Raw genomic sequence first — 144,179 nt, 5'->3', positions numbered from 1 at the left:
TCATACATAGTCCTTTTCTTTTCCCTGCATCTGTTTTAATGTTTGTATGTGAGGTTGCATTTTATGACATTATATAAGCACATTTTTATTACGGCACACAGGCCATAAATTACATTTTATGGTATTACGTAAAGTCCCAACTGTTGGAGTGCCCAATATATAAATTAAATAATTTCCTGTGTAAATCATTCCAGTTTTAGCATTTGACTTTTTCCTATTGGTACATACATTTATATGCATGCAGCTGCTTACTGCAGACAATCACAAGGGCAAGAGTCTTAGTTGCTCTGGCCAAAGCCCCGCCATTAGCAACCCCCCACCACCATCTTTACCTAAGATTCTCGAATGATCTGCTTTGACATCTTTGGCATTTACATAATTTAAGCTGAAATGATACAATATTCTAGTTTCTTTGTTGGGGACAAGCCCCGCAGTTGCAAGGATATGTAACAAATCCGAGATGAATGTCCTTATCTGGCATGTATTACAGAGACCTGGTTGGATGCAGGGACATAGCCAAGGGGGGGGGGGTTGGGGGGGTCTGGACCCCCCCTTCGGGAGCAGGCAGTGCAGGTTCATTACACACACCCTCCTCCTTCTCCTCCTCCTCCCCCCACTTGGGAGTGCGCTCAGAGAGACAGAGAGGGGGAGTGGGTGGGGCCTCCCTGTGACTTCTTTCCCTTTCTTTCTCCCTCTTTCCCTCTCCTTCCACTCCTCCTGTGTCCTGAGCTTTTGGCAGAAGTTGCAGTTCCTTCAGCGAGAGAAGAAGAAGAGGGAGGGAGGGAGGGTGGAAAAGAAAGGAAGGAAGGAAGAAACAAAGAAGAGAAAGGAAAAAAGGAAGGAAAGGAAGGAAGGAAGGCAAGGAAGGAAAAGAAAGAAGGGAAAGGGAGAAAGGAAGGAAGGAAGGAAGAAAATAAGGAAAGAAAGAAAGAGACCCCAGGCAAAGGAGGGGAGGAAGCCCACATAAATAACAACAAAAATGAATAAAATTCCCAGTGCAATGAATAAAGTTTACAAATGGCCTCACTCTGCTCTTTGCTCAAACCTTTCCTTAAGTAGCCCTACTCTGGTTTCTCATGTCCCCAAATGGAAAATATGGTGGTTGTCGTTGTTGTTGTGGGTCTCCAAGTCACTTTTGGCTCAACAGTGAATCTATCACAAGGTTTTCTTGGCAAGCTTTTTTTCATTTTGAGGGGGGTGTTGCCATGGCTGCCCTCTGAGGCTGAGAGAGTGTGACTGGCCCAAGGCCTCCCAGTGGGTTCCTACACTCCAGCAGAAACAAAAACAAAGGGGGGAAAGAGCTGCCCAAGGAAATAAATAAATTAATAAATGTCTGGTGAAGTAAATGCAAGCAGCTTCCCCCTTTTCTCTTGGGTTTCAAGGGTTTTCAATGTCAAATCCTCTTTTCCATTTGCTAAATCCTTTCAACATTTTAAAATAATAACCAACCCCTCCTGCATTTTGTTTTCCTTCTTTGGAGTCTCCTTCCTTAAAGGTCTTTAAAGAGAGTCTGGATGGCCATCTGTTGGGTATATTTTGATTGTGAGTTCCTGCATGGCAAAATGGAGTTGGACTGGATGGCCCTTGGGGTCTCTTCCAACTCTATGACTCTTATAATTCTCCTTGGAAGAGAATTGGGGAGAGGAGGAGGAGGAAGAAGAAGGAGGAGGAAGGAAGGAAAGGAGGGAGAGGAAGGGAGGAAGGAAGGAAGGGAGGGAGGAAGGAAGGAAGGAACTCCCCGTACCAACCCACCCTTCCTGCACAGTCACTCTGAAGGGGGAAGAAATTATATTGTCTACATTTTCTCTCCCTCTCTTTCTCTTTCTTCGCAGTGCCTCTGTCCTCTTCCTCCTCCTCCTCCTCCTCCTCAGTCGGACTCCCTCCTGGTCCTGAGAGTGACAGAGGCCAGGCAGGGCGCGCTTTCTCTCTCTCCCTCTCCCCCCCCCCCTCTGTCCCCCGGCCCCCCTTCGTGCGCCGGTTGCCCTCCAGAGAGCAGAGGAGGAGGAGGAGGAGGAGGAGGCGGGAAATGCTAGACCCTCTGTCTTAGTCTGGACCCCCCCCCTTCCCAAAATCCTAGCTAGGTCTCTGTTGGATGAGGCTGGTGAGAAGTTAATCTCTCTCAGTTTTGCCCCCTAGATTTTCTGTGCAGCAGCAGGCGAGACCTGGGAAGTGGGGAGGTGGAGTTGCAGTCAGTGCTCTATCAGGATGCTATTATACCCCTGATCAGAACTCCGATCCCTCAGCCTGCAGGTTATGGGTGTGTTTATCTGAAACTAGAAGGCCAAGAAAAATTAGGCCCACCCTACTGCCATCATTCTCCTTTCCTAAGATAGTCAGGGTGGTCTTAGGGATAGTTTTAGAGTCTCCATGGCTTGTGATGTTAGGGGGCTTCAGCATCCATGTCGAGGCTACCCTTTTGGGAGTGGCTCAGGGCTTCATCTCCACCATGACAAGCATCGGTCTGTCCCAGCTGGTATCTGGCCACATTCATGCTGATAGGCATACTCCAGACCTTGTTTACTGGGGATGATGGTGATCAGGGAATGGAGGAGCTTTCTGCCTTTCCGTTTCTCACGGACAAAGCACTTCTTGGTCAGGTTTACACTTATTGGGACTCAAAGCCTCTGCAGAAGTGATGTATTAATCTGAGGAAGTAGACTTTAGTCTACAAAAGCTCATGCTGCCAACTTCTTTCTTTCAGTTAGTCTCAAAGGTGTTACACAATCTCTCTGCATACTGATTCTACAGACTAATACAGCTATATCTTCATATTCAGTGATAACTATGTTGGCAATGCAACAAAATACAATCCCAAATCCACAAAACAATGATACCTTTATGGACTAACTCACATGCACAAACTATATCATGCAAGCTTTTGAACCTTCATTGGCCTGCATCATCCTTCCAGATCATCTTAACTGACAGCAGATGTAATGTTTGAGACAGAATCTCAGCCTCTGGCTCCAACCTCAGCACTTTCTTACTTCAGTATGGTTTTTAACATCTTTGCCTGATGAAGAAGCCAATGAAGCTTCAAAAGCTTTAATAATATATTCTGTGCTTTTTAATTAACTCTATAAAAGTATTGCTGTTTTGATTATTTTGGATTTTGTTGAATGGGGGACTCATAAAGAGGGTCCATCTCAGGAGGCTTATGACTCTGAATGGATTCCTGATGACTCTTGGGGATTTTCCTGCTGTCTTGGCAGGCAATCCTGTTGATGCCCTGTTTAATATCTGGAATTTGGAAATTATCCCTGGAAATGGGGAAATCTCTGACAAAAGCTTATGCTACAACTTCTTTCACACAGTTAGTCTGAAAGGTGCTTCAAGATTAATTTGCTAGTAAAATTAAGTTGGTCATAAAGACTTAGGACTGGAGTCTAGATACTCCATTGGGTGCAGGCAACATTCAGGCTGCAGAGCAACCTGTTTGCCCATTTTCTAGGCTTCCCAGCATTCTTGGAAGCCTCCAGGAGTGGCAATTCTCCTCTAAAGCAAGGCACAGAGCCATAATGAAAGCAGTCCACCTGAAGATGTTAACTGGCACTAGAGCAAAGTGATGCCAATCACAACTTACCTCTTGAGGCAAATGGCAATACAAGTGTGTGTGGCAGGGGTGCTCTAGTGCTTTGAGGGTTTTTTTTTTTATATAAAAAATCAGGACCAGAAGTGAACTGGGTCATTACAGATTATGGATCTTCCCCTGCCTGTCTCCATTTTCAACCCCAAAATGCAATCTAATGCAATCTCTGCATCCTCCCTCCTTGCGACCCCAGAATGCCTCATACACATACAATAATTATTATTATTATTATTATTATTATTATTATTATTACTAATTCCTCACCCCAAATGGCTTCTCTGCATCCTTTGCTTTCCCTCAGCCACCCCAGAATTCCTTACAGACAGTAGCAAAAGCATTCTGTATCAATTTGCCAAATTGAAAGAGAAACATTTGTAACTTTTGCATTGTAGCATTCGCATATAAAAAAGAATTTAGAAAAAAAGCCTTTTGCAAATGCCATGCTGGGAGCAAGGAAATGAAAGGGAAAGTAGCACACAAGCAGACACACATTCTATCTATATATCTATCTACCTGTAGCAAAAATCATGCATATAGTCTGTCAAAAATAAAAAAATAAAATAAAAAGAGAGAGAAAGCTGCCTGTGAGAGCGGAGGCTTGCTCTGTTCCCTATCCTCCCTCTGACCTACCCTGAATTGACCCTTTCTCCGGTTCCTTCCTCCTCTGCCTCCTGCTCCCCAGTTACCCTGATTCTGCCCTTGCCCCCCCCCCCCCGGCTCCATCCGTCACCCTGATTGTCCTTGGCACCCATCCTCCAGCTCCTTCCTTCTTCTCCTCCTTCCGATGCTGCCCTCCATGGCCTCCTTCTTTCCCCTGGCTCCTGCCTTCTCCTCCTCCTCCTCCTCCTCCTCCTTCTGATGCTGCCCTCCATGGCCCCCTTTTCCCCCTGGCTTCATCCTCCTCCTCCTCCTCCATCACCCAATGCTGCCCTCCATGGCACCCTTCTTTCCCCCGGCTTCATCCTCCTCCTCTGTCACCCCGATGAAGGAGAGGCATGTTCCACCCTCTGCCCTCCCTCTGACCTAAATCCTTCCCCTGAACTTGACCCGATCATGATCGGGGACAAGTTCATATTTGCTGCACCCGGTTTTCCCCCAAAAAATACAGCTTTTACTCCACTTCCAAATGATCCGCGCTAAGGGACATTTGCCCCTGAATGGGTGTGAAAGCCTCAAATTCACTTGTGGGAGATTCGGGGTGAATATGAACTTACCGTGGTTAATCCGGGTTCTGATCCAGAATAAAAGGTAGTCTGAATGGCCCCTAGGGCAGATGTCCAAAATACACTGCAGAAATAATCCAGTTTGAGACCCCTTTAACTGCCCTTGCTCAATGCTAGGGAAATCTGTAAACAATAGGTTTGTGAAAAATTTAGCCTTCTCTGTCAGAGAGCTCTTGGGCCACAATAAACTACATAGTTTTTTGTGGGTTTTTCGGGCTATGTGGCCATGTTCCAGAAGAGTTTCTTCCTGACGTTTCACCAGCATCTGTGGCTGGCATCTTCTCTGAAATGTCAGGAAGAAACTCTTCTGGAACATGGCCACATAGCCCAAAAAACCCACAAAAAACTATGGATGCCGGCCATGAAAGCTTTCAACAATAAAATACAATTCAAGATTCCAGGGCAGTTAAAGTTGTCTCAAACTGGATTATTTCTGCAGTGTGTTTTGAACCTCTGTTCCAGAAGTAGGCCTGAAACCAGATTGAAATGCATCAAGATACCCCATTTCATCCAGAAACCCTTGGAGCTGAGAGGCTATCACAAATTCCAACATCTTGCCTCAAAATGGAACATTTTCTTTTTCAGCCTAGCCACAACAGTTTAGTCCATGGCCTGGCCTTAATAAACATCCAGTTGTTGGTTTTGTTTCCTCTTCGCATGCTTCATGATTCACTTTACTGATAGCTTACTCAGGTGGCCTAAAATGCTAAAAGCTGAGCTTGATGATACTGTTGTTCTCTGCATTGGACTGATAGTTTGCCCAGGCTACATGGTTCTGTCATGGGGTGTCTTCCTAGTGGTATCACTAGTGGTAAGTGGTATCAGAGTCTATAGTATGTGGACACAGTGCTCTAAATCCTATTGTTAGTCTGAAGTAGAGTAGAGCCATTGAATCAATTGGATTTACCTAGGTGTTGAATCATCATTCAGCAAATGGACCAGTGGGTCTACTCTAGCTGGGAGTAGCCAAAAGGATTCCTGCCAGGATCTCCAGCTCCTTGGGTGATATTATTAAAAATTATTTGTTGAGTTATAACTTTCAACAAACCTGGTATAATTAAAAATAGAAAAAGATAAGTGATTTCACCCATTAATTCTCCTTAGGGCTCTTTCTGCTCTTGGATCCATGGCATTTCACTATTTTATTATATCAAAATGATAAGATTAGGGATTGTATTCTCTGGCATAATTGAGAGTTTCAAATATTCATAAACTATGCTGTGTCTATTAGAAATTCTGGACAGCCAGCAGCAAAATGTTCATGTTTCTAGAAGGAACATTAAAAACAAATACTTTCTAAATGAAGCCAGTAGACTATTAATTCAATTAACTAAAATATTGCATTAAACAAGAGAATATGGAATAGTCCCCTCTGCTTGATGTTTGTTGGATACCATTTGTTGGACATATGAAAACTGCAGAAGAAACAAAGTGTTATGTTTTACAGACGTACATATGGCAGTTTTTCTTTTTTGTACAAAGCCACCACAGTTCAAATTAACCAGTTCAAGAGGAAATCATTAATATCACCCTTCATAATTGCACATAATAACATTTTCCTATTAGTATGATGAAAATATGTGGGATGTAAGGGCTGAGAGGTGCTTTCAAGCTATAAAACCACAATCATGTATTTACATAATGGTTGTACTATACTTCCCTTCTGCTGAAGTATCAATGTTGTGTAACTGCAGTTGTTTGTTGTGCTTTACCCCCGGGACTCAGATTTAAACTGTGAAAGAGAGGGGCAAGATAATGCAGAGAGGTCAGAGAGTGAGGCAGAGGACCTGCCAGTGAGACACAAAGCCAAGAAAGCATGGTAGTTTCAGAATAGGAAGATACAGAAGTCATAGTACATACTGTGACAATCTGATGGAGAGAGAAAGAGAGGCCCTGGGTAGATCAGACTGTCCAGATGCCAGATACTCATTAGTCAGGGAAAAGCTGCATGCTGATAATGGACCATAAATTTTGGCACCTCCCACAGGCAAGCTGTTGCTAACAACCAACTTTTCCTGGTGGATGCAATCTTCCTGGGTCATTTTCCTGATTTGTGTTGCCTCATAACATCAAACCTTGCTCTGTTTCCAGACTACACTTTTGGATCTCCCTTTTGGACTGTTGCTTGGATCGATTGCTTAACTGCACTTGACTTGGACTGACCTGATTATTCTCCTGTATGGTCCTTGCTGGGGAGGCACCAGAACAGGACAATATTTTTGCCAGTGTGTCTGCTTGTTGCTCCATTGTGCAACGAAGAATGCATAGTGGCTGTTTCTGCAATCCCAGTGAATAAAGTGGTACACTGAAGTCATCAGTTAATAGTTAGGTAACACCCAAGAATGTGTAACTGCACGGGTGGGATCCTGTTAGTTTGTCCCAACTAGAGCAGACCCATTGAATCAATTGTTGAATTGTGAGTCAACACTTAGGTGAATCCAATTGATTTCAAGGGCTTTAATCAAGATAGGATTTAAGCCCATGTGAAATTATTTTGCCCGTGGAACTCTTCTTACACAGCTATGAACTGAATATATCCATTGCACTATAACCAAAAAGGTAGCACATATGTAAGGGTACTTAAGTACATATATGATACCAACAGGATTCTGGCCATTGTCTAGAATTCTACAGTTTGGACATCTAATCATAGACATATGTGTCTATGGGGCCTTAATAAACAGGGTTTTGAGCACACTGTTTGATTGTATATTATGTTGAGTTTCTAGTCTCACGTATGTAGATATATATTCTGGAACCTACACCTCAGAATGACTTTCACCAGCAATAGTGGTGCCAGGCAACACAGTAGAGATGCATGTGTAGACAACCACCCAGTGTGACTACAGGATGCTCTGGGTTTCCCTGGAAAGGGAACATTTTAAAAAACTGTTGTAAGGGAGAAGTAGGAGCCAGCGTGGTGTAGTGGTTTGAGCATTGAACTATGCCCCTGAAGACAGGGGTCTGAATTTCCACTCGGCCATGAAACCACTGTTTCTCAGCCTCAGAGGATGGCGGTAGTAACCCCGCTCTGGAGAAACATACCAAGAAAACCCTGTGATAGGTCACCATATGTTGGAAATTACTTGAAGACACACAAGAAGGGTGAATTTGGTGTGGAACTGACCTTATATCGTTAAGACAGTCTGCGCTTGAATTGAGGATTTGGCCCTATGTCATGAAAACAGGTCACAGTGTGGACAGAATGAGATCATTTTATTTGGCATGCACAGGTGAGCTGAGAGTGATACAATCAATTGGCATAAGCTGTCACCTGTTCTCATCCTCGTGTTGCTGTGTACTCTACCTTTCCCACCCTCATTTTCAGCCCAAGGCCATGAGAGCTAGGCACTAGCCTCCTCTAGTAGTAGCTATAGCCTCCCATAGGCCATAAGATTTCACAGCCACTGCCCTGATGGCTTTCTTCTTCACATTTTCCCCCTCAAGTTGCTTTAGCCTCACCATCAGTAGCTTCACAATATAGTTTCCTTTAGTATAGAATTGTGGAAAGTGTGCCTCCCAGATGTTGGAAGTGCAGCTTTTATCATCTTTCATCAATGGCTATATTGGCTAAGGCTGATGGGAATTGTGTTTCAATGGCGGGTTACAGACCGCCATTAGGGATGTCCTGAGGACGTCCCAGTTTTAAAAAGGGGCGTCTCTTCCAGATGCCCCAACCCTATCACGGACAGAGTCCATGACAAATGGTGGTGGCCGTTCCACACGGCCGCCGCCATATTGACGTAGCGGACGCTGTGCGTCCGCACGTCGTGCCCCAAAAGTGACACTGCGAGTGCGCGACTAGCGCCTCGCGGCGTCTCTTCCAGGGCCCAGGAAGGAGCGTGATTTCCGCACTCCTTCCTTGGAGCGTCCGGGAGCCGTGCGGTTTGGCTGCTGCAGCTCCCGGACACTGCAAGCGGAGGCGGAGCCAGACCGCCGCAATCTGTAACGCGCCAGTCACACCTGAAAGGCCACACAATCCCCATTCCTGCTCTAGCACAACTTCATTTTTATGGTGTACAGACTAGTCTTGGGCATTTGCTCCTTGGCAAAACATATCTGTAAAAATATGGTGATTTGGGGTGGAGGAGAGCAATTAAAACATTGCCTTTAAATAATGACAGTTATTTAAATGTTCACATGTGCCTATTAAGAAATGTGCTGTAAGTCTGTTATGGGGCTCCTGAGCTATTATTTTCCATGAGTAGTAGTGGGTGGTGACACACATCTCTGGTTTTTAGTCCAAACTTTAAAAGCAGGGTTCAAGGTGCTGTACTGTATCATGAAAAATAGGTTTGGCGGTTTGGATCATTCTTTTAAAATTCAAACAAAACCCAGGAGCAGATGCAACATCCTACTGACATGGAAGCTACCACTGTTTATAAGTCTGAAGTAGCAAAATGCAAGAGCTAGTGGAGTGTGGTGGTTTGAGATTTGGACTATGACTCTGGGAGACCAGGGTTCAAATCCCCTCTTGGCCATAACAACAGCACTAACAAAATGTGGCTAGCGAAAGCATAGAATCATCTGCTTGTTGTTTACAGATAAGTGATTTCTGCATTATTTTCATTTCTACTAGGTCCGGTACAGACAGGCCAAAAGCGTCATGGCTGCACCAATACTAGGACTCGGGAGTGTGCAGCAACTGCACACTACCGAACCCTATGGGTGCTACCATTTTGGTGCACACACATTTAGACAGTGCGCATACCAATGAAGTGTCTTGTGAGATGCGTCCAAACAGCGCGGCATACAAGACACGTCACCATGACACCCAGGGCGCAAATGGCACCTTGGTGGCAGTGTGGGAAGAAGCTCCATTTTGGAGCTCTTTTTGGCTGTGGATCATTGCTGCAGCCATTCCTCCAGTCTGTACCGGGCCCTAGTTTTCAGCTTCCCAGGAAGGTAGGTTTTCACTGATCACGGACAATGAAGAGAATGCTAGAAGAAGACAGTGCTGTCTCTGGTCCTTTTCTCCATAGCAGCTGAGCTTCTCTTTGGCATTTGCCAAAACTACACAGCTTGTTCATAACAAGGAAAGACTGCTGAGAAAGCTGAATGCTGTTCATACTGTTTCAGACTGCAGATTTGGCTAGGCTAACTTCCTTTAGTATTCTGCTGAAACACTCAGTTTTTGAACAATATATTAACTCAGAGGTCTGTTTCATAAAAGTAATGGCTTTCCTGATTATCTTTTTAAAAAATACCCAGAAAGATTTATTCTATAATTAACTAGGCAATTAACAATTGTCTAGTTGTCATGGTCAAGAGACAAGACACTGTAGACACCATCTGTGCTGTATTGAACTATTTCTAGTTTCGCTGTACATTCTAGATTGCCCACAAGAATTATAGTGACTTTATCATATGTTTGTAACAGGGCTATTTTATCCTTTTAAAGAAAGCTAAGTCAATGATGAATCAAATAAGCGTCAGTCAATCAACTGATAGATTAAATTTGCATAAGGCTGAAACAACAATTCTGACCAAAAAATAATGGTGAAAGCATGTGTTGCAACAGGGACTATTTCAGATGATGTTCAAATGGTTTCTGTTGTACGCCACTCTGGGCAGGATAGTTTTGGTGACATGTGTAAGTATGAGGATTGCATACTGCTAGGATACTATAACTCTACCAGTGGCTATTTACACTATGCTGAGATGATGTAAATAGAATCTCAGCCTATGAGATCGTTGGATATAGGGCAAGATATACATATTTTAAATAATAAATAAGCAAATAAATAAGTAGGCATGCTATTTTATATATTAGCATAACTGTTCATTCATTTAAAGGTAGTAATCCAACTTCACTTGGATTTCCATAAGCATGCTAATGTATTTGGGTAGGAATCAAATATAGTGAGCCCTTAGTATTTGCTGGGATTTGGCTCCAAGCTCTGTTATGGATACTAAAATCAATGGATGTTCATGTCCCATTATATACAATGGAGTAGTAAAATGGTAACTGTTATATAAAGTGGCAAAAAACAAAGTTTGCTTTTCAGATTAAAAAAAATCAAGCCATGGATGGCTGAATCTGGGGATGCAGAATCCGGGGATACTGAGGGTCAACTATTACAAGGGTTATTCTCATAATTTCTATGAGAAGCAATGGCCCTTATCACACCTTGTTATTTGGAGCTAAGATCAGGGGTGACTGCGGATCAAACAATGCGAACTGACATTATTATGTTAATGTATTTTCACACTTGGTTGCCCTTCTGTTGCCCTTTCGAACTGATGGGGAATCGAATCCAAGGCAAGTCAAATGGTGCAGAGTGAGTGAAAATTATATTTCCACACCGGTGCATGCCATGGGGATTCAACGATTCGAATTGGGACCCTTGCACATGCTCAGTGGGGGATTCTGGACCTTTGCATTCCCCAGGTGAAGAAGGGAGCCTCCTTCCACTTTCATGCAAATGCTAGCCTCACCTGAATGACAGATGCACCTTTCTTCCTCCCTTCTGTTTCCCCATCCCTGGCAGCCAAATTCAAAGGGATCCTCCCTGTCAGAGCCCCCTTCCATTTCAGCTACATATATCTATATCTATCCTCTTGTCATTCCCCTCATCTATTTCAGCTACAGTGTATATCTACATCTATTCTCCTGTCATTCTCCTCATCTATTTCATCTACATCTCTCCTTCCCATTGTAACAGTTAGGTTGCATCCACACTGGGGAGATAATCTGGTTTAACTCCACTTTAACTGTCCTGGCTCAGTGCTATGGAATTCTGAGAACTGTAGTGTCCTGAGACATTGAGCCTTCTCTACCAGAGAGCTCTGGTGCCTCAGCAAACTAATAACTTAAATTATTTCAAAAACATTAATATACATCCTTATAGAGATCTTGTTGCACCTCTGAGACTAAATGCATCTGAGGAAGCAGACTTTAAGAAAGCTCATGCTGCCAACTTCTTTCTTTCAAATAATAATAATAATAATAGAATTCAAAGACATATTTTGAAGCACCTAGATGCATCTGAAGAAGTGCTGCAAGAGGCAGCAGCGGAGGACAACAAGGCTTCGATCCCTTACTTGGGTTTAAAAAAACCCACTGGGCTAGTCACACTGTCTCAGCCTCAGAGGATGGCACAAGGGTGAACCCCTCTGAACAATCTTCCCAAGGAAACCCCTTGGGCAAGTCACACTGTCTCAGACTCAGAGGTTTTCCTGAATCATGATAAAATAAAATATTCCATAATTGATTTTCTACCTTTTTCAAACCTTCCCCATTTAGAATTTCCCCCAGATTTTTGCCCTACAGTTGACACACACACATGCACACATCACTACCACCAACAACAAAGAAGCTGTGTGTGCATGTTTTGTGTGTGTGTGTATGTATGTATATGTGTGAGTGTATGTGTGTGTGTATATATGTGTGTGTGTATGTGTGTGTGTATATGTGTGTGTATATGTGTGTATATATATGTGTGTGTGTGTGTATGTGTGTATATATATATGTGTCTGTCTGTATGTATGTGAGTGTGTGTGTATGTGTATATATATGTGTGTGTGTGTATGTGTGTACATATATGTATGTGTATATATGTGAGTGTGTGTGTATCTGTATAGATAAATGTGTCTATATGTATGTATGTGAGTGTGTATGTGTATATATATGTGTGTGTGTGTATGTGTGTGTGTATGTGTGTGTATATATTTGTGTGTGTGAGGGAGGGAGGGAGGGAGGGAGGGCTGGCTGGCCAGAATCCTCTGCAGAAGGTGCAGCAGGGAAGGAGAGACAGAGCCCCAATGGAGCCCTGGTTGCCCTGAAAGCGGAAAGGGACACCGGAAGGAAATGGGGCAAAATGCCAGCAGGGCATCATGGGAGATTTGCAACGCGGGGGTCTTGCGATGGTCTTCCAGAGCACCAGCAGATTGGAATTCCACACCTGCACAAACAGCAGTGGATTCGAATCCAGCTTGAATGTGCTATAAGTCTGTTATGGGGCTCCTGAGCTATTATTTTCCATGTGTAGTAGTGGGTGGTGACACACATCTCTGGTTTTTAGTCCAAACTTTAAAAGCAGGGTTCAAGGTGCTGTACTGTATCATGAAAAATAGGTTTGGCGGTTTGGATCATTCTTTTAAAATTCAAACAAAAACCAGGAGCAGATGCAACATCCTACTGACATGGAAGCTACCACTGTTTATAAGTCTGAAGTAGCAAAATGCGAGAGCTAGTGGAGTGTGGTGGTTTGAGATTTGGACTATGACTCTGGGAGACCAGGGTTCAAATCCCCTCTTGGGGATTTGAAATCCACTTTTTTAGCGAACTCTTCAAAATGAGCTGCCAGTAAGGATTCAGTTTGCAAGCTCCGCGGAAGGAGGACACAAGGGGCTACCGTTGAAAGCAACCGGTGTGAAAATACATGTTAATTAGGAGGTGAATTCGCATTGCTCAATCCACACTCACCCTCATTCTGAGCAGGAAAAACCTCATTTGATAAGGTCCAATGTCTAAAGCAAGGTGTCACTTCTGAAGCCCTTCTCCTACCCAAAAGTAAATGAGGGAGAGAATACACTGATGTAGTGTTCTCTATTGTACTTAGAGGGGAATTGTCCTGAGGCCACCAACACATGAAGGCCACTTGTCAGCACCCATCCTGCCCAAAGTCTCTGTCTCACAGTCTCAAAGATGGCAGAAGAGGGAGAGGAGATAGAAGATAAGCTGGCCCAGAGGATATGGCCTAGCAATCTGCATGCAGCAGGCAAAGAGACAGCCAGCCAACCAGCCTTCCCAGGGAAGCTCCCCACCATTCTCAAAATGAACTCAGGAGAGGAAAGGGGAATTGGTAGGCTCTGAGGGAAGTGATGGGAGGCAGCATGTGCAAAGGCACAGCAGGAGCTGGCAATGGTGGTGGGAGCTGCTCTTGGCAAAGCAAAGCATTCCCTTAGCCAGGAAATGCTACTCTCAGTGCTGCTGGTTCTTCAAGACTCGGGGCTGGGATGCTGCATTTTCACATGTGAGGCACAGCAACAGCAGTGGTTGTGATGCTGATGCGACCACAGCCACTGTTCTAAGCTGTGCACTGGCTATCATGTAGGACGAATGAATCCATGCTGGATTTTACAGGAGCTGCTTCCAGTTTTATGAGAGCTATCCAGGATACTAAGTCCAGCATAGAATCATCAAACAGAATGAAGCCAGGAGTTGTGTGTGTTCCATGCCTGCTCAGGTTGAGTCAACAGTTAGGGAAGCCATCTTTGCAATGGCAAACTCTTTCCTCTAGCTCCTTCTTTTTTGTTCACTTAAAAGTGACTCAGCCTGTAACAGTTAACACGTACTGTTATGCATTCAAACTTTCAAAGAACTCATAGCAGCATCTACGGGACTCTACGTCTCCCCGATTGTTCCTCACAAGAGTCCTGTGAAGTCCGTTATTTTGAATCGATTTAACTGATACCAGTGTATTTTAAACCGTTGTAAATCGCAAGTGGGAACACCCCCCCCAAAAGCACCCAGTGAGCTTCAAGGTCCAATGGGGGCTAAAATGTCATTCTCTCAACATCAGCCTGAAATTCTAACCACTTCGCCACTCTGGTTCTCTGTGTCCATGCTCTTTTGTTTACGCTATACATATATCTATAACTATTCATAATTTGTACAGAAATAAGCAATTCATATCCTGTTGTGACACATTTATAATGCTTTACCTCAAAGGTCAGATTTTGTTCTAATTTTTACCTCCTATATCATTTTATTTTTAAATAGAGAAAAGACATTCCATGGCACTTGAAAACCACATCCTCTTCTTGTTCTTTTCCCTTAAGCACAGCTTGGCCTCCAAATTCCTCTCTTCCTCTTTCTCTCTCTCTCTTACTTTGATCTAGGTCAGCAATCCCCATCCTTCCATAAGTGTGGGGCTTCAAGTCCCATTAACTCCAACTAGTATGGAGTATGATCATAAATGCTAGGAAGTGCAATCCAAAACATTTCGAGAACACTAAATTGAAGAAGACTCGCTTTGAAGAAACCTTGCTCCAGGTCTGTAGTGAAAGCCCTGTCAGTGAGTTGTAAATAACCCTATTTGGTTGCCAGTATCTATGTGGACCCACAATCAGCAGCCAATATTCAACAGTCAACTTGTTTCTTGATAGAAGGCTCACTTCCTCACAGACCCGCATCTCCAACAGTTTTCCTTTTGTGTGTGTGTGTGTGTGTGTGTGTGTGTGTGTGTAATATACATAATGCATACACATCCAAATAGGAGCAAAGATGAGGTGGAGTTAACTAACATGTACTGCATGATCTAGTCCAATGGAGCGAAACTGTGGCCCCCCAAAGCCATTGGCTCAGCTGGGTAGTGTTTATGGAATTTGTACCCCAACAACATGGACTTACTCCAACTCATTGGGAAGAGTTCCTTTTGCACTGAGCTACACAGCAAGGTCAGCATGAGAGCTTCCCAGAAAGTCTCATAACGGCAATACCATCACAAGAACTGGTATGTGATCAGGCACGATTCTTGTGCCAGATCATGTTTGAAGTCTCACAGGACTGCAGGTCTCATGAGGCTCTGGTTGGGACTTTGCCAGCTGTATATAGATTGGGCCATGAGGTTGCTGGCGACTCTTGGCCTGAGCTCAGTGCAACCCACCTTCCCACACTTGCTACGTCTTGCTGCCTTTGGTATTCTCAGGCTCCAGCTGGTCATCTTCAGGATCTGGGAAAGAATTTTTCCATGTTATTGGAACATGGCTTTTTTGCCTCCCCTGGGGGTATTTCCCCCCACACTGTTTATTGGCTTACCTTCTGTTGTTAACCATGTACACTACTTCTCTTTGTCATTACTGATTATGTTTTTGCTGCTGCTTTGTGTATTAGGAGTTATTGCTACCTTTCCTTTATTTAGTGTGCTCATTGCTTTCAGTTCTCATGGCATCTTCTACTTGCTTTTCAGCGTCCCTACAGCTGGCTTTCAGATCACCTTGCGGATTTGTCAAAAGTGGTGGATATGGAAGGGAGGTGGGGACATCGGGCATGAATTAAATTAAAAGGGGAGAGGTTAACCAGTGGGGTGGGTAGAGGAATGAAGGAGGGATGCCTGCAGTCAGGGCAAATGCAGATGACTACACACCGCAACCTAGGTAACAGACATACGATACATGATTGGCTAACTTGGAATGCACTACTCTGAGGTTTAACTTACCTACATGGGTTTTCATCCCCATGCAGAGCATCAACTGGTCCTGAGCCACCAGGTCTTCTGTCCCCTTCCCCTTATTTTTACATACATATTGTATAAATATTTGCTTTATGATAATTGCATTAAAGTTGTGGCCAATTTTACAACCCATAACCCGGTGTCTAGCCTTTTATCTTGGCACAATGGAGAGCCACATGTCCTTCAAGGATGCTAATAAGCACTCAAGTCTCATACAATGGATGTATATGTATCAGATCAAGGGGGGAAATCAATGAACAGGGAAATTGTAAGTGAAATTTCAACATGCAAAAACAGACCAGTATAAATGCCTAAATGGAACCTACAGGATATATGCACAGCAAGATGTGAGAGGGTGACTTTGACAGACCGAGCATTATTGATACAATATTTCTTACAGATAAACCTTCCTTGGTGAGTAGACAATGTTTTATAACTGCAAGAAATAAACAGGCACTTACAAATCCTATGAATGATCATTCAGCCTTCCTGAAATTCATAATATCTATTCTATGCCATCCAGATAAAGGACAGTCCATATGTGTAAGCACAAGAGTTACACCAGTATGAGAATACAGTAATCCAGTTCTGTTGGTGCGTCATTTGAAGAACATTGTCATAATGTGCTGTGTTTTTAATGCAAAAAAAAAAAAAAAAGAACTTGACTATCTAGAGTTTGCAAGACTCAGTTCCTGACAATACTTTCCATATACAACGTAGCCAACTGCTGGTCCCAGTCAGGCCATAAATATCTAGAAGGAGGTGACAATCCTAGACTTGACAGCCTGCAACACAAAGTTGGCTCACAACAGTGTAACTATGTGTGAGAGTTTGCTGGACCTGTCACTCACTCACTTTCTCTCTCTCTCTCTCTCTCTCTCTCTCTCTCACACACACACACACACACACACACACACAGAGACAAATCCCATTTGGATTTTAGTTAAGATGAGATTTTGAGTCAACAGGCTATGACCATTAAGAGAAAACACATGCCCTGGATATGTTTATTTTGATTAATACAAATAACAACAAGACGCCTAGCCTGAAAGAACCTTGTGTCCTGCCAGATATAAATCTTGAGGATAGTGTCATCAAATCCCACAATGATTCTCCCTATCTCACCCCTTCATTGGGTTACATTTTTTGCTCTCCACAAACACCTAGAGAAAGAATATTTGAGCTTTTCCAGACTGCTCCCTAAAATTACTTCAGTATGGACCCATAGCTTTTAAGGAGAGCTGCTGATGAAAACTACATAGCCCACTGTAGAGATATGCAGAATGAGGATGAGAGAGGCATTTGGAACTGGGCCAAGGTCAGTGAGCAGATTCACATTCACTTAGGATTTAACTTCTGTGTGATGGTAAAATGACTGGTTTGAACATGTTCACAATCAAATCTTATGTGAATTAAGAAGTCTAAGAGCTTTGTTATGGGCATGAAAGAAAACTCCAGGCCTATGAAGTCTTTCTGGAGAAACATTCCATGAAAACAAAGCCCTTCTTTCTCAAACAGTTCAGCAAGTGCAGTTGAGAACATTAGAACCTGATCTGGGGAGAGGTAATCATTCACATGGTTAAGTCCAGTCTCATTTTTATGTGCCCATTTTATCCATCCATTAGGAGAAGTGGCCTTTGAGGAATGCACTTTGTTATTAAAATGGGAAGCAAATGCTAAGTGTGGATTTTATGTTGTTTGAAGGCAATCATCTCATGATGAAAAAGTCTGACCAATTTCCTTAGTATTGCTCAACTTTATAATTAATGGATTAAATACTCTGAGCTTCTTCATCTCCTCTTTCCTGCACTTCTGTGCCTCCCTCTATTTTCCCTGATTTTCTTTTACTCCCTTCCCCTCCATTATGGTACATTATGGCATTATTTCAAAGGTAGTGATTTAAGCAATAAACAAAAAGGGAGAAATGCATGCATACAAACTAAGCTCACTCAAAGTGGTGGTCCCTGGATCATTGCCAGTTCCTGGCAATTTTCCAGGTAAGAAAGAAACAATTCTAACGTATAGCCCAAATTTAGTTCTGGTCCCTGACATTTGGGAAAAAATTAACTGTTGGTCCACCACATCACTTAGCCCGAGAAGCACTGATCCAAGCAATAGATAGATAGATAGATATAAAGATAATTCGACATGAATATATATATAGGTAGATAGATATATAGATATCCTCCACATTCACTGGGGTTAAAGGCACAGGACCCCTGTGAAAATGGGAAAACATCAAATAAAAAGCCCTACTTTTTTAAACCTGATAGAACACCTCTCCAGGAATCTCTAGGTTCTCCAGGGCGATTCTATGGTCAGGATCTGCCAGAGGTTGTCCATGAAATTGTGCTGGAAAACCTACAAAGGCCTGGAGAAGTGTTCTCTCTAGGTCCTCCAGCATGACTTGCAGAATTGGACAATGGAGTAATGATGGAGGACCTAGAGAGAACATATTACAACCCCCAAACAACCCTAAAACCCCAACCCTCCCCCCCAGTCATAAAAACAATGATTGACCCATAAAATGAGATTAAACAGCCTTTCGGCTTGACGCTCCCTGAAGATAGAAGAAAATAGAATGGCACCAGTGACCCATAGTACAGCAAAAGACAGCAAGAAAACTCCTGCCCTGTCTGTCATTCAGAAGACGAAAAAACATCATTTAACAAGCCCAGATCAATCACAGTCATACAAACATCAGCAAAAACTTGAGAAGAACTTACTTACTTACTTACTTACTTACTTACTTACTTATTTATATTTATACCCTGCCCTTCAGCCCTAATGGCTATCAGAGAAGCTTACAATTATTATTTTTTATTGGACGGTTCCCTGCCCTCAGGCTTACAATCTAAAAGACACAACACAAAAGGAGAAGGGAATGGTGGTGGGAAAGGGGATGAGGTCCAGTGGTTCTTCTCTCCCTCTGAGACCTGGACCAAGGCAGATGGACTGGAGGGAGGTCTCTTCTTCTTCTGGCTAGCCCTGATTCCAAAGTCTTGGTAAAATTATTCAAACATTGCAAGAACACACATTGCTTCTTAGGAATGTTGTCCACTTATTAGAAGCAGTCCAAAAAGCCAGAGGGAGCCGTGTACATCTATAGAAGAGAAAGCTGGTTGAAGAAACCTCCACAGACATTGATCCCCCGGCCGCTGAACAGCGTTCCAATCCCAAAACCAAGTGACACACGTTAAGGAGTGACAACTTGCTTCGGCAGGTGTCTCTCCAGTTCAACCAGAAAGCCAAGCGAGGGGGGAAGGAATGTAAATGAAGCCCTTCCCTTCCCACAATACCCACCTCAGTTACCCAGCATTTTCAGGGAGTGCTTTCCTGCCCTTTCTGCTTTTTGACTTTTTTCTTGGAAACAGCTTCAGTAGGTATCACAGACCAGAGCCTGCTAAAGGACTTCTCTCCTGCAGTAATGCTATCCACTGGTGATGGGATCCTTAAAGCAGCTGGACCAGCGAAGGTAAAAGTTGGGAAAGATACTGATGGAAGCATAATGAAAATACCACAATTAGAAGATGGAAAGATGGAGACAGAAGAGGAGGAAAATCATAAGAAGGACCTGGATAAGACCCAGGATGAATTACTGAAGCATCAGGCTAGCATTAGCGAACTCAAGAGCAATTTTATGGAATCCACACCTGAGTTACACCCCAATGTATGGGAAAAGCACTGTATCACACCTCTATCTCTACAGACACAAGGGAGTTCGCATGAGACGCTGAACGTAATGGAGAAGAAGCAGGCAGAGATTGGGACAGAAGAGACAATAGTTACAGATGATACCAATAGGAACAAAATACAAGTTGTGTCTGCTGAAGGGAAAATTCAGAAGATGGAACTGTCGAAAATGACTCTTCATCATTGTCATCAGATAGCAGCAGTAGTGAGAGTGAAGATGAAGCAGGAGAATATTGCCCATACCAACAGATGACTCAAGACTCCATAAAAAAAAGAACTAGATGAAAATGAAATTGCTAAGGATGACAAGCAAGAGAAGGCAGATGCAATAGTATGCATGGAAATTTCAGAAGTCAGTCCAGGTCAAGTAACAGTTGAGCACACAGAAGTAACAAAAGATTTTGTTCAGACAAATGAAGTAACCACAGAAACATCTGGAAAGACAAATTTGCAAAAACTGGATAAGCAAGATCTGAAAGAAGAGTGTGTGGAAGAGCAGATGAAAGTAAACGGAAAGGCATCACATACTGACATTGATGTTTCACCACAAATAATTTGTTTCTCTGAGCCTCCTTTGGTTAAAAGAGAGATGGTGACCATTTCAGATGCTTCACAGAGAACTGAAATATCTACCAAGGAAGTACCAATTGTTCAGACAGAGACTAAAACAATCACATATGAATCTCCCCAGTTTGATGGCAGTGGTGATGCTGGTGTACTGTTGAGTGCACAGATGATCACAGCAAAATCTGTTTCTACAAACACCGCCACACACTACAAAGACAATAAAAGGTGGTGTGTCAGAAACCAGAATTGAAAAGTGGGTTGTTATCACTGGAGATGCAGACCTTGACCATGATCAGACATTGGCACAAGCTATTAAAGAAGCCAAAGAGCAGCACCCTGATATGTCTGTAACAAGAGTGGTGGTGCATAAGGAAACAGAACTTGGAGAAGGAGAATAAGTAATATGAAGAAAAAATTGTGATTTATGAAGAACTTTGATCATTCCAAGTTAGTGTCCTGACCACTTTTTCACTGAATTCACCAAACCTGACAACAGTGACCAGACACTTTCCAGAATGAATTGCCAACACCAAACCTTATCTTTCTCCTGTCTTTAACCCATACATCTTTATTTTTATAACCACTTCTTAACATTTTTGGGTTTTTTATGAGGTTTAGAGATTAATTTTTGCATAGTTCCCTTCCATTTTTATATAACTGATTTTCTGATTGCATGAAAATGAACAGAAATATTTAGTAAGCACTGTTCACTTGAGCAAATTTAATATACAGGAAGGAGAGAAACTTTGACTAATTTAGATATAGCATTTTCAAAATATTTCAAATAAAGCTTCTTACTGGAATAACAGATTTTCTTCACAATATTCAGGTAATAAAATATCAAATAATATAAAAAAGACATTGTTTTTATTTTTTAAAAAATACAAAGCTTTCCTATAACTTGGTGGGGAAAGAAATTAAGATTTATATGGATTTTATAAAGACTCCTTGTAACTTTCTCTGTTCTGAGGATCTCCCACTTTCTGTGGGGGACTGGTGCTGGTACAATAAAGGAGAGAGAGAGTTATAAAGATGTTTCTACTGACAGCACTGTTCTAGTAACCGTTTTGTACTTCACTGCCATGGTTCAGTACCTTCATAGACACTCTGTGGTCTGCAGCATTCCAGACAAGGTTGAAAGGACTTTGTTCTCTTTCTTCCAACCAAAGATAATCTAGGCAATTTAAAACCTTAGTGCTTTCTTCCTAACATGTTAAGTGTCAAACACTTTGATTATAGGATGTTCAGAATGCTTTCATTGTGTAAAAACCCATTGTCTCCATGTTACAACTGACACATTTGTTGAGCAGCTAAATCTGTTTTGTGTAGTTTTGCCTAATAACTACAAGTTTTAAGGACACTGAAGGACCAGGATTGCAGTCTATGATCCATTGTAAGTAGTACAGGAACCACCCAATAGGGTGAGGCTTCCTTTGAGATCTATATGAAAGCCAGTTAACTGTGTGTCTCCCTTCACCACAGCCACTGTTCACCTTATGTATAGTTAAGATGCCATATTAAATTTATTGTAGCTTGACATTGTATTAAGAAATATTTTGCTTTCTGTAATACTGTTATAAAATAAAGTTTGTTTATTCTTTAAATGTTAAAAAAAACAAGATTAAACAGTAAGAGAATTTAAAACATTCCAGTGCGAATAAAATAAAATTACAGGCAGATTAGCAGAAAAATTAGTCTTCCACTGGGGGAGGGAAAGGGGACGGGGATGGTGATATCAATGTTGATTCCAATGTCAGTAGCTTCAGAGTAAACAGGAATGAATTTCTGTATGAAATGCTGGTGAGTTGAAGATAAATTCCTGGTCTTAAAAATCTATAATTCTACTGCTGAAATCCTGTATGGTTGTGCATAGCGTAAGAGTTCAGCTTCCTTGTCACCACTCCCAGGACTCACACTATCACTGACAGGACCCTCATAGCTATTCTATAGCAATAGCAAGTACATTTCTATACTGCTTATCAGTGCACTTAGGCACTTCCTAAGCAGTTTACAATGTGTAAGCTAATTGCCCCCAACAAGCTGGGTACTCATTTTAGCGACCTCAGAAAGATGCAAGGCTGAGTCAACCTTGAGCCCCTGGCTGTCCTCCCCTCTAATTAGTACTAATTCATCTACCATTCGAGCTGCTTCCACTACTGTTCTGGGCTTTTTCTCTTGAATTAGCCATTTATATTCTTGGGGAATTATATTATAGAATTGTCCCAGGCCTATCAAGCTCTGCAGTTCTTCTTTGGAAGTTATTTTATATCCATCTACCCAGCTCTTTAAGTACAGTAGTAATCTATTTGGCACTCCAGTTGAGAAATAGTTTTGTCTGTTCTTTTCTTTATTCTATGAAACTCCCTTTTGTGGTGTTCTGGAGTTAGCCCAAATATTTGTTTCACCATCTCCTTAAATAACTCATAATCTTTGTAATATTTTTGTAATATATTACAAAATATTACAGGAAATTATAAACAAGGATCAATGTGGCTTTCTACCAAAAAGACAGATGAAACAGAATACAAGAACAATGGTAAACCTGATAGAATATTACGAGAAGAATCCAAGTAAGAAAACTGCCCCCCCTTTTTTTTTTATACTGAAAAAGCCTTTGAAATGGTGAACTGGGAATTCATGATTATGGTAATAAAAGGAATGGAACTTGGAGATAGGTTTATCAACTGGATTAATTCAATATACAAAAAACAAACTACACAGATCATAGTGAATGGAGAAAAAAACAAAAGAATGTAAAATCTTAAAGGGTAGAGACAAGGGTGCCTACTATCTCCATTAATTTTTATTCTAATACTTGAAATTCTATTGGAACAAATCAGAAAAAACGAACAAATAAAAGGTGCGAAAATTAAAGATTCATTATATAAGTTCAAAGTATACGCAGATGACTTAGCAATAAATCTAGAAGATCTGATAGAAAATATTAACGGATTACTGGAAAAAAATCAATTAATATGGAAAATTTGCAGGATTCAAAATTAATAAAAACAAAACTCAAACCCTAACTTTGAATATGTCCAAGGAAGAAAACAAAACATTACAGAATATATCTGGCTTCTAAATTACCAAGAAAATTGAGTATTTAGGAATAACATTATCCAAAAAGAATTCGGAGTTATTTGATAATAATTATGTAGTTATGTGGAGGAAAATTAAAGCAGATCTGGACAGGTGGTCAAAGTTAAATCTTTCTCTCTTTGGCAGAATCACAACAGTTAAACTGAATATACTACCCCAATTTCTGTTCCTGTTTCAAAACCTGCCAATATTACATAATGACAAACCTTTTAAATTATGGGAATCCGAGATATTTAAATGTAATTGGTCAAAGAAAAACCCTAAGATTAAAAGAAGCGTAATGAAAGATATGAAAGAAAAAGGTGGCTGAGGCGTACCTGATCTAAAAATTTATTTTTACGCCTGTGCATTGGAATGGTTATCTAAATAGATCACATTTAAAGATATAGACACATTAAATCTAGAAGGATTCAATCAAAAATATGGCTGGCATGGTTACTTATGTTATAATCAGACAGATGTACATAAAGAGTTTACTGATCATGCAATAAGAAGACCATTAATCAGAGTGTGGAAAAAGGTCAGAATTAAACATTACAATTTGCTACCTACATGGCTATCACCCCAAGAAGCCTGGAAATATGGACAAGAAACCTACGCTCAAAAATGTGTAAGATATCAATACCTGATCCAATGGGAAAATGGAAAACCAAATTTAAAACACACTGAGCAACTAAAAGAGATGGGATTTGTTATACATTGGTTCACATATCGACAACTAAAAGAAAGATTAATTATAGACTCAAAATTGAATGGAATTGCCAAAACAGAAAATGAGTTAGATCAAGTATTTATGCACTTTACTATATCTACAATAACCAAATTATATAAATTACTGTTAAAAAGAGAATTGGAAAGTGAGTTAATCAAAGAATCTTGTATGAAATGGGCCCAAAATATTGGCCATCCAATACAATAGCAAGTACATTTCTATATTGCTTATCCGTACACTTAGGCACTCCCTAAGCAGTTTGCAATGGGTAAGCTAATTGCCCCCAACAAGCTGGGTACTGATTTTAGCGAACTCAGAAGGATGTCACCAGGGTTCCTCTATGGCTAGTGGAGAGTGGGTGGTGGGTAGGATCAGTCTATGGAAACATAGCCTCATGCTTCTTCTGTCCTCTTTGTTCATTCAGATTTAACCCAGGGACATAGCCAAGGGGGGGGGGGGTCTTGCGGTCTGGACCCCCCCCCCTTCCATTAGAAAAATGAATCGTGCGTGCTGCTGCGCCGCCACACCCAAGCCCCATTATAATGGTGGCACTTAGTCTGGACCCCCCCTTCCTAAAATCCTGGCTACGTCCCAGTTTAACCAAAACGAGACCTAAGAATATTTACATACTTTGACTCCTATTGCCAGCATGGACACAATAAACTCATAAAAGGCAGAACTTCTGCTTTTTGTTACAAATCAGAGAGCCTTGCTTCCAGCTGTGTTTTGATTGTCTCTCCTACACATTTTCCACTGTCAGCATTATATGTCTTTGAGGCTTTGATTTACAATCATCCTGCTTCACCTCTCTCCTATTATTCTCCTTCAGCCTACTCAATGTATTTTATTTAAGAGCTGGTCTGGAATTCAGTTCTTCTGGGATTTTTTTGTTTTTGTTTTGGTATTGGTTTCCTCCTCAAATGTTTCATAAAAATAATTTGTGAGCAATGTATGCAATGAAGGAATCTTATATAACCCTTCAAGTAGTGTCTGCCTTGTTTATTGCTGGAAAGCCCAGTTGGGTGGGCTACTAATCTGAAGGCCATTTTCAGCCACTTAAAATTTACTGAACTTGTGGAACAGCCTGTGCTGTTTCGACAGAACAGGTTGCAGGCTTGATCACCAAATAAAAACAAGTATTCAATATGAAAGAGATATTTCCACAGTGAAATCTCTTGTAGTCTAGAGGTGGGAGAGTGGAGATCAGGACACTGGTAGATCTATGAATGATTTGTAGCTTTGTACTTGATCAGCAAAGGTTTATGACTTCCAATTTTCTTCATGTGCCTTTGGCTTTTAAAACAATTTTTGGTCTTTTTCTTTAAACAAAGGTTTCTTTCTGTTCTGTTTTTATATTGCTGTCATATTGTACATTGCTTTGACAGCCCTGCTAGGCAAATGGTGTATAAATACTTTTTAAAGAATCAACAGTAAACAATAGCAACGACTAAAAAACTCAGCAGCACTGCCATTATCAAATTAAATTACAATGAAAGAATGCAGAGGCCAAAAAGTGGATGTTTGTGTGAAAAGGTTTGTGAGCTTGGCTTTGACACAGATCACAAATGCCTGGATTAAACATGTGCTCAGAGGCTCCCTGCACCTTAATTCTTAACACATGCCTACCTGCCTGAGCCACTGGGTTTGTTCACACACTGTGATAAACCAGAATTCTTCAACTTTCTAACTAGGGTTGCTTGGTGTCCCTTACTATAAGGGATGTCTCATATTTGAAGGCCAAATGTCCCTTATAGGGTTGCCAGGTGTCCCTTATTTTAAGAAATGTCCCTTACTTGAGGCTGGAAAGCTCCTACCTCATAGATTGAATGAGATGCCAAACTTCCTGTATTTCTGGGTGTAGGCATCATCTTCATAAAGATAGAAATATGGGTGCCCTGTAATTTATTAAAGTGGTTAATGTGCTAATTTTACAGATAAATACATGAATAAGTTAACTGAAATCAATACTTTCATTTGGTATTTAGACAGGACACAACCTTAACAGCTAGTTCCTGATTGTCAAACCTGCATGTCATGAATGTTGACTGTCCCTTATTGCTATTTCTAAAATCTGGTAACACTCCTTCTGGCTGATCCAGAATGAGTCAATGTGATGATATTTAGTGGTCATTACTAAACCTTCCATCTGTGGCTTGTTGACTGTAATATCAAGGTGTTAAAAATGCCCTATGACACACTAAAGCAAGGTTCTGTGCTATGCTTTAGAAGTGAGTTATCAATCTTTGAGGAGCAGTGATTCTCTTTTGGAGGCAATCAAGGGGTCGAAGAGAGATTTTGGGGTGCAAAAACAACCTAGGGGTACATGCAGTCGGTAGGCAACATGACTACCAACCTTATGGTAGACCACAAGAGAACAGTCTTGTGGTTTTGTCTATCTGCTTCTCCTTGAAAAAGGAAAGATGGACAATGTCCACCAACAAATAGCTTCATTCCCAAGAAATTCTGGCTTATTGTGACATTTGAATATAGCCATCATTTTTTCACTTGATCCCAACTGGTGGACATTAGGTGTTTGAAGCTACACAGGTCTGCTCAACTCTGGTCAGGCCCCACCTGGAATATTGTGTCCAGTTCTGGGCACCACAATTCAAAAAGGATGTTGAAAAACTGGAGTGTGTCCACAGGAGGGCAACTAAAATGGTGAAGGGTCTGGAAACCATGTCCTATGAGGAACAACTTAGGGAGCTGGGGATGTTTAGCCTGGAGAAGAGAAGGTTAAGAGGTGATATGATAGCCCTGTTTAAATACTTGAAGGGATGTCATATTGAGGAGGGAGCTAACATGTTTTCTGCAGCTCCAGAGACTAGGACCCGGAGAAATGGATGCAAGCTACAGGAAAAGAGATTCCACCTCAACATTAGGAAGAACTTCCTGACAGTAAGGGCTGTTCGACAGTGGAACACACTCCCTTGGAGTGTAGTAGAGTCTCCTTCCATGGACGTCTTAAAACAGAGAGTGGATGGCCATCTGTTGGGGATGCTTTGATTGAGATTTCCTGCATGACAGGGGGGTTGGACTGGATGGCCCTTGCAGTCTCTTCCAACTCTATGATTCTATGGTTCAAAGTTAAAGCTTTAAACTAAGATCTTGGTTTTCTGTGAACAAACTGGAATGATCTCAAATAACCATCATTATATAGAAACTGCAACAGCTATGGATCTCTTGCATAAGAATATATCCTGTGTAAAGTAAATTAATGGCAGTTGAGCAACTTGTTTGGCAATCTCTACCACTTTCGTGCTGTATACTCTGTAGAAGCCATGTGCTTCTTTGAAGTCAGCTGTCCATCTACTAAAATCAATAGGCAATTGCAACAGCAAGTTAATTAAATGTTGAAATTGTAAATGATGGAATGCAAGAGTGCATTTGCAGCACAGCCTGAATCATGATTTATGTTGTTGTTGTGAGGTTAAGAAGAACATTATTTAAACCAGAGCTTAGAAATGGTCCACCTTTGGACTGCAACTCCTAAAATACCACAGCCAGCAAGGCCACTGGCTGTGCTGGCTAGGGGAGCCTGGGAACTATCATGCAAAAAAGTAACCTTTCCAAGCACAGTTTATCACACCTGTGATTATCCAGACTCAATTGTGTGATTGGTTTTCACAATACATTGTGTGCAAACTGCTAAGTATCCGACCAGAAAGAGACATGAACCAGCAATTTTCAGGAAAATATCATAAATTCATTTCCATTTCATTCACGATATCACTCTTTTTGTGCAATTGCTCTAGTGTGAAAGCTATTCACGGTTTATTCATGGGATTCTCAGTTTTTGTATGTGTTGGCACATTTCCCATGGTTCTTTGAGTTTATTTCAGACTCCTTTGTTGTGCCCTGTTGCCAAGAGGATAGCAGTCTTTTATGCTTTTTAAAAACTTTTCTATCTTTTGGGTAATGTTTTGTTCCTTTTAATTAGGTTGAATACCATTTGCGGGAAAGTAAGGGGCAGTACAGTATATTTTTATAAAGAAAGGGCCCATACAGACAGGCCAAAATAAAGCTGCATCAAGTTACTTTGGAGGTATGCTGCACCAAAACCACACTCCAGTCCTTAGAACTGGAGCATGGCTTTGGCATGGCTTCTAGATTCTTAGGATGCATGAATCATTTAAACAGCCTATTTCCAAAGTGACCCGAAGCAGCTTTATTTTGGCCTGTCTGTATGGGGCCAAAATTGTGTAAATAAAATTGTTTATTTCTCTGGGTGATTTTGTTTGCTGCCACATGTGTTCTAGTGACTTCTGGTGATGCAATTAATTTTTCTGTGAGCACGCACAAAAACATGATTTCCAAACCATCAACAGGACTTACACACGTATGTGTGAAAAACCCAATGTGAATTCTACCCTCTTTCTCACTTTAGTAATGAGCCTCTAATATGTTATTGTGTTCTGCGTGTGAAAATTATTTGTGCATCTGAGCACTTTTGTGGGATGCGGATGTTTTTATCATTATCAGGTTGGAGGTACATACGGCTCCGTGTGATAAACTCCAGAGTCTGGTGGGAGATGGGATTGTTTTTCCCCACAGTATTGCAAGGCACATATAAAGGACTTTCCATTTAAAGTTGTGCTGAAATTGTAACAGCTTTATCATCTCTCCAACTGGAAGGTTTAAAAACCTCTAATGTTATGACCTGGCAGCTATCTCTGGTGTTCTTTCTTTATTATTTTTAAATAGGAGGGTCTTCTGTCAATTTAAATTGGACGGCTAAATTACCAAAATCAATACTATGCAAATAAGTCAAGGAGAATATTGGGGGGGGGGGGGGAACCCTGACAAAACAGAAAATGTTAGTAATGAGACCAGGATATTTTTAGATCACCCAGTGGGTGGAAATGCCCATAAAGCAAGCTCTTAAATGGACTTTCCCGACCCTTGGAATGTTAATAGATATATGGTAAACATCAAAAGGAAGTCACATTATTTTTTAAAGAGGAAAATGTGGAGCAGTTGAATGTAATTGTAACATGGATACACAGCATATCCTGCCTCAGCACACTCAAACATTGTTCTTAGGTGCCTCACACATATGCTTTGTTGGTTAGTGTCACATTCCATTACATTCAGGGTGAAATCCCATATCACGTGAAGGCCCTTTTTAATGTATCATGATTGTGTCTTCTGTTGCTCTGCTCTCTCCCACATTACTGGGACCAATCCAGTAACAGTTGCAAATCTTCATTCAGCCATGGAAACCTACTGAGAGAGAAAGTCACAGCCTCTGGGAAGACAATGGCAACTCTCTCTGAACAAATCATGCCAAGAAAATAATAATAATAATAATAATAATAATAATTTATTTATATCTCACCTCTCCTATGAGATTGAGGCGGCATTACAACAATAAAAAGCCATGCAATACATTAAAATAAATCTCACTATCCCCCCCTCCCCGGTTAAAACAGAGCCACACAAAAAAATTCAACATTATAATAAAATACAATTCAAATCACTTAAAACAATCAGAGATAAGAAACAGTGGTCACTAGAGTAGTCCATATCAGTCCATATCAGTGGGAGCAAATGTGTCAAATTACTTAGGAAAGGACTGTCAGAAAACATCTGTCTTGAGGGTCTTTTTAAAGCCATCAAGATTGGTGATATGTCAGATCTCCTCCAACAGGCCGTTGCATAATTTGGGAGTGGCAGATGAAAAAGCCCTCTGGGTAACCATGGCCAACCTAGTCTTTACCGGTCACAGTAAGTTTTTCCCAGAGGACCTAAATATGCAGGGTGGAAGAAGGGGATCCCTCAAGTAATCTCATGATAAATTCACTTTAGGATTGCCATAAATTGGAAACTACTTGAAGGCATATATTCATAACAAGTGCGGGCTTCAGGGAAAAGGATATTGCCTCTCCCATTTCTTTATGGAGCCATTCCATTGTGGGGAGAGGATGTTGACTGTATATCAATCCTACATAGAGCAGCAGAACATCCTCAAAACTGGAATTAGAAAGTTTTCATCCAGATGTGTGTTGTGGTCATCCTAAAATGAGAAGAAATTTCAGACCTCATTGTGTGCGGGTTGAATTAACATGAAAAGTTAAAATAAAAATTAGATAATCTTGTTGCATGGAAGGTGGTAATATTTTGTAAAAGAAAATGGTTTTAGACTTCTAAAACGGTTAAAAAGAGAAATGACTGTGGTGAGAGAGCGAGAGAGAGAGAGAGAGAGAGAGAGAGAGCAAGACCAACACCATGTGAATGTGGCAGGTGACCAAAATGATGATGAACACTTTGGAAACCAAGTTCTATGAGGAATGGCTTAGACAGGGTGACCTGATGTCATAATGGAAAAGGAAGCCAAGGCACTGTAAAGGTGGGATACTTGAGAAGAACGTAGGGCATTACAAAATAGAAACTAAAAGCACTATTATAAATATAAATTCATGCTTCTTAGACATGCCCAAAATGGAGTACATTTTGGAATTCCTTCTGGACAGAAGGTTGACATGTAGGACATGTCCTGGAAAAGGAGAATGTCTGGTTACCCTGTTGCTTAGAGAACAAGGGATGTCTAACTTAGAAAAAAGAAGACTGAGGGGTGACTGGTATCCATCTTTATATATTGAAAGAGATGCTGTATAAAAGGTGGAGTAAGCTTGTTTTTTGCTGCTCTAGAGACCAGGACATGAACTGATGGATTGAAATTGTAAGAAAAAAGATTCCACCTAAATATCAAGAAAAACTTCTTGATAGTAAGAACTGTTCGTAGAATAGACTGCCATGGAGGATGGTGGACGCTCTTACATTGGGGGCCTTTTAAACAGAGGTTTGATAACTATCTTTCAGGAATGCTTTAGAGAATATGTTCCTTCATGGCTGGGGGTTGGTCTTGATGACCATTGAGATTCCTTCCAGCTATGTTTGTGTGACTAGTCTAGAATAGGGATGGAAATCATGCTGCCCTCCAGATGATGTCAGTCTCCAACTCCCAGCAGCTTTTGTCAGCATAAGCAGTGATGGACAATGTTGGGCTTTGCAGTCCAACAATATGTGGAGGTAGTAAGACTCCTACCTCTGGTCTAGGACATGGTCAACCTTTCTCTTGTTGCATGGAAGAAGAAAGGAAGCATGTTTCCTTCTGGAGGCAAAACTTGGAGTTGCTGAAAATTCCTCAAATGTCACTTGGAGATAAATATGCTCATAACGGCTAATTACAATGATAAATCTAGAAAGATTTCCCTCTTCTTAAAGTTCAGTGGACCATTTTCCTTCCTATGAGTTGTCTAGTTGTATTTGGCACAATTTTTATTTATTTAAAGTGGTTTTTTAAACTTGCCTGTCAGGGCACATTGCCCTCACAAGGCAACTTTCAAGATAAACATATGAAATAAACATAATCGGAAGCTCCCCCAAGGTCTTCTCAGAGGTTGGCTGGTGGAAATTGTGGATCTTCTGTTGATCATCATCATGACAATGCCTGGGAAGTTTGTAGTGAGTGTTGATAGCAGTAGTAGTAATCTTTCTTCTACTTATCTTGGATGAACCAGATGCTGCAGTCAAAGTTGGCAGCTCTACAGATCTCTTTAGTGGTGCAACCCTCGTGGTTTTGCAGAGTTTTGGGATTTTTTGCCAAAGGAAAAAATAAATACAGTGGGCCCTCCCCATTCACCGGGGTTGGAACACAAGACCTCCATGAAATGGGAAAAACTCCAAACAAACAAACAAAAATTTTTTTACATGAGAGAGCACTTCTCTAGGCATTTGTAAGTCTTCCAGTGCAACTTTAGAATCAACATCTCCTAGAAACTGACCATAGCATTGCACTGGAGGACCTACAAATGCCTAGTGATTTTCTCTCTAGGAATTTCTAGGCCTTCCAGAGTGATTTCTGCAGATGTTGCCCATAGAGTTGAGCTGAAGGTCCAAGAGATTCCTAGAGAGAACATATTAATCAAATCCATGAATAATCACAATTGCAAAATCAAAGCCACAAATGCAGAGGGCTGACTGTAATTCCTCAACTCCTGCTCCCACTGCAGTCCCTCAGAGGATGGCTGGTGTTCTTTCACGGCTGATGGAATGATTGTTGGAGGTAGTGACAGATGGAGGGTGGAGGAGCCTAATTATAGTGGTTTCTCAGCCAAATAATGGTAGCCCTGCTTCTCTTCACTGCTGCGGGCTAATATAATGCCTTTACATTGCTTCAAGGAGGCTTTCCCCCTCCCCATGGGGAACAGACAATCGCTGCACTATGACAATACTTCCATATCTCATGTATCTTTGAAGTTTATCGCATGTCCCTGAAACTCACCCATTATGTCCTAAAACGGGCACGCACAGAATGGGATGGGGCTAGGGACCGCATTTTACTGCACAAGGGAATGCCGCTGCTGCCGCTGGGCGTTCCAATCGCATCCTCCCTCCGTTCCAGAGGGCGTGATTTCTCAGAATGCTTTAGAATCATAGAATCATAGAGTTGGAAGAGACCACAAGGGCCATCCAGTCCAACCCCCTGCCATGCAGGAAATCCAAATCAAAGCATCCCCAACAGATGGCCATCTAGCCTCTGCTTAAAGACCTCCAAGGAAGGAGACTCCACTACACTCCGGGGGAGTTTGTTCCACTGTCGAACAGCCCTTACTGTCAGGAAGTTCTTCCTAATGTTGAGGTGGACTCTCTTTTCCTGTAGCTTGCATACATTGTTCCGGATCCTGCTCTCTGGAGCAGCAGAAAACAAGCTTGCTCCCTCCTCAATGTGACATCCTTTCAAATATTTAAACAGGGCTATCATATCACCTCTTAACCTTCTCTTCTCCAGGCTAAACATCCCCAGCTCCCTGAGTCGTTCCTCATAGGGCAAGGTTTCCAGACCTTTCACCATTTTAGTCGCCCTCCTCTGGACACGCTCCAGTTTCTCAATGTCCTTTTTGAATTGTGGTGCCCAGAACTGGACACAATACTCCAGGTGGGGCCTGACCAGAGCAGAATACAGTGGCACTATTACTTCTCTTGATCTAGACACTATACTTTTATTGAAGCTGCCTAGAATTGCATTGGCCTTTTTAGCTGCCGCATCACACTGTTCACTCATGTTCAACTTATGGTCTACTTGGACTCCTAGATCTCTTTCACATGTACTTTCATTCAGCAATGTGTGTCCCATCCTATATCTGTGCATTTCATTTTTCTGCCCTAAGTGCAGTACCTTACATTTCTCTGTGTTGAATTTCATTTTGTTAGCTTTGGCCCAGCTTTCTAGTCTATTCAGATCATTTTGAATGTTGGTCCTGTCCTCTGGAGTATTAACTATTCCTCCTAATTTGATGTCATCTGCAAATTTGATAAGTGTGCTCCCAATTCTGTCATCCAGGTCATTGATAAAGATGTTGAATAACACTGGGCCCAGGACAGAGCCCTGTGGGACCCCACTGGTCACTTCCCTCCAGGAGGAAAAAGAGCCATTGTTGAGCACCCTTTGGGTTCGGCCGGTCAACCGATTACAGATCCATTTAACAGTTATTTTGTCTAGCCCACATTTTACAAGCTTGTTTGCAAGAATATCATGGGAAACTTTGTCAAAGGCCTTACTGAAGATATACTATATCCACAGCATTCCCTTCATCTACCAAGCTGGTAATTTTATCAAAGAAAGAGATCAGATTTGTCTGGCATGACTTGTTTCTCTGAAACCCATGTTGATTTTTTGTGATTATGGCATTGCTTTCTAGATGTTCACAGACTCTCTGTTTAATGATCTGCTCTAGAATCTTTCCTGGTATTGATGTCAGACTGACTGGACGATAATTGTTGGGATCCTCTTTTTTCCCTTTTTGAAGATGGGGACAACGTTTGCCCTCCTCCAGTCAGCTGGGACTTCTCCTGTTCTCCAGGAGTTCTCAAAGATTATTGCCAATGGCTCCGATATTACATTTGCCAGTTCTTTTAATACCCTTGGATGTAGTTCATCTGGTCCTGGAGACTTAAATTCATTTAGATTAACAAGGTTTTCCTCTACTATCTCTTTACTTATTCTGTGCTGAAATTCCCCTGTTCTGTCCTCTGCTCCATTATCCTCAGGTTGAGCACCCTTTGCCTTTTCTGAGAAGAATGAGGCAAAGAAGGTGTTGAGTAATTCTGCCTTTTCTCTGTCTTCTGTTAGCATTTTGCCATCTTCTCCACGCAGTGGCCCTATCATTTCCTTCTTCTTCCTTTTGCTGCGGACATATCCAAAAAAGCCCTTTATGTTGTTCTTAACCTCTCTAGCAAGACTGAGTTCATTCTGCGCTTTAGCTTTTCTGACTTTACCCCTACACATGCCTGCTATGTCTTTGAATTCCTTTTTTGTGATTTCCCCCTTTTTCCATTTCTTATACATGTTCTGTTTCAAACTTAGCTCGGTTGAAAGTTCCTTAGTCATCCATCCTGGTTTCTTGAGACACGTCCCATTTTTCTTTCTCACTAGAACTGTTTGAAATTGTGCCTTCAGTATCTCTCTTTTGAGAAACTCCCATCCGGTCTGAACTCCCTTCTCTTTTAGTATTTCTGACTATGGGATCACCCTCAATACTTCTCTAAGTTTACTGAAATCCGCTCTCCTAAAGTCTAGAATGCGTGTTTGACTATGCCTGGCTTCTCCTCTCCATTGTATAACAAACTCCAGGAGAACATGGTCACTTCCACCTAAGGATCCCACCACTGAGAACAGTCCTCAGACACCATGCCCTCTGGAATGGAGGGAGGATGTGATGGGAATGCTCAGCAGCAGCAGCGGCATTCCCTTGTGCAGTAAAATGCGGTCCCTAGCCCCATCCTGTTCCGTGCGCGCCCCTGTGCGTATCCGTTTTAGAATGCAATGGGCTTGTTTTAGGGCCCATGCGATAAACTTCCTTGTTTAGCAAGATCCTTGCTGATAAAGTTATGCTGGATGTTTTCTGGTATTAATACCCTTACTATAATGCAGACAACTTTAGGAACTGGGTCTGCATATTTGAAGATGCATCTTCACTGTAGAAGTAATGCAATCACTTTAACTGCCATGGCTCCATCCTACAGAATCCTGGGATTTGTAATTTTGTAAGTCACCAGCACTCTTTGGCAGAGAAGGCCAAAGACCTTGTAAAACTACAAATCCAGGATTCCAGAGGACAGAACTACAGCACTTCAAGTTGTGTTAGTCTGTATTATTTCTGCAGTTTTGGCTGCACCTCTAACCTTATATTGTCCATTTGGAACAACTGGTGAACAGAGCATGGTGAATAGCAGTAAAGTCTGTGGGGATATCTTTGCCAGGGAGAGAATAAGTGGTTATGTTTGATCAACAACTGGGTCTCTTGAGTAGTTTGAACTACTCACCTTTGTATTGTCAGAACATGGAAAAGTTAGTCAATAGCAATGTTGTCTGGGAAATTTATTATTATTATTATTATTATTATTATTATTATTATTATTAACCTTTATTTATGAAGCGCTGTAAATTTACACAGCGCTGTACATGCAATCTTTTTAGTTAGACGGTTCCCTGCCCTCAGGCTTACAGTCTAAAAAGACATGACACAGAAGGAGAAGGGAGTGGTGGAGGGAAAGGGTAAGAGGTCCAGCAGTTCCTCTCTACCTCCACGGCCTGGACCAAGGCAGATGTACTGGAGGGAGGGCTTGGCTTCATAATGGATGGTTAATCATTTTCCAGGGAAAATACATACTCTCAAGTAGGATAATGCATATACAGTACATAGCAATACAGGAAATGGTTTGATAAACAGGCACCAAAAGAACATCCAATAGTAAGCGACAATTATGCAATGTCTGGGAAGGCTTCTCTAAACAGGATGGTTTTCAACTCCGTTTTGAAGCTGGTTAAAGAAGTGATGACTCTTGCTTGTGGGGGAAGAAGGTTCCAGGAGTGAGGGGCAGCGAGTTAAAAGGGGCGAATCCAGGATGGGGCAGAGGAAATCCTGGGCTGAGACAGCAGACCTTGACTACCAGAACGGAGGGCCCTGGTGGGAAGGTGAGGAGAAAGGTCTGATAAGTAAGGAGGGGCCAGTCCATGGAGGGCTTTAAATGTCGACAGCAGGAGCTTATACTGAATGCGGAAAGGGAGGGGGAGCCAGTGAAGGGATGCCAACACAGGAGAGATGTGGTCAGAGTGGTGGGTGGATGTGATAATGCGTGCAGCTGAATGCTGGACAGAGATTAAAGGACGGAGGTGAGAAAGAGGAAGCCCAGTCAGGAGGACGTTACAGTAATGCAGTCGTGAGATCACTAGGGCATGGACCAGGATCTTGGCAGTAGAGGCGGAGAGATAAGGTCGGATTTTAGCGATATTGTACAAAAAGAATCGACAAGCCTTGGCTGTGGTTTGGATCTGAGGGATACACGACAGAGAAGAGTCAAAGATAAAACCAAGACTGCGGGCTTGATGGACTGGTTGAATAGAAATGTTGTCCACAGAGACAGAAAAGGAGTGTTGAAGGGTTTTAATTTTAATTTAATTTTAATTTAGGAGTTTTAATTTTAAAAAAAGTTTCAAGCTCTACATATCAGACACTTTTGAGATCAGTTAACATAATACAATATTTATAGGAGCATAACCTGACCATATTCATGTCGTCGTATTTCCAGTGTCTATGTACGGCTGTGAAAGCTGGACAGTGTAGGAAGCTGATAGGAAGAAAACCAGCTCATTTGAAATGTGAAAATAGAGAAGGGTTCTACAGATACCATGGACCACCAAAAATATAGATACGTGAATATTAAAACAGACCAGGCCTGAACTCTCCCTATAAGTGAAGATGGCGAAACTGAAAGTATTGTACTTTGGACATATCACAAAAAGGCAGGACTCATTAGAAAAGATAATAATGTTTGGTAAGGTAGAAGGTAGTAGAAAAAGAGAAAGTCTGCATTGCTTGTGGATGCACTCCAGTTAAGGAAGCCATGGCCTTGAGTTTGCAAGACCTGAGCAGGAGTATTGACTTAGAGGACTCTCATTCATTGGGTCTTCTTAAGCTGAAGTCAGTTTGATGCCAATTAATAACAATAAACTTGACCTTCTATTTGTACACATATTCTTTTGGGGCTTCAGGATGTTTGTTTTGTTTTTTACCTGAAACTACTATATTTTTTTATCTGATAGCACGTTGTTTAAAAAGCCCCAGGAGAAAGTGTTGACTTTGAGAGGTCTGTAGGCCTTGCTAACATTTTAAAAGACTGAGAATATGGATGCACTGATGGCCCAAGACAAGTAACTGCCTCACCCTCAGTTTTTAGCCTCTAGATGAATGGTAATCACCTGCTCTCAAGTTTATTGTGAGATAAATATTGTAAAGCAGTTTATTACATAAAATGTCCTGGAAATGAATCACGACAATAATTTATGTCCATTTGAAGAAAGGATGATATAACCAGTAAGAAGGACCTGTGCCAGAGTATCTTTCCTGGATTTCCACTATAGCATTTATAGCTTGGAAAGATTAATGAGAAAATACAAAATCAGTTACAGCGGTGCAGGTACATGTTACTTTTGCTGGATAAAGAATCTGACATTAGATAGTAAATCAATTAATAATCAGCAACTCTTGTTTTAAAACAGCTAGAGGCATACATAATCTTCAGACCTGTCAGTTACTCCCAACTAGAGTAGACACATGGAATCAATTGCTTAATGGTGAGTCAACGCAGAGATAAATCCAGTTGATTCAGTGGCTGTACTTTACTCTGAGCTAACAATTAGGCTAGTGCATATTTAATCATTAATTGTGGTATAGCAGACTTTTTCTGGGCAACACCAACAAAATTAAAAGAAGTACCGTATATATTCGACTGTAAATTGACCTCATGTATAAGTGGAGGGCAGGTTTTGGGGCCAAAATCATAGATTTTGATATGAACCATGGATAAGTTGAGGGTGAAAATTAGGGGCATGTAAAAAAGGATGTAAAGGATGGAACAAAGGAAAACAATGTCAAAGAACGTACAAAATTTTAGTGGTTATAACTGTTTGTGGTCGTACTAAAGGCTGGCTGGATGAGAGAGAGTAGAGGGTGGTCGGTGCTTCCAGGACAGATTATATTTTTGACTTTCACCAGGGGATGGTTCCTTTTTTGATAAGAGTTACAATACTTATATCGACCCGTAGATAAGTCGACTCAGGTTTTTTGGGTCAGTTTTTGACTAAAATTTCTAACTTATACATGAGTATATACAGTAGTTTAAATTATGATGATTACAATAAAACAGTATTGCAAAGAAAACATAGTTAGGGAGTCAAAATGACTACAAAAACACTAAGAGCAGAAGGATGCATCTTCACAAGATTAAGCAAATTAATAATGCAAAGCAAAAGGAATAAAAATTTCCAGAGCTAACATAGTACTAAACCACTAGATAAGAGCAATCCTGCTGAGTGAGACTAAAAGGCCTATCTAATTCCCACAGTGGCTAGCGACATGTTTCCAGGAATCCCATAAGGGAAACATCTTTCTCTAGTTTGTGCTGCACAGTGACTGGTATTCAAATCAGGGGAAGCAAATATATTTGGAGCATGGCATTCTCCAAATCCACCACACTCCTATACCTGCAGCAACATATCAGTTATGCTGGTATCACAGTTCCTGCCATCAGTGGTCCAGTGAATACCACTTCCTTTTTTAATAATAATAATAATAATAATAATAATAATAATAATAATAATAATTTAAGAAATTATTATTGTTATTAGTAGTAGTAGCAGTAATTGCTTACCCTTCTCATGGAGTGAGGAAGGGAACAACAACAATGGATCCCCATTGATACCAGGAATTGCTTACTCATAAGTGGGGTTTAGGGGACTTTCACTGTACCTATGTAGCCCCTAAGCTAGGGGCTGTGTAGGGATCATGAATACCTCATAGTTGTGAATGTGTAACTGTAGGTTATGGATCTGCAGTTGTCCAACAGCATTCTGACCATATTTTCTGTCTTTCATCTTCCATCTATTACTGGATTTTTAAATGGTTTTAATGTTAGATTGTTCAATTTCATTTAAATAATGCCTTTTTATATGCTTTTATTGTTTTGGATGTATAGTTGGCCCTTCTTATACACAGATTTCTTATACACGGATTCAAGCATCCACGGTTTGAAAATGTTCAAAAAAAAGTATAAATTTCAAATATCAAACCTTGATTTTCCAATTTTTATAAGGGACACCATTTTGCTATGTCATTATATTTAATGGGACTTGAGTATGTATGCATGTGTACATATGTGTGTATATGTGTGTATAGAAAGAGAGTATTTTCAAGCCATGGATGCTTGAATCCTTGGATACAGAGGACTGTCTGTAGTATAAAAAGGCTGTCTGTTTGCTGTGTGTGTGCTCCCACAGAACAGTATGCCAACTGTGTTTGGAAAAAAAAGGCCCAAATTTAGAATGATCAATATTGTGGCTTATCATGGTACAAACCTCAAGAAGAAAGGCACCTATTGACACTAGGAAACTCCAATAGGCCAGTCTGCTCCAATACACCAATCTGCAATAAGACACATAGTCATGTGGATGAGGGGGGATATACTTATCCTGCTATTAGGGGGTGAAACTATTTGAATCTGGGGAAAATACAAATCACAGACACTCAACAAAAGTCACTCTTTCAGGGGAATAAGTGTATAACCCCACGCTTTTGCAAGCTAAATCTGAAGCTACAATTCATTTGTTATGCCTTCAATATCATTTCAAGCTCAAAGAATCCAACAGCTCCCTCTGTTGTGTGCAGACTGGTAAAGACATAATTTTAAAAAAGGAAAGGAGTATCTTGAAAGTCAAAATCTACTCAATGGCAGTTGGCAACAAAGACCTATCTTGAAGATGGACAATAGAAGCTTCATGTGCTAAACTCCAGAAAATGTTATGCCATAATACGTTTTTCAGTTATCATAGCTAGGGTTGATGGGTGATCCTTACACATTATTTCACATGGCAACCCTAGTAATAACTGCAGGGAGTGAGGATTGGGGATTGGGAAGGGGCTAATTTTGAATTTTTATTGTATTCTGTATTTTTATTGCTGTAACCCACCTGGGTTCCTTGTGATTGGGCGGGCTATAAATAAATAATTTGTTGTTGTTGTTGTTGTTATTAACCCAAGTCACAGAAGAGGGTGGAAATAGTGAAACCACATGAATCTGATTAAAATGCTTAAGTCCAGCAGGTAAATCCCAGTGGACAGAATGATGATGGTGAAACAAGACATTTGTTTGCTTGGGAGAATGTCAAATTCAGGAGCTGAACAACGGATTGGGTTAAAAGGGGGGATCTAGGGTTACTGAAGGAACTGGAGACAACCAACAGGAGATGGGTAAGCAGAAATTCAAGGGAAGGATGTGAGGTAAGTAGATCCAAAGGGAAAACAAATCCCCCAGAGAAAAAGATGATCTAGTGAAAGCCCAATATAGGGCTCGAAGACAGGCAGGGAACATGTTTTTAGTGAAGAAGGAAATAAACTTTGGAATAATTTGAAGTGCAAACTAAGGGCCAGGAACGATGCTGTATGACAAGAGCATACTACAAGATCATGAAGAAATAAAAAAATGTTGGATGCAATACACATGAGAGTTATATGAAAGGAAGATCTGCATAATTTCAACTTAGACAATGAGGAAATTAAAATAGTTAAGGATTTCTTGTATCTTGGATCAAACACTGATCAGAATGAAAACTGCAGCCAAGAACTCAGAATAAGACTAGGAATGGAAAAGGAAGCTATAAAAGAACTACACAAAGACCCTCAAGTGTAATGACATATAACTGAACACTAAAGTTAGAATTGTCCAAGTCACTGTATTCCCCATTGCCACGTATGGATGTGAGAGCTGGAGAATCATAAAATCATAGAGTTGGAAGAGACCGCAAGGGCCATCCAGTCCAACCACATTCTGCCATGCAGGAAATCCAAATCAAAGCATCCCCGACAGATGGACATCTAGCCTCTGTTTAAAGACTTCCAATGAAGGAGACTCTACTACATTCTGAAAGAGTGTGTTCCACTGTCCAACAGCCCTTACTGTCAGGAAGTTCCTCCTAATGTTGAGGTGGAATCTCTTTTCCTGTAGCTTGCATACATTGTTCCGGGTCCTGTTCTCTGGAGCAGCAGAAAACAAGCTTTCTCCCTCCTGAATATGACATCCCTTCAAATATTTAAACAAGGCTATCATATCACCTCTTAACCTTTTCTTCTCCAAGCTAAATATGGAGAGTGGAGAAAGCATATAGAAAAATCAATTCTTTTGAGATATGGTGCTGGAGATGCGTGCTGGGATATAGTGGATAGCCTAAAAGACTAACAAATAGATCCTTGAAAAGATCAAGCCTGAACTCTCCCTGGCAGCTGAGATGATCAAGATGTCATACTTTGGCCACATCACGAGAAAGCACAACTCATTTGGAAAGGCAATAATGTTAGGTAAGGTAGTAGAAGTGGAAAACTGCATGCCAGATGGATAGATTCATGCTAGGGAAGGTAGGAGAAGAAGGTGGATATATTCAATTGGGGGGTCATGGGCCTTAATTTATAGTAGAGCAGGACAGAGGGTCCCTGGAGATGTCTCATTCACAGGGTCACCATGAGTTTGGGTTAACTTGGTTAACATGATTTAAAATAAATACCTGAAAAACTCTAGTTCTGCCCAACTTAAACTTGCTCAGCAATCCTTTACATTGCATGATGCCATGTGATGAGAAAATACTTACACCAAGACAGGTTTTTAATGTTTTGAATCATAGTGAAAACCTGAGCATAGAACACTACCTGGCTGTTCTGCATGCTGGCATTAATGCTGAGGCTCATTCCATTCCTGATCTGCCAGAGGATATGATCTGCCAACATCTGGAGTGCCTGGTATACTACAGTATTCTGATTATTTCTGCTAGTTTGAAACCTGCTGCAGTACACTTTTAAGAGTATCTTTCTAGATTATTATGATACAGGTCCAATTGCTAAAAACAATGAAGTGTGATGTGACTTTAAAGACACTTTATAGACTGCAGATCCAGCTGAAGTCCTCAAAAGCTTATCCTAAATAAAATCCACATCTTTAAATTGCCACAAGTTTTTCTTCTGGCTTGCTGTGGCAAACCAACTGCCTGAAAAGTGCTAGTACATTTATAAAAGAACCTTGCCTGCTAACTTTTTAAAATTTCTAGTCACTGAGGCATTGCTGCTGCTGCTTGAAAGGATGTGATCTTTATTTCCTTGCGCTTCAAATGTTGGCAGATTTGAGAGCAAAGTAAAAGCATTTCATGCCAATGTCCAGTTGGCTTATGTACAGTGTCAGCTGCTATCTAATCAGCTCTTGGTAAAACTTCTTTTTCAAGAGCACTTAAGTCATCCAGTAACAAACTCTGTGACAGGCAGGAATAAATAATCTGCAATGAAAGGGCTATAGTTTTGTTTTTTAAAGAAATACAGAAGCTACAAAATTTAAACATTTTCTAGACCTCCATCAATTTACTTTGTTAAATTTAAAGTTCTATGATAAAACTATGCAAAGGTGTGTATTTAGACAGTGCCTTCTCAAACAAAAAAAAATTAAATGAAACATTTTAGAAACTGGTTCCATTATGCTTTAACCCTTGTTACCAAACTTACTCAACTTATATACTGCATCTTTCCAGCAGCCATATTTACACTGTTTAATAAAAAAATATTATTGAAAAATAAGCTGTATAAAGGTTCTCTGAACTTTCCACAGGAATCTATTTCTGCTAATGCAGATTGATTTATTCAGATTGCAAAAACTGTTTTACAGACAATTCTTCAAGCAGCCAGTATTAATACCAGAATAGTACTCCTGTAGAGTCTGAGAAACACACAATAGTCTTTCTTATACACGGATTTTTTATCCACGGATTCAAGCATACACGGTTTGAAAATGTTCAAAAAAGTATAAATTTCAAATATCAAACCTTGATTTTCCATTTTTTATAAGGGACACCATTTTGCTATGTCATTATATTTAATGGGACTTGATCATAGAAGAATTTTGTTATACATAGGGGATCTTGGAACCAAACCCCAGCGTATAACAAGGGCCCACTGTATAAGAATTAACAACAGGCTTAAGAGGAGAAATATGCACAAATGCAGTTAGATGTACTTTCAGTCAGGCTGAACCGGTAACAACTTAAGGCTAAACATCTAAGAGAGAAAAGAAATAAACGTGAAATTGACTATGTGGAAAAATCATATTCTTTGAATTGTGGAAGCTCTTCCATAAGTTTCAAACACAGAATGAAATGAAGTTGTATATTTCATTATCAACCAGTTCTATTCTGTTTGCAGTTCCATGAAGTGCTAGCTTTAAACTACAGTACTGGATCAAAGAAAGATGTTCACATTATTGTTGTTGTGTGCCTTAAGGTCATTTCTGATTTATGGTGACCCTAAGGCAAACCTATCACAGGGTTTTCTTGGCAAGATTTGTTTAGAGTGGGCTGACATACCAAAATATATTTTTACAGGATTTTTTTTTAAATCAGACTGCTTGCGGAACAATATGTACTATCAGCACTACATTTATTAGAGGAGAATGGATATGTCACAGATGGAATTAAGAGCCTGTGTAAACGAAAATTGGATTATTTTTAGCTGTTATCTGAAAGGAGACAAAGCTAGATTGAGTAAAGTGGGTTTACATTAGTTTTGGAAAGTTGTTTCCATTAACAGTGAAACCAAACAACAACCAAGGCAAGTTAGATCAGGTCAAAGAAACTGGAATAGTATCTGGCCTTGGAGCTGAGGTATACCATACAATATTCACAGTTTTGTTACTCTGAAAATAAAGAGCCATTATTTGAGCAAGATGCCTCCCATATTACTTCCAAGGCTACTTGAATCACCAATTCAGACACCACAGAAAGCCACGTAAACAGGCAAAATATAAGCAGGCACAAGCCAAGCCTGTTCTCAAGAGTGGCGTCCCCTGTAGGCCAGATGACACTGGTGATATGGCCATGCCCCTATCCCATGACAACCTTGGGATTCTAGCTGATGTGTTGAGCTGAATTTTTCCAACTGGTTCTTCAAGAAGGAACAAGGCTCTATTGCCCTGGCATCGTGGGGAAGTGACACATTCCCAGATACTGCTTCCAGAAGCGTCTAGGTGCACTAAGTTCCCCACATCCCTTCTTCACATGGAATGATGGACAAATGAAGCACTCTCAGATTCAGGAAGTGCTTACCATGTGAGAGAGGAAATCGCTGTGATTAGTGACTTGAGATCTAGGGAATCTTTTTCCTGGCTGGAAAGGGACAAGGTTTTGATGGATGCAGAACAAGGATCCAGATCTTTGATAGGTCAGATTGGATTAGAGCACCAGAAGTTTCCTTCCTTTGCATTTAAGAAAACAGGATTCATAATGGTTTATAAAGTAGAGATGGGGTTGGCCATCCTGTTTCAGAGACAGCATCAAACACATCTAGCCAGAAAAGTGAACAGTGAGGGAAAGCATGAATTCCAGTCTAGTATTTGGAAGGATAAATTATTCACTTCTGCTTCAAAGAAATCACACATGGAAACTTAAGAGAAATGAAGAGCTAAAAAAAATGCATATAGAAAATTGCAAGCCAGCAAAAAAATCACCACACAGCAATTTGGTTTGTGCAGCCCTTTATTAGCAACTAAAATAGAAGATATTTGTTGTACAACACGGGTAGTAATTGACTATACTGGGAGTTTTATTATATTCTAATACAGGATCTTTTATAAATGCATCTTTATTAAAAAGCTTCCACCCTTTTCTGTTTACAACTTGCAAAACTATTCTGAAAGCAGAGTACATGTGTGCTCAGGTCTGCAGAGTGCAAATCTGGGATGTGGTAAATGCTTTACATGTTGTATCTGCAAGGACCGTCTGCCACCATACCTTTATAGCCATTGGTTTTTAGAAGTCACAACATTTTGACACCAGCCTTCCTTCCCTTGTCCTAAACAAGAAAGCATTTTAAAATGAGTTGTAACTAAGGAAGGACTACACCTACTAGAAAAAAGAAGAGTTCTATTAGTTTGAGGTTTCAGTATACCCAAAGACCAGGAACTGCATCTTTGTAAGGGCAAAGCTGGGACCCCATTGAGTGTGCAGGTGTCATCCCTGAGCAGTCAGAGGTTCAGTGGACCATCAGTGCTCCTGCTGCGTAACTCACTGAGCTGTCTTGCCAGTTTCGACATTGGCTTGACTGAGCATAATTCAAAAATGAGAAACTCATATTCATTCCATTCTTCTGGAGCTCTGTGATAGCCTAGAGAGGTAAAAACAAGATTCACATTTTTATAAAGGGACTTTTAACAGCACTCTGAGTTCTTTCATACATCCATAATGAGTATTGTCAAAGAGGCCATTAAAGCAATTCCTACCAGTTCCTAAAATGTGTCATCTCTTATAGAAAATATTTGCTTCCCTTTCACATTGTGAAAGATGATACATGCAAAGAAAAAATTAAGCCAAACAGAAGGTCTTTTTGGAGCAGAGGAGGATATCTCTGGAGAATCAGAGGGGCATTTTTAACCCCCCCCCCCCGACTCCTTGGTCTATGCCTGCTCTTTCTAGCAAAAGTGAAAGTGATCAGAAGACTACCTTTGGAGCAAGGGGAAGAAGGTGTTGCTTTTTAAAGGGGAAGTGGGCTTGCTCTATAGAAGTGTGTCCACTTGTGACTCCTAGAGGTGCAATTCTCTATTATTATTTTAAGGGTGTAAATAAATGACTATACAGATGGCCTGAAGATTCCCACTCATGTTACTGACAAGAGATGGTCAAAGGCAACTTCTGTAAAACTGTTACTTCTCACACAACTCATCAGAACTAATAGGAATAGCAATAGCAAGTACATTTCTATACTGCTTAACAGTAAACTAACACTCTCTAAGCAGTTTACAATGTGTAAATCAATTGCCCCCAACAAGCTGGGTACTCATACTGACCTAGAAAAGGCTGGAAGGCTGTATGTAAACCAAAAGCCCTAATCCAGCATTAAGTTTCAACCCCAAACTGTGCCCAAACCATCCAAATGAGGAAGAAGAAAACTGGGTGACAACAGAGCTTGGAAAGTTACTTTTATTAAGAGATACAATGCTGTGCTGAAACTATCCACAACTGAGCAATGGCAAGAAGATGGTCAGGCACTTTACCATGGCTCAGTTATAGATGACTTCAGCATGTCTTTATAGTCTTTCTTGTTAAATGTAACTTTCCAAGCTCTCTCAGGCTATGCCAAGCATATTTCCATAGGCCTAAGTAATAAGAGACTTCAGCTTGTATATTACATCATGGTGTTCTGTATTTTTACAACTGCTGCATTTAAGCTTCATTTAACAACTATACTTACATTTAATAAAACCCCAATTGGATGTCTTCCACATATTGTATTATGGTATTTCTTCAAGTAATTGCTAAAGGACACAGGGTCAAGCTGTTCTATAATGCTCATACCCTAAAGAGAACATCAAGAAATGGTTAATTATTAGGACTGCATTTATCAACCAGCATTTATATCATGTCAAGCATGATTTCTCATTAAGCATTTTTTTTTTAAAAGTCTTGAAAATGGAGGACGGTAACTTAGCTTTGATTTCCACAAGTCAATTTGACCTGAAAGATATTTCTTGTCTCTATAATGCTATGACTGTATTTAACCCATATCCATTTCTGTACTCCTGATAATCACAGTTCCCTCTCTGTGGACTCAAATATACCCAAGACATGAAAGTAAAATGCCTCTCAATTCCTGATGGTGTCATCAACATAGCTACTACAATAGTTTGGAATATGTGAAATAATGTGTGGAATCCACATTGCTTCTACCTCATCAGAGATTAGCATGACACAAATAATCTACTTTTGCAAAGTCCTCTGGCACACTGGGGGCTTGAGTACACTTAATAGCTGCTGCGTATACTTAATGGCTGCTACTGAGATCAGGACAAGTATAGCATCTAAAAATGTAACAGTATCAGTACCATATCACAGCGGAAGATACTGTTTTAGTTAAGACCCTAAAAAAAGCTGAATCCTCAAAGCTTCAAGTTCCTTTTAAAGCCCCCCAAAATAATCACAAGGCGTTTCTGGAATCTCCAAAAAGCTCTGCAGCAGCATTTTTGCTCTCTAGTAGGAAGCTGAGCTGGCACTTCCAGCAAGTAAGGTTTATTTGTTCTTTAAATTGAGTAAGCTAAATGATCTCTAGCCTACATAGATGTAAATGAAATACATAAGATAAACCCATGTTGTCCTGAAAGAAGCTTGGATTCTATTAATAATTTAGTCATAAGTTAGAAAAGGTGGGGAGAAGGAGAACAGAAGTGCACTGATGTAGCTGCCTCATGACCTTATGGCTTCTACATAGCAGAACACATTTATCCTCACTAGAGAGCAATAAAGCTTACAACTATTACATGAAAGTGAAATTATTCTAACAGAAAAGCATTTATTTATTTTAAAAATTACTAATTTACAATGTGCCTCTGCTCCAATATTTTCTTAATGGGAGTTTTCCATCCCTTCCCCCACTTGCCTTTAGCCTCTAGATGGATTTCTAGATGTTTGAAACAAAGCCTTTTCTGCGGGAAGTATTTGAAATCACCTTTCCCCCATCCTATTCAACCCAAACTTTAAAAAAAAATCCACTTTACAGTACTTTTCACCTGAACAGAACAACTACTTTCTTGCCCCTTTAAACAACAAGTAGTCCTATCAATTCTTGGTTGACTGGATGGCACCAATTTGTGCTCACTGCAATTACCTATTCTTTGAAATCTCATGAATTAATTTACAACTTACATTAACTCCCTATGGTAAGCCTGGTAACATTATGTTTAGAGCTAACTGTATATTGCAGTACATGGGAAGGCACTTAACAGAGAATATTACAATGCAGTAAAAGTGTTGGTGAAAGGCTAATTAATACTCAGATGCTATGAAATAATACTTACCATTTTATCTAAGTGTTCAATAGACCTATAGATCTCTCCTTGAGACTCATCATAGTAACTGTATCTGAACCTCTGGCCTTTAATAGAAAAAAAACACCAGCAAATTAAAGAGCGAATAACTAAGTATCAAATACACTGTTATGAAACAATCAAGTAAAAAAGTATTTTTCCTGGTACAATTGAAAGGTCTGGTCATAATATATAAAGGCCTATACAAGATTGGTCCAGACTACCTGTAGGATCATATCTCATTGAAGCTTGGACAGGCTTTGAAATCTTCAGGGGAGGATCATGTGATGCTAAATGATTATGAACATCTAAAAGGTTTGTGCTCTTATTATGTGGTAAGCATGGAGCCTGTACAGACAGGCCAAAATAAAGCTGCTTCAGGTCACTTTGGAGGCATGCTGTTTAAATGACACACACATCTTAAGAGGCCAGAAGCTGTGCTCCAGTCCTTAGGATTGGAGTGTGGTTTGGTGTGGCTTCTGGCCTCTTAGGACACATACATCATTTAAACCAGGGGTAGGCAACCTTTTTGAGCCGGAGACCGGGTTGCTGTCCCTCAGACAACTGGGGGGGCCGAAGCCGGGGGTGGAGCTTACACCCTCCGGGGGCAGGGCCGCGTGCCAGGGGCGGAGCTTCCACCCCCGGGAGCCAGGCCTCCTCCTCTTTGCCGGCCCCTGACGGGGCCCCAGGCCCCATCAGAGGCCGGCAAAAAAGCCGGCGGGGGCCGCCAGCGCTGGAGGCCTCCTCCTCTTTGCCGGCCCTTTTGCCATCGCTGGGGCCCTCCAAAAGGACTCCGGCGACGGCAACAGGCCTCCCAGAGGGTCGCTGCCGCTGCTGGAGCCCTCTTGGAGGGCCCCAGCGACGGCAACGAGCCTCCTGGAGGGCCCCAGCAACGGAAACGGGCCTCTTGGAGGGCCCCAGCGAAGGCGACGGGCCTCCCAGAGGGTGGCTGCCACCGCCGGAGTCCTCTTGGAGGGCCCCAGTGAAGGTAACGGGCCTCCCAGAGGCCTGCTGCTGCCATCGGAGCCCTGTTTGAGGGCTCCGGCGGCCGCAACGGGCCTCGGCGATGTCTCGCGTGACATTTCTTGTGGTCGTGCAAGACTTCGCCTCTAGGCCGCCACCATTTTGTTTTACAACATGGCGGGGAAGGTCGCGCAAGACTTCGCCGCCATTTTGAAAAACAAAATGGCGGCCCCCGGGGGTTGCCGACCTGATTTAAACAGTATACCTCCAAAGTGACCCAAAGCAGCTTTATTTTGGCCTGTCTGTACGAGCTCATGGTTAGGAAATGTATGAAGACTGTGAAAAAAGCTGGATGAAATGAACTACCGTACACTAATGTGTGCGTCTAGAAATTTTAGTCCAAAACCTGACCCAAAAAACCTTAGTTGCCTTAATCACAGGTCAATGTAACTCAAATAATTCTTATTTTTTTTAAAAAAGGAACTCTCCCCTGGTGAAAAGCAAGAGTGTAATCTGTCCTGGATTCACTGAGCCCCCCACTCTCTCATCCATCTAGCCTTTAATGTGAACACAAACAGTTATGCCTGCTGTAATTTTGTAAGTTATTTGCCATTGTTTTCCTTTGCTTCCTCCTTTAGATCCTTTGTTACATGTCCCTAAGGTTTACCCTCGACTTGCTCACATCAAAATCCATAATTTTGGCCCCCAAACCTAAACTAGATTTATATGTGAGGTGAACTTATAGTAGAGTATATATGGTAACTAAAAGAGCAACACTAGGAGGTTAATTATTGGTGAGAGTGAGGAAAATGCCAGATAAAGTTAGGATTTGGGTGAATATAGAAGAAGGGAAGGTATGAGTTCTAAAGAGGGAGAGAGAAGATGAGAAAGATATCTCTGTCATGTTTTAAAACACTTTGTAAGCAGTGCATTATACAATAAAACTGTAATTACACATGTTTATATGGTGGAAAATAGAGTGAAATAAGTTGTATTTAATAAAATTATATTAATTGCTAATATAACCATGCTGACAACCTGGTCACTCTATCTATGTTATGAACCTAAATGCTAATAAGAACAGCTTTACACAAAACCCTAGTGGTAGTGGATCCAGTGGGGTTCACTGGTGGCAACCTCAACCTAGGAAAACTGTAGGTAGATGGAAGATGGGATTGCTACAGGTGCTGGTATGCATTGTGATCACCATGGTGGGATCGTAACAATGGATGTCTCAGTACAACCACCTTTTAACCTATGTTTGGTGGGAATGCAAAACATGTTATTCTTGTTAGTTATTGTTGTTGTTTGTCTTCAAATTGTTTCCGACTTATGGTGACCCTAAGACAAATCTATCATAGGGTTTTCTTGGCAAGATTTGTTCAGAGGAGGTTTGCCATTGCCTTTCCCTGTGGCTGGGAGCGCGTGACTTGCCCAGATCACCCAGTGGGTTTCATCAGCAAGTGGGAAATTGAACCCTGGTCTCCAGAGTCTCATGTTGGTTACCCCCCTTCCCCCAGTTTTCAAAATCCCTAGCAAGGAAGCCTAAACTGCACCTGACCCAAATTATCCTTCTGCCAGCAAATAAAAACTTTTTATTCAACCATGTTTTGGCAGCTATTGAGGATGGGGCTTGTTATTCAGCTGGCTGTTGTATCTTTCTTAAGGACATAATTTTAAATTAAATTCAACTGGACCTTAAATTCAGTTTGAAAAAGTTTATCTTGCTTTGATTTAACTGTATTGTTGTATTTAATACTGAAACAAATTTGGCTTCCCATTAGACTGAGGGATTGTGGGTTCTTTGCCATTGTTAGCTAGCCTTTATGTTTGGAGCTTCCTCTCATCACCTTCTGATTACCTGTGCTCCAAACTTGTGAAGATGAACGTATTCTATATAGCCTATTTAATATTTAGAGATTAGGTTATCTCCCCCCTCTCATACAAGCATTTGAAAGACATTTATACCCACGAACAGTATCAGCAGCATATAAGCTAGGTGTAAGTTGTTATTTCCAAACAGTGATCAAAAGTTCTCTGATCTCTTATAATTGAAATACCCACCGCAGAACTCAAGTGCACTTTGCTGTCATCCAAGCTGTTGCATGAAACTAACCTGTGCTTTGCAGCCTGGAAAGTTGTTGCAAAGTACTTGCTCCTGAGTAGACATGCATATACTTGAATTATGTTTGGTAGGAAAAGGTCAAAATTAGCAAGAATGATATTTGGCCCTGCACCGAACCTTTAGCTCCAGCCACTGCTGGGTCAGAACACATGAGACTCTTTCCAAATTGGAATTTGGCCTCTAGGCTTCCTAGAAGCTCCAACTCTACACTACCAATGTTATTTTTTTAAAGGAACTGTTTATTTTAAATTTGCAAAAGAGATATTATTTATTTCTCTTATCTGCAGAAGTACTATGTACAAGGTAGAAAGACAGTGATTTTTTTTCAAACTGTTTGTAGCCACTGACATTTTAAAAAAATGTTCCCACCCTGCTTTACCCCATGGCAGCATTGATAAGAGGAGCCTATAGTAAGAATCTGGGAAAGAATCCAGAAAAAAAACTAGTTCACAGGTGCATGACCTTTTGCTGACTTTGCAATTCTAATCTGAGTAGAGAATGACAAATATGGACAAGAATTCTCCAATATAGATCTGTGATGCAAAATTTGGGGGAAAAAAAAACCTTTATGAATCTTTAACACTCTTAATAGCAATAGCCAGTACATTTCTATACCGTCTATCAGTGCACTTAAGCACTCCCTAAGCAGTTTGCAATGTGTAAGCTAATTGCCCCTAACAAGCTGGGTACTCATTTTAGCAGCCTATGGAAGGCTCGAAGACTGAATGGACCTTGGAGCCCTGCCTGGGGTCGAATTCATAATCTTGTGGCTGTGAATGGCTGCAGTACCGGCATTTAACTACTGCGCCATCAAGGTTCCTCTTAAATAATTGGTTGTATAGAAAAAATATATCATCATACTGACAGCACATTCCCTTTGGACAACAACTTTAGTTCTTAAGACCCAATGTACTAATTTACTCTCTTAAATGTTGCAATCTTATCTTTGTCACTACTGACACACTACACAAATGTATGAAACTATCTAACTTGGCTTCAATTTTTCTGAACAGGTTTGTCAAACATACAGTATTCTAATATTAAGTGATATTTCTGTGAATATGTGCAGACATATATATAATTGGGGGTCACAACTATTAACATGATTTAACTTACCCCAATGGCAGAAGTCAGATGAAACCACAAAGAGATTACAAGGATCTGCTAAATATTTGCTGAAGAGTTTTCCAAATTCCTGTTCTTTTGTCTCACTCAGTGCTCCAACCAATACAGGAACAATGGTAAACTCATCCTTATGGCTTAGGAAGGGGAAAAAAGAAGCTGATATTTATAAAGATCCAGGACATATTTAGTGCCCTGCTAAATGTTATCCTTGCCCTTCTATTTGTGTTCTTCCCATATGCCAAATTTCACTTCTGTAGACCTCCCATCAGTTGGCAATTCAGAATTTCTACCTTTTTACAAACAAAACAAAATTCAAGTGATATTTTATAAAACAGTAGTTTGATTGGTCATTATGCTCCCCACCAAACATTTTTTAAAGTTTGTGGTAGTATGAATGTTAGCCTTAAAAAACCAAAACTTATGAAATACATGACCAAGCCAGGTTATTTTCTGAATACAACAACACACTTATACTATCAATTATGTCACAGTGAAAGGAAATACTTTAATTAATAACTTCATTATTCTATATTAGGAAAACAGTGTGTGTTATTATCTAATAGCGTAATAAGAATACTTGTTTGTTGTTACCCACCTCAATCCAATACAGGGAGAGGTGGGATACAAATAATAATAATAATAATTATTATTATTATTACTTCAATTACTGAGGCAGTACAAGACTACAAGGCAATACACTGCAGGCAGAAACACAGTCAAAACGTTTAGTATCAGGACTAGAATGATCTGTATTTAATAGATTACTTTTCCCAAAAGCCCTTTTGTACCAAGCAGAATACTTTTATTTAAAGCCCTCCCCCCACCCCCCCGGTCTCATTCACACACACTGTAACCGCTACTTGGGAAGATAAAAGGTTTAGCAAGATTTGTGTTCCTTACAATAGAAATAAGATTTGTGAAATAGAACAAGGTGCCATCCTGATTTCTGTCTACTGCTCAAACCATTGAAGGATATGGAATTCCCATGATGAAAATGATGGGTGGCATGATAGGGTGTGATCTAAAGAGCTATGCTGTTTTTATCTTCTATTGAGATTTTATGTGGAGAGTTTTTACTCTGATTTATTTTTCCTATCCTTTTCAAATCCTGCTTCATTTGTTTTGTTTTATTTTAAAATATATCCAGTTGGTGGAATTTTTACTGAGTTTGTTTATACATACCTATCCCTCTAAATTGTACAGCAAAGGAGAAAGAGCTACAGGTAGACTAATCAGCTGAAAGAAAGTCAAGTAGACTATGGCCCCATACAGACAGGCCATAATAAAGCTACATCAGGTAACTTTGGAGGTATGCTATTTAAATGATGCATGCGTCCTAAGAGTCTGGAAGCTGCACCAAAGCCACGATCCAATCCTAAGGACTGGAGTGCAGCTTTGGCGCAGCTTCTGGACTCTTAGGATGCATGCATCATTTAAACAGCATACCTGCAAAGTGACCTAAAGCAGCTTTATTTTGGCCTGTCTGTATGGGGCCTATAAAGCTCCATGTTCTACCAGAAATTCTGCACTTCTCATTTCTATTTTTTAACCTCTACCTCTCCCTTTTTTCTAAAAGTCTCAATCACAGCCTTAACTCCTTTTATTGAGTTTTTATGCATTCAAATCTCAAAGATACTGATCCAACATATTCTGAATGAGAGGGGGACATACATACAGAATCCAGTGCTCAAAATTATACAGATATTATAATCAAGAGATGCAAATTCTACAAAAGATGCAGCTTTCTAATAAATACCTTTCCATGGCTTTAGCAGTATAAGGCAAATGCATTTCGATACTGTGTTCATCTTCATCTGTTTGCAGAGACATGCGTTCAAACATTCCAGTCTTCCACAGTTCTGCATAAACTGAGAAGTTTCAAATACATTAGCTTAAGAACAGTAGATACAAAACCAGAATGCCAATTTTTCTAATGCTTTGTTACACAGCATTTAACCCAATTCAGTGTATCAAAACAACTGAATGTTGCATATGTTGAGCTGTATCTTTTACTTGAGAAACAAATAAGTTTACATATGGAGACCAATATTAACATTATACAGAGGCTTACTCCCAAAATAATAAGCCTACTGAAGAATACTTGCTTATGGCAAGAACTCCTACTAATATGTCCACATGGTAGAAAAACATTCCCTCTATACTACTTAAACTACAAAGATGCATCTGTCTTTCAGGTAAAATATTATAAAAAGGTATCTGTTGTTGTTGTGTGATTTCACGTCATTTCTGATTTATGATGACCCAAAGGCAAACCTATCATGGGGTTTTCTCAGCAAGATTTGTTCAGAAGGGGTCTGCCTTTGTCTTCCTCTGAGCCTGAGAGAGTGTGACTTGCCGAAGGTCACTCAGTGAGTTTACTTGGCCAAGCAGGGATTCAAACCCTGGCCTCCAGATTTGTAGTCCACTGCTCAAACCACCAAACCATGCTTGCTCTCCTCAAAAAAGACACCTAATGCAACTAAAACATCAGAACACCCATTTTTCTTTCAATAATTTCTTTCAGTCAGTCACAAATGGTAGTGTTTTACAGATCAGACTTTGAGTTCTTGTCGGTTTTGATAGTGTAACTGCTGAAAATGATAAACCCACAGAGGCTACAGAAACCTTGATATAATTGTGAGCAGTGGTTGCTAGCATCACCAAGTTTCACTGCCCTCGGTTAGCAATCAAGTCCCTTTAGTTCCCAGAGTGGTAAGATGCCAAACCATGATGAAAACATGCAAATGAATGTTTTTACTCAGATAAAAGCTAGGCCCCTACACAGTGTCTAGGCTTTCAGAAGTTGGTGAAAGCCCAACAAACTAACAGAAGCATTCCAATTAACTTCTTCACTACTAAAATGCTAAACAGTGCTCTTAATAGTGTGAACTACAAACTCTTTTGGAAAACAATGCAAGAGGTGTTTTTCATTCATTTGTGGAACTTACTCTTCTGGACTAATTCAGCTATGCAGAATTTGAAAAATTGCAGCTCCCAAGCTGATTGCTCAAATGGAAACCAAGAATTCAAAATTGCATCCATCTGGAGTCTTGAACTAATGCTTCATATTTTTTCTGGTTGTATAGGACAGAATTTTGTTGATGGATACCTACAAAACCCATCAAGTACCTACAAAACCAACACACACATACACATACGCACAATGAATTTGAATAGTAATGACGACAAGAGGATTAAAGGTATTGGAGTGCACATGATTAGTTGGATCTACCTCTGAGGGGATTCAGACTATAGATCTGAGGCTGAGGGAAGGTGATGAAGAATAATTTCAGAAGGTTTTCACACCAAACATCTTACAAAATGAGCAGACTGCCTGCATACATTTCTACAGCTGATGTCACCAGTTTCATTTAAGGATACGAATTGCTCTCCATAGCCACAAAGAACAGACAAGGATCTCCATATCCACAGAGAACAGGACATGTGCTCCTTTGAATGGGTCAAAGGCAATGCTGCACCATACCTTTAGACATAAGTTACAGCATATTATTATATGGGGAGGATCAAAGATGATAATGATGACTGGTAATGATGATGTCAGTGCCTCATCTGTGAACCCTTTCTTACTTATGAGTAAAACAACACTGTTTTATCTATAGTTTAAGACTATGCATCAAGCATTGTGAAATATGTCAAAGTTTCCTCTGTATGGACTAGCAGGACACTATCTATTCTGGGTAAGCTAACATGAGCTAACACACCTGAAGATTGTACAAATATTTTAAATCAGTAATTGCAACACACATTACTAAGAACAAAAATGTCCCTCTGACAAAAAAAAAAGTATTGTCTGGGAATACCACAGATATTCCTTGAGCTTTTTAAAAATCATCTCATCTTACATTTGAATGAAAGTCCTGATGTTATTACTGCAGAATCTGATGAAAGGCAGGCAGTGCCAAATGATCTGTCTACTGATATAGCACAAGTGTAGGTATCACATAAAGAAGCAGACAGGAGAGCTGCAGTGCATGCAGTTAAGAACTATGCTGACACCATTTATAATTCCATCTTGACACACAGACATATTTCTTCTGCTGATGCACCATTTTAAGAAAACAAAATAACCTAACATGTGACTGATAGTTCACACTGCAGCATACAGAAAGCTAGTTCTAGCCTACATTTTCTGCAACCAGCTCTCACCATTTCAAGAAGACCAGTATATCCATGCTGTTAACAATTACAGCATCAAATATCATCTCATAACTGCAACTGTAAGAATAGCACACAGCATGGAAAACATATGCACGTCAAGCTCTATCTAATTTGTTACCATGCTGCTCACAGAAATGGCCACTAGACTGACCAAGGAATTTGTCATGAAGATGTAAATGGTGAGCTAGATTTAGCATCCTATAAATATTTATTTTTATGCCATCAGTTGGGAACTGACCTAAATGTTACATTCTTGTGTCTTGTTCCTCTTTAGGTGGAGTCATATATCAGAATCACAGATGCTACCAGACATATGCTATTTCATAAACTGAGGGAATAAAAAATCCTACTCACACCTTGCTGCTACCTACAGAATACTATATGAGAGAGTGCCCATCTTGTGGGTATACAGTTAGTCTGTGAGCTGTGGCTACAAAGAGAGGAGCTATGGTTACAAAGTGATGATCTTTCACGCTTTAATCTGATTCCATTTCTCAGGCTTGTCTTGGATAAAAAAAAGGTCCAAGCAGTTGGATAAACTCAAGAAAGCATAGCATTCAGATACAAGTATACAGGGATAGATTGGGGATTCTGTTAGTGTATTGTCTACCCTACTCCCTAATAGACCCTCGGCCAAGCTCATGAAAATGGTCTCAAAACTGGTGCTGAAATTGCCCAGTTTGATGTTGCACGATTTAAACATCCCACTTGAGACCAGTCTTTCAGGTGCAGCTTGGGAGCTCATGACATCCATGATAATGGTGGGCCTAACCCAAATGGTTTCAGAACCCAGAAATGCAACAGGTCACACTTTTAATGCTGTTTTCAGCTTGGAGCAAACAGGTCTGTCAGTGGAAGTGATTAACACCTCAGAGTTGTCATGAACAGATCATTTTCTGTTCAGAGCTAATGTCACGACTACTATCTGCTTCTGTATGGGTGGTAGACCTATTAAGATGGTCTGCCCTCGAAAGCTAATGGATCCTTTGGGATTCTAGAAAGCCTAGAGGGTTTAGGGCTGGCAGCACAGATGATCCTGCTGGTCAATAGATGGAACCAAGCTCTGACTAGGGCTCCCAAATGTACTCTCCTTGATATACAGTGGACCTTGAGGAGCTGAAACAAAAAGGACAATTGCAGCACAGTGGGTGGAAAACTCAAGACATGATATAAGGAACATCTTTGTTCCTATAAAGTGGCAATATGTGCAGTGAAAAAAACCTTCTTCTCTGCACCTATTTCATTAGCGAATTCCCATCCAGCTGGACTATTCAGGGTGGTGAGAGATTTTTCAAGCACCCTCCCTCTTTAATAAAATTCTACAGCCTTCAGCAGTTTACTGTGATGGTTTTAACAATCACTTCACAGATAAAATCACTCAGATAAGAGATGACTTAGATGCCATCATTATAGCAGGAATTGACAATAGCGTGTCCAGCGACTCTGTGAGTAGAATTACACTGGATCAGTTTCAACAAGTGAGTACCACTGATGTGAACAAACTGCTGGGGCAAGTAAGGAAGTCAATTTGCCCTCTCAATCCCTGACCTCCTTGGCTGGCTAGCTCTTCCAGGGACAAGATGCAATTAGATCTCAATTACAATATATTACTAACATCTCAGAGAGGCAAGTCTCCCATCTTGTTTAAAAGAAGCGATGGTACAACCACTTCTTTTAAAAAAGCCCTTCCTGGACTCCCTGGAATTAAACAACTATCGACCAGTATCAAGTCTCCTTTTCCTGGACAAGGTTATCAAGAGGGCAGATACCTCCCAGGTCCAGGCAGCCTTGGATGATTCAAGTTACCTAGACCCATTTCAAACTGGCTTTAGAGAAGGAGTTAAGACTGCTATGGTCACCTTAGTGGATGATCTTTCCTGAGTGTTAACCTCTTTTGGACCTCTCAGCAGCATTTACCATATATCCATGCTATAAGTCGACCTCATCTAGAAGTGGAGGGTAGGTTTTTGGGCCAAAATTATGGATTGAGGGTAAAACTTGTAGGCTCCTTCGGTGTGTGTATGTGCGCATGTGGCAAGAGAGCCTCTAACAGGTTTTTTGCTTCAGCGTTTCAGCTTTTGTTTCATCCTTTACTCCCCAGACAGTGGGCGGGGGAAGGACTATGCTTGTTTGTTTAAAAGCAATCAGTCTCCCAGGACTCTTTTTGCTTGGTGAAAGAGAAATAAACAGGTATGTAGACTGCATGGGGAAATCTGAAAGATCTGCTATCACATTATTATACTTCCCCCTAAATACGTCAACCTGGGATTTTGGGGTCAATTTTTGGACATAATTTACTGAATTTATAGACAAGCATATACATAATGCCATTGACCATGGTAACTTTCTAGAACACCTGGGGAACTAAGGAATCAGAAGCACTATGCTTCAGTGCTTCTGGTCCTATCTCTCAGGCAGGTTCCAGATGGTGGTGCTTGGGGATAGATGCTCCTCAAAAAAGGAGCTATTATATGGCATACCCCAGGGTATCATTCTATTCCCAATGCTATTCAACATCTACATAAAACCGCTGGGAGGAATCAGCCGGAGTCATGGGGAGGGTGCTATTGGTATGTTGATGACACCAAATATATTTCGCCATGTCTCTAAAACCAGCCTCAGCTAATCTTCTAAATGAATGCCTAGAGGAGGTAATGGGTTGGATGAGGAAAATGAACTGAAGCCTAATTCAGACAAGACAGAGGTGCTTATTGTCAAGAGTCCTAACCTAGTTTTGGGGGTTTGTCAACCAGTCCTGGATAGTGTTATACTCCTCCTGAAAGACTGTGTTTGCAGCGTGGGAGCGTTTTTGGATTCATCACTCCAAATGACAGCTCAGAAAGATGTTACAGATAGGACTGCTTATTATCAGCTCCACCTGTTATGCCAGCTGTGCCTCTTCCTAGAGCGGGGAGAACTAAAGATGGTAAGGCATGTGTTGGTAACCTCAAGGCTAGACTTTTGCAATGTGCTATACATTGAGCCAATATGTACCACGTTTGGAAACCTTAATTAGTTCAAAACACAGCACCCACACTGGTTAATGGTATATCCAGGAGTGATCATAAACCAGTATTAAAATCACTCAATTGGCTGTTGATTAGTTTCTTGTCAAGGTACAAAATGTTGGTTAATACCTTTAAAGCACTACATGGTTTGAGTCCAGATTACCCACAGAATCACCTCCACCTGTATAATCTGCCCCATACAGGTCCACTTTGAGACATTTACCTCAGTTAGCCCTGACTAAGTTAGCAACTGTCACCCAAAGGACTTTCTCTGCAGCTGCCCCTAGACTGAAGAATGCCCTGCTGAAAGAAATTTCAATCTAGCATCTATAACAGAAGCATATGTACAATGGGCCCTTGGTATCTAATGGTGTTTGGTTCCAGGACCACCCCTCCCCCATCAACCTGGATATCAAAATCTGTGGATGTTCATCCCATTAAATACAATGGTATACTAAAATGGTATCCCTTTTATAAAATGGCAAAATCAAGATTCGTCCACATAACTGTGGATGTTTGAATATGTGGACAAAGATACGGAGAGCCAACTGTACAAAAACATTTTCCCTTGCAATAAACTAAACATCTTTATAAATCAATCATTTATTGTATATTTACTTTAAACGAAGGCAACCTGCCATGCCAACCAGACAAAAATGAACTCACACATTTAAAAATATAAACAAGCTGACAGCCCTATGCTTTCAGCCATCATAAAACCAGTAATAAAATTTAGCCAACATAAAGTACCAGAATAAATGCCCAGAATAAACACATTGCTGTGTGTTTCTAGTATGGTAAAAGTCATACCATGAAATTCCAACATCTTACAGAATTAGACAACTCTAAAGAACTGCTAACACAACAGGCTGCATCTGACATTGTTGGACATTTTTCATATCTATTCTAAAATTTTGTAGATAATTAAAACTCCAAAGTCATTTTTGGATTGTTTCTATCAAGCTCCTATATAGACTCAAAGAGAAACCCGCTTGAAAACCAATTTAAATTCTAGACTTCTGACTCAGAAAATGGTGTAACAGTGATTTTCAGATCCAACATGGGCAAACTAATCTAGAATAACTGGTTCCCAAAATTAATGAAAAACACCTCTTGCATTCTATTTTTGGAGACATTAGCCTATGTTAACAGTACTTGCATCTGCATCACAGCCTACATAAATACAGTGAAGATTTTTATGTGAAACATTCAGAGGTAAATCGGCCAAAATGCAAAGCCACAAAGGTAGTAATGAATTAAAAGCTTCCTAAGATTTTGTTTTGTTTTGTACCGCAAGAGTTGTATTCTTTATATACAATTACCCTTTTGATCAATTCGCAGATCATATAGGGGTGTTCTATATATATCCACACTGGAAAGTGCACATCGGGAGAGGGGCACATGATGGGAAGGCCCAAGGATGAAGATTCGCCGTCTAAAAATGATTCATATAAAAGGTGCAATATTAGCTATTGTCTACTCCACAGAAATTTTTTTTCCATTTTTCTAAATAGAGGAGAAAAGCTCTACTATAAGCGTGAATGTTCTTGTGTATAGACACATACCCTTGCCTATGTATTGAGTAAGGACATTTCATACTGAAGGGCAGGGGTGGGAGGGAGAGAAAGGATCAAAGTAGGATGACTTTGAAATATCCCTCATCTTTTTTCATTTTACCTTATAGTGTGATTGGCAGCCATGTACTGAATCATATGGAAAGCCAAGTATGTGAATGAAGATGGCTGAACACAGTTCAAAGCAATTCTGGACACATTCACACAACAAGAGCAACAGCATCTATATGGTTAAAATCACCTAATTTTCACAGGAATGACTTTATATAAGTGTTTATTTGTCTGATATGGATCCCATAAGGTTTCATAACCTATTGGTAAGAACAATGCTGAAGGTGATATAAGAATGAGAAACGAAGCAGGGAGAGAAGAAGGGAATATAAGTGTTACATGTTTTGCTTTTGACACTGAAGATGCATAAAGCATTAAACTGTGGATTGGGAAACTTAAGGGCCCTCCAGAAGTTGTTGGATATCAATTCCCATAATTCCTGACAACTGGACATACCAGCTGGGGCCGATGAAGTTATACACGTAAAGTTCAAAATCTGGAAGGCCACAGATTCCCCAAACCTACATTAGCCCATGTGCATATTTAGCCCATGTGCATATTATCTAAAAAGTATACTTTCCTTAAAATAATCCACCACATTGTTTCAAAATTTGCTCACCATACTAAGGACTAGAGAAAAGTCATACACTATTTCCTATGGGCTGATTTTGAATTTAGCCTTCCTATGGAGTTTCTTTTTCTGTCAAAGGAGATTTCTTTGCAGCTTATCATCCAGAGCCATTTCACATGCTGTTCAAGAAGGGACTCAACCATTAAAAGTTTTTTGGAAGGTTGAAGAGGAAAGAAAGAAATGACAGAATTGTTGCACTGTCCCTTCTCTGTATCAAACCCATTTTTCTTCACACAAGTGCTGAACCCTTTTCTGATAAATCCAGTTTGGTCTCTGCCTGTAAAATAACACCTTTTAGTCTTAAAGCAGATGGGGAATGTGTTGACTACTGGACCTGGTATAGCACCTGTAGAGATCAATATCTGTGGCACTAACTGTAACATTTTTCTCATGCTACTTACGTGATTGAAGGATCCACTTGTTTGTAAGCATGAGCTGCACAAGATCCACAGTAAGTATAACCTGCATGTCTACCAAAAACAGACAGAACAACAGAATTAATTTCAGTGTATAGAGACCATCACTTCATTACTCCCTATACAGACAGATTTATTTATTGACATTAGAAAGAAACTGACAACAGTATACATATAAACCAAACTTGAAAAATGTGACAGCAGAAGGGAAGAGCAACATGCTCAGTTGGTACAGTGAAAACAATGAAACAGCTCAATGTACTTGTGTAACTTTTAGATAGAAGATGCATGCACAATCCTGGTGAGGAACCCTGGCCTACAGGCCTGATCCAACCCACCAAGCCTCTCCATCAAGGCACTTCCTCCTTCTAAAAACCATGAGTAAAGGAAAAATCCTTCAAGAAAAGCAAGAGGGTAGGAGAAGCTTGTTCATTCAGGAATCAGTGTCCTAAATCAATCCCATTACATTTTTGCACCTCTTAGCTCTTTGCTAAGCAGAGAAGTCATGGAGAAGTTTCAACCTCCTCTCTTTAGGATCCTACCCACCAACACCACAGAAAAAACTAAGCAACAGTAAGATGAAAGCCACTCTGCCTGTTCTGTCAGCTAGATGGATTGGCAAGGAAAAGTTTACTATTCTTGCTTCATCAACTGGCATGCTAAGTGCCTCACAGCTCAGCATCTATCTGAACAGTGGACATGTGTGTGAAAGAGTTATAGAAAGTTTAATCCTCTATTCTTTTCTCCACCTTCCACAGAGACACTGTTCAGGAAAAAGCTCACCAGATATTGTATGCATATGAACAAATGAATGTTTACAGGAAGACCAATTAATTCATGCAAATGTTTGAACTTAAATCCCACTGATTTCAATGGAACTAAGTGTAAGGTATTAAAGTATCCAACATATGTAGATTAAAGATTTAAAGTAATGACACCCAAAATACCAGTTGATGAGAGAAACTAAGAGAGATAATATATACCCCCAAAACAAATAAACAAAACAAAAAACCTGGGCTAGAGAAGATTTCAGCCCATTTCCCCTGCAAACATCCAAATGTTTGGGTGTGAATTCTCAACACAACCCTTTTTAAAATACTCAACATGTGTTGATGCTAGAGAAGGGGAGAGAGAGAGAGAACTTACGGTGCAATAATGGCTCTAGCAGGTCTTTTCGTAGATTGTACTTGGGAAAGCCAACCTTCTAGTTGTGCACTCAGCTGAGGTCCTAAACAAAGAGAATTTTTTTTAAATACCCCAACAAACCACATTCAGGATTGCTTCTGTGTCATTTTACTTCTTCATTTTAGCTTGAAAAGCAGCACTCTAAACGGGGCTACATACATCCTTCATCATATATGGAGGGGGCATATCTCCCCCACACTCTTAGCTTTAAGAAAAAAATTAACTTTAAATGATCCCTGTACCCTCTTGGGGCCACTGGGGGATTTTGTGACATTCTTGGCCTGTTAAGGGCCAAGGAGAGGTTTCTATTCCCCAGCAAGACAGTGTACAGAAACCACTCCTGTTTATGAAAAGATTCCCCATAATCCTAAAACACCTCTAGATGGTGGAGGGTATGAACAGGTTGCTCACCTGTAACTGTGTTTCTTCGAGTGGTCATCTGCGAATTCACACAAATGGGTTTATTCTGCGCCTGCGCAGCAATCCTCGGAAACTTCTAGAATCTCCAGGCAGAAAGCAATGTATCTTTCTGCAACTTTTTGGCGGTAGCCCCGCCCACCCATATATAAGGCCCCTGGTGGCCCGCTCCTCTTCAGTTCCGAATGAGCCGCTAATCAGCGCGGCAACAAGCGTTGTCAAATGAGCAGACACTGAGGGGATGGATGGGCGGGTTTGTGTGAATTCGCAGATGACCACTCGAAGAAACACAGTTACAGGTGAGCAACCTGTTCTTCTTCTTCGTGGTCTCTGCGAATCACACAAATGGGTTTAGACTAGCGAGCTGTAGTCTGAGGAGGAGGGAGTGTCAAGATCAAACAGTCACATGACAATAAATATGCAAACCAATACCTGAGTGATTTATTTACAGTAGACAGGTTAGTGCATGGCAGACAGTAACACTGCCCTCCCAAAGGCTGCATCATGCCTGGCCCTTGCGTCCAGCCTATAATGTCTAATGAATGTCAATGGCTGGGACCAGACAGCTGCCTTACACACATCCTCAAGGGGGATCCCGGTCAAAAAAGCTGAGGATGCGGCTACCGCCCTAGTTGCATGGGCTCTAATCCGACCTGGTAGAGGCTTCCCTGCCAGTTCGTAGCAAAGGTGGATGGTGTTGGCCACCCACTTGGAGAACCTCTGCGGTGACACCGGCAGCCCCTTCTTAGCTTCGGAGTAACACACAAAAAGTCTCTCTGAACGCCTGGAAGCAGCAGTCCTGTTCAGATAGAACGCCAGCGCCCTGCGGACATCCAGGGCATGGAGTTGGCGCTCAGAGTCTGTGGTCGGATTGGGAGCCAGAGTCGGCAAAACAATGTCCTGGTTGATGTGAAAGGCAGACACCACCTTAGGCAAGAAAGTGATGTCTGTACGGAGCACCACCTTGTCCTTATGGAAACGAAGGAAGGGTTGGTCCATCCTCAGGGCACACAGTTCACCAGCTCGGCGGGCTGACGTGATGGCTACCAGAAAGGCCGTCTTCCAAGTCAGGAGTCTCAGGTCCGTGGTAGCTAAGGGCTCAAAGGGCTTGGATACCAAATGTGCCAGGACGGTGTCTAGACACCACTGCGGTGTAGGGTCTAGAATCGGTGGATGCAAATTGTTGAATCCCTTAAGGAACCTCTTTATGAGAGGATCCCCAAACAGGGAAGGTTTGTCCTGAAATAGGTAGTGAGATGAAATGGCTGACAGGTAGCACTTGATAGAACTCAAGGAGAGACCTGCGCCTGTTAAAGTCATAAGGAATTCCAGGACTACCGGGATGGAGACACGGGATGGTGGAACGTCCTTTGCTTGTAGAAAGGTTAGGAACCTATCCCATTTGTAGGCATAGGACCTCTGTGTGGATGGTCTTTGTGCTGCCTTAATGATATCCTGTACACCGGATGGAAGTGTCCTCAGGATCGTATCCTCCATGCTACCAATGGGAGAGATTGCATCTCGGGATGGTGGACTTGTCCGTCGTGGAGAGATAGCAGGTCGGGCCGGTGCTCCAAGCGGAGATGGTCTTGCGCTCGTTGTAGGAGCGGAGCAAACCAAGGCTGCCTGGGCCACCACGGGGTTATCAGGATTGCGTCCGTGTGGTCTGCCAACATCTTCGAGAGGACCCGTGTGATCAGAGGAAACGGAGGGAAGGCATACAGGAGGCCCTGAGTCCACTTGAGCTGGAAGGCGTCCCCTTCCGATCTTGGCTCTCTGTACCGTGAGCAAAATCTTGCAGTGTGGGCGTTCAGCCGGGAGGCAAACAGGTCGAGGAGGGGGGTTCCCCAGCGATTGAAGAGTCGGGACACCACCTCTGGATGCAGTCTCCACTCGTGGCAAGTGGAGGGCGACCTGCTGAGATGGTCTGCAAGGTCGTTCTGGTCGCCGGGCAGATGGATGCATTGCAGCAGAATCTTGTGTTCTATACACCATTCCCAAATGCGGATGGTGACTGACAGCAGAGTCCTCGACTTTGTACCACCTTGTTTGTTGAGGTAGTACATGACGGTGGTGTTGTTGGTGAGAAGAAGTACCACCTTGCCCACGAGGACCGACTGAAAGGCTCTGAGTGCTTTCTCCACGGCAAGCATTTCCAGGACGTTGATGTGGAGAGTAGCTTCCGCCGGTGACCATTTGTCCTTTATTGTAAAGTCCAGTGTGTGGGCGCCCCATCCTTGCAGGGAGGCGTCCGTAGTCAGGGAGAGATCTGGCTGAGGGGGTAGAAATGGCATCCCCACACAGACGTTGTCGGATTGGAGCCACCATCGTAGAGACCACTGTACAGTCCTCGGGATGGTGAGCAACTTGGTAGCCGTGTCTCGGACGGGGTCGAAGACGGAGAGAAACCAAGATTGAATGGGTCTGAGGCGCAGTCTGGCCCACGGTGTGACGAAAGTGGTAGAGGCTAGGTGTCCCATGGCGACTTGTACGGCACGGGCCTGAAGGCGTCTTTGACGGAGGCAGGGCTGCAGAGATGTACAGAGGGTTTGGAACCTTGTCTCTGGAAGGAATGCCCTCATCTGTACAGAGTCCAGTGTTGTTCCTATAAAGTCTATTCGATTGGAAGGAGTCAAGTTGGACTTGTCGAAGTTGACCTGTAATCCCAGTGCTTGCAGCAGGGATAGGGTGAATTCGAGTTGCCTGAGTAAGATGTCCTTGGAGGGCGCTGTGAAGAGCCAGTCGTCCAAGTATGGGAAGACTGTGATCCCTCTTTGACGCAGGTACGCCACCACGGGTGCCATGCACTTGGTGAAGACCCTGGGAGCTGTGGAAAGGTCGAAGGGAAGGACCCGGTACCGGTAGGCGTTCTGGCCGACGGCGAAGGCGAGGAACCTCCGGTGGTCCTCCAGGATCGCAATGTGGAAATAGGCATCCCTCAAGTCCAAAGTCACGAACCAGTAGCCTTCTTGCAGGAGTGGTAAAATAGAAGCAAGGGTTACCATCCTGAACCTTTTGTAAATAATAAATTTGTTAAGGGCCCGTAGATCCATTATGGGTCTGAGGCCAGAGTCTCTCTTCGGTACGGTGAAGTATCTAGAGAAAAAACAGCGTTTGAAGCCAGAAGGGGAGACGGGTTCAATGGCGCCTTTGTCCAAAAGAATGCGCACTTCGTCAAGAAGGGTGTCCGAGGGGGCAGTGGAAACAAAAGCTCCAGTTGGTGGGAGCTGGGAAAACTCTAGGGCATAGCCCCTACGGACGATGTTAAGTGCCCAAGAGTCACTGGTAATGGCGGCCCAGGTGTCAAAAAAGGGGCTCAGCCTGTTGGAGATGACGAGGTGCGCCGGAACCCATCAGAATCTCTTTTTGCCCCTGCCGTCCTTCTTCCTATAGCCCTGTTGGTATCTGGGCTGGGAAGATGGACGCCTGTCGGTTGGAGGAGCAGGTGACCGGGAGGATTGGCCTTGAGGCTGAGTGTCCTGATGGTAGGGACGGTCCTGTGGTTGGAAGCGGTAGTGGCCGCCTGGATGCCAGGGGCGCTGACTAGTGTACCTCTGTCGGGGGGACTTGGAAGCGGAGGATGACATACCGTGTTTTCTGGCAGCAGTCTTCATCCTATAACGGAAGCTGAGTTTCTCATCCGTGTCCCGGTGAAACAAGCCAGAGTTGTCAAAGGGCATGTCTTCTATGGCTGCCTTCGCTTGTGGAGTGAGGTCTGAAGACCGGAGCCACGCGTATCGCCTGAGGGCTATGGAGCCAGAGAGGACCTTTGATGCACAGTCCGTCGAGTGCCTCGCGGAGATGATCTGCTGTCCGCCTATCAGGTGGATTTCATTCCTGAGTGCAGACATCATCCGCCTCCTGTCATCCGGCAGGTCAGCGATGGTGGGGTCCATCTTCTCTACGAGGTACTGCACGTAGGCCCCCATGCAGGCCGCGTAGTTAGCCACCTTCAAATCCAGGGCCGCTGAAGCATAAAACTTCTTAGCTAGGCCATCCAGTTTCTTACTGTCCTTGTCGACTGGAGAAGACGAGGACTTTGGGACGAAGGTGGACTGGGCTCCTTCCACGATAGCCGAATTAAGCTTAGGGTGGTTGGAGAGCCAAGAAGGTGCCGAAGGAGTGACCCGATAGAGGTTTTCAATCCTACGGGATGTCGACGGCATGGAGGCCGGTGTGTCCCAGGAGCGTTTGGCAATTTTCTCTAGCGATGGGAGATATGCCAAGGCTGGTGGAGCTGGGGCGGAACCGTGGATCCTTCTCTCCACCGGGTCGAGGGCATCGTCCTCGGGGTGGGCGACTTCTAACTTCAGGGCATCCGCCATCCGGATTACCCTGTCGGCAAAGGGCCTGACGTCGTCTGTAGGGGACGGAACTGCAGGTCCCTCCGGGACGAATGGAGCCTCGTCATCGTCGGAAGGTGACGCAGAGCGTGGAGATCTCGATCTGGATCTTGATGGAGATCTGCTACGCTTCCTGGGTGACAAGTCGGTGGTGTTCAAGTCATCCAGCCCGTGGGAGGCATCAGTGTGGCGACGGTCCCGTGAGCAGTCCCGGATGTTGCGCCGTAGGCGGGACGGATCTACCGGGATAAGATACTGTCCGGTACAGTGATCAAAGACGAGATCTGGGAAGGCATCAAACAGGTCCTGGTCCCGTTCCATTGAGTCTGGACAGTCCGGATCTAAGGCGGCATCCGCCTCAGCCCCTAGTGTGGCCCGATCCTTCCTCGGGGGGGAGCGGGGGCGCTCTGTGTCCCGTCTGGCGGGACGTGGTCTCACCACAGGAGAGGGAGAACGGGGTCTAGCCCTCTGTGGGGATAGGGGAGCATCGGAGTCGTGGAGCTCCCCTTCAGACTCCGAACCCAAGTCCACGATCTGCAGGGCGTCCGCCGGTGTAGAGAGGTGGCTCGCAAGGAGGACCCTGGGTTCCAAGGGTATAATCCGGGAAGACGCCGGTACAGGAGTCGGGGTCTTCGCCGGTTCGGCCACTGGGGATGTAGACGGTGCTGGCCTCGACTCAGGCGGAGGCACTGAGACCCTACTTTGAGGGCCCTTGCGACGGCTCTTGGCTGGCGGAGATGAAGAGTGGGCCCGTTTCTTCTCGTGGTCGGAGCGTTTGTCTCCTCTCTTCTTGGAGGCCCTGGGAGCGTCCGCGTCTCCAGAACCACTGGGCTGGCTCAAAACCTTCTCGTAGAGCACAGCCTTAAGTGTCCGGTCCCTGTTCTTTAGGGCCTGGGCCGACATAGCTTTACAGTGGGGGCAGTTGCCAGGAATATGGGACTCCCCCAAACAAAGGACACATTTTTCATGGCCATCGGCCTTAGGGATTTTCACCCCGCACTTAGTGCACTGCTTGAAAGAGGCCATGGTAATCAAGTCCGTTACCGGTCCGAGGTCAAGCTGAAAGATCACGTAGAAGACAAGCCGATAGGGAAAGTCCGAAGAATGCCAGAGATTCAATTGTGAAAAGAGCAACAAGATGCAAGCGAAGTTCCTCGAGCTGCTCAGTGCGGCGGAATGAAGGAACTGAAGAGGAGCGGGCCACCAGGGGCCTTATATATGGGTGGGTGGGGCTACCGCCAAAAAGTTGCAGAAAGATACATTGCTTTCTGCCTGGAGATTCTAGAAGTTTCCGAGGATTGCTGCGCAGGCGCAGAATAAACCCATTTGTGTGATTCGCAGAGACCACGAAGAAGAAAATCTGATTTGTATGGGCTCTACTTTGCCCACTCTGCTCTGAACAGTACAAATTACTCACAAGACAAACATGTCATGACAGAAAAAATAGGTAATTTTTTAAATTGAAAAGTAAATAATTATACAGCAACTTCTATTACACATTGAAGAACAAGAATATCATGGGTCTCACACTCTGACTGACTCCTCACTTGTTCCATCCATTATAGTTTCTGTAATTTTGATTAGCCAAGAAGCATAACCATAAGAGACAAACATCTGGTACAGATATAATGTTACCCAGCATGTAAAGGACATCGGGAGCACCAGCTGAGCTTGCATGTTGTTCAGCATACTCAGCATTACTGCGAACTAGGGCTTGGAGTTAACACAATACTAAGCAGGCTTAGAAGGGATGGGCAGTGGCTTCCCTTCTCAGGACATTGGCAGTTTTTATACCAGGGTTAAGAAGAAAAGATCAAGCAAAGTCATAGATGGGTTTCTCCATATTTCAGAGTGGGTTTGAGTGTAGTTTCCAGTTGGCTTACAGGAAGGAAGTTTTCTATCTGCACTGTAATCAGGAGAAATTCCTATCTTCCAACTGATCCCTGCAATATTTCAACTTTCTCAAAAGAGTTTCTCCTTAGAAAGATTCCGTGCTACAAACTTTAACAGCACTCTCTTAGAGAGAATTTGCATTCCAGACGGTACCCTCTCCAATGCTTTCACAACACTGTGATGTGTTGCCTGGTACAACTAGTTTCTGTCCAGAGATACTGCTGCCAAGACATTGGGAAAAGGATTGCTTCATTAGCAAACTACTTTAAACTCTATATACATATGAAAGCACACTGCACATAAGGATAATACTGAAAAAAGAAGCAGATGAGGATTGTAAGAAGTGTGAGGGTCCATCAAGAAATACTAACAAGCAAAGTTAAATATGAATTGTTGGAAGCTGTATAAATTATTTGTCAATGGCCCAACCATGACTAATTTATAGATTTATGAATTCAATTAATAAAAATTATCTATATAAATAAAGCATTAATGTCCATCCAAGATTTTATCTGATTTGCCAATCCTTTCTAACCAAGATCTCAGTTCTTTCCCTGCTGTCATAATTCTTGGATCTGGTTTCTAGAAGGGCAGGGGGATTCTCAGACGTTGTTAGTTTATAACTTCTATCACATTATGTTTGGTATGTTCTTTTGTAGACAAAAGCATATAGTATACAGTTGCTTATAAAATGTTCATCACCATAAACACATTGTTCCTTATAGTGTCAAGAGGATTTTGTGGCAAAGACAGACTAACACAAAATGCATAATCCTATGCAGTTTTCTTAGAAGTACCCCCACTATGTTCTATGCAGTTTACTCATTAGCAATTGCTTCCAGGATTACAGTAAAAGCCATTTGTTGAGCAGAGCAATCAGGGGAAATGAAGCGGCAGAAGGAATGAAATGGTGGGCTACCTGTGACTTATTGGACACAAGGTAAGGTATGATCTCCCCACTCATGTAAGATTCTCTGCCGATTTTCCACTCCAATTCTTCTACCTGTCCCTATCTGTTTCAGTGGGGAGGAAACTACCTATTCCATTTTCAATTAACAGAGGGGCTTTGGATCTAAGACCACCAGTAATCTCCCCAGAATGTCCTGTTTTAGCGTCCACCTAAAATCTGCAGCCAAAAATCAGTGAGATTGTGTTGTATTTCAGATCATAATCCAATCAATTTATTCCATACTGCACAAATACAGAAGCCTCTATAGAGGAGTATCATACTGTTTATTGTATTTATTTTAATAAATTGTATACCACACAATAGTTTCTAAGATGCATGGTAAATACCTTTACGAAAGCTATGGCACCACATTCCCAGGCCTAATAACAGAAGGAATTGTTACGGAGGCTTGACTATAACCTCTGGCCTATTTGTGATGAATAAGAACCACTCCCAGGGATCCAGATTGCAAGGCTGCACATTCAAAGGAACTTCCCATGAGGCCCCTGCTGTGTAACAAATGACTAATATAGGTATGTATGGACAGGCAAGCTAGCAAAAAATAGAGGACTCAACTGTACAGCAGTTATTCCTGGACTAGGCAAATGCAGTCCAGAATTACACAAATGAAAGTCCTGAGATTTCATTACCATGCCCTCAACAGAGACATTTCATACCCATATATTTGATGGAGCAGTTCCTTCTTTGTATACTTAATAGCATATGGTGTCATTTCTGCAAACTAGAGACTATTAGCAGTAAGACTGGGGGTAAAAGATTAGCAAGTACCTTCACAAGAAAAGATTCAGCTTTTGGGGTTGGGGATGAGATTCAGAGCACACTATTATGACTGTAAAAAAAATTAAGTCATTCAAGATGCTGCATTTTTACAACCTGATAAAAACTTGTCTGAAAAGGTTCTTATTTCAGTAAATTAACTCAAGTCTCTTCCAATTTCAGTACAAAATGCACAGTGTGCTAGTTCATTTTTACAATACTATACAAACCTGAAAGAAAAAATTCAGCTCAAATTTTAAGCAGTTCAAAATGTAATTCCAGCCAAGAATCATTTACCTCTGCTATTCCACATGGTCCAACTATTTTAATTTTTAGATATAAATTTGATAATTTAACTGTATGCCGGCCTGCCTTCCATCTATTTCACAGAAAATGTACTTTCATAGTAGTCAGTTTTACTGTGTATTTTATTATCCTTGTATGCTTGCTGGAATGTTTCCAATCTAAATTGTTTAAACAAATCCATAAAATACTATTTTGAGGTTCTGGTATACTAGTCAAAACATCCAACGAAGTAGGGCTTGTTCAAATTTCCTGAAGAAAACTTAGTTATCATTGTCATCATCATCAACATTTAGAGCTGTTGTGAGTAGAGTGATCACTGCATTTACTTTGTATAACTTTAAGCTATATATTGTCATGAATTCGATATTTTGCATCCTGTGGACCCTTGGTTTATATCTGAATTTCATTCACCTAATGAACTGATATTTAGTTTATGAAAGCACAGGCCACAACAAATGTGAAACTCTCCAAGGAAACACAAGACTCTCCTGTCAGAACAATATTTGACCTTTCATGTTGTTTTATAGTATGACAGGTAATAAGCAGTTGCTTCACTAAAACTGTCTTGCAAATGAGTTTTCTTGTAAGATCATGTAAGGTTTTTCTGTAAAGTAAGCAGGCAGGTCTAACAAACCTGTTTAGCCAGACTGTTCAGTCTTTCTGTTTCTTTTTTGGTCTTGCTGCCAACTCCCAGGAGTAGGGAATGTTTTATTCTGTAATGTATCCAGCAAATTTGGTAATTTAATTGTACATTGAAGGACTGAACAAATTTTAAATCAATTCCTTTACCAAGCAAAGGCTGTGATTTGTGACACTAGCACTCAAGCAGTTTGCTCAGCACCCAGATTTTATGATGCCATACTATGGAGAGGGAAACAGTATAACTTTCCATTGCTTCAACTATTTGTACCCCTTCTCTCTTGTTCCACATCCAGCAGCTAGCCCAGGACATATGGAAAGCATCTGTATGCTTCACTAATGTGCAGACTCTGTTTTATCCAATTTGCCTTCTGCTTTCAGAAAAAAGACATTTCTGTGGGGGTTTCGGACTATGTGGCCATATTCTGGAAGAGTTTATTCCTGATGTTTCACCAACATTTGTGGCTGACATCTTGTGAAATCTTCAACTTCACAAAAAAGACATTTGCTTTCTACTATGAGGAAATTATCATTTTAATTTAGTCACAGAATTTTAATCTGACTTAGTAGCCACCCATTACTTGTAACTGCCCATCTTCACAACCTCTGAAATTCCCCTGCAAGACATCTGATATGCACAAAGAACTTGGAGATGAGACTAATGTGCTCCATTCATTTCATGTTGCTGTAATAAGATTTCTCCTTTTCCAACTCCCAAACTCTAAGCTTGTCCATGTACTGGGAAGCTTAATCCTGCTTCTAGTGGAAATGACCCCAACTTTATTAGTAAACCACTGAAAATGCAAAACATGTAACTGCATGAAGGAAGAGAGCCAGCTATAGGGTTTTGTTTTTTTTTAAAAAAGAAGAAAAACACACTACTCTATTATAGGTTTCTCAGATCTAATGAAGACAGAGAAGTAGCAGCCTAGACCTCTTTCCTCTTGTCCTCATAGCTGACAGGATTCTGGAGTCTTGTCTTTCCTATTTTTCATAGAATCAGAGAGTTGGAAGAGACCACAAGGGCCATCCAGTCCAACCCCCTGCCATGCAGGAAATCCAAATCAAAGCATCCCCAACAGATAGCCATCTAGCCTCTGCTTAAAGACCTCCAAGGAAGGAGACTCCACTACACTCCAAGGGAGTGTGTTCCACTGTTGAACAGCCCTTACTCTCAGGAAGTTCTTCCTAATGTTGAGGTGGAATCTCTTTTCCTGTAGCTTGTATCCATTGTTCCGGGTCCTGTTCTCTGGAGCAGCAGAAAACAAGCTTGCTCCCTCCTCAATTTTTCCCAACACATCCAAGGAATCTGCCACCAGGAAAATTCCAGGCTGAAAATATGCCGCAGGGATTTGAGTTCCTTGGACTAGGCTCAGGGTACATAGTATTCTTTTACAACAATACGATGCAAAAGGCTGCAACTCCTATTTTAAATGTATTATATTGCTTTGGAGAATCTCCTAAAAGGCACCCAGTCCTGTCTGTTCTTTGAAGCTAAGCAGCATCAGCCCAGGTTAGTACTTGGATGAGATAGCCAATGAAAACCAGGTGCTATAGGCTATACTTCAGAGAAAAGAACTGCCAAAACCACCTCTGAATATTCCTTGCCTAAGAAAACCCTATGAGAAATTCATGGGATCACTGTATCTTGACAGGCAACCTGAAGGCACATACACACATATTATTTTAAACTACCTTAAATTGTTGTTTTACTATCTGTATGCAAACACACTTCTGATACAGGGTAGGATATAAACATTTTAATAAAGAATGTGTTGAAAGAAAGATGCTAGCTGCAATGCCCTGAGAGGTCAGCAGACAGGATCTTTGTGCTGCTGGGAAGAATGAATGTTTGCACCTGGTGAGAGGATTTGTGGAATCTCCTAAATCAATGGGCTTTGAATGTTTAGAGATTTCTTCTCATTACTTAATGGACAGGGCAAAGTGCAGTACAGGTGGCCCAAAAGAAATTAAGCCAAGCATCCAGGGGTCTACACAATTCCTATTAGGTGCCTAGTAAGTACCCATCACAAGAAACAACTCCATCACAACTCCTGAATCATGTAGGTTAGCATTCTAGGTTCTAAATATACATAGTACAAATAGCCAATAGCCACTGCAAGATTTATATGCTTATCAAGCTTTCTGCTATACATTCTTTCTATATATGGTATTTGTAAAATTAAGAGTGAAATTCCTAAGCCTACTGACATTCAATCAGAGTTGGAGGAGACCACAAGGGCCATCCAGTCCAACCCTCCTGCCATGCAGAAACCCACAATCAAACCATCCCTGAGAGATGGCCATCCAGTATCCGTTTAAAGACCTCCAAAGAATGAGGCTCCACCACACTTCAAGGGAGTATGTGTTCCTCTGTTGAACAGCTCTGTCAGGAAGTTCTTCCTAATGTTTAGATGGAATCTCTTTTCCTGTAATTTAAACCCTCTGTTCTGGGTCCTGTTCTCTAGAGCAGCAGAAAACAAGCTTGCTCCAGCCTTAATATGACATCTCATAAAATATTTAAACAGGGCTATCATATCACCTCTTAATTTTTTCTTCTCCAGGCAAAACATACCCAGCTCCCCAAGTCGATCCTCCTTCGTTAAGTTCTTTTGTTAGTTGTTTGGAGGCAGAGAAAAACTATGGTTGCCTCTTTGGATGAACTCTCTACACTTCTGAACTCTTCCAAACCTGCAACCTGTTCTCTTGATCCAATTCCTACTCGTCTTCTAATCTCTATAGCTCCCTCCTTTCTGCCCTCGCTTCTCCATATCTTCAATCTATCTCTCTCCTGTCGGACCTCAAACATGCTCTCATTTCCCCAATTCTGAAAAAACCTTCTCTCGACCCCTCCTCTTTGTCTAGCTATCGTCCGATTTCTCTTCTTCCTTTTCTTTCTAAGGTTTTGGAACGGGTTGTTTATTCTCACTGTCTTGAGTTTCTTGAAGCCAACTCCATCCTCGATCCCTTTCAGTCTGGTTTCCGCCCAAGGCATTCTACTGAGACAGCTCTCACTAAGATTTCGAATGACCTTTTACAGGCCAAGGCTAATGGCCTTTACTCTGTTCTCATCCTTCTTGATTTGTCTGCTGCCTTTGACACTGTTGATCACTGTCTTCTAGTTGATATACTTTCTGACCTTGGGTTCTCAGACTCTGTTCTTGATTGGTTTAGATCTTACTTGTCAGACAGATCTTTTGCAGTAGTTGCAGGGGGCCAGACTTCTTCTCCTGTTCCCTTATCTGTTGGAGTTCCCCAGGGCTCTGTTCTGGGTCCCCTTCTGTTTTCTCTCTACACACTGTCCTTAGGAAAACTCATTAGCGCTCTTGGCTTTTCCTACCATCTGTATGCCGATGACACCTAGCTTTATATTTCCACCCCTGACCTTTCTCCAAGGATTGAACAGCAAGTTTCGTCTTGCCTCACAGCTGTCTCGCAGTGGATGCGCCATCTGCGTTTGAAGCTCAACATGTCCAAGACTGAGCTTCTTGTCTTTCCTCCTAAGCCCACCCTTCAACACTCCTTTTCTGTCTCTGTGGACAACATTTCTATTCAACCAGTCCAGCAAGCCCGCAGTCTTGGTTTTATCTTTGACTCTTCTCTGTCGTGTATCCCTCAGATCCAGACCACAGCCAAGGCTTGTCGATTCTTTTTGTACAATATCGCTAAAATCCGACCTTATCTCTCCGCCTCTACTGCCAAGATCCTGGTCCATGCCCTAGTGGTCTCACGACTTGATTATTGTAAAGTCCTCCTGGCTGGGCTTCCTCTTTCTCACCTCCGTCCTTTAATCTCTGTTCAGCATTCAGCTGCACGCATTATCACTTCCACCCACCGCGCTGACCATATCTCTCCTGTGTTGGCATCCCTTCACTGGCTCCCCCTCCCTTTCCGCATTCAGTATAAGCTCCTGCTGTCCACGTTTAAAGCCCTCCATGGACTGGCCCCTCCTTACTTATCAGACCTTCTTTCTCCTCACCTTCCCACCAGGGCCCTCCGTTCTGGTAGTCAAGGTCTGCTGTCCCAGCCCAGGATTTCCTCTGCCCCATCTCGGATTCGCCCCTTTTCACTTGCTGCCCCTCACTCCTGGAACCTTCTTCCCCCACAAGCAAGAGCCATCACTTCTTTAACCAGCTTCAAAACGGAGTTGAAAACCATCCTGTTCAGAGAAGCCTTCCCAGGCATTGCATAATTGTTGCTTACTACCTGTTTATCAAACCATTTCCTGTATTGCTATGTACTGTATATGCATTATCCTACTTGAGAGTATGTATTTTCCCTGGAAGATTAACCATCCATCTGCCTTGGTCCAGGCCTTGGAGGTAGAGAGGAACTGCTGGACCTCTTACCCTTTCTCTCCACCACTCCCTTCTCCTTCTGTGTCATGTCTTTTTAGATTGTAAGCCTGAGGGCAGGGATCCGTCTAGCTAAAAAGATTGCATGTACAGCGCTGTGTAAATTTACAGCGCTTCATAAATAAAGGTTAATAGTAATAATAATAATAATAATAATGAGGTACACACAGGAAAAAATTGTTTTTGAGAATGTACCCATCCTATCCTGCAGAGGGCACTTCTGCACACACTACTATTTCCTCAGTGGGCTAGAAGACACAAAAGGGGAGAAACACTGACAACTGTTCCAGCCTTATCTGTTCTTATTTTAGATGGCACTGGAGAGCAACTGACATATACTGTACACTGCACAGCTAAAAGCATAACTCTCCTCCACATTTCCTACATCCGTATGGCTTTAAAAAGCAAATTATGGTTCAGAAAAGCTCTTTCCCCCAATGGCGCACACAACCACTAAGTCCTTGAGTTTTTATCTCGGAGCATTATTTTGGGTGCGTGTTTGTTTGTTTTTTAAACCTTTTCATGATAAAACTGCTCCTTGGGGCTGTGAGATGACGACAGGCGAGAAGGTGCCTACTAGCTGGATCCGGAGCTACAACTGCTGCTTTCCCATCATCCCTTTCTTCCACCCCACCCTCCCTGGCATTACCCTAAATGACCCCCACTCATTCACATCTTCCTTGGTTCCTTAACTCTGCGTGAAACCATTTTTTCCCTGGCTCCCCTTTCCCCCCTGCTTTATGAGAGGCACCTTGCTGGAAAGGCGCTGCCAGGCTGCTCAAGGGGGAGTTATAAGGGGGGGAAGAGGAGAGATTTCCCCGGATGCAGCAGGATTTCTTTCTCAAATCCCCTGGAGCCTAGCCGGGGATCCAGCTTCAGCAGGCAGAGCATGGTGGGGGCGAGAGAGAGGAGGAAAGGGGCAAAGGAAGCAGCAGCGGAGGAGCTTCTAGGAAGAGGCCTCCACATGAAGCACTGGTCCAGATCAAAGATGAAGGGAGGGCGAAGCAGGCTCTCTTCTCTCTCTCAGGGTGACCAGACGTCCTCACCGCAAAGGAGGACCAGGCACCCATCATGCGGAGGACACTCAAGAGAACAAGTAGCACCTGACCAAATAAAGGGTTAAAACACACAGAAATATAAATGCATGCTCCTCAGCCATGCTCAAAACAGAGGACATTTGGGAATCCTTCCTGAGCAGAAGGTGGAAATGGAGGACCTCTGCTGGAAAAGGAGGACATGTCTGGGCACCCTGCCTAGCAATATAAACCCAGGCTTCTCAGTCGTGCTCAAAATGGAGAGCGTTTTGCCATCCCTCCTGGAAAGAGGACTGACATGTAGGGGGGCATGGCTGGGAAAGAAGAAAGAAGGGGGGACACCCGGTCATCCTGATCATATAAATAGAAGCCCATGCTTCTTGATTGTGCTCAAAATGGAGGGCATTTGGGGCAGAAGGTTGAAATGTAGGGCATGCCCTGGGGGAAAGGAGGAGGCCTGGTCTCCCTGGCCTTGTGTTGCCCCTCAGGCGTTCGCCTTCGGGGGGCGCTTCTTGGCAAGTCTCCTCCATGAACCCTAAAGAGGTGGAGATCTGTCTGTGCCCACAAGAGAAGCAGGAAGCTGAGCCGGGCACAGAGGGCCTGGGCACCGTTTGAAACTTGGGCTGAAAGGTACTGAGCCGCTCTCTCTTTCTCCCAACCCCCCCCAGAGCCCCCCATTCTGGGGCCACACAACCTCCCCTTCCTCCCTTTCGCCGCCCAGAGCTTCCTCTTGAAGGGAACAGGAAGGCTTCGGCCACCATTTCCCCTCTCCAAGAACAACACGCATTCCCTCTTCCTTCCTCGCTCCCTGCCTCAGCCACACTGAGGAAACAATCCAGTCTGAAAGCGCCTTAACTAATGCGCTCCCAAACCGGGTTTTCCTTCAGTGCGGCCGCAGCCTGAGCCCCCCTCCGCTCCCGGGCGAGGGAAGGGTGCGACGGGGCTCCTCCCATTACCTGAGGCCGTGTACCAGCTGCCGGCGTGGCTGGCCTCCCGGCAGAGCACTCGGTTGGACATCTTGGCGCCTGAGCCGCCTATGGTGTTGGGGAGCGGGAGAGGAAGGAAGGGCGGGCGGACCGACGGACGGACGGGCGGGCGGCGTCGCTGCTGCTGCTGCTGCTGCTGCTGCTGCTGCTTAATCCGGCGCCCCGGCGCCCTCCCCCGCCTCCTCCGGCAGAGGCAAAGCCCCCGCGAGGGGGGACGGCGTCGCCGGAAGCACCGCCAGGCCGAGCACAAGGCGGCGGCGGCGGCGGCGGGGACACAAAGGCCTCTGCGCCTTCCTCCTCCTCCTCCTCTGCCCCGGTGGGAACCTGAACAACGGCGGCGGCCGCCGCCGGGTCTGGCCTAACTCGGCTCTTGTGGCACAAGCCCTAAAGCAGCGCGGCTCCCCATTGGTCGGCGAGAAGGAAAAGCCGGCCGGCCATTGGGCGAGCCTTCCCCATTCGGCGCCGTCGCGGCTTCCCATTGGACAGCGCTCTGAATAGGAGCCTGGCTATTGGCTGTGGGGAAGGAGGGCGGGTTCGTTGGCGATTGGTCGAGTTGAGTTGCCGTGGCGATGGCTTCTGGCTCCGGTGATTGGCGGGGCTGAGTTTCCGAGGGGAAGTGGCGATTGCTGGGAATGTCGAAAGGGGCGGGGTCTAAGGATGTCGCTGAGGGGCGGGGCTTGACTGTGGAGGCGGTGGGCGGGGCGTCGTGGGAGATGGCAACCCGGAAGGGACCCTGAAGGAGTCTTTGTGGTTCCATCACCTCAGAGGAGTCCCTGAGGAGGGTGGCTCCAGTGGCCTTTCTCAGCGCAGAAGAGGGCCAGGCACCACAAAATGGAGGACGCGATGCAACCAAAGCTAAAAACGCTCCCATGAATGTAAACTCAGGCTGTTTGGTCATACTCAAAATGGAGGGCATTCAAGAAAAGTGGAGGACATGGCTAAGCAAAAGCTAAAAACACGACTATGAATATGAAATCCATCCTCAAAGTGAATGACTATAACAATACAGTTTAGTAATAAGCCCTTTTCACCAAAGTCTGGTGCATTAGAATATGCGCAGCTAAGCACAATACAACAACAAAGCTAAAAACACGTCTATAAATATAAATTCATGCTCAAAATGAATAATGATAACAAAAAAGTCCTCTTCACCAAAGTCTGGCGCGTTAGAACACATGCAATAAAACACAACGAAGCTAAAAACACTAAACAAATTCTACAATTTTAAACAATTATACATTTAAACAATACAGTTCTACCAAAGTATTGTTTAAATGGAAATAAATTCATACTTTTTATGTAACATACAAGAATGAGTGAAAGGTATGTTATCCTGTATTATTTGAACTACTAGTATCATTCCACTACGAAGAGTATGATAACAGAAGGTTTGCAGACAGTTTCCTTGGCTGCTACAGGCCCTTTTCTGAACAGTCATAATGCACAACAGCATGCAAAGAAGAGTGGGGCATATATATGTGTGTGCGCACAGAGAGAGAGCATGATAAAGCTTGGGCTCTTCATCAGCCTTTTGCTCATCACCAGTTCTTCCTCTAGAGCAGACATGCACAACTTGGCAGTAGGAAGGGGCCAAAATTAAAATAGGCTAAACTTCTTTGGGCCACAGATGGGGTTTAATTAAATATTAATTAATTAATATTAATTATTAGTAATTAATAATAATGCATGTGATTAATATTAATTCTATCCTCATCCTTCTCTGCCCGGCCCTCTCCTTGGGAAAAAGCAGAGCAGTGGAGGAACCTGGCAGCAGGGCCAGCAGTTGCCTGTTCTCCTCATCCGCATGTCTCTCTCCTCAGGAGAAAGCAGAGCAGTGGAAGAGCCTTCAAGGGCAAGCGTTTGCCCTTCCTCCTCCTCCACATGTCCCTCTCCTCAGGAGAAGGCCAAGCAGCAGAGGAGCCTTGAAGTCAGACTGACCCAAATTCTTTGGTGGGCCACATGTGGCCCCTGGGCCATATGTTGCGCAGGCCTGCTCTACAGTTTCAGTGGGTTGTCACTTTTCTTTACCTCTTGACTGCAGGGCTGTGTGGATATAGCAAAGCCACTGTGAGGGGATTGCCATCACCGTTTCTCACATTATGGCTAACCCCCAAAGCACAAGGAATGTAGGGAATCTTGGCAGTGGGAGTATTTAGGGACACCAGCAAAGCAGCCATGTGCAACCCAACAGCTGCTGCTAAATATTCTGCAACATTGTGAGACTTTATATTTTTGCAACTCCTTGGAATGGCTAAACTGACTGAGTTGGCCCCAAACCAAATTGACCATAGGCACAGGGTTATAAAAGGGAAAGTTGAGCTAGAAGCTCATCTAGCATCCAAAATGGAAAGGCAGGAGACAATTGTCAACTGTAGCCAAGTCCAAGTGTTCACTTATGAAAACAGTATGAACTCTTAGTTTGAAATCCTGCAAGTGTATAAACATATATTTAATTTTTCAGAGTTCAATATTCCATCATTGGATTATTGGACTGAAGTTGAAAATGTTATAAGTTTTACAGCCAGATGTTCTGTTCCACTTTCATAAGATGAATCAGGATCATGGTGGTGGGCTATGCAAACACAGCCATTTAATTTATTTCATCTCTTTGCCCACCCCATTTGTTATATAGTATATTACAGTATTGAACCACTGCTATTGAAATACCAACAGCTTTCAAAGTCCTCTGGCTGATAAGACTGAACTGAGAAGAGGTGGGGAAATTAGCTGCTGTGTTATTAGAGAGAGGGCAGGAAAAGGAGTTGAATGGCAAGAAATGAGATGGATGGCCTGTAGTTAGCTGTGCCTTGCTAGGGAATCCATTTCATCTATTAAATCATGACAGGTACAAGTTCAAACAGGCATACAACTGCAAAACACACATATCTTTTTAATGTTGATGCAGTAGCCCAATAAAAGTTTTTTTGTTCAACTTGTTTCTCAGTTACGGTGACCCTAAAATTCACCTATCATGCGGTTTTCTTGGCAAGATTTGTTCAGAGGGGGTTTGCCTTTGCCTTTCTCTGAAGTGGAGACAATGTGACTTGCCCTGGATCTAGGCTTGCTATATCCCGCCTGGGGGCGGGACTTTCACGGTTTGGGGCGGGTCCGCACGGTCCCACCCCGGTTTGGCCCCACCCTCGGGATTCCCCCCTCCAGCGAGGCCCTGGAGGTGGCTCCGTGATTGCAGAGCCCTCCAAGGCCTCTCTGGGGCTTTGGAGACGCTGTCTCCCAGGCCCCAGAGAGGCCTTGGAAGCTGCTCCGCGGTCGCGGAGCCCTGCAAGGCTTCTCTGGGGCTTGGGAGCCACTGTCTCCCAGGCCCCAGAGAGGCCTTGGAAGACTCCGCGGTCGGAGCTCCGGCCGCGGGGTCCTCCAAGGCCTCCGCAAGGCCAGGGAGGAGAAGGAGGCCGCTTGCCATCGCGGCAATTGCCGCGATGAGGAGCGGCCCCTGCGCTCCTTCCCGGCCTGGGAGCAGGCCGAGGCTTCCTCCTAAGCTGGGGAGGAGAAGGAAGCCACTTGCCACCTCTATATGGCTGTTTGTGCTGCACTGGAACTTGCTAAAATGATCACTTTAAGGAAATACAACAATGGTTTCCAAGACCCAGATTCAACAGAGATCAACTGAGGGAAAGAGAAATGCTAACAATGAAATAAAATTATTCTAATGCTTAACTAATGTAATATTGTTAAAGCACTGTTAACACTTTAACTATAATTTTTGAATAATAAATAAAAAGGGTTCAATGGAAAATTGGTTACTGAACGTTTGTCTGAGGCTGCATCCACACTGCAGAAATAATCTGATTTGACATCACTTTAAATTCCATGGCTCAGTGCTATGGAATTCTGGGAACTGGAGCTCTGATGTCACAACAAACTATAATTCCCAGAATTCCATAGCATTGAGCCATGGCAGTTAAAGTGGTGTCAAACTGGATTATTTCTGTAGTGCAAATACAGCCACATTTTAGATATGAGAGCAAAAAGAACACAAGGGAGAACACAAAGGATGGGGAGAGGGAAATCAGGGATATTTCTAAGGGTTTGGATGTACAACCATTAATATGCAGATAAAATCAAAACAAAAGAAGTGTAAACTCAGTGATTTCAGAAACTGTCTTCACTTGTGGATGAGCCATCTAATATTTTAAAAACATCTGAGAAAGCAGGATAGTACAGGATTAACTAGGGATGTTGTCCCGGCCAAACCAGGAGAGCTGAAGTGTATACAGCTCTGTCTATAGCTTTCTCCCTATTCTTTCTTGGCTCCTTTGGGCTTCTCCACTTCAGCTGTCTGGCAGATATTCCTGTTCTACATGCTGAAGATGCAATGCATTTTGCTGTGTTTTTGTCTGGTATTCCCTCAGATAACCTGGTAGGGGCAGGACTGACCACATATTGTCCCTACTGTGATGTGTCTGTCTCTCAGCTAAATGTAGCCTGCTATTCCAAAAAGGTCAGACTGTTTTAAAATGCTTTATAGAACATGCAGTATGCTTTCTTCCTTGTCTTGTCTTTTTTGTGTATGTACATGCAAGATAGATGAGCCAGCATGGCATAGTAGTTTGAGTGCTCGACTATGACTGGAGACCAAGGTTTGATTCCCATCTTAGCCATGAAACCCACTGGGTAAACTTGGGCAAGTCACATGCTCTCAGCCTCAAGGGAAAACAATGGTAAACCTCCTCCGAACAAATCTTGCCAAAAATAACCACCCCAACACCACCATAATAGGTTTTTCTTGGGGTCACCATTGAAAATGACTTGAAAGCACACAAGAATAACAACGTGCAGACAGAAGAAGTGATGGGAAAACAACAGTCTGGAATGTTAGGTTTCAAGATTAATTGGATAACATTAAACATTAGAAACTGGGATATTAATACACTACCATAAACACTAACAATCAAGATTGTGTAATTCTTTATCATAAATTTGCTATTTAATATGCTAGGTCCAGGACATGCTGAGGGCTTTTAGAGTGTGGCATGGAGGTTGTCACTGCTGAATTTAAGGTGGAAAATTTTGTTATTAGCACCTTCAAAAGGTTTTGCCCTTTTAAAGGTACCTTCCTCTTATCTTGACACCCCCCCCCCCCCCCCCATGGACCACAAAGCTCATAACTGAATTGTTAACTGGGAATGCTAAGAGTCAAACACATCTAGGGATTGTCAGGGTAGAACAAAGGGCATCAGATGTATTCCCACACTCTCAGTAAAATTATTGTAATTATTTTATATGACACAACTGTCACTTTTATATAGGCTGTGTAGTTTATTTAGTATAGGTACTTCTGAACAGTTATCTGGCTGTCTCTTCTCCTTGCTTAACCTGCACACACTGTGAACCTCCACTGTGGATATTCCTCCACTTGCATGGTTCGTCAAACTCCATCTCCCTGTTATTGCTGGTATTATTTCTGAGTCATATATATCATTGCCATAGTAGCGAGACATAAAAATTGCCCAATACTCACCTAAAAGCATCCTCTGGGTTTATTTTCACTAAATAATGGGTGCAGGATCACAGTGAGAGAGGAGCGATCTGAAGCTTGAATGAGAGGAGGAGAAATCTGTCATAGCAATGGTTGGAGCCTTCTTCTCTGCAGAAGCAATGTGTAAGGAGTTCATCAACTGCTGTTTAAGAATGTGCTTTGCTTGTGTATTAGCAAATGGATATATATATATTACAAAACAGCAAAATTAGCCAGAGCTCTTTCATCCCAAATAAATGTACTCTGCCTTTGATTTGGGAATCACTTAACAATTTGAAGATACTATATATGAGAAAAGTGAGAAAAACAACTTATTTCTAAAACAACCATGGATGAGCATCACAGGTATGATAAAGTGGTCTGCTTTGCCATACCTCCATGGAGGGGGCAAGAAAGATAAAGGCAGATGTTATGCTTTTGAATATATTGTACCCAGTGGGATAAGGCACTATTTAGGCATAATTTCATGGAGCAGTATGTCTGCAGAGCTCAGAAGATATGCCTGTAACTTCATACATCTAAAATCTGTTATAAGTTACACGGTGACAGAGTGAACACTGGCATGCCTTTTCAGGATATTCTAAGTATGAACCCTAACACAACCTCTTTGACTCATTCTTAAGGAACTGGAACAAGGAAAGCATTTTATGAATTGTACTTAATTTTTGTCAAGTACTACAAGAATTCCTTATACTCCCTCATGCTGGTAACCACACTAGAACAACAGAAAGGCAGCTACACAATATTAATTGTATGTATCAGAAAAGCAAACCCCATTCAGTGTTGTTTGGCTTTCTTGTTTCCATGACTGTAAGAAACAGAGTTTGTCTTCTTGCTTCAAGTTTCTCTACGAAGATGTGTGTATCAAATTCTTTTTCAATGTACAACTGGTGATTCAGTTTTTCTTCAACCTGTCCTTTCAGGGTAACAGGTGACATATCATATTCTAAGCAATGTTGATATGAATGACAGATGAATTTTGAGGATGATGATAGCACAGTATTTACTCCCAAGACAGTGCATATGTGAATTAAATGTAACTGTCACACTGAACTCACTTTGTATATATAAAACTGTTTATATTAAGACAGACAGAATGGATGTCATCTAATCCATCTGTGTCTCCTTTGACTGGCAAGTAGCTCTTTAGGGCCTTATGCAGAGATCCTGGTTAATCTGGCTACAAGATCGTATTGAACAAACGTCAGAGCCAGACCTAGGATATATGAGCATGCAGAATATTGCTTTATTATTGAGCAGTGGTCTCCTTCTGAAGTCATCAGAAGCTACAGGAAGATCAAGTTAGCCAGCAATGTGTGCTCTCCCATTAACTCAAGTGCCTATTTAAAATCTTCTTTATCTCATTGCAACCAACAAGATGAAATAGCTAAATCCAAAGATATCAGTTTAAAAATGGGGGTGGTGGGTGGTTGAGGATTATTACTAAAACCAGTTAGAAATTAGTCTCCCATTTAACACTTCTTATATATTATTAGGAATAGGTATGATTAAATCACACTAGTAACTATAGTAATCTGTCAAATCCACAATGCAAAATTAATTTCCAATGCGTAATCTGTAGGCAGTATATGTTTATATTACTAGATATAAGCCCTGCACCATTTCAGTAGAATAGGAATAGCTTAATAAACAATATTCTTCCAAGAGGTTTGAGAATTCTGAAAGCCTCACTCTCTGAGGAATCTTTAGAGAAAGGCCTAGAGCTCTACAATCTGAGCATCTTGGAAACACTTTTCAGGAGGCTGGATGAGAGACCAGATTGCTCCTGGGCCCTCAGTAGAGACAGTATTATCAAGATTCAGATGCCAATTTTTGACATAGTGGCTAAAGCATTGTTACCATCTAGTTAGATGGAACACAGATGTCTAAAAATGGACCAGCCCTTGGATTAAGCAGGGCCTCCACCTATAAATAATTCTTCATGATGAAAGGGTTATTTAATAAGACCCATTCCAAGATCTTTCCTTGGATAACTAGCCTTCAGCTGTATCCTGGGTGGAGCTGTGAAAGCTCTAGCTTAAAAGCCTTCAATTCCAGCTTCAGAATTGCCTGTGTGTATGTTCTCCAGCTCCATGACTCATGTTACGATTCTCAGCTGCCTTGCTTTCTGTCAGACCCTGTGCAATAAGAACACCAAGCTCTTTTTTGCATCTTGCTCTTAGAATTAGATTTACCAGGATTTTAATTTTTCCATCTCTGTGTTGGCATTGCCTTAATCAAGATGCTTTTATTTCATACAAGCTGAAAAGGCTACATCTAAATAAGTGACATACTCTGGTGACTATCTTATGCAGAGCAATCCCATGTACTTGTAAGGCCCAAAGAAGCCAAAGAGATTTAAGCACTTGTGTATAGGACTATGACCATGGAATAATTAAACTACTCACCTAATTGAAATGTCATGACTTTATTTTGGACGCTTTTGTTTAAATGCTAGCTTAAAACAAGGAAGGATATAAAACGCAAGGTATGTTTTTTAAATAATACAAGAAAAGGTTTAAGAAATCCGTATATTAGGATTTTGGTTTTGTCAGATTTATACACCAGTCAATGATTCATGTTTATTTAACATATATGCTGAGCAATCAGATGGTCCTCTTTGGATGAAATTAATTTCGGTCCTCATACTGTGCCTTATTTTTTAAAAGATATGCTGCCAGATATTCAATAGGATTTGGTGGTCTGAAAAGGAAAAAAGAGAAGTAATTTCTGACGTAGCTAGTTGAGGTATGTGTTTTATTTCAAGATATAATGTAACCAACACTTGGCACACCCAGACAAGATAGTGTGTAAATCAAATCACTTGCTAGCATATACATCTCAGTCAGAAGATCATTTTTATATGTTATCTCTCGTATTTTACAGAGAGAGGGACCTTATTGTTGACACAGACTATAGTCTAGTGGTGGTACTGTGTGAAGCCAGAGAGAAAACTCCCCCCCCCCCCCCAAATTCTTCCTATCTTTCATTGTGTAGTATCATGTTTTGTCCTCACATCCCATGACTTCTTACCATACCCTTTGTCTGAGATAATTTAGGTTCCCTGTTCCCCATTAACACACCTTGCATTTTATTCAGATTAATAGCATCCTGTTTAATGCTGCATGCCCTCTGCTGCTAGCTTGCTTGGATATTTTTTTTTTTTTTTTTTTTTTTTTTTGCTGACTAAGAAGGAAAGGGTTTCTCTTAATGGTCAGCATGGAAAATGGGGATTGAGGGAGGAAAGACAAGCTACTCTGACCCCTCAATTGGCATCTCACTCTGCCTCTGTGCCAGCTGCAAAGGAAAAGAAGACCCTCCTTGTGATCCCTCCTGGTTCAGCCAACTTAGAAAGAGAAGGACAGAGTAGTCCATTAGTCTTGTGACAGTCCCCCGTGTTTTTTCTGCTAAACACATAAAGGAGAGGGCAGGAGTAGGAAAGACTGCAGGTTAGATAGAAAGGCAACAACTGGCAGCTTTTCCTGGGCCAATGGTTTCCCATCCTTATACAGGCTAAATTTTAAAACTGTAAAGAATGGCAGATCTGTTTCAGTTATTTGGTCTGCTTATTTTTAACTTGCAGAAAGTGAATTTCTAATGAGACATTAATTTCTTAGTAGTCCAGTCAATAGTGCTTTAATTTCCACAGTCAGATTGTCTATTCCAGCCCTTTTCTGCTTTGGGAAGGGAGAAAGAGAAAACTTCTTAGCTCTTCTCTGGACATAAAGTAAAAGGAAGGAAAGATCTACAGTGAGGTTCAAATACTTGACTCTTAGAACTTCCACATTAGGCTACCCCCTTCCTTTCCTTAAAAATTCTATCAGTAAAGGGAAGAGGAGAAATTGGGATCCAGTAACAGTACTCTACCACTAAGAAAAGCAAGGATAAAAGAATCCTATGGACTTAACTGGTTTTAAAATCAGACTGCATTTTTCTGTTTACTGTGACTGTTATGGTCACTGAGGGACAAAGGCAAGAGGAAAGATGTTGCTTAAGGCCAGAGTGGGTGGCTGAATGGTGGAGAGAATTTTGGAATGTGGTGTGTGCAGGCTTGGAGCCAGAAAGGAGATATGATAAACAGGGTAAGAGTGTCCTTGTGAGGCTGGAGTGTTCACGCTACATCTATTATAATATCGGTTAACACTCCAACCTCAGCCACTTTTAAACAGTTTATCATGTCTTCCCACCCACCCTGGCCTTAGGTGACATCTTCCCTCCTGCCTTTGTCCCTCAATGACCAATTAAAACTGAAGTTACCTCATCACCATACCCACAAGTTTTGCATTTGTAGGCTATTCATACAGTCTGATTATAAAGGTCTTTCCTGGGGACCAGTTCACTCCATATATCTGAGGAAGTAAACCAAGTCTAGGAACACTTCTGCTACAATTTCTTTCACACAGTTAGTTAGTCTCAAAGAGGCCAGAAGATCCTTTGCATACTCATATTCCAGACTAATACAGCTTTGTCTCAATTCTATGTCAGTTATAGTGTTCAATTAATGAAGGCTATTGTCATACTAAACTGCTCCCACATAGGTAAAATAAAGTCTCTGAAAACTTATCCTCTTCGCATTTCAAGTCATCCATTGTATTCTTCAAAAAAAAAAAAAAAAAAAAATCAGATGAAGTGGTAAAGTTGCATTTGGACTACACTATTTTAAAATGTGGGGAGGAGCTCACATGAAAAAGGCTTCCATACTCCCCACCCAAATCCTTTAACATAGGTAACTAGCACAGTCAGAGTGTTGGTGTTTTGTATGAAGGAGTGTGTGTGTGTGTGTGTGTGGGGGAGAGAGTGAGAGCCCCAGGCTACAGTTAGAAAAAATCATAGAATCATAGAGTTGGAAGAGACCACAAAGGCCATCCAGTCCAACCCCCTGCCATGCAGGAAATCTAAACCAAAGCATCCCCGACAGATGGCCATCCAGCCTCTGTTTAAAGACCTCTAAGTTGCTGTGGCATTAATACAGAATGATTTCTTTTCATTATGTTTCTGTTAATGAAGCCCAGAGCTCAGAAAGTGGCTAATTCATTACAGTTCAAACATACCCACCCAAATTAGTTCATTACCATTCGTGTTGCAATTTTTAACAGTAATTCTTTGTTTTTACATTAATCAAAAATAACTAAAATTGTCATCTTTTAATTCCTTTGAAAAGTGCATCTGTCTGAATGCTACAAGCTGCTGGCCAATGAAAAAAGTTTATCCAAACAGAAATTTGCCACCCTATTTGGTTTATATAAGAGCTAGGTGTAACATATCCAAGTATATGTGACATTTGTAAAAGCATTAACGTATCACCATACCTTTCCTTTGCAAGCACCGCAAGTCCTTGTAGTAAGATAGGCACTACCGTCTGATCCAGATAGGCACGTGTAGGCAATGACTGAAGATCTACTTTCTGCTTTGATGTTTTCTCTGCATTTGCTTTCTCATTTTCCACTATTCGCTTAAAAATATAAAACATGCACTTCATTAAGATAACACAAATGTTTTAGTTGAAAGTATCAAGTCATGCATTTTAAGTAAACTGGCCCTAAAATCACAGAATCATAGAGTTGGACGGGGCTTCAAGATCCATCTGCCTACAGGATTGCCTTCACCTGTATAATCATCCCGGTACACTCAGGTCCTCTAGGAAACATTTGCTCCAATCAGCCAAGACAAACCTGGCAACAGTTTCCCAAAGGACTTTTTCTTCTCCTACCCCCCCCCCCCCCCCCAAATTGTGGAATGCCTGTCAGAAGAGATTTACCGTTGAGTGATTTATCATTGAAGATTTACCACTGAGTAAAACTCTTAGAGTGCCTCCACATGGCTTGCTTTTAAAGCTCTACAGCAGGTATTTCTAAGTGGGATTTCTAGTTCCCAAGGTAAAGTTCTGTTGTATCCAAAAGTACACAAAAATATGCAAAGCACATAATAAAATAACATCAACGTGAGTGTCTATATTTTTGTACACAACACAGCATTGTTTTGTAAACCCATGCCTGAATAACTGCACTTTTTTTTTTAGAACAGATAACACAAAACTCATTTATGGGGTGGTTTACATTTAGTGACACATGTACACATACGTCTCTCTCTTTGGATGGGATGCAAAGAGATATTCTCTGGCTCCCAGTGTTCCTCTAACCCACCCAACCCCTGCAATGGCAGTCAAGCACCAGGAGGGTCTGCTGCTGCTCTGCAGCCTAATGGTGGGGAAGAGAGGAAAGCAGTTCAGACAATGAAGATGTGGATGCTCTGAAGCCCCCAAGTCAGAGAAAAGGGGGTGCATTCTAACTAGCATAACCCTGGCGGGATACAAACCGCCGCTTTGCGGCATTCCCCCGCCGGCGCCATTTGCTCCGTGCGGGAGCTGCAGCAGCCAAACCGCGCGGCTCCCACACGGAACAAAAAAGAAGCTCCATTTCTGAGCTTCTTTCCGCGGTGCACTGATGACGTCGCGAAGCGCCAAGGGCGCATTCATGACGTCATTAGCGCCACAACACGTCTGGACGCTGTAAAGATGGAGGCGCCCATGTGGAAGGGGCGCCGCCATCTTGTACGTATTGTATACGTACTAGGGTTAGGGGGGTGCGGAAGCACCGCCCCTTCCTAACCCTAGTACGTATACAATACGTACTATATGTTAAGGAAAATGCAACATGGGATATACAGTGAAAGAAATAAAACTTGTATGTGAGAGTCAGGGTGACTCAGCAGAAGCAATTAAGAGCCACACAGGTGTAGAAGGTAAAGCAATTAACAAGTCCTAAATGCCAAGGACAGAAATGCAAAGTGGATAATTGAACACACCTGTGAATTGTTAAGTGGTCAAGGCTGAGATGATGAAATCATTAATTGAGGGATGAACCAAGAGAACCAATGAGAGTGGATGTACACGCCCACTGGGTGGATACTGACAAGAGTGGGTGGTATGATCCAAGGACTAGAATAATGGCTATGATTCCTAATGTATTTTGTGGGTAGTAGTAGTGGGTAGTAGTTGTGGAGGAGTATTGTTGTATTGGATAGTTTTGGAGCTGTATATAGTAGAATAAAGTAGATCTTTTATATAAGACTACTGAGTTGTCTGGTGTCTTGAGTGAAGAGACAAGAGCCAGCTGGATCCTGAAGAAGTGAGAAGACTTCTGTGGAAGCAAGAGTGAGAAGGCTTGGAGAGTTTGTCAGGGTCTTCAGCCTATTCTCTGTAACTCTGCTGCTTTAGAGCAAAGCTTTAACCACTGGCCAAAACTGGTCAGCGCCGGTGCGTAACAAGGTGGTGAGTTCGAGCCAGAGGTGAAGTGCTACAACTCCCATCATCCCTGACACTATATGGCGGTTTGTATCCCGCCCCTGTTCCTTTTGCCCCTCTGAGCTGACACCAGCTGCTTCTTCCTGATCTGAACTACCTCCCCCTCCCTCTTTCCCCAGCAGTAAGCAGCAGCAGCAGGGCCCTTCCACAGTCTGAAAGCCATCAGAGTGAGCAGGACATGCAAGTATGCAGTTAGAACCTTATTCTCTGCCTGCTCAATGCAGGGTCTCAGCTTCATTAACACCATTTAATTAATTTTTCCCACAATGAATCCTAGAGAACATGTCAACACTGGACGATATCACATGACTGAAATTGGAAGTATAATCCAGTGTCATCCTGAACGCAATCATGCGTATTTACGTTATTGTGCGAAAGGTTATCAGACGCATTCGCTCGCATTCCGAACGCAATCACGCATCAATCCACACTTAAGTAAATTCGGTGAACTAGGGAATTCACAAATCCTATTCCCAAGCTACTTCGCATTCAATGCGGTGTTGTTTGGTGTGATATGCATGTCTGCTGTGGCCCGGGTATTCCCCCTGCATCAATTCCCATGATCCTCCATTTCGTTTTGGCTTCCAGGGCTCCTAGGTCTTCCCCGGCAGCTGGGAGGAAAAGCAGCTGTTTTTGACAGGAAAGAGTGGGGGGGGAGGCTCTCCATGAGGCGCCCTGCAAGCTCTCTCTCTGCTCAAAATGGTGGGCTTGGGGCTTGCCCTGCTCCTGGCCCCTTGTGCCCCTCAGGCACCTTTTTGCCTTCCTTCCTTTCTCCCTCCAGGGCCAGGGGGCTTCAAAAAGAGGGGAAAATCCTCCCCTTTTTTATTAGCCCCAAAGGGTTGTTCTCCTTCCCTCATTCCTCCTCCTTTGGGGGGTGATGGAGTGGGGCAGCCTAGGGAATGGGGGTCTGTTTTCCTCCCCTCAGGGGCATCGCTCTGGGCTCACAACAAACTCCAACTCCCAGAATTCCATAGCCTTGAGCCACAAAGAGTTAAAGCGGTACCACACTGGGTTATTCCTCCAGTATGGATGTAGCCTTAGTCGCCAGCTTTGGTTCCTGCACAGCTTCCCCCCCACCCCCCCGACAGCACCATTACCTTCAACGGGACTACCAAAGGGCCAGGTTAGAACCAAGGAGGACCAAGGCCCCCCACAACATGGCTGCAGAAAAGCTCTGCCTAATGGAAGGGACTCTGTCTCTCCCCCCCCCCCCCCCCCGGCCAATAGCTGGAGACTTAAAGGCACAGACACAGTGTCTCTCTCTCACACACAACCATCTGGAGAACCCCCCACCCCGCTTTTTGGGTTTTCTTGGCAGGTTTATTCAGGTGGGATTTTCCATTGCCATTTTCTGAGGAGGCTGAGAGAGCGTGACTTGCACTGAGGAGGCTGAGAGAGTGTGACTTCCATCCCTGCCTTCTAGAGCCATAGTCCAATGCTCAAACCAAGCACAAGGTTGCTTTGGACTGATTTTGAATTGGTGAATTGCCTAGATAACATGAAATGAGGGGTAATGAATGCACAAATAAAGTGCATTGCCTAAATAACCTGAAATAAAGAATTATGAATGACTAAATAACGTGAATTGCCTAAATAATGTGAAATAAGGGGTAATGAATGAACAAATAATGTGAAACAAGGCAAAACTACGGGAACTGGAGGCAAGCAGGAAGTGTAAAAAGGTCACGATCCAATTCTACTCTCACTGCGCCTGTGCAAGGATACTAATTTTGAACTCTAGACTAGGAAGGGTACGTACTCATATGATAACTTCTTTTGCATTCGCACTACTTTGGCTTTGGGGTGGGCGCTGTGTTCTTCTATGCGTTTAACAACCATTTGCATCCCTACTTTCTTTTTTTTTCGAATTTGGGAGACATTCCTCCCATGTGATATCGTCCACTAGCAACCTACCATAAGTCATTATGTCCCCTCCCCCCATCAACATAGAGGGAACATAATGACTTATGACAGGTTGTCATTTTCATTATATGTGTATGTACCCACATGCCCTCAGGTAGCCTGTTGACTTATGGTGACCTCATGAATTTCACAGGATTTTCTTAGGCAAGGAATATGTAAGAGATGGTTTTGCTGGATGGTTCCTTCCTCTAAAATATAGCTCACAGCACCTGAGATTCATTGGCAGTCTCCCAGTAAAGTAATAACCAGGGCTGACTGTTGTACATTTAAGCAAATTATGCAGGACAGTGCCCTAATAGGTCCAGCTTTAACTAAGAATAATTCTAAGGATGATATTAGTTACCTCTACGTTTTCTGTTAGGCCATACTCCGCATGAGGATTTTCAGGAGCCTGGAAAACAACACACACAATTTAAAAATGAAAAACAAGTATTAAAAAAACAAATAATATTATGGGTAACTGTTTATGCTTTTAGCATCACCTGTGGCTGGGCCTCCATGATCTGTTCCGTGTCCATGATGTGTAGACTTTACCAAAGGTAGCCCTGGAAGGAAAAACACAGAAAACATGTTGCCATTTACATTGCCGTATATTTTAAAAGCTGATACGCAAAATATCTCCAATGGTCCAAATGCTGTGAACAACTCCTATCAGCATGAATCTTACAGAGCAAGAAAATTACACCGTTTCAAAGTCCATAAAAGAGACTCATGCACACTTACCCTAAGCAGGCTTGGTTTATTCCAAAGGGTCTCATTCCCAAGTAAGCAGGATGGCAGCCTTCTGCGTGTATCCTAGGCTGCATCCGCAGTGTAGAAACAACCCAGTTTGACACCAGTTTAACTGCCAGAGCTCAATGCCATGGAATCCTGGGATTTGTAGTCTGTGGTGGCACCAGAGTTCTCTGGCAAAACATCCCACCAAACTACAAATCCCAGGATTCCATAGCATTGAGCCCTGGCAGTTAAAGCCGTGTCAAACAGCATTATTTCTGCAGTGCGGATGCATCCCCTTACAAAATCTCTTACTTTTATTACACGGCTTTTAAGAGCAACCCCAAAGAGTCTCTGTCAGGGAGGAAGCAAAGAAAAGGAGACGACCCTGGTCCAAAACACACTGCAGGAATAATCCAGTTTGAGACTGCTTTAACTGCCCTGGCTCAATGCTAGGGCACTTTGGGAACTGTATTTTATTGTGGAACTAGATTTTTGTGACAGAGAAGGCTAAATGTCTCACAAAACTACAGTTCCCATGATTCCCTAGCACTGAGCCTGGGCAGTTAAAGCGGTCTCAAACTGGGATTGTTCCTGTTTCAGACCAAAGCCCGTCCACCTTCTCAGCCAACCATGAAAAGCGTTATATACCACGCCACACTGCTATAGCGGTATGAAACCACTTTAACTGCGATGACCGCCTCCTGTGGAATTATGGTCTTTGTAGTTTAAGCAGGCCTAAGGGCTCTCTGGTCGAGAATTCTAAACGGCCCTGTCCAAACTACAAATCCCAGGATGCCTCAGGAGGCAGCCGCAGCTGTGAAAGCGGGACAAGAGCGCTATAACAGTGTAGCGTGTGATATTCACCTGAGGCTCCTGGGCTGGAAAGGGATGAGAGGCGAGGGCAGGGGTCCCAGGGGTGTCTCCCCCCCTCTCCCCTTGGAGGTTTCCAAGCGACAGCCGGGCCTCCTTCTGTCCAGGCTCCCCCCAAACTCTTACCTCGCTTCGAAGCTGAATTCAGGAGAGAGAGCGTCGCGAAGCAACGAGAGAAACAACCGTCGCTCTAAGCAGCAGAAGCAGCCTCGGACGTCGTGAAAGGCCGTAAATGAAGGAAGGGAACTGTCGCAAATATTCTCCGGCCGCGGCGGTTGAGGGGAATCACGTAACAATGGAAGGGGCGGGGCTTAAGGGGAAACGGCGGTTGGTCTAGGCCTGAGCTAAGCGAAGCAAAGCAGTCGAGGGACGCATCCTCAAGTGTGTAGGAACGTTCCGCTTTAACTGCCTCGGTTCCATGCTGTGGAACTCTGGGAAGTGTAGCTTGCCGTGCCACCATTACTATTATTATTCTCATTATTAATAACAATAATAAGCGTGTGGAGATATTTCGATGCGCGAAATGAAAACCAAGGAAACCTAATAGTTCCCCTTCGGCAAGGCTTTCTCCGCCGACTACATTACCCAGAGCGCACCGCTTCTAGTAAAAACGGCGCGTTCCTGAGCGTCCTTTATGGCGCGAAGGGCATGACGGGAGTTGTAGTTTCCCCGCGCTCGGGCCCGTTTGCGCAGGCGCAGACCGATGACAAAAGGCCTGGTCCGCGCGAGGGAGGGAGAGCGTTAGGGCTGGAGGGGGCGATGGCAGGGCGGCGGTGGCTGTTGCTGTTGTTATTATGGCGGCGGTGAATGAATTCCCCGGGCGGGAGAGGAGGGAAGAAGAAGCAGCAGCAGCAGCAAGGCTCGGCAGCCGCCTCCAGCTCCCAGGCTCCTTCCTCCGTCCCTCAGGCGGCGGCTGCTCCGCCTCCTGCTTCTCCGGCTTCTCCCCACAAGCGGAACCTCTTCTACTTCTCCTACCCGCTCTTCGCCGCCTTCGCGCTGCTCCGCTTCCTGGCCTTCCAGCTGGGGCTGCTCTTCGCCTGGATCTGCGAGAGGCTCTCCCGCGGCGGCGGCGGCGGCGGTGGCCGGGCCCCCCTCTCCATGGCCGCCTCCAAGGGCAACCCGGGCAGCAGGAGAGCCGCCGCCGCCGCCGCCGGCCTCGGAGACGCTCCGGAGGCGGTCAGGGCCTGCCACAAGCACGCCTTCGAGTGCATCTCCACCGCCCTCCGCATCGACGAGGACGAGGCCGGTAAGGACGGGCAGGAAGGACTGGAGGAATGACCCGCTTTGGCACCGCTTTAACCCTTTGTCTGGCTTTCTGCTATGGAATTCTGGGAGTTGGACTGGATGGCCCTTGAGGGCCCCTCCTCCTCCTCCTCCTCCTCCTCCTCCTCCTCTAGGGTTCTAGGAACCGGGGTTATTTCTGCAGTGCGGACGCAGCCTTTGAGTCTTCAAAGGGGCCTTGAAGCGCCTTTGAGACGACAGCAATAGAAAGAAAGAAAGAAAGAGGCAGGTAGCCTGGGCTTCTGTAGGCTTAAGCCCGCTTCCGGAAAGATGGGCCCGAGGCCCTAGGCTCCAGTCTAGGAAAGCTCACGGTACCGGCTTCTTCCTTCCATTTCGTCTCAATGCAAGATGCCTTTGCTTTTGCAGAGTGACATGGCTGTGTCTTTGGAAGCTCTCAGTCTGTCTTAGGGATAAGAGCACAGAGTGCTGCGCTCCTATTAGTCTCTGGCTGCCATTACAAAGGACTAGAAGGAGGAGAGAGTTGGAGGGCTTCATCATCGCCCCCCCTCCCCCCAGGAAGAAAGGGCCGGGGGTGTTGTGTGCAGAAGGGCTTGTGACAGGAAGGACTAGTGGGCGGAGTCCCTTTGAGGGTGGCTGCGCTGTGAAGCTGAAAGAGACCTCTTTGTTCTGGGCTTTCATCTCAGCTTTCTTGTTGCCTGTCAGACTCCAGCTTCTGAGATGCTGAGTTATTTCCCTAACTGGCAACGCTGAGGAAATAGGATACCTTTAGCATGGGCTTTCCTCACTGTCTAGCTCTCACGTCTGCAGATGGTGATGGGGAAGACCATGCTTTAGAGATGGTTCTCGCCTTAGTCTTCGGAGGTATATCTTTAATAACAAGACTCCTGAGAATACTGTGGATGGCCAAGAACTCAAACAAACAGGCCCTAGGACAGATCAAGCCTGAACGCTCCCTGGAAGCCAGGATGACTAAGTTGAGGCCACATTGTGAGAAGGAATGAATCATTAGGAAAGGTAGAAGGTAGCAGAAAGAGAGGGGGACCAAAGGGCCTGAGCCTGCGGGATCTGAGCAGAGGATGGGGACAGGAGGCCCTGGAGATGTCTCATCCATAGGGTTGCTATTAGTCGAGGTCGATTTGAGGGTAGTTAACAACAACAAGAATGATGGTGGCAAAGCTTTCAAGATGATTTGTTTTTGTTACTGTTGGATGGTCCTTCCTCAGCAGGGTTTGCTAGTCTGGTGTGAGAACATAAAGGCATGTTCAGAAGTACACGTTGCAACTTGTTACTTTCACTGTCAGGTGAATAATTCCTTTCTTCCTGATGCTGAAGGTTTGGAACAAAGATAAAATATTGATATGTTTATAAAACATGTTGTCATGTAGGATCTTTATGGTATATGTGCGTAGATATTTCAGTCAGGGTAATTGCTAGAAATCTACCAGTGTCCTTAAGACATTTTGGGGGCGTTCCCACTTGGCAGATAAAACGGATTATATTGGCGCGATTCTGATTCGGATTATGTTCCGGGAATCATTCGAATTTTCCCCATCGTTTCCATTACCAAAAGGGGCAAATTACCTCAATTCATTTAGACCCTGTTTTCATTCCCATTTATTTTAAATCGCTTTATTTTAAAGCGGATTAACTTGCTCCCCATTCCCATTTGTGTCCACAAGCTGTCAATCAAGCGCCTAGGCTTCAGACGTCACAAGTCTAGGGTTTTTTTTATTTTTAGGGCAGCCAATGAAAATTGGCTGCATCCAAGGCTCTTCTGTTGTGTCTCCCCAGACTAGAAGGAGGCTTGGCAAATCGGATCAAGGAGGAGAAGGCAGTGGGCTTCATTATTGGGGAGAGAATCTTTGGGGAAGAGAGGAGATAAGGCTCAATCCCCCCCCCTCAGATCCCTGGGCATCCAGGCTCTCCATCCCCCAAAATCGCTTTGCCTCCCCCATTGCTGTCTGGGGGGCGATCAAGCAGGCGTGTCCTGCAAAGCCCATCCCATAGTTCCTCTGGAATGAGCCTCCATTTCCCCAAATCCCTTTGCCTCCCCCATTGCTTCCTGGGCTGTCTGGGGGCCGATCAAGCAAGCATGTACTGCAAAGCCCATCTGCTGCTCAGGTGCTCAGGCAGAGGTGAAAAAAGAAAAAAGAATAGTTAAAAATGGTGTTCAATGGCTCTCCTCACACATCGGTCTATGAACGAGGAGCAGAGGGGAGGTTACAGTCCACTGGGGGAAAGGCTATGCGAGTGGAAGAAAGAAAATGGCGCAGGCGATGCAGAAAGAGAACAAAGAGGGTGACACCCCCAGACCAGCCCCTTGAGCGCTGCTCCTCCCATCTCCAGGTTCCCGCATCAGACACCCTTTCGTTTCCATTCGGATACCGTGAATTGTACCCCGCTTTCAAAAATAACCCATGTTATAACCTACTATTTTTTTTTAACCGGTTTATAGGCGTCTAATTCGAATTATACAATATAATTCGATTTTGAATCGAATCGCAGTGGAAACGATTCCAGGGCATTGAGGAACTAATTCAGGCATCGGAACTAATTCGGGCATCAGTGGGAATGACACCTCTTAATTCACTTCATGATCCGCTTTATAGGCAAGTGGGAATGCCCCCTAAGTGTAATGTATAATCCTGGTCACCACAGTTTGATAATGTGGTAACTGCCAACACTTGCCCAGTACAGACTGGTGCTTTGTGCCAGTCTGGGGCCAAAAGTAGGGCTTGGGAGAGCGGAGCATCTGTACGCTCCCACGCTGCATCACACATTGTGGGAGCCATCTTGGAGCGCCACCCTTTACATGGAGGCGTGTGACGATGACATCTGCCATGCGCAGCACCCAAATGATGTGGTGCATGAGGGGCGTCATCATGGCGTGTGGGCATGCTAGTGGCACCCGTTCTGTGGCACAAAAAGAAGCCCCTTTCTTCCCATCTGTCGAGCCCCTAAGTAACTGAATCTGCAGTCTCCCTTAGGACACTGAGTCTAAATTGCAAACCTTGTGGTTTAATTTGGGGGTTTTCTGTTCATTAAGAGCTGCAGTTTTGCATGCTTTTGTGACATTATGGTTAGTCTGAATAAAGTTACTGCCCCATTGTGGATTTTGAGTGTTTAGGTTGAATTGGATCAGATCAGACTACCTTTTGGGGGTTGAATGGATGGCCCTTGTGGTCTCTTCCAGCTCTATGAGTCTATGATTCCACAAAATGAATTGTGGTTAAAACTACATAATTTCGGATTGCTAGTAAATTTGAACCTTGTAGACAAGAGCTGGATTTAAAAAAGTTTTTTGTTTTTTGCTCTAACAAACAAGTAATGTGGCATCACCTGGAACTGACTACCTCTTTCCTCTGTAACACAATTTTTGCTTGAGTTAGGTATATGGAATTGACTGTCCCTTATCAGAAAGTCCAAAAACTGAAATATTCCAAATCCAATTTTTTCCATGGATGGCTGTATTTTATTGTGGAACTTTGATTATTTGTTTGCTGAAAGTTCAATGTACACAAACTTTGTTTCATGCACAAAACTAATAAAAATATTGTAGAAAATTACCTTGGGTTGTGTGTATCAGGTGTATACGAAAAATAAATTAATTTTGTGTTTAAACTCGGGTCCTGTCTCCAAGATACATTATTATGTACATATGCAAATATAGGCATGCCAAAATCCGAAACAGTTCTGGCCTCAAGCATTTCAGTTAAGAGAGACTCATCCTGTAAGTGTAAGTTATATTTTTATCCTGGCCTGGTTTCTAAGAAACTTGCTTTACATTCTCTCTGTTTCCCTGTTAGCTGAAAGTAGTTGGCCCTATTTTACCCAGTAAGCTTTTTGGCTGATTGGTCTTCTAACGTTATCATGTAACATGGTATGGTTTTACCCCTCTACAAATCTGAGGTATGAGCCTAAAGTTCTCCCTGCTTCCTCATTCTCCTCCTTGAGTAGGGAATATTCCCTGCCCTCCCAAATCTCACATTTTAGCATGGAAGATAATGTTCAGACACATGAATCCTGCTGTTGTCTCCATTTGAGTGGAAGGATTCCACCCTGCCCCTTGCTCTCATTCTTAATCAGACTACAAAGAGGGTGTGTAGTGGGATTACTGCCATCATTTCAGACTAAAGGCAATACAGTAGTTGGATTTGTCTTGCTCTCCTTGCATTTCCTCATGGAGTGGGGTGGGGAAGCAATGCTCCTTTATCTCCAATTTCACATCAGAGACAGTTGGGTAAAAGGAAATGGACAAATGGGAGCGGGCGGGAAATAGATAATTTCAGGAAAGAATGGAGTCTGTTGACAGAACCTTTCTACTTTTAACATCATGACCCCCCCCCGCCATGCGCACATACGTATGTAGTGAGTTTTCTCTTATGAAGAATCAAATAATATGACTTGCTCAGTTCAAACTCTGGCTGATTGCTTGGAAGGATTTTTTGTATATTTGATTGCCTTGCTTAATTGCATTTTTTCTCTCTTGCACATGGTTTTGTCTGCTAGCTGTCATGAACTGTCTGGAGCTATTTGCTGTACATGTGCTTTTATATGATATATCTGATCAAGGTTCATGGCCCAAGTTGAGGCTGACCTGTGAGCATCTGTGTAGAAGGTCTGATAGTCTGCTCTGGTGTGGGATGCATATCTTTATAGCTGGGTTTCTTGCATATATTTTTACATTGTTTATGAATGATCTTTAATATTAGGAGGAAAGATTTCTAACATTTTTAAAGGGTAATAAAGTGATACTGTGGTGCCACAACCCTTTTTTTTGTCAAAGTACCTAGGAGGAGTCTTTGACTAGATTGTTTAGATTTTGTATTCTGCAGCATCATTACATAGCTACTGAACAGTATGTGGAGCTTGAAGGACTTGTTCTTATAATAAAAAGAATAAAATAACCCTTTTTTCCCCCAGCAGGACAAAAGGAACAAGCTGTTGAATGGTACAGAAAGGGGATTGAAGAACTGGAGAAAGGAATAGCAGTAGTAGTTACAGGTCAAGGTAAGCCAACCTTGTGAGTGCAGTCTAACAAGTATATATGGATATATATAACTATTTTGGATAGGGAAATGGAATAATTGAGTAGAACTATTTCATTGTAGTATTAAAATTAATTGTTCTTGTATAATTAAAATAACAATTGTATATACTCATCTATAAGTCAGAAAATGTATGCCCAAAAATTGACCCCAAAAACCCAGATCAACTTATTTACAGGTCGCTTTGGAAATGTGATAGGAGCTCTTTCAAATTTCCCCATGTGGTGTGGAGAGGAGTTTGTCAAGAAAGGGCAAGCAGAAAGAGTCCTGGATGATTGATTGATATTGCTGTTTGTTCAAGAGTCCCCTTCCTGCCTGCTTGTCGGGCTGAAATGAAAGCTGAAACAATGAAGAAAAGCCTCAGTGAGAGACTCTCTTGCCATATCTACACATACACACACTGAAGGAGCCTCCAAGTTTTACCCTTGACCTATCCACAGGTCACGGCAAAATGTTGGCCCCAAAACCTGACATTGACTTATACATGAGGTCAACTTTTTGTTGAGTATATATGGTTGTTCTTTCAATATAAATTTCTCCTCTATCCCACTGTCATATTGTTATTTCTATGGATCGATTAAACAGTCTTTGAAACTACTTTATTCTCTACTTGAAATTCATTTGAAGCAGTATTAGTAGGAGATGCTGAAAGCAGGTCTAATCTGCTTTTGTGCCTCTATACCAGCAGCTTGATGTGCAGAAATTAGCATGCAATGTTTCCACATCATAAAGGTTAGTTTGTCTCCTTTTGTTGCCTAATAATAGCGTAGTGTGCAAACAACCACTACAGTAAGAGGTTCAAAACCTGTTATTCATTCATTCATTTGTTCATTCAGTTTATACCCTGCTTTTCTCCTGGCAGGGGAGAATAAATTTGGAAGTAATTTGTTTATCTGCTAGTTAAGGTTGGGTTGTAACTTAAATTGTACAGGATTAGTTCTGTTTCAGCCTATTAAAATCTTGACTGTCTGTTTGGCACACTGAATCCAAAATAGATTTTGTTCCTATCTGTTGAATGATGTTGGTTTCCAAAGTGGAGCCACACAATTTTTTTACTGATGGTCTAGATATCAGTTATATAATGAATTATACAAATTTTAGACCATTGTTTTGAACAGCACCCACCTAGACCAGTAGTGGAAATTTTGCAGCTTCCAAGACACTAAACTCCTAACATTCCTCACATTTCACTATGCTGCCAAGGGATGATGAGATTTGCAGAGCCAAAATATTTGGAGGTCTACATGATATTCACCCCTGATTTAAACCATGTTTAGATAAGATCTGGAAATCATGTGGGTCTTGCAGATTTAATTACATCTTCTATTGCCATGACTAGCATGAGCAATAATCAAGGCTCATGGGAGCTGAATTCCACCAATATCGAGAGAGAGACACTGATTTCCTATTCCTGTTTTTTATTATCATGATTGCAGTCTTAATCCTTAGGAACTACTGTATTTGGAATACTGAGATGCTGTTGCACTTTACTGTCTAACATGTTGCATGTCACAACCTCAAGTACACCCTGTGCGTAAAAGAACTGATTTGTTAATAGTCAGATTGATATGTACTGTATATGTAGGGCTTCACATCAGAGCTCATAAATAAGAAATGAAGTGTGGGAGAAAGGCTTTGCAATGCACAGGTGTCTTTTTCCACTGTATCTACTAGGCCTTCATTGCATGTTTCATCTCTTTACTGTCCAAAAGAACAAAATGCAGAAGTTTGGGAAATAGGAAATGAATAAATATTCTCCTATATATTAGATTCTTATGCCGTGATCCATTTACTTGAATTATTATTTTGAATGGATAATAAGTCTGTATATATCACTTAGTTATGGTTACTTTTTATCTGATGATGACCTGCTTTCCTTTGTGGATAACAGGAGTGTGTGTCAAAAGGCAGTGAGCTGTTTTCCTCAGGTTTATTATGAGTCCTCATATTAGCATTTTTTTTCTTTTCTCTTCAAAGCAAGATTAAAATTTTAAACATATGTGTAATTTTGATGTCAGAAGGCACCAAATGTATGTTTAATTAGCAAAACCAATATATCAAAATACAGTATAAAGTGGAGATGGCTGATAGATTAACATTCATTAATATCTTACTAGATTTTAACAAAATTAATGACTTTGGGGATTAAGATCCAGCCAAATATATCGACTTTGAAGTACCATTGATTTCTGCTGGGTAGAGTCTTCACTGTCTTCATTGAAATAAATTGGACTTAAAAACATCTTTTGCTTTTGCCATAATTTATGAATCTCTAATTTGAGCTATTATTTTTCAGAAAGAGTCCTAATGTTGTCACTGACTCCATTCTAAATGTAAAGAAGGAATAAAACTATAAATATGGAACTGACTAATTATGAATAAAGTGATGACATATAACTGATCTCTACATGTTGTTGTTAACTGTGCTCATTTGCATCCCTTTCCCATGTGTGTCACTGTACCTAAAGAGAAAAAAGCATGTATAGACTTGTAATGTTAAGCATGTAAAACATGGAAGCTTTTTGCTGTGGTAGTCACCTCTAGACACATTTCTATTTTGTAATGTCGTTTGAATATTTTGTTCACATTCTTGTGGTAGAATATAGAAGCAACATTACTGTTGTAACTGTGCCTGAATATTTAACTTTCTTTTTAAGGAGATCATTATGAACGAGCTCGCCGTCTCCAGTCTAAAATGAAGACAAATTTGGCAATGGCCAAGGACCGTTTGCAACTGTTAGGTACTACTTAATATTATTGTTTTAGAAAACTCCACAAATTACAGTTATGCAATGCATATATTTCAGAAACGTGTATTGATACTGGAGAGGAACTGGAAATTTTGAAAGAGTTGGTATTCTTATACTCTTACAAAAGGTCATATCAAGATTAATGTTTACCTGCACAGAGTTTGTGTATGCACTGAGACAGAAATAGAAGAATAAACTTTGAAAGTTTAAGATAATTGCTTTGTCAGGTAGAAGTACATTTAGTGGAGAATGGTGTAAAGGGGAAAGCATAGGAAGAGCAATCTTCTGGAAGTTGCAAAGGCCAAAATATCTTACCTACAGATTAGGCATAGTAATAAAAAGTGACAAATTATGGAACAGACTAATTATCCTGTTTGTTTATCTTGGAATCTGCTTAGAGTTTTAGTTCAAATCTAGACAGCTTTCTAAAATACACAGTGGACTTAGGGGTGACCAGGTTTTTGAACAATGATATATTTAAAAATATTAAAATAAATTTTAAAAGACCACAAAACAGTTAACTTGCACATTGAGAAAAACAAACCAAAAACCAGGGGCAGTTGCTAATAGAGTGCTAACTTGATTTTAAGTAACTCACATGATGCTTTGATGTCATTAAATTATATCACTTCCCTTCTTTATTTGAATGTCATGCTTTACACAGCATAGTCATTGGAAAATCAAATTTTATTTGTTATGCAGAAGAAAAGGCATAATAGAACCTCTTTATGAACACCCAGATCCCATGACTTATTCTAGTGGTTTGAGGTGCTGGTGATGACATTTCTGGAGAATTACCAATCCTTAATAATTTCTACTGCGATTAAAGAATCTAAGTAAGACATAAAGCTGTAAACATTTTACCCAACTTTGAATTTTTAAATTTTCTCAAAGACAAGTTGAATCATACCACATCAGGATATTTAAGGAGCATGTACACTTTCCCAGGGGTAAGAGAACTTTTATTTTCTTGTTTGAAGAGACATCAGATTTCCACAGCAATTACTGATTTGGAGCCAGTCAGTCCTGCTCCTAGAAGAAAGTAAGTTGCTCTATTATAGTTCAGGTGGTAGCAAATGAAAAGGGACTGTTCCTCGCCCCCACCCTGGGGACCAGGGATGTGCCAAGAGCTAATAGATTGGCACATCCCTGTGAGTCAGGCAGTTTTCCTGAACCACTCTCAGCCAGTTTTGAAGTGCAAAAAATGAAAGGAAAGAACATTGAATAAAAAGATATAATGATCTCCCCCCCCCCCCCCCCGCCTCATGGTCAACATGCCTGAAGCATGGTAATTTGGTAAGCAATTGGAAAATGTAGGTCTAAATCTTGCATGTAAATAATGCAGCCCAAGGTATTGTTGGTCAGCAACTTCCAGCAGCCTTAGAGTAGCCAGTGCTGAGGAGTATTGCAGTCCAACAACATTTTGAGAGCCTCACAATTCTAACTCTACTAGTCTCAGTAAGAGTAGACTCAGTGAATTAAGAGTACCTTGTGCATTGATTTGCCAAGTCCCCATTTCATTCAGTTTGCCTATCCTAGTTGGGACTAGGGCTGCATCCATGCTGCAGAAATAATCCAGTTTGATACCACTTTAACTACAATGAATAAGTGCTATGGAATTGTGGGACCTGTAGTTTTGTGAGACATTTAGCCTTCTCTGTCAGAGAGCTGTGGTTCCACAACAAATGAGTTCCCAGAATTCCTTAGCACTGAGTCATGGTAGTTAAAGTGATGTCAAACTGGATTATTTCTGCAGTGTGGATGCAGCCTAAGAAGTAGATTAAGACTGTGATAAGGGGTGGTATGAGTCTTAGGGCATGAGGCATCAGAATTTTTTTAATGCCATTGCCCTCTCCCATTTTTCCCCTCTATCAACTCATTCTTGATTCTCCTCTGACTAATCCCAGTTGAAACACACTCATGGCAGCGTAACCGCACATGTGCTCTGATATGCTGTTTTACTTTCCCTCCCCTCTGGTTCCACCTCTTTCTAAAGTGTTTGCATTAAGACTGCACTCTTCATAATGGGGGCCTGTCCTTTGCTATCTATCTCTGTAAAGCACATTGCATCTCAATACATCTTTTTCTATCCTAATTGATAAAACTATAAGTGGAAGGTGAAATTTCTTTTCCATAACAGGCTTTCTGTGAAACACTTGCAGTGCCTTTTGTGAATTTGTATTATATTTTGAGTAGTTTCCAAATCCTTGTTCTGTTCTAGCTGAAGAACTGGAGGGAGACACAGGCCTAAAACACACGGGCCAAATAAAGTGGTTTCTATGTTTGAAGGCCAAGCAGATAATAAGAGGTGGGAATGAAAGTAATATTTGCTGTTATTCATTTCCTGGCTAGGAAATGGGTTTCCTGATGCTTGGGAAACCAGGTCAGGAAGATTAATACAGTGGCAAGAATTTTGCACAATTTTCACTTGGTAGTCACACATCCCAAAATGTTTCAGGAAATTACATGGATTTGTAATTGGTTGACCGGCTGAACCCAAAAGGTGCTCAGCAATGGCTCCTTTTCATCCTGAAGAGAAGTGACCAGTGGGGTCCCACAGGGCTCTGTCCTGGGTCCAGTGCTATTCAACATTATTATCATTATTATTATTATTATTATTATTATCAACCTTTATTTATAAAGCGCTGTAAATTTACACAGCGCTGTACATATAATCTTTTTAATTAGACAGTTCCCTGCCCTCAGGCTTACAATCTAAAAAGACATGGCACAAAAGGAGAAGGTAGTGGTGGTGGGGAAGGGGATGAGATCCAGCAGTCTTCTCTACCTCCAAGGCCTGGACCAAGGCAGATGGACTGGAGGGAGGACTTGGCTTCTTGGACCTAGCCTGCCTCTCTTTATCAATGACTTGGATGACAGAATTGGGGGTATACTTATCAAATTTGCAGATGACACCAAATTAGGAGACGTAGCTAATACTCCAGAGGACAGGATCAAACTTCAGAATGACCTTAATAGATTAGAAAGCTGGGCCAAAGCTAACAAAATGAATTTCAACACGGAGAAATGTAAGGTACTGCACTTAGGGTGGAAAAATAAAATGAACAGATATAGGATGGGTGACACCTGGCTGAATGAGACTACGTGTGAAAGAGATCTAGGAGTCCAAGTAGACCACAAATTGAACATGAGTGAACAGATTGATGCGGCAGCTAACAAGGCCAATGCAATTTTAGGCTGCAACAATAAAAGTATAGTGTCTAGATCAAGGGAAGTAATAGTGCCACTCTATTCTGCTCTGGTCAGACCCCACCTGGAATACTGTGTCCAGTTCTGGGCACCACAATTCAAAAAGGACATTGAGAAACTGGAGTGTGTCCAAAGGAGGGTGACTAAAATGGTGAAGGTCTGGAAACCATGCCCTATGAGGAACGACTTAGGGAGCTGGGGATGTTTAGCCTGGAGAAGAGAAGGTTAAGAGGTGATATGATAGCCCTTTTTAAATACTTAATGGGATGTCACATTGAGGAGGGAGCTAACTTGTTTTCTGCTGGTCCAGAGACTAGGACCCGGAACAATGGATGCAAACTGCAGGAAAAGAGATTCCACCTCAACATTAGGAGGAACTTCCTGACAGTAAGGGCTGTTCGACAGTGGAACACACTCCCTCGGAGTGTAGTGGAGTCTTCCTTGGAGGTCTTTAAACAGAGGCTGGATGGCTGTCTGTCGGGGATGCTTTGATTCAGATTTCCTGCATAATAATAATAATAAATAAATTTTATTTCTACCCCGCCCTTCCATGGAAATTATCAGGGCGGCTTACAAAATTTATAAAAAACATTACAATACAGGATTAAAAATTCAATATAACAATTAAAACCATTACTACAAAAAACAGGAACAGGAAACAGTAAAATAGGAAAATACATATATCAGGGGCAGAAGAAAAATGCAAAAAAGTTCCATCGATCCAGGGTCAGAAGGGAAAAAAGGGGGCAGGAAAAATAGACAAACAAATTAAGGTGGGAAGGCCAGCCGGAATAGATATGTTTTCAGCTGTTTTTTAAAAACAGCTAATGAGGCGGCGGAGCGAAGCTCTGCAGGGAGCTTATTCCAAAGTAAAGGGGCAGCAGTAGTAAAAGCCCTCTGTGAGGTCCAGGTAAGGTTAGACCTAGGGACCTCCAACAATTTAGTCCCGGATGTTCTGAGTGTGCGGGGTGGATTATATGGGGAGAGGCGGTCCTCCAAGTACCCTGGGCCCAAGCCATTTAGGGCTTTATAGGTCAAAACCAACACCTTGTATTGAGCTCGGAAGCGAATAGGCAGCCAGTGAAGGTCTTTTAAAATAGGTGTTATATGGTCTGACCTGGAGCTACCAGCGACCAATCTGGCTGCCATGTTCTGCACCAATTGCAGCTTCCGAGTTTGGTACAAGGGTTGCCCCATGTAGAGCGCGTTGCAGAAATCCAATCGAGAGGTTACCAAAGCATGTACAACAGATTCTAGGTCCTTTTGGTCCAGGTAGGGACACAGCTGGCGTATCAGCCGAAGCTGATAACAGGCACTCCTGACCGTCGCATCCACCTGAGAAGTCAGCTGGAGCGACGAATCAAGGAGTACTCCCAAGCTGCGCACCGAGTCCTTCAGGGGGAGCGTGACCCCGTTCAGGGCCGGGTGACAGATCTCACCACCAGAAACCGGGGAACCTATCACCAGTACTTCCGTTTTCCCTGGATTCACACTGAGTTTGTTCTCCCTCATCCAGCCCATTACCGACGCCAAGCAGGCATCTAGAGGAGAGATGCCATCCTTAGTTACTGCATCAGTCGGAGACATAGAGAAAATTATCTGGGTGTCATCAGCGTACTGATAACACCGCGCCCCATGTCTCCGGATGATCTCTCCCAGCGGCTTCATGTAAATGTTGAATAGCATAGGGGACAGAATCGCTCCCTGAGGGACACCAGATGTCAGGGCCCTCCTGTCGGAGTGACAGTCCCCCAGCTCCACCATCTGGGACCTACCCGAGAGGTAGGAACGGAACCACTGCAAAGCAGTGCCCCCAATTCCCAACTCCCTCAGGCGTCCCAGAAGGATACCATGGTCGATGGTATCGAAGGCCGCTGAGATGTCCAAGAGCACTAACAGGGACACGCTCCCCCTGTCCATGCCCAGACGGAGATCATCAACTAAGGCGACCATGGCGGTCTCAACTCCATAGCCCGCCCGGAAGCCAGTTTGAAATGGGTCCAGAAAATCGGTGTCGTCCAAGATCGACTGAAGCTGGAAGGCGACTGCTCTCTCGATCACCTTCCCTAAGAAAGGTAGCAGCGAGATGGGTCTATAATTATTATGAAGCAGGGGGTCTAAGGAGGGCTTCTTTAGCAGGGGTTTAACCACTGCTAATTTTAATTTAGATGGAAACTGACCCTCACTTAGAGATGTATTGATTATGTGATGCAACATTAGTCGCACCACATCTCCCCCCTGAGCTGCCAACCATGAGGGACAGGGATCAAGAGAGCAAGTCGTCCTCCTAACACTTCGGAGGATCTTGTCCACTTCATCGGTACTAACAAACTCAAAGTGATCCAGTATAACAGGGACCACGGGCAGGGGTTTGGACTGGATGGCCCTTACGGTCTCTTCCAGCTCTGTGATTCTATGATTCTTTGATTATTCTGCACAGAAATACACTTGTGTGTCTGTGATAATAGCAATAGCAAGTACATTTCTATACCACTTATCAGTGAGCTAGCACTCCCTAAGCAGTTTACCATGTGTAATCCAATTGCCTCTAACAATCTGGGTTCTCATTTTATTGACCTACAAAAGGATGGAAGGCTGAGTGAACCTTGGAACCCTGCCTGAGATTGAACTCACAACCTTGTGGCTGCAGTTCTGGCATTTAACCACTGCATCACCAGGGCAGTAGAATTCTGCAGAAAAACTATTTTTTGTGTACTTTCTATGCAAGATTGCTATTTTCTGTGCAAACCCATCAATATTAAAAAATATATGAAAAAAGTTTTGCTCAAAATTATAGCCATATGATTTTGTTGTGCAATATTGCTAGGGATTTTTTGTGTACGTAGAAAACAGAAATTTTGCACAAAAAACACGTCGCTGTCCATTCTGTGCAGACTTACATTTTCCTCACACATGTAACATATTTCTGGTATAGCAGTTTGGGCTTCCTTTTGGTTACTAGAATAAATGAATCTGATCCTTTCTACATAGTCTTGATTTCTATCCAATCACTGTATAAAATAGGCATTTTAAAAATGGCTGTTTGTATATTCGGCATATTTCCTAGCTCACAATTCTCACCCAAGGAAAAATCAGTCTCAAATTAGATATGACAACAGTGTTCCCTTCCATCCCCCTATCCTGTGTGTGTTTTCATCTCAAATCTAGTTTCTACCTTGTACTCAGTTTTTTGGACAGGTTGTCCAGTCACAATATCTGTTTTGTGACCAGACATGATTCCATAGCAGCCATTTTGTTTTGGTGCCTCCCTGCACCCTGGTTATTTTTCCACAGTGATTTACCAGTCCGCTTCCAGCTTAACTGGTGTTAAGCAGAAATATAGCTGGAGGAAATTGTTAAGCAGCATTTTCTTTATTATCTGTACCTCCACTTAGTCTCACAGTCCTCCAAGGTCATGTTTTAAGAGATATGTTAAGATATACTGTATGTTAGTTTTGTTTTTTTCACAGTGGACTCAGCATGGAAACATTTGGAAAAATTGTTGTTAAGGCTCATAGTTTTTTTAAAAAAACAGACGTTGACAGCTTATGCAGTTCTACTCAGAGTAAAGTTGCTCTGAATTGAATAGCACTGTCAAATTATGTGTACACATGCCTGTGGCCTCAAATTCAGGAATATATACAAGCTTGGAAACTATATTTAGTTACAGGATACATTTGGAATTAATTGCCTTGGCTTTTAACAGCTTTACTTGTTTTAGGACTTTAGAATAGTTTTCAGTTATACTATCTCATATGCTGGCCCTCTCTGGCTTGGCTTTGCGAATGAAGATTCTGGAAGGACTCATCCTGCGCTTTGTATAAGCGCGTTGATGACTAAAAAGGCGAATCCAGGATAAACAGGTCCAGTTGCAGAAAGCACCGCAGAAAGTCTCCTTGGGTGATGTTTCCGGGTTACGGTTCTTTCTGAGCTGTCGTTTCTCTTCGAGACTCATTCGGCGTGAGCTTTCAAAAAAGGCTGCAGCATTGTAGATAGTGCGTCTCCATGCCTCACACTGCGAGGCCAGGGAGGACCATTGTTGGCAATGGCCAATGGATAGTCTTTAAAAAGTGTGTGGAAAGTAGAGTATGCCTTGTTTATATACTTATGATTTCGTGTAATGAAAGGACTGAGTTAGCTTTGGAGTGTTAATATGACTTCAAATTGATTGTATAAATAGATAAAAGTTATCTGGGGTTGACGATATCCTTTCTTCAGTAGCTTCTTAGTATGAAATATTATTTATTTTTATCACTTGATTCTAGTGCTGTTTGTATCATAGTCAATGACAGTAAAACCTGACCTTATCCAGATCTTTTTAATTAAAATGTTATTCTTTATAAAATTTTAATTAAAAGTATCTGGATATGGACAAGTTTTATTGTCGTTGTCTGTGATACAAAAAGGACTCCCCCTCCTTTTTTTTTTTTTTTAAATAAACACTTGAAAACTGTTAAGACTGCTCCAACAAAAGAGTGTATTGCCTTTTTGGAGTCACTCATGGATGAATATTGAGAAGTAAAAGGAAATAAAGCTTTTGAGAATTAAGACATAATGATTTATTTGAAATATTTCCATTTGCCTTTCCATATACAATATCTAGTAAAAGCAACACAATGCCATTAAAACGATTACAGCATGCAAAAATTACATCAGATTAATGAAGGCCCTCTTCAGTTCTGCTTTTAAGGCCAGCTTGAAGGCGGAGTAGGGGCATTGCATCCGGACACATGCCATGACTCTGTCCTAGGGCTGCTTGACTCTGTGCGCTGCTCCACATGGCGTACAGCGTAATGATTTTCCTCTGGCACTGTGTCCATACTATGCTGTGCCAAAGGAGCACCACATAGCCTCAGCAATGCAGCTATGGCACCTTTTGAGGGTGCAAAAGGAGTCACTTTTTGCAGCTCCTTTTCATGCCCTTGAAAGGCTCAATTGGGGCTGCGGCATGAGGTTACCATGGCCCCGATCCCGTGCGAAAAGAGGCGGCCTGTAGAGCTCCTGAATGGATGGGAGCCAAGAGAGATCCGTAAGATGAGACACAACAGCCAAATACTGTAGTCCCTTTTCCCCATAACCTTCAATACCAATGCCTCTGAAGAGCATTTAAGCATATATGAAGGTGGTTGTGAGAGACGATGCTTCCCCAGATCTTGAGGTTGTAAGCTGTGTAAGGGCTTAAAGGGAAGCACCAGCAGTTTGCATTGTTTTCTAGGCTCTTTACCCATTTATCAGATCTGTTTCAGGTGCCTGATTATTAATAGCCTACTGATAATTATTCAAGCTGCCGTACTTTATAGCCTGAAGATGATGATGTTCTGCTCATAGAAGATGAAAGTTCTGAGACAATGAAGGAGAAAAGTTTTCACTTGCTCTTTAACTGGCCAGATGCTTGGCTGTAGTTCTCATAATCTCACGCAAATGTGTCTCTTTTAGGTGTAATGGCATTTTGAGGGGCACCCATTTCAGAGCTGGGAAAAATGTAAATACAATAAAAATGTTTATATTATGAGATGAAAGGTCAAATCTAGTTTTCTGGGTTGATATGATAGCCATCAGCTTATTTGAATTCATATTTTGGGCATTTTCTAATTTTTAGGAGGGACTTAGTACGAATCAATGTTTTAACTCATATTAGAAAATAAGATTGTTCATTTAAAGCCCTTTAGTTAAGATAGCTGGCTGTCATTTGTTTACATGGGAACATATAATAAAATACAATACATTGAAAACGGAAGGCCATGTTTGTACCGACTGGGATGCTGAGAAAGCAGTAATTATGGGAAACATTTTGTGAGCCAAATTTGGACTGAATAGCTATTGCTTTTTTGCTATAGCTGTATTTATTAAGAATCCAAAAAAAAAGGATGTTAGCATCACTTTATAAAATAGTTCACCTACTAAAGTAATAATAAATAAAATAATACAGAATAAACAAATTCCCCATTAAGGAAGAAGACTTTTATGACTTTTCTAGTGCAGGAGGATATTTAGGCCCATTACAGACGGGCGTAAAATACATCCTGGGGACGTACTAGGGTTAGGGAAAGTGCGTGCCTTACGCACGCACCTAACCCTAGTACGTCCCCAGGGCGTACAAAATGGCGGCGCCCTATACACATAGGGGCCGCCATTACGACATCACGAACACGCCACCTCCAAACGGTGACGTCTTTGCACTGTGCGAGGGCGCATAGAGCACCCTTTCCGTGGCGCTAGAAGGAGCTCCAAAACGGAGCTCCTTCCGCGATTTGTGTCGCTGGTGCAGCCTTTAGATGGCTGCGCCAGCGACGCAAGGGAGAAAGGGGCCAAGCAGCCCCTTTCTCCTCCTCCCCACTGCCGTCGGGTGTCCTTGGGGCATGAAGCCCCAAAGACACCCCTTTCCAGGCTGTGAGGAAGCGGCCTTTTGCTGCTTCCCTGCGGCCTGGAAAGCAGCGTATCGGGGCCTCGGAGGCTGCTGTTCTGGCAGCTGAGGCCCCAATCCAGCGGGGAAAGGAGTGCCTACAGACTACCCCACGTGGGCAATCTGTAACATGCCTTAGTAAGAGATGTTAACTTCCTTCAGAAGCATGACGACTAATGACCAATATAAAGCATGGAGATAATAGAAATTGCAGAATTTATAGGAATTTTTCTCATGAACATGTTAGACTTGGGTAGTGTCAGAGAGGCTTCTTTAACGTTTCATATATAATTATTATTGTTCAGCAATACTCTATAGTCTTGACTTTTAAAATATTTAAAAGTTCAATAATGTAGGAACTGTTTACTGCACAGTTTCTTGATCTTTTGATGTATCTGACTTAAGTAGCTTGTAATTAGTTGAAACTAACATTTTATTTCATGACATTAGTTGTTAAACATGTATTAATAATTATATGGAAATATTTACCAGCTGACCTTAATACAGAGATAAGATCTGGATCCAACTTATACCAAGAACTTGCAGACATTTCTTTTTCACATGGAGACAGATAATCATAAGTCTTTGCATACTGCATTGAAAAGTTCCCCACCATGTGAGGTCGAAGGCTTTCATGGTCAGCATCCATAGTTTTTTGGGGGTTTTCGGGCTATGTGGCCATGTTCCAGAAAAGTTTCTTCCTGACGTTTTGCCAGCATCTATGGCTGGCATCTTCAGAGAATGCTTGCCTGGAAAGGACTTGGGTCTATATATTGTGTGACCTGGAAAGGCACATGCAAATCACGTCTGCCTTTCCAAGTCACACAGTATATAGACCCAAGTCCTTTCCAGGCAAGCATTCTCTGAAGATGCCAGCCATAGATGCTGGTGAAAGGTCAGGAAGAAACTCTTCTAGAACATGGCCACATAGCCCGAAAAACCCACAAAAAACTATAGTTCCCCACCAGTTTTTTCATTGTTACTCCTGACTAATTCAGCTATTGAATGCAGTTCACTAATTTCTCATAATAGCACATCATTTATTAGATGTACTTATAATTTCATTACATAGTCAACATTAGACTTGTGCATTGTAATTTTAATCCATATCAAATCAATTGATGGCAAAGTCATTTCGGTGTGATTAGTGTATGTAACTTTCATTGGTTCATTTTTTGTTTTTTATTTTTCCTTTCCCCCCCTCTGTTTTGTTGCATAGAGAAGATGCAGGCAGTTAAGCAAATCCCCAAGCCGCAAATGGAAGTGTATAGTGACAGTACTAACCTGGTGTACCGCAATGGACATCTCCAGTCAGGTGGGTTTGGTTTTACCAGCACCTAAATAATTAGGGGGATGTCTGTTAGTGCCTATTCAAAAATAAACATAAATGGTGGAAAAAAATTGGTAGTAGGGGTGTATGGACCTTTAGAAAACAAGGGTAAATTTTACAGAAACTTCATGAACGATCTGAATGGACTATCATATGACTCCATTATAGCAATGGGAGACTGGAATGGGATAATTAACCCAAAAATACATACATTTTCAAAAAAGAAAATAAAAAATCAGAACCAAAATAAACTTCCAAATTCCTTTTTTGAACTGATAGAAATTTTTAAATGGCTAGATGTGTGGAGATTAAAATATGAGCAAACCAAAGAATACACTTTTTTCTCTAAAGTCCATAATTCATAGTCTCGGCTTGACGTGTTCTTTATTTTGAATAAATTGTCCAAAAATATAGCCAAGGTGGATATCCTCCCATCTGTATGGTGAGATCATAATCCAGTGTCACTATCATTAGATTTAGGAAAGAGGGACTTTATATGGAGATTGGATGATTACTTATTAAAAAAATGAAGAATTAGTGTCGGAAGCATGAGAAAATATTAAAAGATTTTTCTCTGAAAACATATAAAGGTACAAAGACAAATATTGTTTGGGATGCGTCTAAGGCATATATGAGAGATTTCTTTTTAAATAAATCAGCAGAATGTAAGGGGAAAAAAGAAAAATTACAAAAGGAAATTAAATTTAGAGAAGAGCTTTAAAAAGATCCCTCATGAAAAAGAATTTTAGCAGAAATAACGAGTACAGTATACAAAAGCAAATTTCGATGATTGCAACAGAGGAATTGGAAAAGAAATTAAAATTCGCTAGACAAAAATATTTTGAATTCTCAAACAAATTGGGTAAATTCTTGGTTTAAAAATTAAAGAAAGAAAGAGAAAAAAGAACAATACTGAAAATAAATACAGGGGATTTGATAGTAACAGAAGAAGAAAAAATAAAGCAGGCTTTCCTTAACTATTTTCAAGATTTATACTCTGATAAACATATATCCATAGAAAATATAAATGAATATCTGAAGAAACAAAAAATAAGGAAAATAACTGAAGAACAGAAACTGAAAAACCGATTGCTTTACAGGAATTAAGAGTTGCAATAAAGAAAAGTAAATCGGGGAAAGTGCCCGGGCCTGATGGCTTTACCGCCAATTTTTATAAAACATTTGAAGAGGTCCTAATGAACCCACTTTTAGACACGATTAATGAAATTCAGCAGAACGGTCTGCCTAAATTATGGAAAAGTGCAAATATTATTTTATTGCCTAAAGAAAACAAAGATAGAACAGATGTGAGAAATTACAAGCCTATATCTCTCCTCAACTCTGACTATAAACTTTTTGCATTAATAATAGCAGACTGCCATATGAAAATTCTTATAACATGGATTCATACAGATCAAAATGGTTTTCTTCTGGGGAGCTTAATAAAAGACAATATTCAAACTATAATTAATTTAATAGAATATCATGAAAAAAAATATAAAGGAAGATTTAGCTTTAATATTCATGGATGCCAAAAAGGCTTTTGATAATGTAAATTGGAAGTTTTTGATAGCAACATTAAAAGAGATCGGGCTTGACAAAAATATGGTTAATTGGATAGAGGAATTAAAATTGAATAAAACTGAGATATACAAAGGCACCAGACAAGGATGCCCTCTTTCACCTCTTCTATTTATTATTACCCTGGAAATCTTGAATAATAATATTAGAGACAATGAGTTCATCCATGGAGAAGAATTTAAATTAAAAGCATATGCGGACGTTCTGGTTTTATTCTTATCAAACAAGATGGAAGAAATAGATATAATATTGTATACATTAGAGAAATTTGGAAAAGCTGCAGGGTTTAAAATAAACGGAAAAAACTGAAATGTTAATTATGAAAATGAATGAAAGGGATAATTAATGGTAAAATCAGACTTTAAATTACAAAAAATAGTAAGATATTTGGGTATATATATATAATGACAAAGAATACAGAATTGTTTAAAAATAACTATGTGAAGGGCTGGAATGAAATTAAAATGGAAATGAACAGATGGAATAACTTAAATTTATCCTGGATGGGGAAAATTGCAGCTATACAAATGGTACCTATTCCAAAAATGATGTTTCTATTTCAAAACTTACAAATAATTATCATAGGCCCGTTCCGCACGGGCGTAAAGTACGTCCCCAAGACGTACTAGGGTTAGGAAAGGGTGTGCTTTACTCATGCCCCTAACCCTAGTACGTCCTGGAGATGTACAAAATAGTGGCGCCTTTTCTACACGGGCGCTGCCATCTTGACGTCGCGGACGCCTAGCGTCCGCATGTCACACAGCACTAATGACATTGCGAGTGCGCCATTGGCGCCTTGCGGCCTCATTAGCACACCATAACAAGAAGCCCCATTTTGGGGGCTTCTTTTTTGCGGCACAGAGGAGCCTTGCAGTTTGGCCGCTGAGGCTCCTCCGCGCAGCAAATGAAGGCGCAGGTAGACTGCCCGTTTGGGCAGTCTGTAACACGCCATAGAATCATCGAGTTGGAATAGACCACAAGAGCCATCCAGTCCAACCCCCTGCCATACAGGAAATCCAAATCAAAGGTACCAATGACATACCTTTCAGAAATTGATGTACCTTTCAGAAATTTTTATTTGGTCAGGCAAAAAACCCAGGGTAAGGATGAAATTAATGTTTGATTTGGTTGAAAGAGGCAGACTGGCTCTTCCAAAATTGAAATTATATTCTTATGCATGTGGTCTAAACTGGCTAATGGAATGGATGAGATTATCAAATAAGAGGATATTACATTTAGAAGGACTAGATATTTTATATGGCTGGCACGGTTATTTAATCTATGATAGACAAAAAAGTTAATAATTAGAAAATCTCTTTTAAGGATATGGATAAAACTGAAAAAACAATGGGGTAATAAAATCTCAAAATGGACCTCCTCAAATGAAGCCTTTTAAAAAAATAACCAATTATATAAAGGCAAATGGTTAATATATGAATATTTGACCATAATAGAAGAGAATAAAATAAGTTTGAAATCGGAAGAGGAGTTGAGGAAGGAGGGATGTAAAAAGGATTGGTTTTTATACAGACAAATTAAATATTTGGGACAGATTTAAACTCTCTGGAAATTGACAACTGGGATGTAAATTTTGAAAAAAAATTAATAGAAAGAAAGGAATATTTGATTTTGAAATTGTATAAAATATTAATGAAATATGATCTTGAAGATGATGCTGTCAAGCACTGCATGGTAAAATGGGCCCAGGACACGGGCCATAATATAGACCTTAACTTGTGGGAAAAAATGTGGCACAAAGGAATAAGATACACGGTAAATATTGTTATTAAAGAAAATTTTTACAAGATGCAATACAGGTATATTCCACCATATAAGAGTGCAAAGATGACAAAAATCAGATCAGTGTTGGAAATGTTACTCAGCCACAGGTACATTTTACCATATGTGGTGGAGTTCAGATAAAGCTAGGAATTATTGGCAAATGATACATACACAGATAAAAAAGATATTAAATTTGAATGTAAATTTATCTTTAGATCCTAAATTGTATTTGTTATGTTTAATAATGGATGATAATTTAGAACAAAAACATGGTAAATTGATATTTTACTTAACAATGGCAGCCAGGTTAATATATGTGGAAAAATGGAGGGATAACCAAGTTCCAGAATTAAAAGATTGGATCTGGAAAATTTATGACTATATGGAATCAGATAAACTTACATAGATAGTGAGAAATAATTCACTGGGAAAATACAAACAAGAATGGAGTCCTTTGATAGACTACCTAAGACAAGAATGGGGTCCAACATTTACTATAGGGATGGTATAAGAATATAGAACCACAACAATAGATATTTATAACATATGGTATCGACTATTGGAATTTGTAATCTATTAAAATAAATAATATAAGGAAAAATTGTTTATACAGTATATGTGTGTGTGTGTTATTTTTTTGTTTTAGATGTTGACAGATAACTGATGGTGGAATAGACAAAAGTTGTCTTGAAGCAGGAAGATAACGGGAAGAGGGGGGGAGGGAAGGGGGTCATGTCAAAAGTATATGTTCTGTTTTTCTGATGCTTATTACTTACTGTGCTTTTTGTTGTTTTGTTTGTCCTTTTTGTGTACAAGTAATAAAACGTTTTCTAATTAAAAATAAACAAAACACGCAGTGCTAAATTGCCTGCTGCTAATCAGTTTTTAAAATGTTTTATGTTTAAAAGTTTTGTATAAGTGCATTTCATCCTCAAAGTTATCTCACCATAGTTTTTGCTAAACTGCTTTTCTTGTATTTTAAGTTTCCTCCACTTAAGTTAACTCCTTGTGAAGGTATGGTATTAATTATTTCTGAAATTTCTAATGCTTTTAAAAGGGAATGTCGTGGACTGAGAATAAATCAGTATATATAGACCCTCTAAAATACCAGGACATATAAACCCATACATTTTTGTAGATGATTATAAAGTGTAAGATGTAAAATGTTTGGATTATTCTGATTTTTATTTTCTGTTAGCCAAGCATTATTTATGTAACTTCTATTCAAGGAACTAGTTCACTGTTGCTGTTTTTTGTTGTTAGGTATGCTTAGGATGACAAAGGAAGGCTGCATTATTAACTAGGAGTATTGTATTTGAAAAGCACCTGCAAATGTACTGTCAAGTGTACAAATTTAGCTAAAATATAAGCTTGGTTTCTTAATATTTTTGCTTTAGAAATGTGATGTATTAGGTCTTTCTCTTGTTTTTCCCTGTGTGGAAATGAAGTTGGGTTTTTTGATGTATGTGTGTGTGTTTTTTTAAGTGATGCTTATTAGATTTGGGTCACAAATACACTGTGTCCTGTTTTCAACTTTAAATCAGAATCTCAGAATTTATTTAGAGATAGTTATGGAAACTCTGACTTTGCCCATATACCTATAGAGATGTTAAGCATGGTTATGTGTTATGAGCTTTATGATTGCACAGATGGAATTGTGAACAAGAGGGTCACTGCAAAATAAAATGCCCTTTCTTCTGTATCCTCAGTTGCAGCTCTTTTATCTAGTTCTACGCTACAGTTGGCGTAGTGCAGTAGTGCTGTTGCTGTGTTTGGAAAGATCAGCCCCTTGGACACTACTCAGTTTTAATTGATACTGAAGGTGGCCCTGAGAAACAGAAGGATGTGAGATTGGAAAAGAGAGGAGGAGTGGGTGATGTTGCTGCAAGCTTGAATTTAGAAAGATTTTTAAAAAATCAGTTTATAAAATGCTTTTAATTCCATCATATATGCTTACTTGCTAATTAGCTTACTTGCTGTTCACCGCTATGATCTTTGGAATAGCGGTATATAAATAAAACACATTATTATTATTATATATACTATTGAGGGCTTGGAGGATTTGGATAGTACCGGCTGGAGTGGGTGTGACAAGTATGACCGACCCCATTTGAAATAAAGTTGTGTGTGTGGGCTAGTGATCTTTCCAAGCAGTAGCATTATTGAATCCTACCATTTTAATGCAAGGTTTAAGAGAGGGTTTATTAAACAAAAAGAGGGTTTATTAAACAAAAAGAAAAAGGGAATAACATTATTGCATCTTACTGTTTAGCTACACTAGCAAGTCCAGTTCAACTGAAACAATTTAAAACAGAAACAAAAGCCATGTCTAAAACTGTGTGGCTCCTACATTTCAGGAAATTTTACATCTCTAACCATCAATACCGTGTACACTTTTATGACCTATTGGAATAATATGTGTTGAAGCAGCAGCTGCTCTTAGTATACTACTATCATCATCATCATCATTTATTTATTTATTTATTTATAAAGTGCTGTAAAGTTTGCACAATGCTTTACATAGTATGGGGTCAAGAAAAAGAATACAAATGTACCAAGCGGCATTCAGTCTAAAACAACAACATTTCATGATGAAAATATCTCTAAAATAATACTAACTAGTATACAATGAAGACAAAGTAAGCAGCAGATTAACAACCACAAATTTGGACACTAACAGAGGTGGGTGGGTGACTTCAGTTTAGTCAGTAACTATAACTTGAATGTCAAGTACATGTAAATCTGTTTTCTCCTAGTAATCAAAAATAATTGCTATAGTTAGTGCAGTATTCAAAACTCATATTTAGAGCATCACACACAAGGCCTCCTGAATATCTTGCTGTATGCAGTGAGCACTGAACATAGGATAATTAAATGTGTAGAAACAGTGCCCACTTGTAGCACATTTAGTGTTTGGGATTTACAACATCAGATTTTACTTTAGTTGAGTAGGCTATTGCAAATTTTCAACTTGATAAATTTGAACATAGATATACATCTATAAGTGTTGATCTGATATACTTCAGTTACTTTTACTGAAATACCTACTGTATACCTCAATAATGGAACCATTCGTTCCCAAGAAGTGAAGAAAAATGTTATATGTACTAAAAACCCTTGTATGACGAAGGGGAAGATGAGGGCTAAATAATGGAGAAAGTTGTAAATTTAGTTTTAGCAACACCTGAGAAAATTGAAGGAGAAATGAGTGAAAAGAACTATTTTAATGGGGTATCTGAACGTTTCTTATTCTTACTACCTTGTTTCAGTTGGTAAACTATATTTTTTATCAGGGTAGATAGAAATAATTATTGAATCCCATCTATCTGTTATGTATCTGCAAGCCTGTTTTCAATTGCTTCATATTGACATGTTCATGATTATACTTGAAATATTTTTTGTTGGCAGAGGTGAGGAGCAGTTCTGCAGTATTGCATATGTTGTTGAACTGTAACTCCCACCAAACTTTGACCCTGTAATCAATGATGAGGAATGCTGGGAGTTGCAGTTTAATAACATCATGTTTTATGTACACCTTTAACACAGTCTAAAGGTAATTTAAATGCAATATTTTTCATAAATTTGTGCTTAAAACAAAGTTTGTGTACATTGAAGCATCAGAAAGCAAAGGTGCCACTATCTCAGCCACTTAAGTTGACAATTTTGAATTTGGGAATATTTTGGATTTCAGAACCTTTATATACAACTTTTGCTGTTTTACCCCTTCCTTCATATAAATGAGAAAACAACCCAGGAAACTTTGGGCTTCCCAGTTCTGACTTGTTCAGAAACCTTTAATTATAATTTGTTTTTTACACATAATAACAAGTTTTGGGAAACTGTTTCTTGATTTATTTGCTGCGCCTAAAAAGGGAGGAGTAAAGTCTGAAGCAAAAAGTCTGTAGGTGGGTGCACAAAGCTTACACATAGCCTGACAGAATGTGATCATTTGCACCCAGCCATAGTTTTGTCTTTCCTTTAAGTCACAGTATTTTCAGATTTTATAACATGGTTAACAAGGAAGCCATATGGTATGTTTCAAAGGGAGAAAGGCTCTGTTAAAGGTAAAACACCAATTTTTTGTAAAGCAGAATAGAAGGCAGGGGATCTCTTATGGGCAGAAAGCTTGCTATCTAGTACAGAGTTGTAACAAGCATGTATTTAGTTGTTGCAATGTTAAGATGTAAATGAGATGCTTGGAGGGGACATGCTAAATGTGTCCTGAACCTTTACTCTCAACATACTGCATCTAGCAGCCGGCTGGATCTAGCACATGAGAAATGTCTCTTTGTATAAAGGACCAGTCCTAGCTGCCTTGCAGGAAAATAGTTACAAGGCTGTTTCTGAAGAAACTGTGCTGGGACCTCAGAGCAGTGATAGTTATTTTGTTGTTTTGCTTGTTGTTGTGTGCCTTCAAGTTGTTTCCAACTTATGGCAACCCTAAAACAAAGCTATCATGTTTTTTTCCTGGCAAATTTTGTTCAGAGGAGGTTTGCCATTGCCTTCCCCTGAGGCTGAGACCATGTGACTTGCACAAAGTCACCCAATGGGTTTCATGGTCAAGCTGGGAATTGAACTCTCATCGCCAGAGTCGCAATCCAACACTCAAACATTGTGACTAGTCAATAATTATTGATAATTATTTATTATTAATAATTATTGACAATTCACAAATGTCCCCTTCTTGGACGAAAAACTTTTGCAGATGCTGGCCATGCAGTTCCATTCTCTAGATATCATAGAGAACCATTCTACATACTGTTGGATTATTCCCCATATGGCAGCATATGATGCAGAAGTCCAAAGCCCAAAGTTATTTTCTGTTTTGACTGTTGGCTTCTCCCCCCTTCACATTAGTTTTTCCATTTCCTGCCAAACCCAGCATGACCTGTTCTTTCATCGATCAAACATCTTTGAATTCAAATATCAAAAATGGAAAATATACAGGGAAAAAAGGAAACATCTGATGAGGACTCTGATGGTCTTTGCCAACAGGGAAAAAACAAACAAATCAAAAACAAAAATGTCTGTTCAAGGAAATAAAATAGGCTCAGCTGACTGCTCCCCAGGGGAAATTTAATTAATTCAATTCAGATGACCGCAAAGCAGAAAGTCTCTGCGGCTAGTAATGAAACAACATCAGAAAGAATATTGACTTCAACAAGCCATAGTGAATCAGACTGCTTTGTAGCAACATGTCCAAAACTAGTAAGAAAACAAAAATTGTAGCATCCTTACTGTAGGAAAAGAACATTAAAACTGAAGCTAAAACAAAGAAATCTGGGCTACCTGCTCAGCTAAGGTCAGGAGCTACAGATTCAACAGTGGAGGAAACTCCAACTATCACTTTGGGTTATGTAGAGAACAGTGGTTTCAAAGCAGGAGACAGAGCTGAATCATGCTCATTTCTGAGCAACCAGAAGAGCCAAAGGAAGCAGGTGTAAGAGTTGATGGCCATTACAAATGCAAACAGTGCTAAGAAAGCCAGAAAGAAGCAGGTAGCACAGAGATGCAACCTTCATTCCTAAATCATTTAAAGGCTATTTTTTTCTGAGAATCTAGCAGCAGCAAATCAAGCTTCACGGGTTCATCTATTAGAATCCTAGAATCCTAGGTCAAATGAGAACTGCTCTAATATTCAGGAGTTAATTAGAGAATCAGTAAAGAGGAAAGGGAATAATATTTTAATGCCCAAAGCACAATGAATTAAAAATGATTTTAATTCAGTGAATTTGTTTCATCAAACCCAAAAGTACAGTATGTGGATTGCTCCTCCAGGTCATCCAGAATGAATGCTTATGATAAGAACCAAGCCCTCATTCTCTCTTGAATGACACTAATTATCTGGGTCCATTGCAGTCTAAAAATAGTCAGTCCTGGTTTTGACCAAATCATAATGTGGTTGCCCTGATAGATTATCTGTATTGGGAGTGTGGGTTAATTTGTACAGAAGGCAGAGCTTTCTCGGTAGCAGTACCGTGTTTATGGAACTCCTTTGCATGGGAAGTCAGATTGGCTCCATCCCTTTTGAACTTCTGACAAGTATCGCAATAGTGCAGAGTTGTGTATGACCTTTGGTTCCTGAAATAGTTTTGGCTTTAGGAACTGTTTATATTGTGTTTGTGTTTTTTAAAACATGTTTTCATTTGTTTAAAAAGAATGTCCTGTCTGCTTTTATCAGTTTTGCCCATGATGAGCTAAAATGAAATAAGCAAATATTTAAATAAGTCAATAAAAATTTAATTTTAAAAAAACCATTTCTGTCCTACCCTTTATCATAGGATCTTAGAATAGCACGCAATATAAAATAATTTAAAACACTTCTAGATTACAACTATAAACACAGTTGGCCCTTGATATCTCCTTGGGTTTGGTTTGTGGATACCAAAATTCATGGATGGTTGAGTCCCATTATATACAGTGGGTAGTATACTGATGTCCCAAATATAAAATGGCAAAATCGCGGTTTACTTTTTTGGGTTTTCCCCCTAAATATGACTATTTTCAAGCCATGCATGGTTGAATCCGTGCAAATGGAGGTCTGGCAATAATTGAAGCAAGACAGTACCATATTAAACAAAGCAGTAGTTCAAACCATAACAGTTTATAACCATATACTTGTACACTTTGATCCTAAATAAATGTTAAGTTTTTCTGGGCTGTTGAGGAGCCTTCTGTACCATGGCATCCTACTGCACTTGTTCTCTGGAGTGAGAATTAGTGGGATGGTTTCAACTCTCTCCAGAAAGCTGATTTCAGAAGTTAATACTGATGGACTGGAGCTCAGACAGATCGTATTTATGCTATGAAGTTCTACAGGATTTCTTTTTCTCCACTATTCTTTTGAACATCTCTGTGTGATTCTCTAGAAGCTTAGAGTTAAGCATTACCAATGTGCAGATAATATTCAACTCTGTAATCTATGTGCTGGATTTAAGAATCAATAATGAAAGTGAGAGGGTCAATAAAACGAAGTGCAGTCCTTATGAGATCGAAATTCTGTTGGAAAATGGTTTGTCTTGGGAGATGGTGGTCAATCTGTTCTGGATGGTTTTGCAATCACCCTAAAGCAGGTATGCAGAAAATGTGGTCTCAGGAATGACTTGCGACCTCTGCAAGCCTGTTTGAGGCTTTCAGTTACCTCTGGAGGTATACCAAACCCCTGAAACATTTTACAGTTTTTCAGATTTTTTGGTTTGAAAATGGGTTCAGACAAAATAGATATGCTTGCAAATGTGGATGATTTCCAACCCCAGTTGCCCCATGTAGGCCAAAAACTAGTTCAAATCTAATCTTGACTGTGAACTTCATTAGGTGTGCTAGAAGTCTCTGTCAACCTCAGCCACTAATTCCAATATGTGTCTAATAGTACAGTACAGTGGAACCTCAATATCCACGGACTTGCAGATTCGAGCCCCAATGGCGGTGAAGGCATGTAATAATAATAATAATAATAATAATAATAAGATTTATTTATATGCCGCCCAATCTCTGGGAATCCGGGCAGCTTGCAACAGAGGGGATAATAGACGGTTCCCTGCCCTCAGGCTTACAATCTAAAAAGACACGACACAAAAGGAGAAGGGAATGGGGGGGGGGGGATCAGGTCCAGCATTCTTCTCTCCCTCTGAGGCCTGGACCAAGGCAGATGGACTGGAGGGAAGGCTCTTCTTCTTCAGCCTAGCCCTGATGGAGCTGGGCCAGCCATTAGGAAGAGCTTCATTGTCTCCGCTGGTGGCACATGCATGCCATTAGGAAGTCCTGTTGTCCCTAATGACAGCGTGGCTGTGTGCACATGCCACCAGTGGGGACAAAGGAACTTGAGCATCCACAGATTTTGGTATCCTGGGGTTTGTGGTGTCCGCAGATACTGAGCGTACACTGTAAATTATTTTACCTTATTATGCAAATTCTAGGGGTTCAGCCTTTCCAAGCCAGAAGCTCTTTAGGCTTCAGATGATTGGAGTTGAAGGGCATTAGACTGGGAAGTGCTGTGGCAGTGTTATGATTAAGCCACTTGAGTACTAAATGAGTATGCCATGGAAATTCACAGATTTACATGCCTTATAACAAAAGTATTACCCACATGGTTAGAAATGGTGAATGCAAGCCCATTAGAATTGTTTTAAGGCAAGTAGATTTAATCAAGATGTACTCAATGGAGATATTCAACTCACTTATGAATAGCTCTGTATTTAGATGTCTCTTTTCTTTTTGTAGAAAGTGGAGCTGTTCCAAAAAAGAAGGATCCGCTGACTCACACGAGTAACTCACTCCCTCGTTCAAAAGGTGTTGCAAAATCTGGATCTGTAGGCCTTTCGGGTCATCAAAGGACACCTAGTTATAGTGGAATATCCAACTTTATGGTACCTAGACAGGGAACTGTTCCTGCAACCTCAAATCAGAAGGTAAGTTTGGTAGTTCTATGCACAGTGTGCTCAACATTTTAACAATTTGCCTTTACAGCAAAGCTACAAATTCAAAATAGAAGACCTTTATTTTATGACCATTGAGAACTCTTTGAACTCACTTCCATAACTCACTAGTTTCATGGTTTGCATAAACAAGATCCCAGAGTGTGACCCCACCCCCAGCATCTCTAGCCAATATAAAAAAAGATGTCTGAAATTCTCAAGTTGTTGTTTTTGTTGTTATTAATTGCTGTCAAGTAGAATTCTGGCAGCCCTAGGAATCAGAGGCCTCCAAGTCATCAATAGGTCAGGTCTTCCAAGCTTCCTTGACTGAGGTCCAAAACACATTGCAGAAATAATCCAGTTTGAGACCACTTAACTGCCCTGGCTCACTGCCAGGGAATTCTGGGAACTGTAGTTTTGTGAGAGATTTAGCTGCCTTTGTCAGAGAATTCTGGTGCCACAATAAAGTACAGTTCTCAGGATTCTCTAGCACTGAGTCTGGGCACTTAAAACAGTCTCAAACTGGGCTGTTTCTGCAGTATGTTTTAGGCCTGTGGCTGTCCACCAGTAATTCAGTCTTCTTTTCCTACTGCCTTCTGTCTGGCCAAGCATTATTGTCTTTTCAAATGAGTCATGTCTTCTCATGATATATCCACAATACTACAAGCTCAGTTTGGTCACTTTGGGTTCTAGAGAGAGTTCGGGCTTGATTTGCTCTAGGACCCATTTATTAGTTACTCTAGAGTAGATATGAGTGGCTTGGGTGGCTGGGTAAGGAGAAATCTTAGAACATCTCATTCTGCTAAATAGAGGCTTTAATGAGCCGAGAGAATTATTTGGCAATTGGTGATGTTAAGCAATCTGATTTCCACAGTAGTGAAATTTTTCCAAAGATATGGAAGTGAGTTGGGCACCAGGTTCAGTAATATTAAGCGAGTTTGTTGGTATGTGTCTGTACTTATAGTTGTTGACTTAATCTTCCTTATCTTCATTTTAAAGATATTAAGTTTTTCTGTTCAGCCAGAAGTATGCAAAAACCTTTAGAACTATTTTCATCAAAGGATACACGGGATAGTAAAATGTATACTAATAATTATGGCAACAATGTAACTGTCAAGGCTACCACTACCACCACCACCACCATCATGACCACCCCTCTTAAAATGTTACACTTTTTGGTAATTACGTTTCATTTTTTTCTCCCATGTGCTTAGTTCATAATTCTAGAACTGAATCAAAATAGAGTGCCCTGATAAGAACTGGGTTGTCCAGTGTCAGGTTAAAATCCTGCCTAAAATAAGGCAGAAAAAAGCATGTCAGATTATCTAAAGCCCACACCAAGACCAATTTTGCTTCTCTTATTAACCTGTCTGCTGGAAGAAAATTGATTCCCTTCAGCTTCACGGGCTACCTAATGCACAGGGGTCTAGTTGCATTTTCAACCAGTATTGAAATATCTGAAACAATTGTTTCTTCAGGTTACTCCCAAAAATAATAGAGCCAACAAGCCTTCTACACCAACAACTGCTGTGCGGAAAAAAAAGGACGCAAAGATTTTTAGAAATGTGGATAGTAATCTTGCAAATCTTATTCTCAGCGAAATTGTAGATAGGTAAGTAACAGCTGGCTTTAATGAAGACTGGATTCTTTTATACTATATATTTTATGGACTTAATCATTTAGGGAGACTCCAGCATTTTTCTTACAGTGTAAATGATATGAACTATATTTTTCTTTGTCAGTTTAAATCAAAATTCAAGTGGGGAAGCTTAAAGTAGAACATTCCCAGGTGGCACAGTGGTTAAATGCCGGTGCTGCAGCCATTCACAGCTACAAGGTTGTGATTTTGATCCCAGGGGCTCCAAGGTCCACACAACCTTGCATCCTACCATAGGTCGCTAAAATGAGTAGCCAGCTTGTTGGAGGCAATTGGCTTACACATTGTAAACCACTTAGGGAGTGCTTAAGTGCACTGCTAAGCAGCATAGAAGTGTACTTGCTATTGCTATTGTTACTGCACTGTAGTATTTATAATAATGTATTGTTTTATAAACAATAATTGTTAGTATTATTAATCATTAATAAATATTAATTATTAATAAAAATGGGAATACTGTAATTCAGTAAATTGATCTGATCTGTTCTAATATGTGACCAATTTCCTAAGTGTATTGGGTCTTTAAAGTTGGATGATCTGAGGGATGAGAATCTAGCCAGCTGCATTTCAGAAAGAAATGCCTATTGTTTCACTAATTGCTATTCTGTATCTAATAGTGGGCCATCTGTCAAATTTGATGATATTGCTGGTCAAGAGTTGGCTAAGCAGGCACTGCAAGAAATTGTTATCCTTCCTTCTCTTAGACCTGAGGTGAGCAACTTTCTTTCAAGTTCTATGTAGGTTTCAGTTAACTGTATTATATACTGTATATTGTTATTATTATCCTTCATTTATATAGTGCCATTGGTGTACATGGTACTTTACAAGTAAAACAACAAAAAACAGTGGGGCCTGCCAGTCGTTCAGTCTAAAGTATATAATGTATGTAATGTGGTTTTGACCATTTGGCAAGGTCAACGCCGCTCTGCGTGCATTCTTCCTCCTCCTCCTCCCTCCTGGGCTTTTCCCCTTTGGGAGGGGTGTGTACACCGCCTTCTTTCCCCAAGCAGCTCTCCATCCTGGGAAGGGGTTTGGGGAAATGATCCCCCACCATTTTCCTGGACAGAAAGCTTCCTGGAGAAAGGCTCTCTGTCCTGGGAAGGGGCAGGGACCAAGATGAAGGGGCAGGAGGATAGGGAAAGAAGAGGAGTGCATGCTATATTTGAGTGTTAATTTTGATAATGAAGGTTCTCTGAAGAAAACCATAGAGCACTGTGGTAGAACTCTGATTTGAAAATGGATAGTGGTAGTATTCTAGAGAGTACAACTGCAGTAAGGAAGGCAGAGGGGAAAATCACTTTGTAATGTGATGAAAACTAGTGTAATGTTGGATTTAGTCCAGTATTATAATGTTAAATATATGCTGCAGAATTTAGTTTATATCTAAATATGTGGTGGTTTATTCTGAAACACAGTGCAATTCAGCTATTCTTTTAGTTGTTTACAGGACTTAGGGCTCCTGCACGTGGATTGTTGTTGTTTGGTCCACCAGGAAATGGAAAGACGATGCTGGTAAGAAATCTGCTTTGCTTTTAGAGTTATGGGAGTCAGTCTGTATCCATTTTTGTCAGTATCACATATATGCAATCATAACTCCTCTTATGAATCATCATTTCATTATTTCTCATTCTATGAGAACGAGAATCAGTTCGTCATTCTGTGCTTTTATTATTGCCTCCCAACTTTATTTTTTATATGCACCTTTCCCTAAAATACATGTTTGTATATGTATCTCTGCATATGTATCAATTTGCAGTTTTTCAGTGCGCTACTGCATTAAAATTTTTAGAGAAACCTGGATTCCAAAACATAATTGCATTGTGATCAATGTGTTAAACTCAGAAGTAAAGATTATGTCATTTGCTCAAAAATGAGGACCAAACATAATTCTCTAGCATACCTGTGTATTATTTATTTATTTATTTATTGAATGTATACCACATCTTTCCCCAAGATGTGATTCAAATGGATCCATGTGCTCTTGTATCATAGTTCTCAACCTATGCCCGTGCATATATTTTGGATTCAACTCACTAAAGTTTGAGAACCAATCTCTTGCATGTTATTAACAGAGAATTATTTTAGCTTTCTGATTTGCTTTATATGTGTATGAAATGAAGATAATTGCCTAATACATGAGAAAATAGTAAGAGATTTTAATGTTAGGACATCTGCACTCTGGAAGGAAGTATGCTAAGTGACAACTTCAGAAATATTTTATAAGGGAAATTCAGCTTCTGTCTACAGTAGCCAGTATGCCAAGCAGTGGAATGCTACATATTGCTGTAGTGTTGATTCAGTATTTGAGTTTATCTTACTTGCACTGTTTCTTATATATTTCAGTAAGCATACCATTAACTATTGTAGCTGTAACTTGCCTTTTTTCCCCAATTCAAGGCCAAAGCTGTGGCTGCAGAATCAAATTCAACCTTCTTTAATATAAGTGCTGCAAGTCTGACATCAAAATATGTAAGTAACAGCTATATCTATTAGTTGTACACTTTATTTATTTATTTATTTACAGTATTTGTACCCCACCCTTCAGCCCTAAAGGCTCTCAGAGCGGTTACAGTTATTATTTTAATTAGACCGTTCCCTGCCCTCAGGCTTACAATCTAAAAAGACACGACACAAAAGGAGAAGGGAATGGTGGTGGGGAAGGGGATCAGGTCCAGCAGTTATTCTCTCCCTCTGAGGCCTGGACCAAGGCAGATGGACTGGAGGAAGGGCTCTTCTTAAGTGAGACAGGCGTTGGGCCTGTCTTTTCACTCCCTCCAGGCCAGAAGATGACACTTAAGGAATCCTTGGAGTTCATAATTTCTGTGGGTTCTGTTCAGGAAACATTACTGGGCTGTTTTACCCTTTGTTGTTGCTTATCTTTGTTTCCAGATACAGCTGGAAGAGACCTGTAGCTTGTTAGAGGATGAACAGGATTCTTGCCCTGGAAATAAGAGAGTTTTTGAGCCACAGTGAAATATTTTGGCTAAGAATGCATGTATGTGCCTGGCCTCTGGTCTGCGTGGGAGACAAGGCCATATATGAAGAGTTTCGGAAAAAAGAAAACATACTTTACGTAGAGAAAATATGGCTCAAATCATTGCTACTTCTCTAGAATACCTGTTTATTTTTGTTCTGCCAGTAATCATCAGTTTTACTGTGATGGAAAATTTACCAAAGACACTATCATACGTGCTAACCACATTCAGATGCAATACATTCTAGCTTATTGGGAATAAGACAGTTTGCCAGTGCATACTGCTGATTACTTCTGTTGCGAGCTGAAGCAGCTTTAAAATCTGTGAATGTTTCATGCCTCTTTTGGTTTGGTGTGAAGAGTTAGAAGCCATGGTTGTAGAATTCTGATTTTCGCTGCAACCAGTTGTACTTAATGTGTTCTGCTTGAGCTTTTTCCTATTATTAAAATAGCATTTGATTTCAAACTACAGTCAGCTCTCTGTATTGGCAGGTATTCAGTTCTACACACCCCCAAGAGTTATAAAAAAGACGGGACCTCAAGTCCCATTAGCGTCAGTGGATGCCAATGTGTCTATTGCTGTATCAGTGCGGCTGCGTGCATGTACTACTCTTGATGATAACTCCGCAAATGGCTAGCCCGCCGATATGAGAGCTGACTGTAATACTTAATTAAGCAACATTCCAAGCAACAAATTTTCCCTTCACAAACCCTTCAATGTGATGGATTAAGTCTGTGGGCAGAAAGCTCTAGTTACTAGTATCTGCAGACTTGCCACCCACAGATTTGAGTATATGTGGACGGCAAAGCCACATGGTCCCCAATGGTAGTGCTTGTATGTGGTCGTGCTCCTGTTAGGGACAACCCCTGTTGTCCCAAGTGGTGGTGTGTGCACGCGAATATGCCGCCATTAGGGAAAACACGACTTCACCAGGTGCACGCGCCACGATTGAAATCCTGTGGTCCTGAATGGTGGTGGGGCTGCATGCATGAGCTGTCACTGGGGACAATGGGGGCTGTCCCTAATGGCAGTGTGGCCACATGCATGCGTTACAATTGAAGTCCTGTTGTCCTTAATGGCGGAGCAGCCACATGCAAGTGCTGCCATTGGGGACAACAGGGGCTATCCCTAATGGTGGTGTGGCTATGTGCATGCACCACTATTAAAGTCCCATTGTCCCTAATGGTGGCGCAGCCACATGCATTCAGTGCCATTGAGGAGAACAGAACTTGAGCATCCACAGATTTTGATATCTGCAGGCGAGGGGGGTCTGAAACAGATTCCCAGTGGATAATGAGGGCCGACTCTATTTAGCCTTCTCTGTTAGGAGACCTCTGGTGCCACAACAAACTACAAATCCTATGATTTCAGAGGATGGAGCCATGACAGTTAAAGCCATGTCAAAATGCATTAATTTTGCAATATGGCAGGAGCTTTAGCTCCTTCAGCAAATTCCCCATGCCCCATCCCGTATCATTCCAGAGGGCCTGACAGTTCTGTAAAGAGGCTTTTATGGAAGTATAAGTGCAAGGGAAAGCAGGATTGAGAAACACTGCTTCCAAGAAGTTTCTTAAGTCTTCTAAAGTGGACACTTCGGCAATCTCTTGTTTTTTCCTCCTAGGTTGGTGAAGGAGAGAAGCTAGTGCGTGCTCTTTTTGCAGTAGCTAGAGAACTTCAGCCTTCTATAATTTTTATAGGTAAACTTCAATATTTGTTTTGTAATTTTTGTTGTGTGCCTTCAGGTCATTTCTGACTTATGACAACCCTAAGGTGACCCTATCATGGGGTTTTCTTGACAAGATTTGTTCAGAGGAAGTTACCATGTGACTTGCCCAAGGTCACCCAGTGAGTTTCAAGGCTGAGCGGAGAATTGAACCATGGTCTCCAGAATCATAGTCCCAACACTCAAACCACTAAGCCATGCTGGTTCCTAGTAAAAGGCAAATAAAGCAGCATGAACATTTATGAAGTCTTAAAATGGTGGGACTAAGTTGCATCTTAGGCCATTATCTCATTCAATTAATTTTATATGTTTTTAGGTTTTAATTTATTTTTAATGAATGGAAATTAATTATTTTTTACTTAATGGAAATGACTTTTGACCATCTGTATTGAAGAGCTGCTTATTAAAAAGCCAGTAGATAGATAGTATTATATAGCATAAATAGTATATTAAATTGCCAGTAGATAGAATCATAAAATCATAGAATCATAGAATCATAGAGTTGGAAGAGACCACAAGGGCCATGCAGTCCAACCCCCTGCCATGCAGGAAGTCCAAATCAAAGCTAAACTGCTATCTTAGATCATTAGTTTAGTTCAGACAAATATGTTTACACCAAAAGTGCTTATAATTTAATTGGCAGTTTTAAAATAATACTGCATATACTCATGTATAAGTCTAGAAGTTTTAGTAAAAAAATTTAGTCGACTTAATCTACGGGTCAATGTAAGTGCTGTACTTTAACTCTTATTAAAAAAGGAACCTTCCCCTGGTGAAAGGCAAGAATATAATCTGTTGTGGAAGCACTGATCCCCCCTCTGCTCTCTCATCCATCCAGTCTTCAGTATGACCACAAACACTTATAACTGCTGAAATATTCTAAGTTCTTTGATATTTTTTCCTTTGTTTCATCCTTTACGTCTTTCTCTGCATGCCCCTAAGTATTACCCTTGACTTATCCACAGTTCATATCAAAATCCATAATTTTGGCTCAAAAAACTGCCTTTGACTTATACACAAGGTCAACTTGTAGTCATGTATATATGGTAGATTTTTCTTAAAATACAATTTTAAATATATATTTTAATTTTAGCAAATGTTACAACGTTTTCACTGTTTTTAGATGAAGTGGATAGCCTATTATGTGAAAGAAGAGAAGGTGAACATGATGCTAGTAGACGTTTGAAGACAGAATTCTTAATTGAGTTTGATGGTGTAAGTATCAGTCTTACAGTGATTGGTGGTAGTGACAGTTATGTAGCATGTTTTAAACTCTACAGATTTTATTTCCCATTTATTACTGTGTTCCTATTAGAATAAAGAGTAAGAAAAAGAAAAGAAATAGGTAATATGTTGCCAGAAAGAAATCAATTGATGCTTCTCTTTTCTTACTTTGCTAAACTCAGTCCCAGTCCTGGGAAAAGAGCGGGATACAAATAAATATAATAAATAAATAAATAAACTCAATGTTCCCCACTGAAGTCTTGGAGAGTGAACTGTAGTGTGACATAGCATACTTTGAAGATAGACAAAACAAAATGATTCACATTTTTATAATATGGTATTTTATAATATAGTATTTGTTTATATACATGTTTTCAACTGTAGAGTCAGTAATCAGCAAAAAAAAAAGAGAGCTTTATGTATATATTACACTTTTTTAAGGAATATATGTCTCATAGCATTTTCCAGTTTTAAAATCTAAACATTTGCTTTATGAAAAAAATAGGTACAGTCTTCAGGGGAAGACCGAATACTTGTAATGGGAGCAACTAATAGGCCACAAGAACTTGATGATGCTGTTCTCAGGTACTTTAAACTACACATTTATTAGCATTCCATATGCAGTGAGGATCTGCATTCAGCTAAATACAATAATATGAAAAAGATGGTTTCAGCTATTTAAGAATAGGGACAACTAACCTAGAACCTTCCAAATATTTTAGACTGTGACTTCCATTATCTCTGACTTCTTGGTATGCTGGTTGAGGCAGATGGGAGTTGTCCAAAACATCAGAAGGGGAGCAGGTTGTGTTATGTCTGTTTTAGAGGAGAATAATAATAATAATCATAATCATAATCAAAATTGGATTTATTTATATGCCGCCCAATCACTGGGAATCCGAGCGGTTTACAACAGAGGGGATAATAGATGGTTCCCTGTCCTCAGGCTTACAATCTAAAAGACATGACACAAAAGGAGAAGGGAATGGCGAGGGGGGGAGGGGATCAGGTCCAGCATTCTTCTCTCCTTCTGAGGCCGGGACCAAGGCAGATGGACTGGAGGGAGGGCTCTTCTTCAGGCTAGCCCTGATGGAGCTGGGCCAGCCTATTCTTTCCCTCATAGGCTGAAGGATGACAGTTATGGAGGGAGGGTGCTCTATCTTCAGGCTAGCCCTGATGGAGCTGGGCTAGCCTATTCACTCCCTCACAGGCTGGAAGATTTCAGTTATGGAGGGAGGAGTAATTTAGGGGTGCTTGGGCAAAGCACCTCCCCATGCTATGCCACTATTCTTTGGAAAGTATTTTGGGTTGGGGAGGAGTTAGCAACCCACTTTTCATGTAAGAAGTTCTCTTTCCTGTATCTTCGGATCTTTTTGGTGTTTTTAAAGGATCAAGTTTGTTGGCTCTCAAAAATTATGGACCCCTTTTTGCACATTAGTAGTTGAATGTTGTTAGCTGCATATCATACCACTTCAGATTAGCACTCATCTTTACAAACACAGGGGCATTTTTCAGCATGACAAAATGCAAGATGTTGCATCTAAGAGGGCAAGAGAAGGAATTGGAATTGGAATAGAAAGGTTCTGCATTGCAGGTTGTTGTGGGTGGAACAAACTTAGTTTGACATGGTAGAAAGTTGGGCAAATGATTAGAGCTATATAATAAATAGGACTGGAGAAATTACAAGTCAGATTTTTATCAGTTGACTTTTCTGCTTAAGCATACAGTAGTTATTTTATATGTGTTCTAGTTCCCAGTTGTATGGATGTGATGGTTTGATTGTGTACAAATAATGTGTTTACCAAAATACTCCTTAATTTTAAAAATGTTACGGCACAACCTTTAAAAGATCCTACACGCCGACATGCCTGCCCCCCTGACACCATGAATTCATTTCTAAGAAGAAGAAACATTCAGTGGACAAGGAGTGTCACCAGTCTTGGTCTCCACCTCATACCAAACAGTCTGCTCTGACCTGGTCTGAAGATAATTTCTCTGAGATTGCTTCACACACCACAGAGGCACAGGAACCTTGGGATGACTCCTGTAAAAGTTTGCCCACTTGTGATATAGAAGACATGGTTGTGGTTGTCCACTCCAATAGCAAGATCTCTGAGGGCGAGTTCTTGGAATCTTCACTGGCTGTAAGGGTGACAGTTTCACCCTCTCCTTCCACTCATAAGCCATTTGCTATGCTGTCTCCAGCTTCAAGGCCTTTACTGGAACTACCATTGATCTTCTTCGTCCTATTGATCCCACTGGTCCCGTTATCGATCAACCTCAAGGTCATGAACAAACTCTACTTCCTACTCAATTTGTAGGTGTTGCTAAAGTCAGTTTTAACCAGAAGCATTTAGATAGTTCTTTGATTTTGTAGCACCTATATTTTAGCCAAAAAGTTTTTTAAAAATATTTGAATGGAGATCTTACAGCATTTATTGTGCTCTAACTATTGTGTTATTTTCTTCTCACCCATCAATGTGTGTGTGGTGTCTGCTCTCTAATTCTGACATGGTATAAGAGAGGTGTATTTTACCATATCTTTTGCTCCTAACTACTGCTTCAATGTCTGTTATTTTTTTCAGGCGATTCATCAAACGAGTGTATGTATCTTTACCAAATGAAGAGGTATGTACTTTGTGACTGTATCTTAATAGCAGATAGAACCTGTCTGCTAATTCCTTGCGAGTGCAAACTAATGATAGTGAATCATAGATTAAACTCTGTACAATAGTTGACTTAATCATCATCCCTATATGTTTATAAATGGACTGAATAGTACAGAATCTTTTTAACTTGATAATCTACTTTGAGTTCACACTGCTGAGACTGCAAATCCTTTTGAATGAAGGAAGAAAGTGGATCATGAGCAAATTTACTATTTTCACCAGTTTATTATGGAATATATTCTGATAAAGACAAATTATTTTTAAAGGTGGCAGAAGTTACATAAGGCAGAAACTAGATTTATTCATATATTTATTAATTTAGTTCTTAGGTGGAGGATATTCTGAATTTTGTGGTTCCTTCCATCAGAGTCTGCAAGCAGGGCTTGTTTCAATTTCGTAACTTCTCTAATTTTTCTCTTACCTCAAACTCTACAGTATCTTCTGCTAATGTGTAAATAAAACCCATCAGTATGTTGAAGCTAAAGAACCATTACTGGAAGGAAAATAGCTACCAGCACTTTCCCCCAAATAGTTGTGCAGTATAGTTTGCACGGTGCCCCAATAGGTTCTGTAGCAGTACTCCTAATTTCTGCTTACATATGGACTCTTGTACCCTCTTGCAGAAATCTCAAGACATTTCTCTCTTGCAGTCCTCTTGCTGTTATGGAGCAAGTGCAGGATCACTGTGTGAGAAAAACATCTTTTATAAAATGAAAGTTGTTCTATATATTTGAACAGCACATTGTGCTGTGGGCAGGCCTCAGGACTTCTGCAGGCAGGATTGTGAAATCCAGTGGAAGAGGGTGATCTCTCCCTGTACCTCAAAAATGTTGTCTGGTGTATTGAGAAAACCTCCAGAGACAGCCTTCACTCTTAGCCCACAAAACCTACCAAAAACTATGGATGCTGGCCAGGAAAGCCTTCAGCTTCACAGGCTTCACTAAGTTCGAAAAGCTGAGGGAGGGGGGAAAAAGGAACTACTTTATATTTCAAGTATTTTCTGTAACCTTTTTGTGATTATTATTTTTTGTACTCTCACTAATAGTGAGTGTTGCGTTTTACAGACACGACTTCTTTTACTAAAAAATCTACTGAGCAAGCAAGGAAATCCATTAACCCAAAAAGAGTTGGCACAGCTAGCTAGGTGAGTAAATTTCTGCCTCATTGCAAACTCTAGCTGATACTTTTCTGCAACAAGGAGGCTAAAAACTATTCAGTATGTTATGCACATGCTTTACTTCCTGGGTTTTTATGCAGTCACTATCAATATTTGATATATACATATCTCAAAAACAGATCACCATTGATATTTTGATACAAAGGCAAAATGTTATTTTACACTATTAATAAAACAGCCAATGAATCACTCGTCGTTGTGTGCCTTCAAGTCGTTTCTGACTTATGGTGACCCTAAGGTGAACCTATTATGGGTTTTTCCTGGCAAGTTGCGGGGGAGGGGGTGCCATTGCCATTTTCTGAGGCTGAGAGAGTGTGATTTACCCAAGGTCACCCAGTGAGTTTCCATGGCTGAGCCAGTATTCGAATTTTGGTCTCCAGAATCATAGCCCAATGTTTAAAACACTACACCTTAAAACCTTTACTTATTATGATTTTTTTAAAAAAAAAATTATTGACTACTTTTTCTATAAGATGAGTGGCCTTCCTTTAATAAAATTGAACTGGTAAGAGAACAAAACATTGTAAGCTTACTTGTTTTCCTATAATACAATTGTACATTTGAAGATTCCTGAAGTTAAGTGTATCTTTTCCTTTTTACAAAGAATGACAGAAGGATATTCAGGGAGTGACTTAACAGCATTAGCAAAAGATGCAGCACTGGGCCCTATACGAGGTAAGCATGGTTAGCATTTTGAGAATATGAACTGTAAAGTGGTTAGAAACGTTTGTCCAGTTCCATGCCTCCTCTTTTTCCACTAGAACAGGATGCAAAGAACTATATCTGTCCAAGAGGGATATATCTGTCATATTTAAAAACTTTAAACAACAAACCTCTCTATAGCTCTACATGAGTATGGCATAGAGGGCAATCTCCTTAGCTTTGCAGCTTGGTCTCATAAATTAATTCAGAAGCACTGAAATCATTTTTTCTTAGGGTGGAAAAATGAAATGCATAGATATAGGTGAGGACACCTGGCTTAAGGAGACTATCTGTGAAAGGGATTTAGGAGTCTTAGTTGACCACAAGTTGAACATGTGTGTGGGTGGGGCATTTACTCCCTGCAACATACTGCAAGCACATGTGTATCAAAGTAAGTTGCGATTCCCCAAACAGACCACGCTGGATGCTGAATAATGCTTCAAACTTTACTGGAACATAAATTGATAACTCCCAACAGCAAGAGGTAACAACTGGTACTTGGGTTATGTCACCACGAGCCCTAATTTTACAGTCCAGGTCCTTCCTCGGACTCCCCAGGTTTGTCGGCAGGCAGTCTTTCTCCAGGTCCCTTTTCCGAGCACTCCTAGTCCACCTTCTCTTTTAACTCTGGTCCCGGTCTCTGCTCCCACTGTTCTCTTTTGGGGTCCCACCACTCCCCTTCTAATGTCTCCTTGGTCTGCCGCCTCCACTCCCCTTCCTGGGGATAATGGGAGTCCCCTTCCCGTCTAGCGTCTGGCAGAATCACAGGGGAGTGGGGTCCCACCCATAATAAACAGTGGCGACCCTGTAGAGTCACAGGGCGTCCTACTCTTCCGGGACTCCTGACCACACCGACTCTCCCTCTTGCGACCGCCTCTGCACGACCCCATCTTCTGCGTTCCATGCCCCTCCTCTTGCCCACCTATCCCTCAGCTCTTATACCTTCCTCCTGGGATGTTAGCTCTTCCTCGACCCTTCCTCTGGGTCCTTGCACCCCTTTCCACTCTGACTCACCTGACCAACCCTCACCTCCTCCTCCCCGACCTGGCTACAATGTGTCAACAGTGTGATGCGGCAGCTAAAAAGGCGAGTGCAATTTTAGGCTGCATCAACAGAAGTATAGTGTGTAGATCAAGGAAAGTAATAGTGCCACTGTATTCTGCTGTGGTCAAGCCTCACCTGGAATATTGTGTCCAGTTCTGGGTGCCACAATTCAGAAAGGACATTGAGAAACAGGAGCGTGTTTAAAGGAGGGCGACTAAAATGGTGAAGGGTCTGGAAACCTTGTCTTATGAGGAACGACTTAGGGAGCTGGAGATGTTTAGTCTGGAGAAGTTTAAGAGGTGATATGATAGCCCTGTTTAAATATTTGAAGGGGTGTCATACTGAGGAGGGAGCAAGCTTGTTTTCTGCTGCTCCAGAGAACAGGACCCAAAACAATGGATGCAAGCTACAGGAAAAGAGATTCCACCTCAACATTAGGAGGAACTTCCTGACAGTAAGGGCTGTTCGACAGTGGAACACACTCCCTTGGAGAGTGGTGGAGTCTCCTTCCTTGGAGGTCTTTAAACAGAGACTGAATGGCCATCTGTCGGGTATGCTATGATTAAGAGTTCCTGCATGCCAGGGGGTTGGACTGGATCGTCCTTGCAGTCTCTTCCAACTCTATGATTCTACAGGGCATATACATTTGATACCAACAGAGTGTAAAATACATTCAGTGGATATAAGTGATTACACATTTTTGAATTAGCAAATTATGCTGTATTTGCTTTGAATAATTATTCTAGCTCAGGCTTTTTCAAATTGATATAAAAGTCTTCTTCCCCTTCCTTACAGCCCCTCATAATCTTTTCTTGGAGGGATGGGGTATCTTTTGCAACAGATTTTGGGGCCCATGGAAGACTACAGTAGAGGAGAGGGGGAAGTTCCTATTCTCACACTTCTGGCACTTTTTCTATAAATCTTATCAATAATCAATGTCAAGATAGAAGATACTGGGTTCAGTGTAGCTTTTAAACATCAACATTCAGATTAGGACTGAAAAACAATGGAACCCATTATTGTTGATATTGCCTTTACCTAATTTGACTGTCTCTTAGTGAGTTTGATTTTCACATGTACACAGTGATGCTTCAAATATTGAGGCTTCTGATGATATATGTATTTCTTTTGAAACTCACTGATTGTGATTTCCTTACTTTGCAGAACTTAAACCAGAGCAAGTGAAAAACATGTCTGCTAGCGAGGTATGCTATTAAAGACCTGATATGCCAAACAGAAAACAAACTATTCACTTTTGCCATTTTTTCTCTTCCTTACTTGTAAAGTAGAATACAGTTTCTTGTTTGCAGATCTCAGATGAAAAAAATAAGGGGGAAAGAGGCTACTGCCTAGGATAGATAACCAAAGTGTTCACTGTAAATTCCGGAGAGATTACTGAAAGCAGTATAAGCTTGTCTAGCACCTAGAACTTGCATTTGCACAATTTATCTTAATAAAGGTCCAAAGCACACTACAGAAATAATCCAGTCTGAGACAGCTTTAACAGCACTAGCTCATTGCTAGGGAATTCTGGGAACTGTAGTTTTGTGAGACAGCTTTCTCTGTTAGAAAGAGCTCCAGTGCCACAATAAACTACAGTTCCCAATATTCCCGTAGCACTGAGCCATGGTGGTTAAAGTGGTTTCAAACTGGATTATTTCTGCAGTGTGTTTTGGATCAAAGTGAATTATCTGGTTTGTATGTCTAATACAAAAAGCAAAAGTACAGCTGAAAGACAAAACTAAATAGCAACAAAAGATCCTGAAAATATTTCATACCAATGAAATACTACTTTATGGATCAGAGCTTACACTGATTTAAGACCTAGGACACAAACATGGTCACTAGATCCTTTTCCTTGCTGTGCACATCATTTTCATGATATTGCTTTGGATTTATACTCACTGATGCAGTATTCAACACTGCAGTTAAAGAATCTAGGAACCAACATTTATTTAAGAAATCAGCTTCTTGCATAGTTTTGAATATTTATAAGAATTCACAGCATTTGAGTTCTGTTTCAAATACAGACTTGACAAAAAGTCAAGGTGAAAATTGGGTTTATATCCAGCAACTCTGCTTGCAGAAGATTTCTTCACTTAATTTCAATTTGTGCCCACTGCAGCCCCATAAGACATGTCACGCAGCGTTATTTTAGGTCTCCAGACACTTTAGTAATACATAAGGGCAGGAAAGATGGCTTGTGAGATTTGCCTTCCAGTTATGCTGTGTTGGATCCATTCCTCTGTTTTAGTAAGATAAATCTTAGTAGAGGGAAGTAATTGTAAGCAGCCTGAGATTTTTGCTAGACATGTGTTAATATATACAGGCATACCTCAGTTAACAAAACCTCTGATAAAGAAGCCCCTTTTAATGAGGTCATTTTGTAGTAGCCCAGCCCAGTCCTCCACTTTTCTTGTATTCTTTCCATGTTATATCTGCTTCTGGTACCAAGGTTTTTGTTAAAGTTAAGCCAGGAACATATTTCCTTCTTAAGTGAGGTATACCTGTAATGGCACCAACTAGTGGAATAAAAGTAGCAGTGCTAATACAAACAGAATTTTATTTTGTTGTGCATTTTGATGTTTGTGACTGTTGAAACTTTGATAATAGCTATAAATACATTATAAGTTCAGTTTAATTTTTTTAAATATAAATTTTATTTGTATTTTCATAAAATATAAAAAAGCAAACAAAGCTCAATTGACAATATTGAATTGGTAGTTTTACTTTGTACAACTTCTATTACCTTCTATACAGAAATATTTCGTACTAGCTTGGTTATCTCAGATATATTACATTACATACATTGACTTTTGGTTAGACCTTTTTTTTATCCCAGTTAAACTTTGCATTTCATATCTATTCCATCTAGGTAATTATGCAATTCCTTTCTTGCTAATGCGAATATGTAACATTGAATATCATTTTCTTTTAATTTCCTCCTTGTATATTCTGTGTCTTGTTGTCACATTTCTATGAATGCATTGATCTTTTCTTTTAGTAGTTACATCTCTCTCTCTCTCTCTCTCTTTCTACACACACACACACACACACACACACACACACACACACACACATGTACACACAGATATAGATACATCCATATAAATTTAGACCTTTATGTATTGCTTTGACTATCCATTTGTAAAAGAAAAAAAATAAAACAAGTAGTTTTATTACTCTTTGTACTATAGTTTTGCTTTTCGGTTCTTACTTCAGATACACCCTCTCGTTGTCTTTTTTGTTTTGCTTTGCTTTGTTTGTTTTACTTTCTAATTGTCTTTTTGTGTTACATCTCTTTATTATTGTCATTATTATTTTTGCTATAATTGTTCATTGTTTATTCCCCACTTTTCTTTCCAATATTGTACTATAGGTTGCCAGTCCTTTTCTGTTTTCATTAAAGTCAGTTTAACTTCTTGGTTCAGAGTTTAGGTTGAAGCATGCATAGTTAAAGGTTAACGATTTTTTTTGTCCTTCTAGATGAGGAACATCAGATTGTCGGACTTTACTGAATCTTTGAAAAAAATTAAACGCAGTCTGAGCCCTCAGACCCTGGAAGCCTATATTCGCTGGAACAAAGACTTTGGGGATACTACAGTTTGATATGCTGCTTTATTAAGAACATTGCAAGCAAGAGAGACAGTTAACAGAAATCACTGGTGGACATTAGTCAGAGTTTACAAAACTTTTCATATCTCTAAATTCATGCACTAAAAGACCAGATTCATCTAAAGGAAAAAAATAGAAATTAAGAGTGGCGATCTCATACATTTAACATCAGGGAACTTCAAGAGAGAGCACAATAAAAGAATTCTAGCAGTTCAGTGATGGTAGGGGATATGATTTGTATATATTGTTGCTGACTGAAAAAATCCAATAGCACTATCAGTTGGAAATGTTAAACATTTTAAACATTTGCTCATGACATTTATTTTTTGCTTTGTTTCTCTTAATCACTAATTGTAAGAGTCTGTTT

General features: G+C 41.3%; 3 protein-coding genes and 1 pseudogene across 8 annotated transcripts; 2 read left to right on the top strand and 2 right to left on the bottom strand.

Moving 5' to 3' along the window:
* Positions 1-19,419: 19,419 nt before the first annotated feature.
* Positions 19,420-20,650, top strand: LOC149310801 (band 4.1-like protein 2 pseudogene; annotated as a pseudogene).
* Positions 20,651-44,674: 24,024 nt separating this feature from the next.
* On the bottom strand, positions 44,675-79,309 carry MEMO1 (mediator of cell motility 1). Its single transcript, XM_089529789.1, has 9 exons — positions 78,930-79,309; positions 63,222-63,303; positions 62,061-62,129; positions 60,726-60,838; positions 53,973-54,084; positions 52,208-52,350; positions 47,995-48,071; positions 46,395-46,499; positions 44,675-45,311 (listed from the first exon to the last, which is right to left on the bottom strand). The coding sequence occupies exons 1-9, from the start codon at positions 78,988-78,990 to the stop codon at positions 45,180-45,182; spliced, it is 894 nt and encodes a 297-aa protein (XP_089385915.1). The 5' UTR covers positions 78,991-79,309; the 3' UTR covers positions 44,675-45,179.
* Positions 79,310-86,865: 7,556 nt separating this feature from the next.
* On the bottom strand, positions 86,866-95,670 carry DPY30 (dpy-30 histone methyltransferase complex regulatory subunit). Of its 2 annotated transcripts, none has more exons than XM_089529779.1 (5): positions 95,393-95,670; positions 94,162-94,224; positions 94,023-94,070; positions 89,763-89,905; positions 86,866-87,156 (listed from the first exon to the last, which is right to left on the bottom strand). In XM_089529779.1, the coding sequence occupies exons 2-5, from the start codon at positions 94,195-94,197 to the stop codon at positions 87,084-87,086; spliced, it is 300 nt and encodes a 99-aa protein (XP_089385905.1). In that variant the 5' UTR covers positions 94,198-94,224; positions 95,393-95,670; the 3' UTR covers positions 86,866-87,083. The 2 variants fall into 2 exon arrangements, with proteins under 2 accessions (XP_089385905.1, XP_089385906.1); XM_089529780.1 differs by lacking the exon at positions 95,393-95,670 and adding an exon at positions 95,261-95,322.
* Positions 95,643-143,976, top strand: SPAST (spastin). 5 transcript variants are annotated; one of them, XM_089529775.1, is made up of 17 exons: positions 95,643-96,512; positions 101,435-101,518; positions 104,214-104,297; positions 115,139-115,234; positions 126,833-127,020; positions 128,505-128,638; positions 129,301-129,394; positions 130,121-130,195; positions 131,081-131,152; positions 133,280-133,355; positions 134,505-134,596; positions 135,111-135,190; positions 137,191-137,233; positions 138,339-138,418; positions 139,056-139,126; positions 141,362-141,402; positions 143,684-143,976. In XM_089529775.1, the coding sequence occupies exons 1-17, from the start codon at positions 96,074-96,076 to the stop codon at positions 143,804-143,806; spliced, it is 1,872 nt and encodes a 623-aa protein (XP_089385901.1). In that variant the 5' UTR covers positions 95,643-96,073; the 3' UTR covers positions 143,807-143,976. The 5 variants fall into 5 exon arrangements, with proteins under 5 accessions (XP_089385901.1, XP_089385900.1, XP_089385903.1 ...); XM_089529774.1 differs by having other exon boundaries at positions 101,432-101,518; XM_089529777.1 differs by lacking the exon at positions 115,139-115,234.
* Positions 143,977-144,179: the final 203 nt, after the last annotated feature.

Source organism: Sceloporus occidentalis, unplaced genomic scaffold, assembly GCF_023333645.1.
Source record: "Sceloporus occidentalis isolate IW3139 unplaced genomic scaffold, rSceOcc1.0.p SCAF_6, whole genome shotgun sequence".
Lineage (NCBI taxonomy): Eukaryota > Metazoa > Chordata > Lepidosauria > Squamata > Phrynosomatidae > Sceloporus > Sceloporus occidentalis.
Note: the sequence above shows the minus strand (reverse complement) of the source record. Positions and strands in the feature narration are given on the sequence as shown.

Coding starts and splice junctions, on each gene's coding strand:
- MEMO1 (XM_089529789.1), bottom strand. CDS start 78,990: ATGTCCAACCGAGTGCTCTGCCGGGAGGCCAGCCACGCCGGCAGCTGG. Junction 54,085..60,725: donor TCTGCGAATTGATCAAAAGG/GTAATTGTATAT, acceptor GAAACTTCTCAG/TTTATGCAGAACTGTGGAAG. Junction 52,351..53,972: donor ACTGCTAAAGCCATGGAAAG/GTATTTATTAGA, acceptor CCCCTTCCTAAG/CCATAAGGATGAGTTTACCA.
- DPY30 (XM_089529779.1), bottom strand. CDS start 94,197: ATGGACACGGAACAGATCATGGAGGCCCAGCCACAG. Junction 94,071..94,161: donor TCATGGAGGCCCAGCCACAG/GTGATGCTAAAA, acceptor GTTGTTTTCCAG/GCTCCTGAAAATCCTCATGC. Junction 87,157..89,762: donor GCGGTGCTTGCAAAGGAAAG/GTATGGTGATAC, acceptor TTTCCTTTTCAG/ACCACCAAATCCTATTGAAT.
- SPAST (XM_089529774.1), top strand. CDS start 96,074: ATGAATTCCCCGGGCGGGAGAGGAGGGAAGAAGAAGCAGCAGCAGCAG. Junction 96,513..101,431: donor CATCGACGAGGACGAGGCCG/GTAAGGACGGGC, acceptor TTTTTCCCCCAG/CAGGACAAAAGGAACAAGCT. Junction 138,419..139,055: donor GAGTTGGCACAGCTAGCTAG/GTGAGTAAATTT, acceptor CTTTTTACAAAG/AATGACAGAAGGATATTCAG.